Source organism: Callionymus lyra, chromosome 11 (genome assembly GCF_982586985.1).
Source record: "Callionymus lyra chromosome 11, fCalLyr1.hap1.1, whole genome shotgun sequence".
Taxonomy (NCBI): Eukaryota; Metazoa; Chordata; class Actinopteri; order Syngnathiformes; family Callionymidae; genus Callionymus; species Callionymus lyra.
The window spans coordinates 22,738,353-22,882,531 of NC_141828.1; the positions used below are offsets into that span (position 1 = coordinate 22,738,353).

The window sequence follows — 144,179 nt, forward strand, 5'->3', positions numbered from 1 at the left end:
TTCTCACAATATTTTTACTTGCCCTTTTCGTCATTATAGCGCGTTTATTTTAGATCTGACTTCAGTTAAAATGTTGAAACTGTTGATGTGTCTGTTTAGATCGCATGTATAAAACCCATGTCCAGGGTGCCAAAAGCCTGTTTAGATTTAAGACCAAGTCTATTTCTACTAACCTTCATGTCAACTAAGGGTTGGGTTTATTATCAGAGTAATCTGTACATCTTTAGAGTTATAGACAAAAATGTATGTTTATTTTAATGTAGCGAGCTCAGTTGTCTTCATCCTCATCTTCGTCCAAAAAGACACTTAACACCAGAAGTTCCACCATTTTGCTGTATGGGCACTCATTTTTGTTATGTAAATGATGCGATCATTGTTGCACCAATGGTGAGAGGGAGTGGGGAGGGGAGTGGACCCAGAGATCTTATGGGGGGGGGGGGGTTGGGTGTTCACTTCTAGCCTATTAGATTATCAGGTACCTGGTATTATTTATATATATATAATATTTATATTTGGTATATTATTGGTTGTATTGTTTCAAGCACTAATGGCATACACTATATCATTCTTACAATCTCTACCCAGAAGATTCACTACAAAACATGCTAGTGACCATAACGACTCATATGAATGCAACCACCTTGAATAGTTTCAGGGTCGTTGACACAAAGGCTCACTGACGACTCACAAACGACTGTTTGATTGACAATTGTCACATTTTCATGTAGTCTATTGCATGCAGCTTGCTCTCAAAGGTGATTCCTTTAGTGCTGAGGTGTATAAATACCTCGCTGCACATAGCCTACGACGTCAGTGCCCTCAGTAATTCTGCAGTGTATGAACCTCCTCTCCAAGGAACGAAGATGCACAGAGGTTTCAACACTCAACAGGCATTGGAAACAATCCTGGATGGAGTAAACCCTTGTGACTCGGATGGAGAAGACATTAACTTTCAGCTGGATTCAGACTTCGAGCTGTCTGAGCTGTCTTCAGGTTAGATTCCAATTCATATTATCTCCTATTTTATGTTTCATTTCGGGCAGGTAGGTGGAAATGATGGTCCATATAGCACCATGTGAATAGAGTTTAAGGCCTTCTTGCATCAGACAGCCTCCATTTGCATCCAGTGCAGGCTTCGTTTCTTTTGTTTGGTTCTACTTCTCCTGAGGTCCATGTGCCTTAGCCAACCTATTTGAGATGTACTGGAATTATTATTATCAGCTTCTATGAATGCATTTGTGATATCATTTGACTTTCCCATTGCTCATTATATGAATTTGTTCACACTGCAGATGAGGAGACTGATCCTCAACCAAAAAAGAGAGCTCGGATGTGGGTTGACATGTTATAAACGGCGAAAGACGGCACAGTTTGGTTTGAAGAAGAGGTGGGGACAGGTCTCACTTTCGACCCTCCATCTGCGTACGCTGCAGATGGAGAGCCATCTGCTAAGGCCAGGAGTTCCATCTCGAGTCGTCTTCAGAGCTTCCTGAGTTTCATTTCTCTGGACATGCTTGATCTCATTCGAGAGTGTACGGTTCAACATGCAAAGCAAACAGAGCATTGGACCATGGATTGGCCCTGAACTAATGGCGTTTATTGCTATCGTCATTTTGCGGGGGCTGACCAAGGTTCCTTCACTGCGTGACTGCTGGTCAGCAAACCTGGGAAACCCCCAGATCTTTGCAACTATGCCCCGAAATCGTTTCCAAGACATCATGCAACACCTACGCTTTGATGACAGGGACACCCGCAGCGAGCGAGCATAGACTGATACATTTGCCGCAATTTCCGTTGTGTGGCAATCGTTTGTCACCAACTGCAACACATCCTACAACCCTGGTCGACACATCACCATTGACAGGCAGCTTTTCCCGTCGAAGACTCGCTGCTGTTTCCTACAGTACATTGCAACGAAACCTGACAAGTTTGGGATCAAGTTTTGGGTAGCTTGTGACTTCAAATCCAAGTACATCTGCAACATTATCCCATATCTTGGCAAGGACCCCAGTGGTCCCAGTGGGGAAAGACGGTCCGAGAACATAGTTATGAGGCTGATGGAACCATTCCTGGACAAGGGCAGAAATGTTACAACGGACAATTGCTTCACATCGCTGTCACTTGCCCAACAACTGTTCAGCCGGAAAACCACCATCCTCGGCACAGTCAACCGGAGTCGCAGAGAAATTCCACAATCAACTAAACAGGGGGATCGCAATGAATTCACTACTCGGGTATTTTCAACCAGTGGTGCCACGCTGACAGTGTATGCGCCCAAACGGAAGAAGCCGGTCTACATTCTCAGCAGCATGCACGACTTGGTTCAGACTGAGAATACCACCAAAAGGAAGCCAAACACCCTCACCCTTTACAACACTACAAAGTGCGGCGTGGATGTGATGGACCAGATGCTGCGGGAGTACACCGTCCGCACAGGAACACGGCGCTGGCCTGTCGCTGTGTTTTATAACATGATTGATATGGCAGCACTGAATGCACATGTGCTGTATCAAGCATTCACCGGGAGGCCGGAGCGACGGGTGGACTTCCTGGTGGAGCTTGCAAAAGAGTTGGCTAACTCTCATGTGGGTGTGAAGAAGGCACAAGAGGAACAATTGCTTCGGCACCAACCTTCTACACCAGGCCCTGGGAAAAGAGCCACGTGTCAGGTCAAAAATAAATGTAAGAACAATCATGCCACCGTGCGGTGTGTTGACTGCTACAGATACATGTGTGGCAAATGTAGACGGGAGATACCATTGCAGTGCCAGGATTGTGAGTGATGGCTGAAATGTTGTACTGTATCCCAGTGTAAAGTTGTTTTTTTTTATTATTTGTACATATTTTATTTTGTACTTTTTATCAATAAATCTCAGCAACAAAGGAAAAAACCGTTTGTGTTGATCTCTTCCTTCCTGTTGATCCTTCCCATTGCATACACCACATTGTCCAGTTTATGTCTAGATGTTTTGTCTTTGGGATGAACCAGTTTCTGTCTCAAGGCCAGGATAGAAATGCGACAGCCACCCCTCCCCCATAAGCTCTCTGGGCCCACTCCCCCTCGCCTCCCCACTCCCTCTCAGCACGTCCCCTCCTGTGGTGCGCCAGTGATCACCTTGTTTACGTAACAAAAATGAGTGTCCTGTTGGGTTTTATAGGTAGAAAATCCAAATGGCTGCTTTTTGGGACTTCTAGTGTTAAAAACAACAGGCTCATCTGTAATTTACCCTCGTATAAATGTTTAGAAAAAAACTTGAATAAGTTTGTATATTTTTAACATGCATGTAAGCGAAAATTCAACATTGATTTACAATGCATTAAGAGTTTAAAGTTAGTATACATGTGAGCTGCGATTAAATACTACAAACTTTAACTTTTATAGATGAAGCAAATGTATGTTTTGTTTCTCAAAAGACAATTAACAATTATTGTGGTTACATTTTCCTTTTGGTTAAAGAAGCATCAATTTTTTTATAAGCCTCTTGCTCAATTAATCTAACGACCCTGGTTTAGACGCATGAATCAAAAAAAGAAGTTATTTTGTTGTATTAAGATTGGACTATTACACGTTGCTATAAAAAAAACGGTATAATATATAGACACAAATAAATTCATACAAATGTGTTTTTATTGGAAAGTCAATGTTTTATTCATCTTGAAAAATACAGAGAACAACACTCGTAACAAAAGAACAATGGTCCGTTTGGTGTCATTAAGGATATAAAGAGAAAAAAATGTTGACTTTATAAGGTTGACTAATTTGTTTTTTTCGTGATTTATGTAATAATATTGGTGTTTTTTGTTTTTTTTAAACCTATGTGACTGGAATAATTCATATTATTCCAATGGTTCTTACAGGTACAAATATCTAAGTATACATTTTAATATTTCTACTAATATATCAGTTAAACTACTTTTATCAACAAGCTACATATGAATAACTGTTATTTTACAAGCACAATAAGCCACTTTTGTTGCAGCTTTGACCCATCAATAAATTGCATCAAAAACAACCTTAATTTGATGACCACTTCGGTTTCCAGTATGAGGCGCTAAACTTTAACGTATTCAATGGAGAAGTTGTCAACCTTGTTGTGTCTCAGGTTACAAGAGTTTTCAGAGTTTTTTTAAGGGATGATCATGTGATACTAGTTCAGTCAATGGGTCTCATGAGTGTCCGTAGTGAATCAATCTATGTGCAGATTTACACATAAAGGTTTGAGCTACTAAAAAACCTACTCTGCATTTATAAAACATGTGTATTATGATGAATATCAATCACTCGGAATGTGAACTACCTTAAATCCCTGCCTATGGATCGATAATAATCACCTTAAAGATGATCCTGTCTTCTTGTTTGGGCCTATAGCGAAAGAAGACTTGAATCTTAACTCTGTAGAACAAAGAACCTATTCCAGGTAAGACTTAATGGTTTGACAGGAAATAACTAAATCCTGTGCATGTCCCAGTGCTCACGCTTTATACACTGCTCACATTTCATGAATGAGAAACCTTATCCTTGAAGGTAAAACCAGACCGGATTGTTGGTTCATGACTGCTGCTATTCACCAAGACTGGTACCTGGACTACTGTGTCAAGTATATCAGGATTCAAATGAGATGTTCTGTCACATGGTGGAGTCGAACGACGTGACGAGAACCCTAATGGAGGATTTCAGTGGAGGATCCTGTGGAGGTATCTCTCTGGGTCGTTCTCCCGTCCTCTTCGAAGTCCTAAACCAGATTGAGTGTGTCTGTCAGAGGCCCCCGCTTGGCCCTCACAAACCCCCAGAGAAGACGACGAGGACCTTCCTGCTGCCCCTAATGAAGAGTCCAGCTCTTGGCAGTCTTGTTCAGGGTCTTCTTTCAGATCGTCACCCTGATCACTTGTAGACGTCTCTCCAATTCTGGACCAAAATACAAATAAAAAAGTACAATTGGTATCATTTATAAAAAGTAAGCCGAACTAATTTGTTTGTAAAACTGTAAAACATGATCATTGGTCTTTTGGTATATGGTATTAGCTACTAATAAACTCACACCTTCCCTGGACCATGTTTAGCGTTTGTGTTACTAAAACAAATGTACTTGAATCAAGTTTGTTGCTATTGGAAATGTACATTTCAATTCTAATTATCCCTCTGTTGTGTGAACAAGACGCAGATGCCTTTAATGGGAAAACGTGATATGAGCATAACAAAAGTAAATATATATTTCCTGACAAGGGAGGTTTCCTCAACAATGCAAGCGATGTTCTCGCCAGCAGGTGATTTTGTGGACTGTGAGTTCTTAAGACGTTTTTATTTGTTCAGGCTTTTCCTTGATTTTCTGGAACTCCTGTTGTGTTATCAGTTTTATCTTGCCCTTTAAAGTATATACTTTATTGAATATTGTTTTGGTTATTTAAGTGCTTTGTGACCCTGGTCTAGAAAAGCGCTATACAAATAAAAATGACTTACTTACTTACTATGCAATTGCTCTAATTTCATGTCAAACCATTAAGTCTCATCTGTGACATGTTTTGGGTTTTAAGTAGGCAAGATTACTGGACCCGAGAAAAGTTAGTTATTGAATATTCGCTCTGAAACCAGCCGAGTCTTCGATATTAAAAGAACACGAAGCAGACGCAGTAGCAGCTAGCGGCGCTAATCCTAACAACAACAGGTCAAATTTCCGATTTCTCCATTCAGCAGTTTCAACTGTAAACACTTTTTTGAAGAGACAGAGAAAAGACTTCATCCATTATGAAAACATCATGGAAATTGTATCTTAAATAGAGAGTATTGTTGTGAATATAAAAATATGAATGTTGGTTATCGGTTTCTGTATCCATGATAATTGGAAATCATTGGTTATTGATATACTAGTTACTAGATACTAGTTTTGACTAATACCTGAGATGGTCGAAAGCTTTCAGCCAGTGGGAACCGAGCCCATCCTTGCTGTTGCTCCTCAGTCCTCTGCGATGGCTTTTGGCTCTCAGTTGAATCAGAGCCTGAGCCAGTTCGGTCTCATCCCTGTGGCCCCACACCAGGTTCGCCCTCTGCTCTGCGTCCTGGTCCCCTGTCACTCTGAAAAGTCTCTGTAACTGACACAGATCCACGTTGCTGAAAATGTTCCCTGAACCAGTTTTCCTGCTTCGACGTTCAGCCAGGCGCCAAAGTGGCGGCGGTCCTGCCACCACGGCGGCAGGCGGGGAGGACGGTGCCGCGTCCATTGCCAGAAAAAAAGGTGGAATAATCAGCGCTGTTAAAAGAAAAAAAAAACAAGTTTAGAGATGTCTGCTTGCTGTTTTTTTATTCTGCCTATAACTTCACTGACTGTAAGAATTTAACCACCATAAAAACAATAACAAACCCCACTGATAACTACTTAAAAAGTAGAAAGTCTGACTATTACCCAACACCCCAGAGTTAATCCTAGGAAGTGACGATGTATGGGGTAAAGCTCATTACGCAGCAGCAGTTTCATCACCCTCTGCTCGCACCGGACTGTATGTGGTATTAGCAGATGGTTGTCAGGTGGTATTGACAGAGAGGTCAGGGAATCCGCTGTTATCAGAATTCCCACATGTTGTCTGTGAACTATATTATGTCTATTTTGTTACTAAAACGTATAACTCTTAGGTCTACACATTTAAAACAAGTTATCCATGTTATCAGAATCAGAAACCTTTATTATTTTAAATAAGAAACTCTGTTAATAGTAATATAGCATAGAAAATGTAATTAATAAACATTCGGTTTACATTTTTATGTATTTTAGTATTTTAGTGTAGATGTCAGTTACTTGTATGACTTTAAGAATCTTTGTAAGTAAGTAAAGTAAGTAATTTATATTTATAGAGCGCTTTTCTAGACCAGGGTCACAAAGTGCTTTAACAATCAAAACAATACTCAATACAATTATTTTGATTGTTGAAAATAATTTGACCAATCAAAATAACAATACAAATTGTAGTAACAAATTGTAACTACAATTTGTGGTGGCATTCCAGAAAAAGAATGACATAATAGGTTAGGTTAGGTAGAACTTTATTCTACCTTACCTAACTTATTACATGAAATAAATATATTAATAATAATGAATAATTACTATATTAAAACCGAACGTTTATTGCTGTTAGAAAATAAATGCATTTTATTTTAGCAGGAATGTCTTCTACATACTGAATAACTTAATGAAAGTATTTTTTTTTGCCAGAAAAAACACATTACTTTAAAATGACAAGAGATCACGATTAACGCGACATAAACAGATTGTGTTATCTGTGATAATTACATGTAATTATAGTGCGATAAGTAACACGGTTTTACAATTGAACCCTGTTATTCTCCTAGTGTCATTTTAATCGAGTTTTAGCAAACCATTGTTTATTTACAGCTGAATGTAGTGCCTAATAACATGCAATGGTTGTTTATCTTGTTGTAATTCTTGACTCTATTATTTAAGGAAGTATCTCGCTCAAATCGAAACATATTCTGTTATATTTATTTTAGCAAATTGAGTTTCTCTAGATCAGAAACAACAAACCAGGTCATGGGTTTTAGCCGCGATCCACCATAAGGTCTTGTGTTTAGCGAGTAAACAAGACACCTATTGTTGTCATGTGACATATAATCCGACTTACCGAAGCGTCACCGGCGACTCGAATAAATTATGTTTCAAGACTATCCTGCTCGTGTCAAATGTTCTCCATGATCTCCTTATGGAATCGAGGATTGTTTTCAGACCATTTCCTCTCCACAAGCTCCCAGTTTCCTCCAGCCTGCTGTCAGTCACAAATCAACGATCCTCATGTGGACCAATAGGAACAAAGACATTCCCGACTTCCCGTTGTGGCCACAGCCAATCGCATTCCAGGAGAAAGAGTCGATCACGCCTACTTTTACCTACGTGCGCCATTGACGTCATTGAGATGGAGGGACACGGTGGACGTCTGCTAGAAATGTGTGGAGCACGTGACGTTTGGAACGCGCAGCTTTAGGTGACGCACTATAGGAATCAATACATAAGAAAGTGCTCTCAAAAGCGTTGCCCGAGAAAATAGTCGTCATTTCTACATCGATATATATATTGATATATATATACATTGATATATAGACATGACTGCTATTACAAGAGGTATTTATTTATTCGATTAATTATGTTTCAAATGATAGAAAATTAAGTTGATTAAAAGTAAAATGCGAAAATATAAGAGGTTTAAAACTGGAGCTGCTTGGTAGATGTCTGGTCTCTGTTTATAAATAAGATGGGATGTATATTATTTTCTATTTTTAAGGCCTAATTTGAAACCAAACTTTCCTAACTTACTTTCAAATAATGAAGTATTTTTCCTCAAGATGCAGTAAGTCTCACATCATGACCATGTTTTTAAGTTATTACTTTATAAAGTTCTCCCCCGTCTGAAATCTGGGGCGAAGAGAGCGGAGTTCATTATGATGTAATAATGGTTTCAGCTGTAATCACGCCTCTCTTTGTTTATACAACGAGTCCCTTTGAGCTGGAGACTTATGGGATTGATGACGCGTGGTGACCGACCTTGATGCTTGACCAATCACAGCAGAGTGGCCGTGGTTATGCTAAACAAGATTTAATCTCCAGAAAAACAAAAATGTTTTCAGTGGGCGGGGTTTAAGATCATTTTCTAATGTAAATATTTAAATGAAAAGAGAGTTTTGTACAAACAGACACATACTGATGAGTACAATAGAGTCCAACATCTATTTAAGACACACTTAAATCAACACTTAAGTTGAAATTTGAATAGAATCATGATCATTAATGTGCAATAACTTTAAGGTTTGCAGGGGTTTTAATTATGTATTTTAACTGTGTATTGTTTTTGATTGTTTAAGCTCTTTGTGACCCTGGTCTAGAAAAGCGCTATACAAATAAAAATTACTTACTTACTTACTTAAATCAACACATTACTTTCCCTTTAAGATAACTTTCAATTTATTGTATTTTTGATGTAATGCGTGTTCTTCTCATAATTGACAAAATACTCGTTCAAACGAGCTTTAAAATAAATGAAAAACTTGAAATTTCCCCTCTATTTACGTTTTCATATATCTAAAAAAAACAAAAAACAACGAATGGTGTTTTAAACAATTAATGAATGATGTTAACGTGACTCTGAAGATGTATCTTTGGTTTGATTCTTATGGAGTTTCTTCAGGGGGGTGGTGGTGGTGGTGGTGTTGGGGGCCCGCCCTCTCTTCCTCACCCAGCCCCCAAAACAGATGCTACATTCAAAAGAGGAAACGGAAAAGTCGAAACCTCTTCAAAAAGTTTTCTCTTTCTCTCTCCAAAGTCCCGGGGCAGCGAACCCAAGACGGAGTTCTTTAGGTCTTTAGGTCACAAGTAACGGTTTTCAACAGACGGACCAGAGCGAAGGATTCATCTTTTTTTCCCACTTTTTGGACTCCTTTTTTTTTAGCTGAATTCCCCCCCGGCTGTCCGCAGCTGGCTGCAAGAACCCGCCCTGTTCGGGATCTGGGGAACCGAGACTGATCTCAGGAGGACGGAGATGGCCCAACCTCTCCAGGTGAAGGGGAACATCCGCAAGGTTCTCGGCAGCTTCTGGGGGATCATCCGGATCCTCCAGATCGCCTTCGGGGCCGGACTGTGGATCACCATCGCCTCCAACAAGTACGAGGGACCCATCCACTTCGTCCTGTTCGTGGCCGTGCTCTTCTGGCTCCTGACCCTGGCCCTGTTCTTCATCACGCTCCTGGACAAGCAGGACCTGGTCCCTCTGCTGGGAGGAGAGAGGTGGCTCGTCACCAACCTGACGCACGACGTGGCCGCCGCGGTCCTCTACCTGCCCGCCATCGGCGTCATGATCTACAAGACGGACCGGAACTCGTTCTGCAACCTGGAGAAGTACAAGCACTACTGCCCGTACAAGGTCTACCTGACGGCCTCCGTGTTCGCGTGTCTCTGCTGCGTCGCTTACCTGCTCTCGGTGGTTTATGACGCCTGCAGGAAACACCGAGGCGAGCGAACGGTGGTGTGACGTGACCACCAGGGGGCGACTGTGCGTCAATCAGGGAGGGAGGGGGGTGAATCCACAGCAAGATGAGGAATAGTTACCTTCACTGTAATTCTTATGCTTTACGACCAATATATTCCAACGGTGACGATTTTTTAAAAAGCTTTTTTTAATAAATATGGTACCTTATTAATGTCGCTTCATCTCTGCTCGGTCCAACATTAATCCTTAAGATTTTATTCATATTAATGGTTATTTTTTAAACTTTGCCAGAACACAACAGTGTATTGTCTTTTTTTTTATTATTATTTTGTCAAATAAATCCAACTGCAAAACTTATCTTGAATGTGTTATTCACACAAACATCTTAAGACGTTTCTATTTGTTCAGGCTTTTCCTTGATTTTCTGGAACTCCTGTCGTGTTATCAGTTTTATCTTGATCTTTAAAATATATACTTTATTGAGTATTGTTTTGATTGTTTAAGCTCTTTGTGACCCTGGTCTGGAAAAGGGCTATATAAATAAAAATTACTTACTTACTTACTTACTTACTTACACCCCAGCTCGGGCTCTGAGGTCTGTGGATCAGAATCTACTTATGGTTCCTGAACACGGTTCAGGACCAGAGGAGAGAAATCTTTTCAGGCTGTTGCTCCTAAGCTTTGGAACGATCTTCCTCTCCCTCTGCGCTTGATGGATCTACTGACTCCTTTAAGAAACATCTTAAGACGTTTTTATTTGTTCAGGCTTTTCCTTGATTTTCTGGAACTCCTGTTGTGTTATCAGTTTTATCTTGACCTTTAAAATATATTCTTTATTGAATATTGTTTTGATTGTTTAAGCGCTTTGTGACCCTGGTCTGGAAAAGCGCTATACAAATAAAAATTACTTACTAACTTACTTACTTATACTTGTATTACAAGTCACCTGTTTACCTACATATGATATTTTCCACTAATTATAAAACCCATATTATTGATTTAATTTGATGTAATTTCAGATTAGATTGACTGAAACTGTCATCGATTAGCTAAACCAGCGATCAAACCAATTAGTTTATAATATCCTTGACTTTTAATTACAATAAAACATTAAATCAAACGTTCCATGTTATCAGAATCCGAAACTTTTATTGCAAGTGTTGTGAACCTAACAAAGACATTTTGCCAGACATTGTGCCATTCCAGAAAAAATAATGAAATAATATAAACGAAATAAAAATAAATAAATTAATAGTACTATACATTAAAATAAAATAAGAGACATTAAGAAAACTTGACTTGCTATTAGAAAACAAATACATTATATTTTAGTAGTGATTTGTTCTACATAGCTACAAACTTAATGAAAGTATTTTAAGCCAGCAAATACACATTGGTTGTAATTTAAAATTATTAATATATAAAAACGGAAACCTTTTAAAAATATATATATATATATATATATATATATATATATTTTTTACATAATAATTAAAATATGTCGTTTAAGTCCCAAATTAATTCTTAGACTTAATTCAAAAATGTAAATAAAATAAGAGAAATTAATGTAAAATGACATAAATAATGATTAATAAATACATGAACTAAACTTTTCTATTAGAAAACAAATACATAACATTTTATTTTTAACAGTATGTGTTCTACAAAGTGAATAATTTAATTAAAGTTTTTTTAGCCAGAAAAAACACATTGTTGTTTTGATTTAATATGTCAAATATTATATAACAATGAAGTTTTTTGAAGGCATTTTTATTAACATAATACTTAAATGACGCCTAATCTCAGTTCGGTCTGACATTATTCCTTTAATTTTATTATATTAATGACCATGTTAAAACCCCAAAACAGTGTACTTTCTCTTTCTACTATTATATTGGTAAATATAGCCAACTGCAAAGCTTATCTTGAATGTATTTACCCCCCCTCTAATTATGCTTACTTACATATTATATCTCCACTCATATTAAAACCCATAATCATATTTAAATCTTTTTAAATTTTAGGTGGGATTTAGTGATGCTGTCATGTTTAAGCTAAGCTAGCAATCAATCAGTTTAACCATTGTAAGTAAGTGTTACCCTTGGGGTCAAGGTGGGATAACACAAAGGTTAGTGTTAAAAAAATCAAAAAGTTAATACCAACAGTTTTTTGTGTTTTATTGGTTAAGGGTGCAAGAGTTAAGCTGCACCGAACCTCTAACTACCAAAACCAGCAAATCAATTGTGTGGGATGTTTGCCACTTGAGACCTTGGCTACTGAAAGACACAGTGTCTTTGTAAGTGGAATGCATGTATTTTAGATTAGAAATAGTATTTAGTGTAATAGTAACATATAGTGTAGAACAATGAAATCAACAAACAATTAGTTAACATTTTTAAGTATTTGAGTGTATATATCAGTTACTAATTACGTAAGTGTGACTTTCTGAAAGTGAGAAAACCGTCCATGTTGTTCATAAAAAATATAAACTCTACTTTAAACCTACAAATCTTTACATGGTCTGACACAAGTCAAAGATCTAATCCAAACATATCAGCCTACTAGGATGTTAAGATCCTTAAACTAAGATCTATTAGTTATAGCACAAATCTCTAAATCTAGATATGGAGCCAGGGCCTTCAGTTTTCAAGCCCCTCTGCTGTAGACCAAATTACTCTTTGCTCTTCTCTTCTCTCACTCCATCCTCCCTCTCCATTTTCTCCATTCCTCAGTCTACAGTCAACTTTAGATAGAGTTGTTTTGGTGCAAGATTTCCCTTTTTTTTGCAGTTATATATAAGGATTTTGACCGGGGAACGCTTGCAGTGAACGCGGAGGGATTGGATTTGCAATGTACCCAATGTGAAATGAAGCCATTTTTTAGATGATCAGAAAAACAAAATCCAATCATATTCAATTTTTTATACTATAAGTGCATTATTCATTTCATACTGCTTTTTTAAGAGCCAACATTTGATGTGGTGTTGTGTCAGATGTCCTCGAAAGTTGCCTAAGAATGCATGTGTCGGTGTGTGTGTGTCTGTTCATGTGTGTGTGTTTGTGTTTGTTTAAGAATAGTCTTGTTTTCGGGCAAAACAGTTGTAGATCTAGGAAGGGTGGATCTTTATCCAATGAAAACGAAAGATGATTCAGTGTCTGGACAAGTTTAGTCAGCATGATACATGACTGTACTTACTATAAGTACAGCACAGTAACACAAAAGTGCAACTTCAACACAACTTGGTGACAGATATATTAGTCACAGCACATCACATATATTTTAAATAGAAGGTCTATTAATGTACTTCCATTAATGTATTGACTTTTTCGGTCATTTTGATTCCTACCATTTATATAAAAAAAGTATTTAAAGATATTTAAAAATTAGGTTAAAAAGCTTCCCAAAGAGTTAAGTGTAGTTGCAGCACTGTGGGAATTGATTAGACACAGCTATGAAGATCTGGTGATCAGAGTGAGAAAGAATTTAGGTTAAGTCACTTGCAGTTGCTTTAGTAATATAACAGCATCTGACAAATTAGAAGTATTGATGCAGATGTGAGTCTTTATTTATATTTTTTCAAAACAAGAGTCCGGTAAATGACTAAGTTCTGTGGCCAAACACAAACAGCTGGGCCTGGATTTTTAGAAATCGGGGGTTAATGCAGACCAGATGCAGACTTGGGGATATAAATCCGGCGCTTTAAAGACGACAGGAGCCCATTACCTGAACCCCCCCCCCCCCTCTCAGAGGTCCCCTCTGTTGTGCTGTCGACGTGTCAGTGTCTGTGGAAACACAAGTCACAGATGCTGCAAACAGAACATCAACAAGTTTATTTTTTTGTGGAAATTACCTTAGTTTATTATCATATATATCACTCTCTATACACTCTCCTTCTTGTCTTCAAAGAGAACAGACGCCAGAATTCCTGTATCATCAGATGTTTTGGACGGATTCACTGTTGTTACAACTCATGGTGTAATACTTGGAAAAGGTCGTCCAGGATGGAAGACAAAAAGCTTAAATCCTACTTTGTCCTCTCCTTAAGAATCAGAGTTCAATCACACATGTCTTCACTTGTCTGAATACCTCATTCCCCCTGGTGGATTATTGAAAAAAAAAAATTTTGATCATTTACAATCATTGTCAGATATTGTCTCTAAAGGAATCTCATTATTTTTATTTAATTCAAGCAAAATAATGTTGCGTCAGCAATTTTTATCCAGGGTATGAGTGCTGTTAAGACTGGACCCACCCTGCTGTTCCTACCAACCCAAACACTTAGGTAGTGTTAGGGTTTGTCTGCCTCTTTTCCTGCTGACTGTTTCCTTGCCAGTGTCTTTGGGGAGGCGGCCTATCCACACACGTGAGAACACAGGCACACAGCAATGCCTTGTAAACCACACTTACATCAAACTGCTGAGACGCACATTCCACCGTGTGCCAGATTCATACCAGGATAACAAGTGAACGAAGCCGATGGCATAGATAAATTAAAATTATAGTTGAAAACAGCAGCTATTTGCGATACATATTTAGTTTGATACTTCCACTTTTTCCTCTTTGTCCAATGGCCTGAGCTCCACAATTCTTCCAGCAGCTTTTGCCCAGACGCTGGTTCTGAATGGCCACAGTGTTCACAAGTGTAGTGTGGAGGCAATAGCAGCCAGCAGTGGGAAATGACAGCTATTTATAGAGTGATGAAATTCCACCGCTTCCCTCTTTTTGCCAAAAACTAGCCTGGGGTTGTTGAGTTTAAAAGCTGAAGGAGGTGTTTGGGAGAAGTGAAGGCCAAGATTGCAAAGTGACGTCGAGGTTAGATTCGCAAGCAACGGACATTATTCATTAGATCAATATAGGATTATAGGATTAAAGGGACACTAATGTGTTGATTTAAGTGTGTCTTAAATAGATGTTGGACTCTATTGTACTCATCAGTATGTGTCTGTTTGAACAAAACTCTATTTTCATTGAAATGTCTATATTAGAAAAGGTGCTTAAGCCCCGCCCACTGAAAAAACCTTCATTTTTCTCAAGATTAAATGTTGTTTACCATAACCACACCTACTTTGCTGTGATTGATAAAGCATCGAGGTTTGTCAATGTGTGTCATCAAACCCGGAAGTCTCCACCTCCAAGGGACTTGTTGTATAAAATAAGCGGGGCGTGATTACAATTGCCTGGAGGAGTGAAACCATTATTACATCATAATGGAATGGACACCGCTATCCTAACCTCTTGTTCGCCAAGATTTCAGACTGAGGGACTTACTTGATCATCTTGGAGAGGAAGACTTCAACATTTGCAACCTGAGTGTGAGTCAGGAGAGTTGGGTTTTTTGACATTAGTTGACATTCCTAAAAAAAAAAAAAAATGTAAAAAGATGCATTTTACAAAATTGTAAATGTGTATCAGATTGTTTAAACGTTGGATTGATAGATGAATTGAAATCATTTATTGTTTATATTGTGGAAATCGACGGCCTTTAATAAGCGAAACACTGACATCCGGTGGCCTACTCACAGTGTTACCTTAGGTTATAATTTATTATTAGTATTACTACGATTTGTTGTTGTTGTTCGACAATGACGTCGATGATGATGATGATAATGATTATGTTATAACTATTATTTTTCGTGTTTGCTTTTTTTGTTTGCTTGACTTTGCAGCACACTGTAAACACTTTATTATCAAAAACCAGAGTTGTGCTTTATAAACATAAAATATGTTTGTTTTTTATTTTTTACGTGATTTGAAAATGTATAACATTAAATGCAATGTATATGTTTACATGTATAGACATACAGTGTTTAAATAGACAATGTGTAATAGACAGGTATTGCTGAGGATTGTTTTCTTTACCTTTTTCGTTTTTCCTTTTTTAATATAACTAAAAGTAGTGTCGCACCTGTGGCTTTATGTTATAGTTTCTAGAAAACGCATCCAGACAAAAACTTGAATAATGCAACACTGAAGTCGTCAATGGAGACATGAAGGTCAGGAAACGGCCCGTCAATAAACGCCCACCTCTCTTATTGGCCCACACATGATCGAGAGCAGTCATAGCGTACTCTGATTGGATAACTGAACCCGGAACCATAAGTGTTTAACCAATCCGCACAGAGTAAATTGTGACGTTGGTGCGGTTCGCCTTAAAACTCGACTTGGATCATAAAATATCTGCAGGTTTTCCTCTGGCTCGGGAACGTACATTACTATCCACATGGCTGTGTACAAGTTGGTGCTGATCCGTCACGGGGAGAGCAGCTGGAACCAGGAGAATCGGTTCTGCGGATGGTTCGATGCGGACCTTAGTGAAGCCGGTGAAAAGGAGGCCAAGAGAGGGGGGCAGGCTCTGAAAGGTGAGTCCAGGTACTTGCTTTTCTGCTGCTGCAGGACCACCTGTTGGTCAAGGATCTGATGGCGTCATGCAATGTATATATAAATTGCATTTATAACAAAGTACAGGGTGTTTAAAGTGCAGAAAGTACTCTGTACTAGTACTAGTTAAGGTAGAACTTTATTGATCCTCAGGAGTTCTCCTTCAGGAAATTGTTTAAATTAAATGATTTGATGTTTTTCTACAATGAAACGAGTAATTAATATAATAATATAATAATTTCAATTGTAAAACAATTTTGTAAATATGTTTTTTTAGTTGCATTACTTCCTTAAGGCAAATTTCATTGTTATTAAAAATTAATCTTAAAAAAAAAGGATTTATTTTTGACCAAAAAAAGTTGCAGTCACAAAATATTAATTGCAGAAAACATAAATATTACAATATTCACACTTTAAAGAAGTAATTTGGTAATGAGATGATGTTAAATATACAGTATATTTTGGGATTATCTGACCTGTAACAATTTCAGAGTTTAGTGTTTCCTCTCGGGTTAACTTTTATTTTTGGGATAATTTTTATTGTTCTTTACTTAATAATTGTCTTCTAAAGTGTTTGGTCTCATCGTCATCATAAAATATGATTTTCGTTTGACTTCATTGTGTTCTAGATGCTGGATTTGAGTTCGACATATGTCACACCTCGGTTCTGAAGAGGGCGACTAGAACGCTCTGGCTGGTTCTGGACAGCATCGACCAGATGTGGGTTCCAGTTCACCGGACGTGGCGCCTCAACGAGCGCCACTACGGAGGCCTCACCGGTCTGAATAAGGCAGAGACGGCAGCCAAGCACGGTGAAGCTCAGGTGAAAATCTGGAGGCGCTCGTTCGACATCCCACCCCCTTCAATGGGTCCGGACCACGACTACTACACAATCATCAGCAAGGTGAGATATTGTGACGGTCACGTCGGCTCAGTTAGTCCAACAAAAGAGTTGCACAAGCTCACACAGATAAGTAGAATCGGCAGAATTGTTTCTGTCCGCTGACGTCACTCTTGCATACACAAACACACACAAAGCAGTGACGCAAACTGCACGATAGAGAGAGACATTACTCAACTCATGAAGAGAGTTAATATATGACTGACATGAGGGTTCAAAGGTCACTTGTGTCAAAACTGAGCTTTGGAATCTTCTTTTGAAATCATGGAAGAAAGTTATACATTTCAGAGGTCATTTTCAAACCTTCGGGGGTCTATTTAGTAGAAGGTACAGCTGGTGGGCCCCTTCAAGATGCCTGGAGGTGTGGACTTTGATTCATTGTTCAAAAGAAGACTCGATCTGGTCAATAGAAATGGTTAGAAAATTTGAATGTCCAATTTTCATTTAGATTTTAACTGTATGTATTATATACTAAGTACTGAAGATTAACAGAATTTCATCTTCAATATGTTAATGTATTGAATCCGATTTCAATTGCATTTATACCATATTCAAAACATTTTAAATAAGGATCATTTCCAGAATTTCATCTTATTTTTTCGATTGAAAGGGGGAGCAATGGGAGGCAGAAAACCCCAGAGAAATCCAAATAAAATTTCAGCACATTCATACCACATTTCTTACATATTAAATAAGGATCCTCTCCAAAATGTAGCTCCTTTTAAATGATTGTAAAACCCATAATCCACCTGATCCAAATTATTATTAACCGGTAAATTACAACACTCAGTATTTCCGTTAGTGATGGTCTGCTGAAGCTTCATTAGCAGTGTCATTATTTTCAGAGTCCACTAGATGGCGGTCTCTGTTCTAATGAAACATCACATCATCTTTCAATAATTATAAAAATACATTTTATTTGTTGTGCACTTTATATTCTAAAAAAGAATCCGCAAGTTAAACAGAAGCCAGAGGTTTAAAAACCAAAGCAACAATTGTGAAACACAGTAATAAAAACAATTACATATTAAAAATTTTTTTTTTAAAGGTAGGTTTTTCGACCCTTTTAAAAACTGATGGCTGAGTCTTTCAGCATCTCTTACGGTGAGAGTGTGACAAAGTCTGTTATTGATGTGAGCCTATAAACTGTTGGCGCCACCTACTGACCTTTTAACAACATGACACTGCTTCATCATCCGATCACTGATTTTTCCATTAGTATTGTATGTATTAGTTCAGACTTCTTTTCTTTGTTATTGGTGTGTAAGATCTCTGTTCAAATGTCATTTTTCAGGATCGCCGCTATGCAGACCTGTCTGATGATCAGCTTCCTTCCTGCGAAAGCCTCAAGGACACGATCGCTCGTGCGCTGCCGTACTGGAACGAGGAAATCGCCCCTCAAATTAAGCGGGGAAAGCGAGTTCTCATCGCCGCTCATGGAAACAGTCTGAGAGGAATAGTCAAGCACTTGGAGGGTGAGTGACACTTTTTGTTACATGAAGTTTTAGTTAGTTTTCGTCACATTTATGGACTGATTCCATTCAACTACCATGAACTAAAAGTTGCACCTGTCCCATGTAGGAATGTCAGATGAAGCCATCATGGAGCTCAACTTGCCGACAGGAATTCCCATCCTCTATGAGCTGGATAAAAACCTGAAGCCTGTAAAGCCGATGCAGTTCTTGGGAGACAAGGAAACCGTGCGTAAAGCCATGGAGGCGGTCGCTGCACAGGGGAAGGCCAAGAAGTAAAAAAAAGAACTAGTGTTAAATATTAAAAAAAAAATCTCTTAGGTGTCAGTCTATCAACACTTTAAGTCAAAACTTTTGTTTAATTTTGTCTCAATGAAAAAAAATTACTTGAAGAAAGGACTAAAAAGGAAAATTCTGGATTAATATATTGAAGTCGTATTTATTGATTCCCATTTTAATGTAATATGTAAGCTATTTTAAAAATTGCTTTTTTTGTGACTAAAGGTAAATACCACTATTCCATTATTCCTCGTATTCCTTTATCCATAATATTTCAAGCAAGTAAAATGTCTTTGTGGGCGTTTGAAAGTTCTGATGCAGCTGATTGCTATGGTGCTGTGCTCAGTGTGTTCTGGTCAGTGTTGTGAAATCAGTTAAAAAGACTTCTTCCTGTGCCTTTCTGTGCTGGATGTGCCTCTCGAAATCCATAATAAACATGTTTTCTTCCCACACAAGTGGTGTTTTATGAGGTTCGCCTGCTTTTCCACATCATTGTGATAGGTTTTTACTGTGTGGTATTATAATTATGAGTTAACCTAATAAGTTAATTGACGACTATGTTCCAATAGTTTTGTGTGAGAAAACCAGAGTAAACCCACATGAACAATTAAGTAATTACTATTTGAAAAGTGCTTTTCTCAGACCAGGGTCACAAAGCGCTTAAACAACAAAATGTTTCAGTTAAAACACATGCTTTAACAGCCCAAGACAATATAGAAACAGACACAACAGCCCCAAGAAAATAAAAAGGTCTTAAGATGTTTCTTAAAGGAGTCAGTAGATCCATCAAACACAGAGAAAGAGAAAGATCGTTCCAAAGCTTAGAAGCAACAGCCTGGAAGGATTTCTCTCCTCTGGTGGGGAAGCGTGTTCAGGAACCATCAGTAGATTCTGATCCACAGACCTCAGAGCCCGAGCTGGGGTGTAGGGCTGGATCAGATCACTAATGGAAGGAGGAGCCTGACCATGAATAGCTCTGAAAGTAAGAACCCGGAATTTTAAAGTTGATCCTGAAAGAAACTGGCAGCCAATGCAGAGGTTTAAGGATTGGGAAATGTGAGTTCTTCTACTAGAGCATTACAATAGTCCAAACGAGAAGACATGCTGGATTATAAACTCCAGGCCTTGTTGTGACACAATTTTCCCGAGTTCAGAGATTTTCCTTAGTTGAAGGAAACAGTTTTTGGTCAGTTTTCTGCAGTGTTGAACAAGAGACATGTCTTTGTCAAATACAACACCCAGGTTTATCAGGCTCAGTTTGACAGACTGGCCTTGGTTTGATTGGCAGATACACTGAAAACTGCGCCCAGAAAGGTATGACGAGAACCACTGTAACACACCTAACGGTCCCACTTCATCCCTCAGTCTTCTCAACAGGATCTTGTGATCAACGGTGTCAAAGGCTGAGGAATGATGAAAGAGAACCAGAACAGTACCCAAATCAAACGACATCAAGATGTCATTGGACACTTTCAGTAAGGCTCTCTCCATAGAGTGATTATTGAAGAAGCAAGACTGGAACTTCTCATGGATCTCGCTCTAATCCAGGAACAATGACATCTGTTCAGACTTGACCTTCTCTGATATCTTGGACAAGAATGAGAGCTTAGAAAAAGGCCTGAAATTATTTAGGTCAGTTGGATCTAAGCCTGGCTTTTCGAGTAAAGGCTCCACAATGGAATGCTTAAATGTATTGGGAAAAACACCAGTGGAAAGGAACATGTTTATCAATTTGCTAATCCAGGGGCTTATTATATCAAACACTCTAATAAAGAGCCCACACGGAAGGACGTCAGACGAGGAAGAGGAGGTTTTCATCTTGGTCACCAGTGCCGATATACTAGCCAGGGTTAAAGGGTTAAAGGAGGACCACAGACTGAAGTAAGGCTCAATGACAGCAGGGTTTTCCCACAAAAGGTGAAGTATTTCTCTTTGATCAACTGAATTTTGTCTGTGAAATGTCAACAATGCATTGCTTCACAGGAGAAAAGGGTGATTGGAGCAGCAGAACACACAAGATAATTCATCATGTCAAACAAAACTTTGGTGTTTTCTCATTTACTGTTACCAGTTTCCGGAGATCTTCATTTGTTCAAGGACACCATTTTAGTTTTAGCTAATACATTAAGGAGACTAAAAATATGTGTACTGAACAATTTTAAAAAGGGTTTAATCAAATTAACGTAACATTGTTATTTTATTTGCAATGGCACAATATATACTCACTACCTAACTGATGGAACACAGTGTGTCAGGCTGATGGACATCACTTCTGACATAGTGGTGTGCAGTAAAGGAGAACCTCAGGGGACAGTACTAGCCCCTCTCCTTTTCACCATCAACACTCTGACTTCTGCTACAACCTCAAGCTGAGCCTTGTCGAGAAGCATGCTGATGACACTGCCATTTTTGGATGCATCAGGGACAACAGCGAGGACGAGTATAGGATTCTGATACGGGACTTTGTGGACTGGAGTGAGAGGAACCACCTGCAGCTAAACACCTCAAAGACCCAGGAGTCTTGGACTTGGGAGATCCAGGACAAACCCATGTTCAATTGACAATTTTATACTTCCACCCCTACTCTGAATCCCAGGGGTTACCAGGTCGTGTAACTGTCTCCTCTACCTATCAATTCAACTTCAATTCTAATCAACGTTTTTTCTTTTCTTTTTTTCAACGATGCTTCTTCTTCCCGGAACACGATAGTGTCATCTACACTTAATACAACAACAAACAACAGCTGACCATGCAATACCCCAAAAAACCCTACCTATAAATTCTACGTTTTTTCAACAATGCTTCTTCTTCCCGGGACACGATAGTGTCATCTACACTTAATACAAAAACACGTAAAAAATAAGATAAAATCTTTCTCACCTTATTCCTGAAGTAAGGTATAGTGGGGCCCCTGGATGCCTGGAGATCAATCAGCTCAGAGTTCGTCTCAGAATCGAAAAGGCCTTCAAACCACCAGACCACGCCAAGTGTCACGGCAGCAAGTTGTCGATATTTTGTGTTCCGGTGAACCGAACCCTCCTCAGTCTCGTACATGGTGGTGGAAAATGAAGGACAGACACATGGATGAGTTTAAGAAAAATGCTTGTTTAGTGAATTATGCAAAAAGTCAGAGACAAACTTACATGAACACGGGCGCTAGCAAGCAGAGAGATCTATCGCAGACGTCTTCGAATGCCAGAAGGCAAAGATCTCACAAAATGGTGGATCTTTTATAGTATGAATATTCAGGTTAACGCCTCTAGTTAATTGTACATGTAGGATTGGTCAGTAACTGTAAACACTTGATTCTAAGATGGCCGCCGCACGTGGTCGTCGTGGAAATTCACCAAAGGTTGTTGTCTTCTAGAGAGTCTGTTCCCAGCAACTTGCTGGCCTGTTGTGTCTTTCAGTGTGAGTTCTCATACATGTTCCCACAGACTTGCTGGGAACCATGTTGGAGTTTTGAAGCGGTAAAAAACTAAAAAAAATAAAATGTAATGTTGGAGTTAATTAAAATTAACATCTGAGTTTTGACGAGGTAAAAAATATATATATTTTAATGTTGGAGTTTTGAAGTGGTAAAAAAATAAATTTAAAAAAAATATATATTTTATTGTTGGAGTTTTGAAGAGGTAAAAAACCAACAAAACAAAAAATGAATGTTGGAGTTTTGAAGAGGTAAAAAAAAAACTTTTAATGTTGGAGTTTTGAAGAGGTAATAAGAAAAAAAGTATAATGTCTGAGTTTTGAAGAGGTAAAAAGTTATATATATATATTTAATGTTGGAGTTTTGAAGAGGTAAAATCTGTTCGAGAACTCACACTGAAAGACACAACAGGCCAGCAAGTTGCTGGGAACAGACTCTCTCTAGAAGACAACAACCTTTGGTGAATTTCCACGACGACCACGTGCGGCGGCCTTCTTAGAATCAAGTGTTTACAGTTACTGACCAATCCTACATGTACAATTGACTAGAGGCGTTAACCTGAATATTCATACTATAAAATAAAACGGTCAAAACAGGAGTCCATTCCGGTCGCTCCAACACGCCGTCACTTCCTGGTTCTTATAACTTCGCTTCGTGAAAAGAAAAGGTCAATGCAGAGTGTCACGGGTCGTTTATTCGCCGCTTCAAGTCAAACAAAATACAAGCTTTACGATCGATCGGACGTGCTTTCTCCCCGCGACTTTACAATTCAATAGTCCCGGGAGAAACGGTCTCGAACTGTAGAAACATCGCTATATTTAAGACAAATTTCCAGGCGTAGAGGTCCTCCCCCTATCGCCATATTGGTTCCTTCAAGCTTCCTGTGCCACGATCCCCTGTGGAGATTCCTTCCTAATTTGTTTCCTTTTCTAATCATTCAAAAGTTCTTGGGTGGGGGTTTCTGTCTCCTAGCCCCCCCTCATGGATGTGTCCCCCCGCTTCGACCCAAGGTGTGAAAAGGCAGACAAACAGATATTTTAAATAACCGGTGTCATGTCTCTAATTCTGTTCCAAGCTTGTCTTGAGACAGTGTGTCAGTCTGAGTGAAATGTTGATTGTGAATGTGTATTCAAACGTTTAAGCTCTTAGATGAAGCTAGTAATTTATACTTTTTATTTTGATTATCTTTTAGCGTTAATTTAAGTGTGGCGTATACGTACAGTATAGTGTATAATAATTTTTGAACTAACAAAAAGATCCACCATTTTGTGAGATCTTTGCCTTCTGGCATTCGAAGACGTCTGCGATAGATCTCTCTGCTTGCTAGCGCCCGTGTTCACGTAAGTTTGTCTCTGACTTTTTGCATAATTCACTTAACGAGCCTTTTTCTTAAACTCATCCATGTGTCTTTCCTTCATTTTCCACCACCACGTACGAGACTGGGGAGGGGTCGGTTCACCGGAACACAAAATCCCCACAACTTGCTGCCGTGACCCTAGGCGTGGTCTGGTGGACTGGTGGTTTGAAGGCCTTTTAGATTCCGAGACGAACTCTGAGCTGATTGTTCTCCAGGCAACCAGGGGCCCCACTATACCTTACTTCAGGAATCAGATGAGAAAGATTTTATCTTATTTTTTACATAGATTTTTTAAGTTTATATTTTTGGCTAGGAAAGATTACATATATTTATATTTGATATTAGTTTTGGTTGCCTGGAAGAATAAACGTAAGTCTCTGGTTCTGCCACAAATTTAGATTATATATTTCAATAGTGCTTTCTCAAGCTGATGCTCCTTTTTTGGGGTATTGCATGGTCAGCTGTTGTTTGTTGTTGTATTAAGTGTAGATGACACTATCGTGTTCCGGGAAGAAGAAGCATCGTTGAAAAAAAGAAAAGAAAAAACGTTGATTAGAATTGAAGTTGAATTGATAGGTAGAGGAGACAGTTACACGACCTGGTAACCCCTGGGATTCAGAGTAGGGGTGGAAGTATAAAGTACCTCGGTGTGTGGCTGAACAGTAAACTGGACTGGAACTGCAACACAGACTATGTGTATAAGAAAGTTCAGAGTATAATATACTTTCTGAGGAGGCTCCGATCATTTATCATCTGCAGGAAACTCCTCTGTATGTTCTACCAGTCTTTGGTGTGTGTTCTGTGGTTGGCATGAAGCTGGACTCACTGGTGACAATTGCTGAGAGGGGATCACTAGAGAAACTACTGTCCATCATGGATGATGACAGTCATCCTCTGAACACTAGCATCATGGGAAGACTAAAAGAGAAACCAGTGTGGTTATTCCCCTCCGCAACACGTGGTGGCGGTGTTTCACAACAAACCTCTTCAGCTCTTTGTTTTCTAAAAACTCACTTCCGTATACACCTCGGCTGGCGGGAGTGTGTTGAAGATGCCGTTTACACAAAATTTGAAACATTAACATGACGTTTCTAGTGGTTAACAAACGTTTCACCTCTCACGATGATCCATGAAAACTACCGAAAGCACAACCGGTAAGATTTCTCCGGTTCTGTTTCGTTTTGAACATGGTTTGACAGAACTTCCTTTTATGGCCAAATGTCTCCTTTTTTCATTAACGTTTTACTTTAGTTTTACAATGGTGCAGTTTTTGATTGTCATTCATTAACCTACACTTTTATTGGTGTCTTGTAATGGCGTTTATTTTGTTTTTATAATACACTTACTTCAACCAGAATATTGTTGACAAACTGTAGTCAGGTGACAGCCGCCGAGGATCGTGACGGAATCTGTTTGGCTTAGACGTTTCCTTTTATTTAAAGATGAACCTTGAATAAATCATTTTATATTGATCTTAATAAGATAGTGTAGTTGTCATTTCACAGTCCATTTGGTTATTTGTTTTGTTTTTTTCAGTGAAAGATCTCTCTTGACAGCAGCATCTCCGAAACACGTATATCCAGAAACTCTACGTTCATTCCTTCAAAAGAATGCTCCCACTGCAGAGTCCTGAGCAGAGCTACAGGAGAACATCATCGACCCAAACCAACTGCATCGGGAAAATGGGGGCCTCACTGTCAAGAGCTCCAATATCCGGTGATGGTCCAACAGCTCAAGCCAAAAGGGACAACTCTGTGTCAGATGTTGAATCATCGAGACGCATCGGTTTACATGACAGGACTTGTTCATCAACCACTTCTCATGTTATGCTTCAAAAGAAGGATTTAAAATGGACTATTGATGACAGCATCGATTCTTCAGGTGTTTTAAACTCAGGAAACCCAAAGTGTGCCGTTCAAAGAAGAGATTCAATAAAGGTATTCTTATTATTTAAAGTCTTGCCTCTAGTCATGCTATTTACTTCTGGGTCTTTTGTTATCGGAGGAGAAAAAGAAAGTGTCAGTGCTACATTTAAAAACGTATATTTACCTCAATGATCCCTAGCCGGGTCAATTGGAGATTTTACAATTGCATATAATGTTGTAGTTATATGTAACAGTTATTGTATCTATCAAACGATTATTGGATTCAGTAGTCGCATCAATTAATTAAAAAACATACACTTTTCCTTACCATAATTATAACTCTTAAACGTGATTTTTAAGACTGTCTAGTTGTTTGTAATGCCTAAATGTAATGTTTTTAGTCTTGTCTCTTGAAAACAATATGTTTTTTTCTTCCAGAATTTGCAACAACCACTGACAACTCCACCAAGTCACCAGGTTATTCAAGGTAATGGCAGCAAATATTTTGCAACAGTTTCTAGTCAAGCGAAGAGCATTTCTCTTTCAAGGAATCATTACAGTATTTATCCAAACATTATTGCTACTGAAGTACTTCCTTTCTGACCTTCAACTTGAGATTTAAAGTCCTGTTTTATACAATTTCCCTGCTCCTCAAACTAGGACTGAACAATTAATTGCATTTGTGATATAATCGCAATTTAAAAAAATGTGATTTCTTTTTTTTTCTATCGCAAAGGTTGCGATTTTATTCAATTTTTTTGTTAGGTTAGGTAGAACTTTATTGATCCCTCAGGAGGTCTCATTTGGGAAATTGTTTTTTCCAATTAGACACAGCAATACAGCAATTGTTCATTAAAATAAATAAAAATAAAATAAGAACAAGAACAAAGAAATAAAGAGAAATAACAAGGTGATACAATCTTGGTCTAAAGATAAAGAACATAGATCAATGAAAAATAACAAAGACAAAGGATACAAAGATTAACATAGAACAGAACATCATGATACTTTTACTCCCCTCCTGCCCCCAAACTCAGAATTGTACAATCTAATAGCCCGACTTGTTCAAGAATGACTGACACGATGCTTGCCCTTGTTTTACTCCTCACTCAAGTTTGTGTGATTTATTGTAGATTAATAAATATAAATGTTTACACTGTACTACTTCGCATGTTTTTGCCTAAGCACTTGTAGTGAACATTTACTTCGTCAAGTTATATGTATAGTATGTTTGTTTACTACTGTAATTAAAGTAACTCAATAAACCATTTGCCTTTATCCTAACATTGGCTTTATCACTTCATCTTAACACACACGAAGACATTACATTTACAAATATGTAATTATTAAAGATTTAGAAATAACCTGTCTCTCATACTATTTTCTTTTTTTTTTTTAGGTCTTGGGTCACATACCTCATCCCAGAAGAGGAACAGGGAGCTCACTGACCAAATAAACAATGCCAAAAAGAAATGTTGGCCTTTAGATGTGTCTCCAAGCTTGACAATTTCATCTAAGTTTTCCAATGAACCTCGTTCCAAAGATAACTTTCAGGAACAGTGTGGGGTGAAACAGATCTTTGCCAGCCCTGTTCTTAACTCAACCATTAGCATATCAGATAAAAAGGAACATTTACCATCAGCGAGAGAAACATCGAAGGAAAATAATGATAGGAAATTTAATGCCGAGAACTTTAAATGCGCACAGCACAAAAGTTCAGATGAAAGGACATTGAAAGTTTCTCGTCCAGCAGAAAAGAGAAAGTCACTCCACAAACACAGTGGAGTGAAGCTCGAGGACTACGACGAACTATTTAAGCCTGATAATATTATTAGGGTCAGGCCTAATTCCTCAGACCCTGCTCTTGTTAAAGATGGAATCAGAGCCACCACCATGACGGCAAACCCGTCGCCATCAAACCTGAAGGAAAATCCAAGTAAAAAAGACAAATTGAAGGACTTGACAATTACTAAATCTGACCATAGAAGAAAAGTACCTCCTTCAAAAACCCTTCCCAAAACCAACCTTTCCTCAAGGGAGTTGAAGCTTGAAGATAAATTGACTATTGTGGGAACGGAACACAAAAACAACAAAGATTCTTTGTGCAAAAAAGTTAAAGAACATAAAAACGACAAGGTGTGCAAGTCGAAATCGAATTTTAGTTCCTCCCAGACATGCAAGGATGGACAGTCGGTTTCATCTCTTGATGATGACTTGGAAAGCAAGACCACAGCTAAGGACCAAAAGCCTGCAAGTGAAGTGGACTCTCTGGATTTGGACTTGCCATTGGATGACTGTTCCATCCATATTGACAGCAGCAGTGACAACGAATCTCTCATCACACTAGAGGAAGTCATGAGAGGCCCCATCAAACCCCCAAAGATACCAGAGGAGTCTACTGGACCAAGAAGTCCAGAACATGAAAGCAATCAGCCAGATGAAGTAAATGTTTTGTTTTTTTTACAAGTTTTATATTATTTTAGTTTCTTAAATTATAATATAATTTAATACCAGAAATATTTGTACGCAAGGAAGCAAGTAATTTAATTGTCATTCTATTCGGTCAATAGAGAAAAAATACTTTCTGAGCCTTAGGAATGAAGGCAGTCCAAAAACAATATAATAGATAAGCAAAAAACAAAACTGCATGGAATAGATGGACCATTGATCTCGGCTTTTACTGTAGATTAACAAATATAAAACTTTACTTGCTGAGAGCACAGAGGTTTGCCAGGAAGAGTGATCTGTGGTCTTCTAGCATTTAGCTTCCCTAGCAAGTCCAGCCCTCTGGTATCCATGTGCAATGCTTCCTTTTGCCTTTTATATCTCTCTGATCTTGTCTTTAAAGAGCAACAAATGTTTAAACCAAACTCTCCTGACTCACTCACATGGATTCACAAGTCCTTCATCATGACCATGTTTTGAACTTATTACTTTACAAAGTTCTCACTCATCTGAAATCTCGAACGGAAGCGTAGTCCATTATGACGAAATAATGGCCTCACTCCCCATCCAGCTATGTATAATGAAACCGCTTTGTTTATACAACGATTTCGTTGGAGGTGGAAACTTCCAGGATTGGTGACATGACGTGAAAAACCTTCACCAACCAGAGGAGAGTGGGTGTTGTTATGGTAAACAAAATTTAATCTCCAGAAAAACAAACAGTTTTCAGTGAGCGGGGCTAAAGCACATTTTCTAAAGTAAATATTTCAATGAAAAGAGAGTTTTGTACAAACAGACACATACTGATGAGTACAATAGAGGTCCAAGCTATATTAAAGACACACTTAAATCAACGTATAAATTGCCCCTTTATCCACTTTCTGAACTGCACCAGGCTGATATCCTCACAAAAGTTAAGTTGTCCATTGTGTCAAACATGTCCAAACTGACTTTAACACAATCTATTAGTTCAGCTGATCTGCACTTCATATTAATATTGTCCAACTAGTAGAATCAAATAATCCATAATCATGCTGTTTTAGTGGTCAATCCAGTAGCTCATGCCTCTGCGCTGCTGTGTGTCGCCATCTAACATAGTATAATTTGGATCCATTGTGTTTAAAAGTGAGGCTTTTTTTAGCCTGAACACACAAGTTAGTCATTATAACTTTTTGAAGTTTTATTGCTTTATATTTGCTTTCTAAAACAAGCTAGAGGAGGATCCCATTAATCTAGTATTTGCACATTTGCATTGTGTAATTTTGTTGTTGTTTGCAGAAGGAGCGTTTGCCGACCCACACTAAGAGTATTTACTACTTGAACAACCTTGACCGGATGCTGAAGGATATACAGATCAACAAGCAGTACGCAGATTGTTTATATAACTTAATGCATGTCTTTAGTCTTAAACCTTAACTGCTTTCTTTTTCAGAGTTAAAGACACAGAAACCGAACTGTTGACTGAGTGCGTCGAGGGTCGTATCAAGATAGAAGAGTACGAAGAGGCAAAGGAAAACCAACAAGATAACATCACTGCTGAACAAAAGTAAACCCATTTTATGTATTGCAACATGATGAACACCTTTATATTGATGCCTTTCATCATGACTCGTTCACTTCATGTCTTCTCGGCTTTATTTTAATTACATTGATTTCGTTCCACAGAGAATTCCTGCAGTCCTACACACTGACTCCCTGCACATTCAGCGAATTCCCTCCTGGAGAAAGTGTGTTCTGTTTGGAGAAGTTTGGCCGACTCTTTGACCAGGACACACTGCAACTGAAAAAGCATGCTATTAATCCGAAAGGAATACAGCAGAAAATATTTGTCTGGTAAGACAAATATATTTTGGAGGCGATAAAAGATTTAACGTAGTAAACAAAAAAATCTATTTATATATTCCCACCTCAGTTAATCTTCCCTTTGAACTGTGATGAACATGTCATTTTCCATAGAGCAGAATGTATCTACTTTTCCTTTTAGAAAATGTTAAAAGTGTAGTTGTCATTAATTGAATGAAAATGTGAATGTAAATTTAAAGTTTCATTTTCTATGGGGGTTTTTATAAATGAGTAAAACGTATTTTAGTGAAAAGATGTGTCATTCTCTATTGTTCTATCAACATATTGATCCTTTTTAGTATATGTAGCCAAAGCTTTGCTTTCCTAAAATAAAATGAATTTCACACACAACAGGCGCTTTGTAAAATGATCCCAATAGCAAAGCTTCTGTTACTAAATCGATTATCTCCCAGGTCCAGTGCTGCCCAGCTGAGACTCCATTTGAACATTGGGCTGCTCCAGGAAGCTTATGATTCTCAGTTTCCATGTCCAACTCTAGTTTCCCTTTACTTATTCAAGGTATGTGCATGGGCAAGATTTGTAATCACAGTTTCTGCCTCATAATGCTAATTCTAATGATTTCAGATGATGTCTGTCCACACTGAAAGGATGGTTTCGGACAATATTCTCAGAGAACTCTGTAGCATTGCCCGCACTGCTGCATTTCAAATGGGTTGGTAAACTTTTTTTCATGCTAGCGTCTTGATATCTGCCAGGAAATAACTCCTCTTTATTTGTCAACCATTCATCAGTGCAACATGGAAACCAGCAGTTCAGTGTGTGGGTGCCCAGTTTGGCTGAGGTGACGTTGGTGTTTTTAAACATGGGCGTCGAGTTTGTGACGCTCTATCCGTTTGAGTTTCTGCAACCACTGTTCACGGAAGGAGACCTGCTGTATGTTTGTTGCATATTCTTTATTACAAATGTGAATTTTAAACATGCTATAACAATGCACACATCATAGGATCTCGAGCGAAGCTTCCTACATCAACAAAGAGCAAAGAATCTTCCCTCAACACAACTGTGACAATGTTATCAAGGTCAGAGGGAGTTCAGACTTTTCCCATACACATTTTCTAAAGTAAAGATACTGAGCTGTCGCAACTCTGTCTCTTGTTTACAGTACCTGTCTTTCTGTATGGGTCTGTGTCCAAAAGTCTACAATGATTCGGAGCTACTGTTGCTCCTAACAGTGGTGAGCAGAATTGGACTGGACCCTCATTACATCCTCCAGTCTAGTGTGGAACTTTACACTCTCCAGTACAAAATTGTCACCAACTTCAGGAAGTGGGATATTATGGTACGTTTTTCTGATATCAATTTGTGCAAGAAACATAATCTTACTTAAGGGAATTTAATTTAAGGTTTAATTATATTTGTCAGTGTAGAAAATGCTGATGTTATATTTATACTACACAGATAATTTTAAGCTAGTTTTTGGTTTCACCTTATTTTTACATCAGCATTTGCTCTGATTTTGCCTGACATTTGAAAAGCAACTAACGCCAAATTCAACTTTCCTGACTCACTCGCATGTTTCACATGTTGAAGTCTTCCTTCCCAAGATCTCATCATGACCATGTTGTAAAGTTATTACTTTATAAAGTTCTACCCTGTCTAAAATCTCGGCGAACAAGAGGTTACAAGAGTGGAGTCCTATATGAAGTAATACTGGCTTCACTCTTCCTATAGCCAGCTGTAATCATGCCACACTTTGTTTATAAAATGAGTCCCTTGGAGTAGAAGACTTCAAGGATGCTTTACCAATCAGAACAGAGTAGGTGTGGTTATGGTGAACTAGATTTTAGCTCCAGATGAACGAATAATTTTCAGTGGGCAAAGCTTAAGAAAATTTTCTAATCTCAAATTACCTACTTTAATCAACACATTAGGGGCCCTTTAATATGCAAGGTAAAATGCAGCTCTTTTTTTTTTTTTTTTTTGCAGCTTTGTTTTTAAACAATTCGGTGGCCTTATACTATACATTACCTCTCTCGTTGTTTTCATTGCTCAGAGCAGATGCTGTTACTAACTTGCTTCTAGTGCAACTCATTACATAAACACAACTGTTTGAATTATATTATTTGATATAGCGAGTTGGAGTTTTTCTGTCAATGATGCTGATCAATGATTGTCCCTCGTGTTAGCTTCCGAAGGCATGTGAAGCACTGACCGAGCTGACCGACGATCACCACAACATGTGTTCGCTGGTTCAACTGCTGCCGGACAGCACTCGTGGAAGGTGTGTTGTCCATGTCTTTTTGAGCACATTTCCTTATCTGAAATCATGATTTGTCAATAAAACAATGTTTTTGTATGTTCAGAGAACTAAGCCAACATCTCAGTATATCCATGATCTCCAAATTATTGGATGGGAGTTGCAAGTACAAAATTACTGAGAGAGAGTTTCAGGTACGTCACCATATGAGTAGATATATTGGAGCGTTTGATAATTCTTGAGATTAATTGAGTTTTTTGTGGTTTATAGTTGACTAATCTCAGCCCGTATCTGCCTAAAATGCGACCATCCACCATTGTCAAACGAAAGTTAAAATCATGCAAGAAGAGTGACGTTAAAGCAGATGACTATGACTATTATGACCAAGAGGTAATCCACTAAACATTTACCTGAAATGAGAGCCGTACCTGTGATTGATGTTAATGTGTCTCATTCTGTTTCTTAGTCATATTACCTCTGCTACAGCCTTATGACCCTGCTTAAAGGGGCGTCTAATTTCCAGCACTTCCCAATTCATCAGAAGGTAAGAATGTTCCATCTTTATGTATGATTAGCAGATCCATTTTTCCCATATGCTTTTTTAAAAATTAACTTTGAACCTTCTTATGTAACATTAAATGTCCAGACATTTCTGCTTAAACGTATTATGCATACCTCTTTATTCTTGCTTCTTTTCTTAATAACCCTTGAGTGGCCACAGCATGTCCATCTCCTCCACTTTGATCTATCTTGCGTATCTTCTCACGTCAAATCTATATGATTTAATGCATCCACTGACGTTGTTTTTCCTTCCTCTTCGTATTTAATTTAATTCTTTAAGATGTCCACTGTTTCTATCTTTCACTTTCTTCAAACTTCTCCAGATGAATTCTTCCTCTGACTCGTTATTCATTCTGTTTTTCTCTGTTTTTCACAAACCATGACAGCTCTTGTGGCTGGCCTAAAAACTTTCCCTCACATGCTTGCTGTTACTCTTGGATTCATGATGGCCAATCATCTCTACCTGTTCTAACCTGCCTGCATTCAATCCTTAACCTTCCTTGAATCCTTTTTTCATGAGTCATCCAAAAAACTTGAATTCAGGCTTTTACTTATTTAGAGTTCTGTGCATAAACATTTACCCTTGTATTTTGGTTACCATTATAACGTCAAAACCCTCGACGTTTGTGTTTTATGATTCATGTCTTTCTCACGACCTACAGAAGCCACTACTGATTCTCTGCCATGATCTGGAGAGGCATATCAAGTGTGACATTAGGGAGAACAAGAACTGTCTTTACAGGAGCAGGGCAAGTGTGACATTTATTTCAAATAATCTCTATAAAGTTACATCGTAATTCCTCTTTTGTTTGTAGTTGTTAGAAAATCTATAAATTTGACATGTTTTACCTGGTTTAGTGGAGCGGAAACTGTTATAGCCCTTGAAATCGTCATTGGCATAATGTTGTTTTACAGATTCATTTTATTCACAAAGTTTATTTAAGGTTTAACAGTTTAGTCATAGTAGTACTTTAAACACATTGGAAAACCTAACCGTTTAACTCGATAGATAGATAGATCATAAAGGAACAAGAACAAAGTTTCTATAAAAAGAAAGTGCAAGATTATACAATCTAAGTCTAAAGATAAAGAACATAGATCAAAGAAAAATAACAAAGACAAAACATACAAAGTTTAACATAGAATAGAATCATCGTTTCACTCCACCCCAAACTCAGAATTATACCATCTAATAGCATGAGGAATGACATACATACATACAATACACTTAAGCATTGTTTTATTATTTGGAATTAAGGAGGATATACATTTCCCTGACGTTGATCTCTGAGCATTTGGTCTCTAAGAATGCTGTAAAGAGTGGGTCAGCTTGATCTTAAATGTCCTGCTTGATGAAAGAGCTTCTTAAGCTAAGAACAACTGTGTGAAACACCCTTCTTTTACAGCGTCCCAAAGTCCTAAAATATTCGTAAAACTTTAGAGCTTCTTAACCGACCGTTAAATGCCTCATAGTTTTCCAATGTTGGAAGAACTAAGTTATAGTTTATCATATTGTGTTTATCTGGTCCTCAAAGTTGACGTTTGGAGGCAACTGAGGTCAAGAAGATTTTATACAAGGATGTAGTAGAAATGACTGATCACTCACTAAAAATGATAAACTTCTAAAGCCTCTATATAACTTCCTTTTTAATGAGCAGTTAAACATTATAGAAATGTAGGTTTAACAGTTAAGCTGCTGCTCACAACGTTCAATGTGCTCTTGTTAATAAACAGACATTTACAATCAGTATTTGTACCCTGCGTTTTAACTTGGAGATGTAAAATGAATCCAATGTTTAAAAACAATTGCCTTGTAAATTATAAGTAGGAAAAAGCATGTCTCGGTAAAAATCAAATGTGTATTAGATGAGCATTGTAAGAGCATGAAACTAATCCGTAAACAATTACACAAAGTCAAACAAACTAAATTTCTTGTCTCTTTTTTTCCAGGTGAAAGACTTGGTTGCCAGAATCTACACCAAATGGCAAAATGACCTCCGATCTTCCAAGCCTCTCAATGTATTTAATTAAGTACTTTAACATTAATTTATAAGAATAAAATAATGAATGCTGTGTTCTGCAGGGTAAGCTGTATGACTACTGGCTTCCCTTGGCCTTGGACAGGCAGGCATGCAGTGTCGGGGAGCAGAGTGACGGCTCTGGTGGAGAAGAAGCTGAGATGGAGACAGCTGGACAAGGAGAAGTGAAGGAGGAAGGAGAGTTACTCCCGGGAAGTGGACGCCCAGCAGGACATGATGCAACATGAACGGACAACCAATGAAGCCTCTAGTATCACAGGGTTGTCTGAGATTATCACATCTAGGGATGTGAACAGAAGCAGATTTTTCCTGTGCAGAAGCACTTGATGATGTTGTAAAAATGCACATTTTTTTCAATTTTTTTTATTCTAACGGATTTTGTACAAATTCCTTTTCGCAAATTCTGTGTTTCCTGTCACTTTAGACATAAAAAAGTTTTATATAAGAGTATTTTTAAGAACAGACATTTTTGGGGAGTTTGTGTTAGCAGCTAAAAAAAAATTTACATACTGGGTCAAACTCAAGCAGTAAGTCATCACTTGAATCGAACATTTAGACCTACATCTCTTACGTAGTTCATGTTCAAAATAGCTAGTTAATATATTCCAATTTAAATCCAAAGGGGTCATGGCAGATACATTTACTGGAGTTTAAATTTGTATTATTATTATTACTACTGCTGATTTCCACAAAACGGATGTGTGTGTTTATTTTTAAAAATCTTTCTAAAGATTAAAGGATTTGTTAAAATGAGCCTTCATTATTTTTGCTTCACACTTCTTCACAAAGTCCTCAGTGTTAAGGCAAAGGCTTTAACCACATGTTTTAATTGTTATATATGTACACGTTATTTTGCGTAAAGGAATCGGAAGGCGCCACGCAATATCATCGCGCGGTAACTTAACAAAACGTAATTTAAATGTAGGAAATAAACTTCCGGTTTTCAAATTAAGAGCATTGAATTGGCTAAAAAAAAAGCCTTATGTTCATTTATTATCACGGCCAGGCCATACTCTACTGTTTAAAATGCACATTTCTTGTTAATTGATTCTTTGTTGTTTTTTCATTATTTTATGCCACATCTATTGATTGTTTAAAACACAATTATATTTTTTCTACCCAGCTAGAAAGTTTTTGGTTCTTCTTAATGTTAGAGAAATTGATAATTAAAACATAATATTTAGATTTCGACGCGTTTATGTCATTGTCAAAGATGACAGGTTTATAAATCAATAATTATCCGAAGGTAATACTATCAAGACTGCCTTAGATCTCTACTAGATTATGTAGACTACTGTCACATAAAATACCATAATATTTCAATGTAGATTTATGCAGTCATTAATAGTTTAAATTGACATTTTAAAAATAGCATTTTTTGTCTTAAACTTGGCAGCCTTGCGTTAATGAATATTGTTCCACTCCGTCCCATTTTCGCCGGGTTGCTAGGCAACAACAGTCAGGTGACTGTCTGCAGACAGAACATGGCTGACCTGTCAGAAGACCAATGAGGAAAAGGAAACATTCAGCATATTCGTCCTTGTTTTTTTCGTCGTTTCTGGGTACATTTGAAATCCGTGGACATATTTTGAGCAAACGTACTCAAGGTAAGAGTCAAACAACATCCTTACGTCACTCGTTGCGCGTTTTTGTAAGCGGAAGCGAACGTTTTCTTCTGGTTAGCTAAGTTAAGCTAGCTTGTAGCCAAGCATTCCCTTTCACTCTTTTCAGGAGTTTTACAAAACTGGTGTATCGAAGTTGCTTTAAGCAAACATTTGTAAGGTTTCTTTTTATACTTATTGTGATTTGTGTGAGCTTTATTACTACTTGAGCGTAAACCCCAAACGGTATGCTTGTTATTGGATGTTGTGTAAAAGAAACATGCCGTGTTCTTCAATAAAATGTGCAGATGAAGTAAATGTATGTTTATGTCAGTCTCAAAGACACTTTAAATCCCTTCAAATGTCACCCAAAAAGGGCTCATTTAACTCACTACTCACTTTGAAAAGTGCAGAACAATTCATCATCTGTTACTTGGGTGGAATACATCACAGTAGTACTATTCATTCAAACTTCCGGTAAATGACATGCAAGGCCGTTATACGCAAGTAATATTCTCATTTTCAACAAAGATGGTTGAGTTTAACAATCCCAAATCTGATGAAACACCAGGAAACACCGTGAAGATAATTGACCAACATTAAATCCGTGTTTCTTGCTTCATTTCTAAATGTATTTTCACTTCTTCAAATCTCTTCTAACTAACACAGTCATCAAGTAAAAGAACAATAACAATTTTTATTTTCAGTGCATACGTTTAAATCCACATGCGTTGACATTAACACTTTTGTTACTAAATATTCAATATGAAGCAAAAAACAAATGTAACATAAGAATGTTGTTAATCCAATCCACACTTCCAAAACATTCTGGCAGTAATGAGTAAATTATAAACATGAAAATAAGAAGCAAACTTTTAGAGGGGTGTTAGAAAATATCAATATGGCTATATATTGTGATATTATTTTCCACAATGCTGTATCGAAATTCGACAATCCTGTATATGACATTTTATTTTATTTTCATCATTGGCTTGCAAATCATATTTTATGCCTTACCATAGTTTTTTTTTAATGGTAAATAGAGCAATGTGTGTAAAACGTAATGAAGCTATTTTTACAATAAACATGCAAATATGCCATTTGTTTGTTTTTCTTTTGGGATCCAACTGCTAGATGCAGCAGTCATTATGTTTGCCACACTTAAATGAACATTGAAATCTCCCGAGATCCTGGCAATGACTGAGGATGAGAGGATACAGATGACTTTGATAGCTTTTAAACTGTGTGTTTGGACAACTTTTCCAAACAAATGAGAGCAGTTACGAGATGCATATGGTCTGTCATTTCTGAAACATCAGCGAAAAGAACTTGAGAATACTACAAATATATTCTTGTTCCTACAGTATCGCAACATATCGTAACCATTGCCCCTATATAGTCATCCGTAACGCCAGATTCTTGCGAATACACAGCCCTACTGTTTGAATTAAGATAATAATACGGCTGAAGGAATGTTTTCCAATCCATTAAAGGGAAAAACAGATTCACCTCTATTAAATATATATTAATTTTGGCTTAATTCTATGTATTTAAATAAAACGTACTGGCAACAAAGCATGTCCAGGTTAATGTTTTGACAATTGTTTTGTGTACTATCTTGAGCAGGGCCGGGTCTAGGCAGGGGCAAGAGGGGGCCTGGCCCCCTCAAATAAATGTTGTGCCCCCTCAAACTTACATGTAAGTAAGTAAGTAACAGCACAATGCCCCCTCAAGATTTGTGGCTGCCTGGCATGCCTGTCTAGACCCGGCCCTGATCTTGAGTCTTCTTAGTTGTTGCGTAAGGAAAATTATTCATTAATAATCTGTTGTTGAGATTTATGTTTTAAAATATATAAAAATAAATATATAAAATGTAAATATATATATTTATAACTGTATACACACATTTAAACTATCTCTCTCTCTCTATATATGATTAAAAACTACATTTTAAATGTAAAGAATGTGTCTTTGTCAATTTGCTTACTTTGTTTTGTTCTTCAGATGAGCAATTTGCCGGATGCAATGTCAAATGGTCCCAACCGGAGTGAACACATGGGAAATGATGCACATATCTGGGAAAGACCCTGGACACTTGATGAGATGCGGAAGAATAGTGAAAACTGGTCTCTGGCAGCTGACTCTGGTGTAAGTCGCAACATTACAAGGACGTGCATTCTTTTGATGAAAAAGAATGCTTTACAATGACTTTTTTTTTTCTCTCTCTTTAGCTCTTCCTGTTTCTTCAGGACTTCTCACAGAGGATGCTTTCAAAGACGCATGACATTGAAAAGCAGTTGGACAATCTCATTCGTGACACCAAGGCCACTGACAGCTGCCTACAGTCTGTTTTCAACGACTTTCTCATGCTTTCAAATACACAATTTATAGAGAATGTAATGTACCATTCTAACTTCTTCTTTAATCAGCTATCCTTCTACTGAATTAATTTGTGATCCTTCTTCTCACAGAGAGTTTATGATGAAGAAGTAGAAGAGGCTATTCCCAAGAATGATGTTGTGGATAATAAACCTGAACAGGTATTCTTTAAAAAAAAAGAAGTGTTTCTTTGAGATCAGGTTCTAATAATGCTTTCTACTTCAGAAAACCAGAGAGCAGAAGGAGGCTGAATTAATTCCTAAAATGCAGGAAGCAGTCACGTATGGATTGAAGGTTTTGGACTCTGCCTTTGAACATTTAGACATTAAAGCAGGAAACTCGGACTCTGAGGATGAAGATGGAACGGACCGAGTCGAGGCCATCCTTGAGCCAAAGGTACGTTTTCAGTGAATGATTTAATCAGGTCAACCCCAGCCTGTTTTCCTCAAAGTACCCATCACTGTTTCTTATCACCCCAGGATCTGTACGTGGACCGACCTCTCCCATTCCTGATCGGCTCACAGGCATTCATGGATCAGGATGATGTTGGACTGGGTGACCTCTCTAGCGATGGTAACATCACGATCACCCTCTTTAGGAGGATCACTACTCTTCTTTGTCTCACTTGTGTTTTTGTCTCTGCAGAGATGTCTGTTGACAGTGATCGAGACAGTGTGATTGAGAGTGAAGAAGGCAAAGATTCTGTTGTAAGCAATGTTCTTTCTTGCTCTTGCGCTAATGATTTAGGGCTTTTCTGTGAGCCAAAGAAGAGACACAAGTCCTCTTTTAAGCATTTATTTAGTGTAAACTGATCTTTAATCAGTTGACTGTTTGTGTTATTTCCACTGTGCTGGTAATCATATTATCGTTTATGTTTCAACTTTAACAGACTGCAAACATCCATGTCTTCTTAAGAAAATGGAATATTTCACGTTGTCTCTCTTTTGTGCAGCATTCAGATGAATTGAGTGCGGAGGATGATGACCTTCACAACAATATTAAAAAGGTGTCATGTTTTAAATTACCTACCTCTTAAAGCCTTTCTAATTTTAACCTTTTACAATCTTGTAGAAGTCTTTGATAGTGAGTTCAGGGGAGGATGATGATGATGATGGCGAGGATTCCGACATATTTGGAGAGTCGGACCAGGATGATGAAGAAGACACAAAGGTGGGTCCAACAATTGTTTTTGTTTTTATTTAAATTCCTGCAGGCTTTTCCTTAAGTCTCCTCTGAGACTCCTGTGTTTGTCTTATGTGTCTTAATCTTATTAAGTATTTTAAAAGTATATATTTTATTGGGTATTGTTTTGATTGTTTAAGCTCTTTGTGACCCTAGTCTGGAAAAGCAATCTACAACAATTTACTATCTTTGTTGATTTTATTCAATTTTTTTTTTTGTAAAAATAAATAATGTGTTTCTTCTGATTCTCAGAACACAAACTCCTCCTCTTTTGCTGAGGAGCTGGCCGCCCGAATCAAAGGCGAACCAGTAAAGAAACAAGATGGTGATCGCGCATGTAAGTTTGTTGAAAATCCTCCCAATGTCAACAATACATTGATTATCATTTTTGAATGTATTTATCGATTTAATGGTTGTATTTGTTGTCATCACCTCAAAAGCATTGACATCCAAGAAGAAAAGTAAAGTAAGGAAAGAATCTAAACCTTCAAAACAAGAGGGTAGGCATTTAGTTTCATAAACGTTATGTTGTTTTTTAATGCATGACATTCAAGTTTAAATGCCAGAGGTCCTAGTGCAAAAGATTCCTGTTTTTGCTCTCAGCAGCTGAAGACGACGACGACAGTGACGATATGTTCAAACCGCCGAAGATGGACGATGAAGACTTTTCTCCATTTGGAGGGACAAGTGGTCTCTTCAGTGGTGGGAGAGGCCTTTTTGATGATGATGATGATGAAGAGAAGGTAAACTGCATGACTTTACACATTTTCACCTTTTAAAGGAACCATTGTGAATGAATAAAGCTGTCATTTCAGGGGGATCTTTTCTCAGAGGCACCCAAACCTGCGGCACAGAAAGAGAAAAAGATCAGCAATGACAGCATAAGAAACACAGCTCAAACTTCAGGTAAGACTTCTTGAATTCATGAGCGTCCTTTGTGTACTTTTCATTAAATTTTATTTTGTTTGTCTCCTTTGTAGAATCTGCGAAGCCTGTGAAGAAAAACCCACCTGGTGCAGGTTCAATATTTTCAGGTATGACGAGGATTTTTTTTAGATATAATATTTAATATTTGATAAAATTAACTGGTTGTGTCCTCAGATAACGGCCTCTTTGGTTCGGAAAATGACTCTGATTCACTGGAGGATAAAAATGACAGATCTCCATCTACTAAGTCTCTCTCCTCCACTTCCAAAAAGACGTCCTCTCTGCCCAGCACTGGTGGCGGCGGGGGTATCGCTGGGGGTCTCTTTGATGAGGAAGAGGATGACAATGAGATCTTCAGTGGCCAAAGCACTAAACGGGCAACTACCGAGAGGCAAAGAAAAACTGTTGATCTGTTTGCTGAGAATGATGATGACAGGGATATATTTAGCGACAGCAAAGTATCATTTCCACCTCATGATAAAAAGGAAGCAGTGAAGGAGCAAATAAAACCACTTGAAAAAAAGGTAGATGTGTTTTTCATATCTTTAAAACTGTTCTTGCTCATCACAGTTCTCTGTTGTAGATGCCAGCGGGGGCTGTATCCATCTTTGGTCCAGAAACAAAAAGCTTAATCAGCGAAGGTCTGAAAAGACGACAGGCATCTGCCAGCGAAGAATCTGAGAAATCTCAAGAGGTTGTAGTGTCTTCTCCTTTTCAATTTCAGAGTCTGTTTGAATATAATATTGAGTAGTTTAATCTGAATGGTAATTAAGTCATCAGGTTGTGTCATTGTGGATTTGTCGCACAAAAATCAAGATTTTGCTCTTCTAAAATATTGAGTGTGAGCAGCTTTATTATGCTTTAATGGGTTGACTTTAATATAACTTGAACTGAATCACTGAATGAATAAATAATATCTTGTGATTCATTGTTAACATCAAGTTGACACACAAAGGTAATTTGAGAAAAACTTTTTTTTTTCAGAACGGCTTTGCCACAGATGTGGGGAAGACTGGCAAGCCAAAAACTAGTGGACTCTTCTCTGATGATGACGACACACAAGTGAGACTCGCATCAAAAATACTTATAGTTTGATGAAATGCTGTTAATTCTTCTACACCTTAGATTTTCCCAACCATCGCAAAGAGTCACTCAAAGTCTGAATCTTCAAGTCAGAGAAAAGGCAGTAAAGCTCCACTATCGTTCTTTGATGATCAAGAAGAGGTAACAAAACTGTATTTTTGTGGCCAAAATCAACTTTGACTCTTTAATAACAACATATTTTTCAATGTTCAGGATCTTTTTGTATCAGCGGCCAAAGCAAAACCAAATCCTCAAGATAAAGTTTCAACAACACAAAGCAGCAACACAGACTCCCTCTTCAGTGATGATGAGGTACACATACGGACAGTGTGACAAACGGTTTGTACTTATTTAATCTGAAATATTCTTTCTCACACGGTTGCTATTGCAGGGTCAGTGGTTAAGTTCCAACAGTATTGCTTCCAAACCAGAAGCTAAGACGGGAGGAATGACGTCTAGTGTGAGCGCCCCATCCAGTCTCCCAAGTGTCAAATCTTACCCGAAGAACAGCCTATTTGACGAGGATGACGATGATCTGTTTACTTCAACCAAAGAATCGAGGTCAGAGTGCTTCACAGTGTAAATGTGTGTGTATTTGTGCTGCCATCATTTAATATCTATCTATATTCTCTCTCATGCGTCTAGTCAAAGCAATCCTCATAGAGTTGCGCTTCTGTTTGAAGATGAAGATAATGAGGATCAGGGATCTCTTTTTGGAATTGAACCTGCTGCAAGTGCTCCAGCTGTACCTGCTAAGGTGAGTGAATGATTAATGATTAACTATTACTCTAACTGTTAAAGGGCAACTCATGTTTTGATTTAAGTGTTTCTTAAATAGATCATGGACCTCTCAAAACTCAAAATTTTCATTGAAATATTTACATTACAAAATAATCTAAAGCCCCGCCCACTAAAAAACACTTAGTCTTCTGTACATTAAATCTTGTTTGCCGTATCCACACCCACTCTCCTGTGATTGGTCAAGCATCAGTTTGTCATCAATCCCAGAAGTTTCCACCTGCAGGGAACATGTTGTATAAACAACACGTGTGTGAATAAAGCTGGCATTATTATACTCCTATAACCTCTCGTTCGCTGAGATTTTAGACGGGAAAGATCTTAAGGTCACAGCCTTTTTAGCCTTTTTAGCTAAAGTAATAACTTCAAAATATGGTCATGATGAGAGACTTACTGCAACTTGGAGAGGAAGACTTCAACATTTGAAATATGTGAGTGAGTCAGGAGAGTTGGGTTTTCACATTAGTTGACATTTAAATATTGTGCCATTCCTAACAAGAGTCATTTTTTTGTGGTTGATGTTGGAAATAGACACTACACTGTCGGAACAAAAATGCCGGTGGAGCATTCACTTGTAGATTCAAATCTTTTGCCGTTCTTTTCACCATGATTTTGTGTGTGTGATGAGGAAATCTTGCACATTGAACTGTTGTGAGCAGACCCTGCGCTAAACAAACAAACTCATAAAGAGAAAAAGGCTTAATATGATGTGGAAAAAGGGTGAAAGGATATTTTAAAATAAAGTCAGTTATTTAATTTATTCCTGTATATATTCATTACATTCAAATATCCTAAACATAAAGCAATTATGGGCCATTCGATATACAATAAATTTCTTTATTTTGTCCTTGTTTCTTCAGGTACCTGGTTTAAGTGATCTCTTCAACTCTGAAGAGGTTCAAGCTTCTACCCCTGCTGCTAAAGAGAAGCTCCAGGCGGAGGGTCACGTTCCCACAAAGAAACTAGGGAGCCCCGACGAGGCTCAAGACACGAGCCAAACCAAAAAGAAGCCTGTGGGAGCCGTCAGCCTGTTTGGTGGCATCAACGTTTTGGCAAACAAGAACACTAAGAGCGTGTTGGACGAAGATGACGATGACGGTTTCCTTTCAAAGGAAGCTCCTCCAGCTGATGTTAAGAAGGAGGAGAAAGGCAAAACAAACACACTTAGTCTGTTTGATAATGAGGAGGAAGATAAATCCGATTGGAATGATTCAATATTCAAATCCAATAAACCTGCATCCAGAGACACAGTAAAGGTTTGTTTTCCAAAAAATCGTCAGTCACAATATTTTGGTTAATATTTTTAAACGAAAGACTTATCATTACATTAACATTCCTTGTGATTTCTAGCATGCAGAGGAGCGGGCGACAGTGACCAGCACTGGTGTTTTCCAGGACGAAGAGTTGTTGTTCAGTCACACACAGCAGAAGGACAATGACCCAGACGTTGACCTTTTTGCCACCTCAGGAAAAGCCTCTGTAAGTCTTCAGTGATTTCTTATCTTTATTATTACATCTTTATATTGGAGGAACCTCTCATTATTATAAAATGATGCATGAAGTATGAGAAAGGTTGCAGACCAGGAACTCTATTCCTAAAGATTCCTGGTGCGAAAAAGTTGCTCCAAATCGTCAAAAAGAAATGTTTAGGATTGTGATGTATTCTTAGAATTTACCCAAAAAGTGAAGCGTAGATCCTGATAAAAATAAAAGGTATTCCTAAAGAACTCTAGGGGAGCAAGGAGATCTGTTACAGAGAGATATTTCAAAAATAAAAATGACAAATAATTAAATATGGATAATAATTCCTTCTTGGGTTGTTTTTACATCATTTTGTGGGAGATGGTGAAAGATAAATACAACACTTACAAAGAGGTGTGAACTAGAATGTTTTCTGTAAGTGGAAATTACTGAGAGATATTTCAAAATAAAACTGAGAAATTGTGCTGAATGGACACTAACTGTTTCTGTAATATTTTTTATCAAATTTTCCAGGAGATAACGCTTGTGAATGATAAATACCAACCTTGGAAATCAATGAGAAGTAGAATGGTGTCTGTAGGTTGAAGTTCCAGAGAGTAATTTAAAAAAAAAATAAAGCTGAGAAATATTAATAAATAATGTTCACGAATAGCATACCTATTGTTTCTGGAATATTTCCTCATGATAATCTGGGAGAAGATGCTTGTGAAAGTAAATATTGAAACAGAGGATATTTAGATTTGTGGATTAGTTATTAGCCATTGGTAATTATTTTTATTCGTCCCAATGGAAAAATCAGATTCTGCAATTTTACAATGGTCATAAGCACCCCGGCTCCCACACAGTACTTGGAAGGACATTTAGCACTGTTCCTTTTGATTTTTGACTGTCTCACTGATACAAAACAACATTTTTCTTAATATGCGAATTATTGAATTCAATAATTCAATAAAAAACATCTTCTGAACAGGGGTCAACCACACCTCCTTACTAAGATTGGAGTTTCTCTTCTTTCCTTGTTTAAAGTTCTCTGAGAATGTTCTTGAAACTTGAAAGATAAGACTCCTTCCAAAGGACTTAATGTCAAGTTCTTTGAAGGGGTTCTCTGATGATTTAGGAAAATGGGCCATTTCTTATTTTGAGGTGAAGACTTTGTTTTTCAATATGTTTAAAGGGGATGGTTATTGCTTCATCTTTAGTTTCGATTGGCCAGTAAGGGATATTTGACCTCAAAAGCCTTGCTATGATGAATTTTGTGTCTAATTAGAACTTCAAGCACAGCACTGTGAAGCAAGCAGCACCAAGTCTCTTCTCAGATGATGACGAGGACGACCTGTTCATCTCTGTCAAGTCCACACCGCCTCCGGTAAGAGTGAAATGAGTACAAATAACTGCATGCTGAAGCTTTTTTTTTCTACTTTTACAGGTCATTGCTAAGAAGCCTATAACACCTTCTGCCAATCGAGAGTCTGCGTCAGAGGTTCCAGTGATTCTTATTTTATTTTTTTAACAAATGGCAACATGTTTTTAAATGTCTTTCATTTTTAGAAAACGAATGCTGCTCCCAGCCAGTCAAAGCCTAAAGAACCTTCATCGAGGATTGGAAAACTTCAAGTAATTCCATAGTTTCATTTAAAACACAGCTTAAAATTCAAGTAGAATATTTATCATTTTAAATTTAAAGAATATATAAAAGCATCTCATAAATGGTTTAAAGGTTATCTTTGAACCCAAAAACACACATTTGGTACAGGAACAATTTGCACTCAACTGTTATTTAAAGAAAAAATAAATATATATACAGTATATATGATATAATTGTGACGTTGTTTTTCTTCTTGTATGCAGGCCAATTTGAAGCTAGACCCCACCCTGTTACTTCCTGGCAGCAGCCCAAGTATGCCCGGCCTTCATTCAGTGGATACCACTTCCTCCTCTGGTGTTTCCAGCTCCAGTCTAAGCCCAAGTCCTGCTACACCTGTAGAGGCACGAGCGGAGCGGGAGGGTGGAGTAAACTTTGACCCCCCTTTGCACATCGCAACACTACAAAGTGCACACAAGGTTCGATTTGGAGTTGATTCAGTGTCGTCTGTGTTTTGTCTGTTGTACATAATTGTAAAATAATTAAGAAAATGCAAAAAACAGTTGAGAAGAAATGGTATAAAACAGTATGTTTTCTTTCCTCATTTACCAGTGGGAAGAAGAGGTTTTAGAACCCATAATACCCAGGATCTTTGTAACACGAATGTGATTTTCTGCAGAGTCGTACTAAAGGATCAGCCATGCGACGGCCACAGTCCAGAGCAGCCAGACAGCACGCGGCTCAGAGATCGATTGACGGCAATGAAGAGTTCACCACACAGAGTCTCAATGATTCTAAACCTGCTTTTTCTGGATCATTCCAACAAGACCTCATGAAGCAGAGCGTTTCCTCGAAACCAGAATTCCCCACCACCTCCTCTAAACCTCCAGTTGATGAATCCTCCTCTAGGCCTTCTGTTCTAACACTGCCAGTGTCCACACATGCTGTGAAGCAAGACTCGAGTAAGACCAGTGCAAATGTGCTGGCAGCAGCAGCAGCAGCAGCTGATGATGATGATGATGATGATGATCTGTTCGGAACCGTCTCTGCTACTTCCTCCACCGTAAGGACTGCACAACATCAGGCCAGTCGAGAAGCAGCGTCAAAGAAAGAGAAGGAAAAACCCGCTCTTCCGTCCATCTTTGATGGAAACATCGATGACATTTTCCAGAAGATGAAGCCCAAGTCAGCAGTAAAAGAAACCAAGGCTTCATCTTTTATAAAAGAGGATGATGATGGTGATGATGATCTTTTTGGGCTGAGCAACAGCGCAACTCCTTTAGCCACAAGTAGCAAAGAAGTCAAGAGTAGCAGTAGTTTTTTAAAACAGAATCTTTTCAAGGTAATCCGTCAATGGATAAAACTTACTTTCAAAATGGTTTTCTCTTCACTCATCGGATTAATGTGTTGCAGGATGACGTAGCCACTGTGCCTAAAGTCCAGAAGAAGAGCAAAGAGAAGCCAGTCGACAGCAGCTTGTTCGATGACAACATAGATATCTTTGCAGACCTGTCGGAGGTTACTAAACCCAAACCAATGTCAAAGACAAAAGCAGAAACAAAGTCAATATTTGACGATGACATGGGTAAGCAATATCAGATATTTTGTGGTAAAAGCCTCACTAGTTTTGGCGATTAATAACCAGATACCTCTTTTTTTTCAAGATGACATTTTCTCAACAAGCACAAAAACCGTGGCGGCAAAGGCTCCCTCCAAGTCGAAGAAAACATCTCCGCCCGAGGAGACCAGCACAACTAAGTCGAGCAACATTTTTGATGATCCACTTAACGCTCTCGGTGGTAAATGATTGTTTTTAAGTAGCCAGATGTGTACAGTGACTTCTAATGTTGTGAGATAGCTGGAAAATTAAACCGTCTCCCTGTTGTATATGTATATATTCAAATCATGTCAACACTGTGTCTTAATTTTTTTGCCTGACGAAGATTCAGTCGTTTTCAAAGAGCCTATCCAGGGATCATGCTGGCAAAAGAACCAATTTTTGTAATTACTCTCAAATACTGTTAATGGTTTGTACTCATGATAGCACTTTAAAAGCATAGACATGCTTAACCTCAAGGCCTGAAGAAATTAACAATAGAATGTTTCCTTTGTTTCGAGATGTTTGCCATGTCATGATTTCATGCGTACGTGCCATAACGTGGTCTTTAAGAAATCAATGTTTACTTTGCTGTCTAAGTTTCCTTTTTTTGATGATATTTTTAATAATAAGGAAGTGACTCATTTCTTAACTTTTGCTGTGATAACAGAGAATTCATTTTAATTACTAAAAAGAAACATATTTTACATGATCTGCTTTGTGTGATTATTTCAGTTGTTTTTTTTGCATTAATACATTTTTTTTCTTAGCAATTGGAATTAATGTGCTATTTAGAAATACAACTTTTTACCATTATATTATATAAAATGTGTTTTACTACAAATGTGTGTATTTCCTGAGACAAACCGACTAAAATGGCTATAGGTTGTTCAACACACAACGTAGTAATGTACATTAAAGGTAATTTAATGTTTGAAATAGCATATTTTAACTATAAGTTGTGAAGAAATTATTGAATAATGGACTTGTCCTGTTGTGTAGGCATTAGAGCTCCATTTGTCAGTAATTCTGATTCATCCAGATTGAGTGCTGCATGATACTGGCAAGCCAGCAAATATGTGTACAGGTCATACAAGTCATGTATGGGGCGTCGGCGACCTTTATTATGCTAAGAGCAATTTAACACTGTTCACCGCCAAATTAAAACTCCACCAGAGCCGGTTTGACTGAGTTTGACCCACAAAATGTATTATACAAAAAAAGAAAAACATTTATGATGGTTTGTTTGTTTTAGCAATTAATTTATTAATTAAAATAAATATAATACAGGTCTGCTTTAAAGATCTATTGGAATGAAGGTGAATGAACTATACTTCTTAACAATCACCTACAATTTCCAAAAAATCAAATGTTTTGAGTGCCCTTATAATTTGGAGGGAAATAAAACAAAAAAAAATCTTTGTGTTATTTTTATTAGATCTAAAAAAATGATGATTACTTTTTAACTAAAATAAATAAACAATTTAAATATATATTATATTAAATATCTAATTGTCGCGTAGGAGGATCTTACCCTCGCCCCTCCTCCTCGTTTCTGATTGGCCCCTCAACCTGTCCCTCAGAGTCACAAAGGTGTCGATGAGCCGCTTCTGACAGGTATCATCATGTCGCCAAGAAGAAGAAGACTATGGTTGTAAGACTCGCTTTTTCCTGCGTCTTCTCTCTCAAGTATTGACCGGAGAAATGCTGCTTCGCTCCGACATCGAAATCATCCAGGGCGGCTTCAGCAGGACCGGACCGGAGCTCATAGCAACATGCTAGCTAGCAGCTGTGAAAGGTAGCCATTGTTTGAGTTGTTGGCTAACATGGCAACGGCTAGCATCATTAGCAAGAATGGCTGCATCGTTGTTTTTCATACGGAAAATGTCCTTAAACGTTTAAACCACACCACGTTTATTAGAATATTTAAATATTTACAATATGTATTAATATTTGCCTAATTTCGCTCAGTAAGCTGTAAAGAAGACCACCGTTTATTATTAATGTGTGTTTCTGCAGCTCTGATATCAGTTGTTTATTAAACGAGCTTTACCCCTTTTTATAAAATATTTTTATATATTTGTTTTTATCATTTACATTATCAGCAATTTTAACCTTATATTTTTCGCATTGGCTTGCTCGTATGTGTTATTGATAAGACTGGGTCTATAAATTATTTATATCTTATATACTGAGTTTGTTTTCTAGTATTTTAAAAGATAATTCATTTGTTAATTGTATTTTCTGGGTCGACAGAACCTATTAAATGTATAATAACCAAAACAAATTGTAATACATTTGCCCATTAATATATCCAACATAATTGTTTTCTAAGTATCTCACTCTCTATTCGAGCAGTTTAATTTGTAAGTGAAAATATGATCTCAGTGATTCTCTCAACATTTGAGTAAAGATCATCTTTGAAAAGGCTTCGGCAGACATGGGACACCTCGACGCTTGCATAACACACCTGATCTTAATGATCTTTTTCCCTCCAGCATTAGTTGTATCCTGAATGTTTAATAAGTTACACAAGTCTGTTTCCAGCAGTCATTGTTGTGAACTAGAAGGGAGGAACCATGGTGACGCTCGTGAAAGACAAACATGTGAGAGAGAAGAGCTGGAGAAAGTTGATCCACAGAGAAGTTGAAGTCAACCTTTATGACTTCCTTCTAACCAAAATAAAATGATCTCTACGAGGAGTGTTTATTGGCAAGAATTTGGTGATACGATATGTATCATGATAGAGAGGCAAACAATATGATATATTATGATACTGTAGGAACAAGGATATAGTTGTAGTATTGTCAAGTACTTGACTCTGGTGTTGCAAAATTTACAGACCACATGACATGATTTACGATGAAGTCGTAACTGCTTTCATTTGTTTTGAAACCAATGATTTCAATGTATATTTAGCTTTGAAGGACAGAGTGAATGCTGCCATGTGTGAATATTGGTGAATTATGTTATGTTATTAAAAAAATGTGTATATATGTATTTATATGTATGTGTGTGTGTGTGTGTGTATATATATATATATATATATATATATACACACTACACACATATTATTGAACCGTTACAAAACTATGGTAATGCATAAAATATGATTTGCAGGTCAGAAATGGAAAAAAAAAGGAACAAAATATATATTTGTTTTTTTCCCCTTGTTTTTTAAATTAAAGATACAGTGCTGTCATTTATCGATACAGTATCATGAAAAAAATATTGCGATGTATCAACATGTGGATATTTTCTAACACCCCTATTATTCTAATTTAAGTTGAAATCTTTTATTTTATTTTTTAATATTTCTTTCTTTTTTATTTTTTTGGAATAACATTAAAGTAAAGAAATGGAACACGACACAACAAAATACAAACAAACAGAAAGGGCAATTTACCAAAAATAGGCACGTGTTCAGCTTTATTCAGACCAAAGTACTGTTGCGTCGTTTAAGGAAATAGTAAAATAAATGCTACATTTTATACAGTACATATGTCCAACTTGTTTGTTGTGAAAACATTTTTCTTTCTACGGCTTAAAAAGTCGATTTGATCCATGATGAGACACATGACTTTGGATTTTTCCAGGATTGGGTTGTGACTTCGACAACCGTTTTCCAAAGAGCAATGATTGATGCAATAGAACTGTAGCGCCTTGTGGTTGTAACATTTATGACATGGGTCTGGAAGGTTTGAGTTAAAGTGATTTCATTTTTCAGGCGATTATATTCTGGTCTACTTAACCAATTGTTATGAAGCAATTCAAAATTGAATTCGCTGTTTGAGTTTGGACATGCATTCATCCTCTATAATGTCAAGTCTAGCATGTACGACTGCAAAAGCTATGTATATATCCGCGTCACTCTTCTCTCTTATGTTTTTTGTTTTTTTTCCCCCTTAGTGATCAAGTCTTGGCATGACGTCAAACAATTAAACAACAACTCCTCCCGTCATTTGACCCTGTGACTACGGCTGTTCTCCTGATGTACTCGATGATAACATCAAAATGACGGACCGGAAGGAGCCTCCTTTCTACAATGACGACAGATTGGGAGCTTTTCACTTCAAGCTTCCCGTCTATGACACCATGGAGCTTTTCATAGAGACTCTAACAGGGACCTGCTTTGAGTTGCGTGTTCTACCTTACGAGGCAGTCGTATCAGTCAAGGCAAAGATTCAAAGGCTTGAAGGTTTGTGGACATCTTTCCTTATAAACGCTACACATTTTAAAGTTCATTCCAAACATATCCTTATCATAAACACGTTTGGTCTGCTTAAGAAAACTGGCTTATCCAGAGAATTTCTGTTGAAACGGATCCACCTGTAGATGGAAGAATAAAATAATTTCATATCGAGATGTTTTTCTTTCACTTTAGTTATCTTTGTTACAGATTCTCTTAATCAACTTGCATTTACCATCTTCTTATATATTTCTATAGGAATCCCTGTTGCCCAGCAACACCTTATATGGAAGAATCTGGAGCTTAACGACGAACATTCTCTACATGACTATGGGTAACTCTGTCTTTTCTGTCTCTTAAAAGTGACCAGATCCAGAAATATTTATAAATGACAACGTAACAACAAAGTAATTCCTGCTGGAGTGAGACCTGAGTGGCAGTTTATTATTAACGGCATTTTAAAATTGCAGCGCTAATGACAGTTGACATTTACACGGTGAAGTATTGAACATCAGCATGTTTACCTTTGCAGTATTGCAGAGGGCTGTACTTTGAAACTGGTCCTGGCTATGAGAGGCGGTCCAATTAACACCAGACGAGGTGAGTTGAAAGAATTTTGGTCTTTAAAAAAAAAAAGATATTCAGGAATAGAAAAATGACAGTCTCAGACTAATTATTTTTGCAATATTGTTCGACACAAGCAAGGTGGAGAAAGTAGTATCATTCAAATGCAATCTGTCATTTAAAGGGGAACTAAAGTGTTGATTTAAGTGTCTCTTAAATAGATCTTGGACCTCTATTGTACTCATCAGTATGTGTCCGTTTGTACAAAACTATCTTTTCATTGAAATATTTACATTAGAAAATGTGCTTAAGCCCCGCCCAATGAAAACACTTTGAGATGAAGCCTTGTTTACCATAACCACACCCACTCTGAAATGATTAGTCAAGCATCAAGGTTTGTCACCGCACATCATTAATCCTGCCTGCAGTGATTACAGCTTGCTTGAGGAGTGAAGACATTATTACGTTATAGTGGACTCTCTAGTAACCTCTTGTTCGCCCAGATTTCAGACAGGGGAGGACTTTGTAAAGTAATAAGTTCAAAACATGGTAATGATGAAAAACTTACTCCATCTTGGAGAGGAAGATTTCAACATTTGAAACATGCGAGTCAGGAGAGTTTTCACATTAGTTGTTTTGTTTTTAATATAAAAGAAATCAAACTTGTACTTACTCCATGATAACCAGCTACAAGCGCATCTCAGGAGGAATTGTTGATAACCATTATTTGATCCTTTCTTATTCAATCATGTTTCAAGGGTGACTCCTTTCAACTCAAAGCTCCCTCCACAGCTTCTTGATATGGTTTAGGTCTGGCCACTCCATGACTTTGAAGTATTTTCTTGAGCTACTCTGTCATTGTTGTGCTGGCAACATCCATGACCCATTTTAAGTTTCCTGGCAGAGAGAAGTAGGTCATTGTCCAATATTTCAAGGTACAAGACCAAATCTATACTTTCCTTGATGCAGTAAAGTCGACCTGTCCCCTGTGTTAAGAAAAAACGCCAATAATGAGTTTGGTGTTCTGAATTTATCGTACTTTAAGCAGGGCCAGTTGCTTTAATCCAAATAATCTTAATTGAAAACTGACAACATCACTCGTCATTTAGGTGTTCGTTGGCAAACTACAGAAGAGCCTTAACATGTGCCTTCCTGAGCAGGTGACAATACGGTTGCAGCAGGATTTTCATCCCTTGAGGTGAAGTCACCAGAATGAGGGAGATCAGTAGTCATACTGAGATTTTTCTTTGTGTTGGTCGGCTGAACAGTTTTTGGTCTTTGTTTGCATCCGAGTCTTTCTTAGCAATTCTGTGTCTCTTGTCAAATAATTCTCTTCATCTCTTTATCTTCTCCATCCCCAGTGACCATGGAGGATCCCATCAAGGATGTTGCTGACCTGATGGACCACTCAAAAGAAGATCATTGGGAGAAAAACCTAAACAACAAGCAGGTCACATTCGTGGTCTATCGGGAGGGTGAAAAGTACAACTTCTTCCGTGTAGTGGATCGAGGGAATGGTACCTTGACTCCGCTATCAGAGTCTGTCAGGTATGGATTTCCCATAGCTCTTTAAATTATTCTTGAAATATGACAAAGGAAGGGTTGAACTCGTTTTGGAACAAAAGTTGTCTGGAAGTTTTAATTGTCATGGTTGTTGGATGGTATTAATATTGATGAAAGCTTGAGGCTAAACAAAAAATGATCAAAAGATTACATTTTAATTTTATTCTGCTACAGAATCTGAAAACTGTTGAACAACCTCATGGCGTCTTCATTAAACATGAAGGGAAGAATTGAAATACAGATTCAGTGCTAGATGCAGATTTCCTGTCCAAACGCTGTAGAAAGCATCTCAGAGTTTGGTTAAAAGTTGTCTTTTTAAAATGAGAAACTATCAAGACGCAAATCACTGTAACAAGCCAAGTCAGACTGTTTAAGGCCAAACTATGGCCGTGCCACTCTCGCTGCTGGTCTGTAAGGTGGAAAAGATTAAGAGGAAGGTCAACGCTTTAATAAAATCTCAGTTAAGAAGATTTAGTAGATCAATATTAATCTTTTCTGTCTTTTCAGTGGCGGGTTAACTTGCAACATGTCCACGGAGAATGAGCTGGGAGAGAGTTCAGCAGCTGCACAGCAAAGCCTGGAGAACCTCATCACCATGAACAAAATGAAGCAGCTCAAAGCCAAGATGGAGGACATGAACCTCAATAAAGAGGTTAGACCAACTCTATTGCACTTTCTGTTTCCTGATCAACTGTTTTATTTATTCTTTTACTTGCCTCTATTATCTAATTATACAAATACAATCAGAACAAAAAACCCATGTTTTTTATATTCATTAAGTCGTCCCTGTTTAAAAAGTCTGTCTCTAGCAAGCAACATGTGTTTTGCTTTTTTGAGGCTCATTTTTAACTAATAGTATCTAGTTTGAGGTTTGGAATCTTGTGGGGAAAATCGGTCTTTCCACCATTTATATAGAAAATTATGGTCTAAACCCTGAGTCAACTATTTTTTTTTGTTGCCGTTTTTGGAAAATGTCACTGAGCATTATTTCATTTTCTTTCTTTTTTTATTTATACATGTATTGATTTTCATTAATCAATTACAAATGGAATTAAATGCAGATCAAATATTAAACTGAAAATCATCCTTTTCCACCCATTAAAGCTTTAACTTGCTCTCAGTGTAACTAAACTAAGAGTAATGATGTCACAAATGGAAAAAGTGTTATTTGTATTTAACATTTGTCCTTGATGAACTGCATAAAGTTGTCCAAATAGATTAAAAGTCAGTAATTTATATTTGTAAAGTGCCTTTCACAGACCAGGGTCACAAAGCGCTTAAACAACAGAACAATACACAGTTAAAATGTATACAAATTAAGAAAATCAATGCAATGTTTGGCCTGCAAAAAAAAACGCTTTACTCATTTTATTCTTTGCATCTAATTAAAAAAAAAACTGTGTTAAATACTTAGTTTGGGATCGAAGGAATTCTTGGTTTTGGTCCTTTTTGAAATTTACTCCAATAAATTTGCAATTTTTCACTGCAACAAGATCATGCTCTTTACACAATTACATTTAACAATGACTTCAGGTATGTTAGGATTCAAATGGTGCAATTTTAATGGTGCAATGTGAGTTCTGATAATGTATGTCGACACTATGTTCACACTTGTACAAAACAAATGGTATGGTACAAGTATGAACGTGGTCTTGACAGTTTGTGTTTGATATAAAAAAAAAACTTCATTTGAACATATGCCTTTGACCCATATATAAAAGTGCAAATAATGTGTTGATTTACATGTTATGCTTTTGACACTTTAAATAAAATATTTAATTCATTTTCCTGTCACACAGCCCAAGAAGTCCATTAAAGTGAAGCCACGGCCTCTTGTCAGCCCACATTCCTGCAGTAGCTCTGGACCACTGAACGCTCGACACCATCGTCGTCTCTTTCATTCGCCTCCCCACAATAACCAGCCTTGGCAGGCAAATGCACATCTACCTCCAATTGCAGACCAAGAACCTGCGGACTCCGCCCTCCCATCTGCTCCTGCACCATCTTCACGCTGTCCAATATCGACTCCCAATTTGTTTCCCTCCTCGTCCTGCTACATGTTGGAGAAGGATCAGTTGGATGCATGTCCATCTTTTGCAAAAATCCGGCCTCCTCCTAAAGTTTCTCGACTGGACTACGGCAGCACCAGACTCATGAGAGACTGCGTTTACCCCCAGTTACCGCCGTTGTGCATTAGAAGACCACCGGAAGGGTTTGATCCAGCTAAACCAGTCGGGGAGACTTTTGGACTGAGTTTTTTGGAAGAGCCTGCTGGATTTGTGGCACCCACACAGCCAGTAAGTCCATTTGGGGAACTTTCGGATCATCTTGGTCTGGATCTATCAGGTCAGCCGGAGGATGGCTTCCAGCCCTTTGAGCTGAGCAGTCGAGCCCCCTCCCCTCTCAGTGCCTGGACGCTCGGACCAAGCGACGCCTTCAGGAGCAGAGCAGATGGAACTCTGCTCGGGACGTCTTTGCACATCAACCCTTCGTCCCCATCTGCTGCCTCCAGGTCCACCTCTTTATTTTCACAGTTTTTGAATAGCCCCTCCCTTCAGACCCCAACGATCGAGGCAAACTCCTCTGCCCGAGCCAGACCAGAAAGTACCTCCCCGCTCCCCGCTATGCTCTCACATCCACCGCGCCTCCGTGGAGTAAAAGTTGAATCACCAGGCAAGAGGCCAGAGCTCATTCCCAGGAAGGAAGCGAGAGGCATCACCAAGATTACCAACCAGGCTTGTAAGGAGCCGCTTGTGTCCTGGAACAACTCTGAGCTCATGGCTTCTCTTGCTGCTGGGGCTGAAGATGGAAGAAGCAGCTGGGACAGAGACATGGAGGCCTCCAAACCTTCACAAGCTTTGCCTCCTGCTGCCGCCTTAGGACGGAGCGTTGCCGGCTCCAGACTTTCATCCATGTCATCCCATCAAACTGCAGCTCTTTACATGGTGAGTGCTCGTGGGCAGCGTTTGAGTAAACGCCTGGGCTGCACTTGTAGATGTTAAACTTAAGAACAACAGTTGACATTAAATATTGGTAAGCTAACTTTATTATGTATATGAATAGTTAATTTTCTTAAGGTTTCTGAAGGTAATAATGGTTGGCGGTTTTTGAGTTGGGTATACGATTGTAAATACTTAAAAATGAAAAGACAACATTTTTTGCACAGAATGGTTTTGTTTGTTTACAGAACAATCTTACAACTGGTGTTAGAGTGTCTTTGTGTGGAAGAATAGGTAAGTAAAGCACATGCATTTCTTTTGGAGTGATAAATATAATCAACCTTGTATGACAAAGGAAACAATGCCTGTAGCCCCTTGTGTTCATATATTTTGCTTCTGCTTTAAGTCAATTTTAAATTTTCTTTTTCTTATTGCAAGTTGGCTTTTATCCTTATTGGACCAAACGTTTAATACTGATTTACAAAAGTTTTATTTTTTTGTCTGAATAAAAATTAATTGAAAATGTAATGTGTATTGAACTGATAACACTTTTCTACAGATCCAAACAAGCTTTTTGGTTAGTGTGTACAGTAACACGTTAGTTTATGTTCACACTTTTTCCCGGTTGATTTTGTGTCGGTTGCGTCAGTCTTGGCTCCAAATCTGGAATTTGGGAAGTGGTTGATCACATGAGTGTAATTCTTTATCTTACACCAACCTCAAATCATTATTCTTAGGAACTGTAGCAGCTACTATGGTGGCGAAAAAAGGCCACTTCTGGCAGTTGCAACCAAGATTGTTGATTGTCCATTTTGTGTATATATATATATATATATAATTACCTTACTTTCATGACGATGGACAGTTCCTAAGAAGAAGTATCTTGTTCAGAAGAGAAATGCATTGTAGCTCTAACTATTAATATGTTAATATAGTTTTGAGTTCTAGTTGAATGGTCTCACCCACTTATCCATGTCTAGTGCTTGTTAGTGTGGACTTGCTCCTAGTCAATGATTCTCTGCCCTCAGGACCTGCTAAACACCACCTACCTTCAGTCAATAACCTGACGGGCACCAAGAAGAAAAGCTCCAAACACTGCTTCCTTTGTGACAAGAAGACTGGCCTGGCCACCAGTTATGAGTGCAGGTGTAGTAACACACTAACATGCTCGCACACAAAAATACTTTACATGTTTTACTTCATTTACAATTTTTTTTTTTTTTTTTTTAATAATTTCCCGTTTTTAACTTTTTTTTAAACTTTTTTTTTTACTTACCTTTTAGAACTTTTATTATTTCCAAATCATATTAAATATAGTTTTGGATCTTTTTTATGGAAATATATTTTATATTTGAATTTTGGGCAATTTTATAAGCTATACTTTTTCAGCCGCCCCTATGGTCAGAATAATGGTAAAGTAAAGGTTATTTGTAAAGCGCCTTTTTAGACCTTTCTAGGGTCACAAAGTGCTTTGAAAAACAAAACTATATACAGACACATAAGACAAAAACACAGGAGTTCCAGAAAATCAGGGAAAACCTGCTCAAATAAAAAGGTCTTAAGATATTTCTTGAAGGAGTAAGTAGATCCATCAAATACAGAGGGAGAGAAAGATCTTTTCCAAAAAATCGGTGTGGTCGTGTTTTGCGTCTATGAGTGTAGTGTCCAGCTCCTTCTCCTTGACCTCCATTGTATAAATAAGTGAAAATGCGGAGCATCCAACAAGTGTCAAACTTGTTCATTGATCAAATCTAAAAAAAGAGAACTTTAACATCTGTGTCCAATTCAAGGCCTGTTTTCTTGTGTACTTAAATTTATGTTACTAATGACTTAACGAAATCATGTGTCCCATACTGTACTGCAACAGTTGAAGTGGTAGCCGTCCCTTGGAATGGTAAAAGGAAGCGTTGAGAATCTTTACGGGTGCTTTTATCCTACCTGGAAACTAGCCTTTAATTCATAGAAATTACAAAACAAGTTTTCCTTCCAAGAGTTCTAGCTTCACGTCAATATTGGGACACTTCAAACATCTGTCGGACAGGCTGGTCGCTCGCACAAACACCAACTCTGGTGCTGTTATCGTACACAATCACCTGTTATTATATGCGCCACAGAGGAAGAGTGCTCCTTCAGAATAAAGCATGATGACCACACGGCTTTCAAAATAAATCAAATGAAGAGCAGGATAGAATTAAAACAAAGCATCTTCACTTTAAAGTAGCTCTTAGAGAAGCCGGTAGGTCCAGAGTTTTAATCAAAACACGGATGTAATCTCAATTTCAATTGGTTCATCTTTTGACACTAAGTGTGAAATCCCTCTTCTTCAATCAGATGTGGTAATAATTTCTGCACGACTCACCGCTACGCAGAGACGCACAACTGCACTTTTGACTACAAGAGTGCCGGACGAAGACTTCTGCAGGAGACCAACCCTCTCGTCGGTGCACCCAAGCTGCCTAAGATCTAGACTCTACCGCTGAGATGAGGATTTATGAGGATTTCTCCCACCACTGTGTGCTTTTTGATCTCTCTGCCAAGTTTGCTGAACATTCTGTGAAGACTGAACAAATGGATTGATGGTTCGAAGCTGTTTTCTTTAACTTAACCTTTTGTATAAATGAAAAGTAACTCTGCATGCAAGTATGGTGGATCATGAATTTTTACTTTATATCGCCGGCCTTAACAAAAGAACATTTCATTTGGCAAGATGCACTTTAGAACTTGTATATTTATTATATTCCGTGAACAGGATTTCTAACTGATCATGTAAGGATTTTTATATTTTCCTCTCAACTGCAGCATATCATCGCTGGCTGCCCGAAGCACACCTGAAACGGAAGGGCCTGTTTCCTCTTCATATTTATTATTTTTAAATATATATATCATTTAAGGTGTTTGTGTACATGTGTGTTATTGCCATAACAAACTTTTCTAAATCCCTTTTTAATTGTTACCACTAATTTAAATGCTGTTGATGTGTCTACGAGGATTTGGTCTAATAAAGATTCTTTCTAAAATTTTAACTTTTATTGACTTCATTGTTCGTCAGGCATGGGTGCGTCCTCAGTGAAACCGCCGTCAGTTGCAGACAAGAAAACGATAAATGGAAGATCCAACAAAGGCAATATCAGATTCATTTATGGGGAGAAAATCATGACAAAACCTGTACATTTATTAGAATCTTTTTTTATTACACTTTATGTTGAGGGATTAAATGAAACCCTTAATCATACATTAATTTATGATTCCATCGTCTACTGTGAACCACTCAGTGGTGGTTAACATGGCTTTTTAAATGACCGTCGAACTGTGTTCCATCACCTTACCTTGATGTTTGACCAATCACAGCAGACTGAGCGTGGTTGCGGTAAACCAATCTCGGCGAACAAGATGTTACGAGAGGGAAGTCCATCATGACGTAATAATGGCTTCACTTCTACAGCCAGCCTTAATTACGCCCTTTTTTGTTCATACGTGTCCCTTAGAGGTGGAGACTTTTGGGATTAATGACACGCGGTGACAAACCTTGATGCTTCACCTCAAAAACAAGATATTATCTCCAGAAAAACAAAGCCCAAACCGACGCCCAGCACATGGTAAAACGACTTTAGCAAAAATAAACTTTATGCTCCGTGTTGCAAAAATCAGTTACTTACTTACTTGGCTAAATAATCTCAGTATGAACCTATTTCTATGAGTGTGTTTCTTTAATTTATAAGCATTTGCTTTTGATTTCGATTTGATTTGTACACAACACTGGCCATAAACGTTTCTGATTCTGAAATCATTTCTGCAAATCACGTGTTTGTTCACCACGAGGTTCAACAGCACCTGCCGTATTTCCCTGGTGAACGAGATTGAGAGTTAAATGGAAAAAAGTCTGGATTTACCACCTTTTACCTGTGACAGCTTAAATTTATAGCCATCTCCTTATTCACTGTTCCAGTTGAGATAAAGTCATCAAACACTGCCAGGGATCCTTATAGATCTCCTCCCTACAATTGAAATTAATAAAACAACATTACTCATTTAGCCAAATATCATCCAGTGCAGATGAACTTCCAGGAAGATAATTAAAAGTCCTGATTTGATCTCCTGTTGTAATTGAAAGAGGAATTTCACTTGGTTATAACATGCATAAATTACCAGTAATGGTGATCTGTCAATAGAAAATGAAATAAGAAAAAATGTGATTAATTCTACAGAGATGTATTTTATACCTCTGCGCTTTTTCATGATGGTTCAACTTCGAGGAACCTTTTTATTTGGAGTTCAGTTTTCAACTTCATTAAATGCTTCTAATTGAACTGGACCAGCTTAATCTATAAATAACCAGCGCTTTCTTCTCTTCTCCTTATTTTATTTTTAAATAGTGAACATTATATCAATCGTTTCCAGATAATTATATTATTATTTGTCTTTTATTTCATTTTTAGTCTGTGTTGAACAATGCCAGAGACATTTATTTTATATACAATGTGTGAAAATAATATATTTTTGTTATATCTGTACACGTACTACTGCACTATTTGTTTAAGAATGTTTTTTTTAGGGCTTTAAATGTTAACAGTCGATGTTCAATTAACTTTTTCCATGAAGAACTTATTGATGGTTATTAAGTAATAAATTATTTCACAAAAAGTGTTGTATATTTCCTGAATTATTTTCTGTGAAGAACGCAGAAAGGATTATTTGGTTATTATTTGGGGATTACTTGGTTTGGTGGTTTTCTGGATAACCACATTTTTTGCGATCGTCTCACTCTTTTCTGTTACAAACTGACCCCGGCCCCCCATCAGAGAAGGGAAAAGTTATGGGGGCCCTCGCAGGAAAACGTTTGGGGAAATGTAAAATTGCTGTAATGTAATTATTTATCTTACTCGGTTGACTGTACTCATTTAAACTTAGTAAATACAACTTTTTTTTTCGCAGGCAAATCATCCAACTCATCAACTGCTAGTATCTTGTACAAGTGAGCAAGACACATCTGCATAACCAGGAGAAACAGTCAAGTTGAACTAGTTTTCTATGTAGCAAACTTGTAGTAGTTATATTTTCCATACCATTAATCCCTAAATATATGTGTCAAGTTAACTTGATGTTCAATGATTTAGCTGTACTCTTGGATTCTACTGCAAGCTTTGTTATTCAGTGACATATTTCTGTTGTTGCTTTGCGTCTGTCCTCTGTTGCTATAGTCCTTATATATTATAATATTATTAGATTTGAGTCTAGATGCACTGCAGTGCATTTTGGAAGGAAGAATTGTCTTGAATGACTTCCTCTCAAAGATGTAGTAAGTACCTCATTATGACCATGTTTTGAACTTATACTATTACTTTTTAAAGTTCTCACAATCAGAAGAGCATATTATTAGAAATGGAAATGATAAAAAGATGTAAAAAAATCAAAACAACTTTAGAGACATTTGCAACCAAACTTGTATAATAACTTTGTGATAATAAATTATATATATATTATGTATCGTTGAAAAACGTATCAGTGGTTTCAGGAAAATGTTTTATTTATTATTTGCAATGACTCCTAGCGGTCGTTAGAGGGCGCGCTGTACCTTCAGTTGGCTGTGACCAGCGTCTACTCAGCTGTCAACACGTCTTAAAGCCTCTCATTACACTGAAATTAAGTCAAAGTTGCAGCTGTCTTGCCTCAGGGCCATGTCGGTAAGTCAACCTAAATGAACCGATAGAGAAATATAAAAACGGTTGAGGGTTAGCAACACTGTTGTTTTGTACTTAATGGAATTTAAACTGGATTATCTTCAACTCAATGAAGGTCCTCTGGCCCTGAGTCGTAATTTCCTGCCATATGGAATAAAATAGAATCTCTTATTTGCAGTTATTACTTTTAAAAAACGTTTATTTATACTCTTGAGTAAAATTTGACAGTTAACGATTTTTTTAATTTTTTTTAAAGCCTATAGACTACTACATATAGAAAGTCGTCAATGGTCTTGCAAGCTGCTGTACAAAGACTTTTTGGAGAAGCTCGTTGGGTATTTCACGAACATCTTAAAATGTTGTCTCCTGTTTAAATGCCACTAGTGTTCAGTCTGTGGTCACTGAGGTTCAAGAGTCGAAACCCAGCAGGTCAATCATCCTGTTTACGTTGTCACACAGTTAAACCTGCCTAAGTACATTCTTCTAGACGTTCTTCAGCCTCTGAAGGTCTCTTGGTTCGTTGTTTTACCTATATATCTTCTCATTTGAACCCTATCAGGGTCAAGGTTAACGACCTCCCTGGCTTCCAGAAATACATATGCAGTGGAGGAGGTCATACACCTGGACCCAGAGACAACACAAGGGATACCACAAACACATTTGTTTTCAGGCCTCTGGGTCAAGGGTTAACACCTTTTACATGCCAGATCATTCATTTCAATAATGGCTCGAGAAGTTTCATTCCTGATTAATGTTATGTTATTGCAGATAAAAATATTTATTAAATCAATAACATCAAAATAAAAATCACCACATTCTTGCAATGATTTACCTTTATTACCTTTATACCTTTAAACAATTGAATCATTTTGGACTTCATTATTTTATATTATGAGTTTAATTATAGTTTTTTTTCTTTTACCATTATTTCTTATTTTGTGTTAAATTTCATTAAAAGTCAACTAAGCTTAAGCTTAAACTCATTTTCTAATGTAAATATTTCAATAAAAAGAGAGTTTTATACAAACAGACACATACTGATGATACAATAGAGTCCAACATCTATTTAAGACACACTTTATTTCCCTTAAATTACTGTCCATTGTTTTGAACTTGTGACATTTTTACAGTTCTGCACAAATAAAATATGAGCTAAAACATACATTAGTTTATATTTACAATTTAAAACATTTGGATTTCAAAAGTGATAAAAGTCATTTCCTGACCTTTTTGTCATGAGTCGTAAAATGACCCGTCAAGTCCTAAGACCCGATGCCTCGGCTTGGTCCGGCTAAGCTTCTCATGGGGATTTGATCATGCATAGATGACACGTCGCTAGAATGGGTCACTGCAGGATCAGTTGGAGAATCAAGTGGAGGGCAAACACCTGGGCCAGGTGACCTTTCTCCTGAGGAGACGGATCACGCGGCGCGAGACCAAGACAAATGTAACTGATGCGATGCTCGAATAATTTGTCGGTCCACGACCGTGATTTTTAACAGTCCCCTATGACAACCTTCTTCTAGGTGCTCACCCTCCATGGCCAATTGACTTCCTTCTCCATGAATCCCATTCACTTTAATCGTGCTAGCCTTTCCAAAAAAGCCTTTTAAAAGTGGGAGGATTATCCTCGTGTTTCTGTCGGTGTTGGTTTACCTGCCGCACAGGTGTCACGTGAAAAAACTCATTTTCTAACTCAAATGTTATCTTCTCCCCTTCATCAGAAGTCCTGCGTCTATACTTCTAACTTCCTCTCGTCGCACCATCACGCCGATGTAAAAGGAGTCGATCAGAAACAGGATTTAACGCTGCACTTATCTGGATTCATGACTGCTTTTATACTGCTGCCTTTTGTGCGCCTGAGCAGGAAGTGGCTGGAGGTTAGACAGGCTTTAATTCCAGAGTGAGGGTATCCAATCGTAGCCCTCTGCTGCAGAGGAAATCGTGAATTGAATTGCAATTAAACCTCACTTTGTAAAACTAGACAAGCCTTGACTTCTCAGTGGTGGGTAGAAGCTTTTCTGAACCACTTTGGAAGCAGTTTTTTCACCTTGGATACTCACTCTTGGATGGCTTATCAATAAGTTAAACAGAGAGGTCTTTTGGTTCATATCTTATCGTATCTTTAAACAATAATGAACTACACTTGTATTTAAATGATACAAGTAAAACAGATAGAAAATAAAAACCTGGTTATCTATAAGCATCCCAGAAGCTTCCAAATCAAGTCAACTGTCCAGGTTCTTCAAAACAACTAGTCTGAGGAGCGGAAATATATCTTTCTAGGGATGAGAAACTTAACAACTGGGAGGATTGAAATAGCCTATCAGGTTGATTCAGCCAACCTTAAGAGGTTATGCCACATCCTAACCCAAGGAGGTGGCTCTCGCTCCATACTTTGGTTTGTTGCCCGATGTTCAGTTCTGGACATTCCTCACTGCACGGGACAGTATACACTTCATTGCCCTGATTCTCTCCAGGTACTTTTTTCTTAGGAGCTTCTGCCTCATGGTTTTCATAGGCTTGAAGTGAGGAGGAATCTGGTGTTATTCTAGATCTTTTTCAAATACACCTGTTATGTAAGGTATCTTGAAGTTCTGTGTCTGTCCTCTTCTTGTTTTTCGAAAAGACCCACTGTATCCATAGGTACGAGGAATTTCTAACGTGAACTTGTTCTTTAACCTTTTCCTACTTTTCTTGTTGGGACTCTCTCAGTCTGTTAGTTGTGGATCTGATGACACACCGTTTGTGCTGTGGATTATTGTTATGTCGTACAGAGTAATTCCTAAGAGCAACTAAAGTTTTGATTTAAGTGTGTCTTAAATAGATCTTGAACCTCTATTGTACTCATCAGTATGTGTCTGTTTGTACAAAACTCTCTTTTCATTGAAATATTTACATTTGAAAATGTGTTTAAGCCCCGCCCACTGAAAACACTGTTTCTCTGGAGATTAAATGTTGATTACCATAACCACGCCCACTCTGATGTGATTAGTCAAGCATTAATGTTTATCAACAGGGGTCATCAATCCTGGAAGTCTCCACCTCCAAAGGACTCATTGTATAAACAAAGCGGAGCGTGATTACAACTGGCTGGGGGGAGGAGTGAGGCCATTATTACATCATAACTCCACTCTCGTAACCCCTTGTTTGCTGAGATTTCAGACGGGGGAGAACTTTATAAAGTAATAAATTCAAAACATGGTCATGATGAGAGACTTCTGCATCTTGGAGAGGAAGACTTCAACATTTGAAACATGTGAATGAGTCAGGAGAGTTGAGTTTTAATATTATTTTCCCTTTAAGTGTTATTATCAAAGAACCAATCTTTAGATATCAACTCTTAAATAAAACTATAAGGAGCTATTTTCTTTACGCCAGTCCAAACATATGAAGTTGTATCACACATTCAAATCAATATTAAACCAATGAAATAAAACTACTATGAACACGACTGTGTCTAACCAAAATATATAAACTGCACTATATGAATCTATGTTAACAGTGGGCCAAAGTTGTAGTTTTTGACAGGGATGTTTAACAAAGTCGAACTCATTGGTGAAAGAGATGTGCTGTGTTTACCAAGTTATCTTCTTATCACTGGAGATAAGACATATTCCAGGATCATCCGCGAGCCAACCAGGACCTTTTTATTTGTGCAGGTTTTCTCTTAATTTTTTTGGGGCTGCTTTGTTTGTCTCTATGTTATCTTGGACTTTCAAAGTATGTATTTTAACTGTGTATTATTTTTGATTGTTTAAGGGCTGTGTGACCCTGGTCTGAGTAAGGCGTTTTACAAATAATGATTTACTTACTTACTAACTTTTGTTGGTACCCAGGTAACAAGGGAGATGCCAGAGAGAACCTGATCACTCTAGACCTCAGAGATAGCAGAAGAATTTAGAACTTTAATGCTTGAGGGCACTGGTCCCCAAACTAATGCCAGGTCCACATTTGTCCCCAAAAACAATACCAGAGATGCATTTAGATTTTTTTCATATACAGTGTGTGAGAAAAAAATGAGACCACCAATCTTTAGTTACCTTTCGAGTATCTAATAAAAAAAAAAGTTTTTTTGTCGTTGTATTCAACACCTACCTACATATTTTTGCTCTCTTAGAAGGTCTGGTTTGAAAGATGTCAATTATAGGCCCTAAATGTTTGATATCTTAAAGAAATCAGAGAGGGTTATTTGGATATTATTTATATCATAAATAGTGTTATTATTTATTTCCTGAATTTTCTCTGAGGAACCCGGAAGGGGTTATGTGCTGCTTTTTTGGAAAAGACCCTTTTTTTTGTTACAAACTGACCCCGGCCCCTTTTCAGAGAAAGGAAAAGTTTTGTGGCCCTCACATGAAAAAGTCTGGGGGCTCCTGCTTTAGAAGATTGACCGTCTCATGGGTGGAGACGTGTTCAAAAAGATTAATAACGTCTTTTTCAGCTGAGTTTTTTTAGGTCATGCCAAGAAGTGGACTGTACGTTTAGATGAAAGGGTTTAATTGGGAATGATAATCTGCTGACAGCGCGGATCCATCAGTGTTCCCAGCCTCGGCCGTCTGTCTGCCAGTACTGCAACAATATCCACAGGGAGATTGACAGATAGAAGGTGCTGTCATCGCCCTCCAGCCTCACAGTTGATCCTGCATTAGAGACTGTATGGAGTTTTTTTTGGGAGCCTTTTGTGAATTCACATGAACACAAATCTCACCTGAGTGTGTGTTTGGGAAGAAAAGGGAGAATGTTGCGGTCAACAGAGAGATGGTCATCGAGAAAAGCTTCTAAACCATCAGAGTAGTTCAACATCAAAGCCACTTAAATATTTTCCATTCTTGAAATGACAGACACACAATAGACCCACAGTTTCCTCTTGGCCCCTCCAGCAGTGTTGACATGAGTAGAAATTAAGTTATCACTCCTTTTTAAAGTCCGGATGGCTGTCAAACAAGCCTGCTGGATCAGTGACATGGAGTCTCAGTGTCCTGGAAACATTCAAGGAGTTTGTGGAAACAAAACTGAAGGTAAGTTTGAAAGTTTTAGGGTTCCCTCATTAGCTTTCTGACCCAAGGTTGTTATTTCTGTCAGGGCTCTACTCTAACTTAATTCTTTGAGTGGATTTCCTGTATTGGTTCGTCCAATCTAAAAAGTGTGTTTGTGAATTAAGATTTTGCATGATGGATTACATCAAAGGAGTCATAAAATTGATGGCTGGATGACTTGAATTCTCTTGTATCGTATTTGCATCACATTTGCATCTTATTTTCGTCGTATCGCATTTGTGTTGTTTCATATTTGCGTCGTATCGTATTTCCTTCATACTGAATTTGCGTCATGTCAAATGTATGTCGAATCGTATTTGCGTCGTAACGTATTTGTGTTATGTCGTATTGTATTTGCGTTGTATCGTATTTGTGTCGTATTCTATTTGCATCGTATTGTATTTGCGTTATATCATTTTTGGGTCGTATTGTATTTGTGTCGTATTTTATTTGCATTGTATCGTGTTTGCATTATATCGTGTTAGCATCGCATTGTAATTGCGTCGTATTTTAATTGCGTCATATTGTATTTGTGTCGTATCTTATTTCCTTCATACTGAATTAGCGTCATATCAAACTTATGTCGTATCGTATTTGAGTCGTATCGTATTTGCATCATATCGTATTTATGTCGTATCGTATTTGCGTCATATCGTAATTGTGTTATATCGTATTTGTGTTTTATTGTATTTGCATCGTATCGTACTTGTGTCAAATCGTATTTGCGTCATATCGTATTTATGTTGTATCGTATTTGCCTCGTATCATATTTGTGTTATATCGTATTGTATTTGCGTTGTATCGTATTTGCGTCGTATTGTATTTGCGTCATATTGTATTTGCGTCATATTGTATTTATGTCGTATTGTATTGCGTCGTATTGTATTTGCATTGTATCGTATTTGCGTTGTAACGTGTTTGCATTATTATTATTATCGTGTTAGCATCGTATTGTAATTGCGTCGTATTGTAATTGTGTCATATTGCGTTGTAACGTGTTTGCATTATTATTATTATCGTGTTAGCATCGTATTGTAATTGTGTCGTATTGTAATTGTGTCATATTGTATTTGTGTCGTATCTTATTTCCTTCATACTGAATTAGCGTCATATCAAATTTATGTCGTATCGTATTTGAGTCGTATCGTATTTGCATCATATCGTATTTATGTTGTATCGTATTTGTGTCGTATCATATTTGTGTAATATCATATTTGCGTTGTATCGTACTTGTGTCATATCGTATTTGCGTCGTATCATATTTGTGTAATATCGTATTTACGTTGTACCGTATTTGCGTTATATTGTATTTGCGTTATATTTTTTTGCATCGGATCGTATATGTGTTATATCATATTTGCATTAAATCGTTTTTGCGTTGTATTGTATTTGTGTTATATCGTATCTGGGTTTTATTGTATTTGCGTCGTATCGTACTTGTGTCATATCGTATTTATGTTGTATCGTATTTGCGTCGTATCATATTTGTGTTATATCGTTTTTGCGTTGTATCGTATTTGTGTTGTATCGTATTTGTGTTTTATTGTATTTGCGTCGTATCATACTTGTGTCATATCGTATTTATGTTGTATCGTATTTGCGTCGTATCATATTTGTGTTCTATCGTTTTTGCGTTGTATCGTATTTGTGTTATATCGTATTTGTGTTTTATTGTATTCGCGTCATATCGTACTTGTGTCATATCGTATTTGCGTCGTATCATATTTGTGTAATATCGTATTTGCGTTATATCGTATTTGCGTTATATTGTATTTGCGTTGTATTGTATTTGTGTCGTATCATATTTGTGTAATATCATATTTGCGTTGTATCATATTTGTGTAATATCGTATTTGCGTTATCGTATTTGCGTTATATTGTATTTGCGTTGTATCGTATTTGTGTCGTATCATATTTGTGTCATATCGTATTTACGTTGTACCGTATTTGCGTTATCGTATTTGCGTTATATTGTATTTGCGTTATATTTTTTTGCATCGGATCATATATGTGTGATATCATATTTGCGTTGTATCATATTTGTGTAATATCGTATTTGCGTTATATCGTATTTGCGTTATATTGTATTTGCGTTGTATCGTATTTGTGTCGTATCATATTTGTGTAATATCATATTTGCGTTGTATCATATTTGTGTAATATCGTATTTGCGTTATATCGTATTTGCGTTATATTGTATTTGCGTTGTATCGTATTTGTGTCGTATCATATTTGTGTAATATCATATTTGCGTTGTATCATATTTGTGTAATATCGTATTTGCGTTATATCGTATTTGTGTCGTATCATATTTGTGTAATATCATATTTGCGTTGTATCATATTTGTGTAATATCGTATTTGCGTTATATCGTATTTGCGTTGTATCGTATTTGTGTCGTATCATATTTGTGTCATATCGTATTTGCGTCGTATCATATTTGTGTAATATCGTATTTACGTTGTACCGTATTTGCGTTATCGTATTTGCGTTATATTGTATTTGCGTTATATTTTTTTGCATCGGATCATATATGTGTAATATCATATTTGCGTTGTATCATATTTGTGTAATATCGTATTTGCGTTATATCGTATTTGCGTTATATTGTATTTGCGTTGTATCGTATTTGTGTCGTTTCATATTTGTGTAATATCATATTTGCGTTGTATCATATTTGTGTAATATCGTATTTGCGTTATATCGTATTTGCGTTATATTGTATTTGCGTTGTATTGTATTTGTGTCGTATCATATTTGTGTCATATCGTATTTGCGTCGTATCATATTTGTGTAATATCGTATTTACGTTGTACCGTATTTGCGTTATATTGTATTTGCGTTATATTTCTTTGCATCGGATCGTATATGTGTTATATCATATTTGCATTAAATCGTTTTTGCGTTGTATCGTATTTGTGTTATATCGTATTTGTGTTTTATTGTATTTGCGTCGTATCGTACTTGTGTCATATCGTATTTATGTTGTATCGTATTTGCGTCGTATCATATTTGTGTTCTATCGTTTTTGCGTTGTATCGTATTTGTGTCATAACGTATTTGTGTTTTATTGTATTTGCGTCGTATCGTACTTGTGTCATATCGTATTTGTGTTTTATTGTATTTGCGTCGTATTGTACTTGTGTCATATCGTATTTATGTTGTATCGTATTTGCGTCGTATAATATTTGTGTTCTATCGTTTTTACGTTGTATCGTATTTGTGTCATATCGTATTTATGTTGTATCGTATTTGCGTCGTATTGTATTTGTGTGAAATCGTATTTATGTTGTATTTGTATTTGTATCATATATATATATATATTTATTATTCTCTATTATATAAATATATTATTTCATTTTTTAATTCTGTAATGTCACCACAACAAATGAATGTGTTTTGACAACACTGGCAATAATAGTTTCTGTTTCTGATTCTAAAAAATATTTTTCTTCTGCTCAGACTTTTCAAAAATCAATACAATAAGATCAAACTTTGGAAAACACTTCAGGTCGGTCGGTGACGAGCATTTATCTAGTCAATATATAACAAGTTGACACAGGTGTGTAGTTAAGAGCCAATAATAAAGAACACACCTCGACTGTACTCGCTTGGTCACAGAATCTAAATCCTTCTGAGCCCCGCGGGCGTGTCTGGCCCCCCAAGTCTGAGCCTCCCGAAGGTCTGAAAGGTTTCTCCTTTAAATGGTGAGCCGCTCGCCATCAGCAAGTCCCCATTTAATTACGACACAGGAAATTATCCCTGGAATATGCCCAGTGCTGATAAGAGGTCCGAGCCCGCCGGATGACAGCTCCAGAAACCTGAGAGAACTTATCACCAAAGTGGGGGCTGTGGGCCCGTGACTGGGCGCCCGACAATCTGATTCGACTGTCATCCCCAGGTCATAATTAATATATTTATCAAATTAATAACTGAAAAGAAAATCTCAGCATCATTGGCTCTATTGTGGAGGAGGTCGGCCCCGGGCCCCGAGGTGAACACTGGCCAAATTCATGCGGCGGCTGCTTTCCCTCGTGGCTAATAAGACGGCTGTCAGTGGATGCAGTGCGGGGGGGCAAAGTGATCTCCCTCTTTCAGAAGCCATGACAGATAAATTGTCTCCCCCCTGCAATGAATGAAACAGAGTTTAGAGGAAGAAAAGGAATATGTCGCCCGCTGACAGCCGCAGTCTCCGTCTTTGTGTATGAATACGTGTAATTGTAAAATATTCACCAGCCACGACAACAAAGGAGTTGATTTCTATCTTTTGGATATTTCCCTCCATCTTTAAGTTATTATTGTCTTTAAGTTTCTTTTAATGAGTCGTTGTTACTGAGATGAATGTATGATCACTTATCACCGATTCAAGAACAGTCATAGGAATTGATTTATTCACATAAAATATAAAATACATTTGTATTTTCCCAATCATTTTTATTCGTATTAGTTATTTATAATAAATTATTATTTATAATTGTATTATATAATTAAATACAATATATTTGGATCATAGGTGATCACTTTGATCACTCAAAAAAGAATAATTTTAAACTTCTCAAGATAACTTTTAACTTCTTGAGATCTTTTTTTAATTTATCAAGATCTTTTTAAATTCTCAAGATCTTTTTAACTTATCAAGATCTTTTAAAATTTTCAAGATCTTTTTACATTTCTGAGATATTTTTTTAAACTTCTCAAGAACTTTATTAACTTCTCAAAATACTTTATACTTCTCAAGATCTTTTTAATCGTCTCGAGATCCTTTTAACTTCTCAAGATCTTTTTAATCTTCTCAAGATCTTTATTACCTTCTGAAAATACTTTAAACTTCTCAAGATCTTCTTTAACTTTTCAAGATGTTTTTTAATTTCTGAGATCTTTTTTTAAACTTCTCAAGATCTTTATTAACTTCTCAAAATCGTTTTAAAATTCTCAAGATCTTTATTAACTTCTCAAGATCTTTTAAACTTCTCAAGATCTTTCTAACTTCTCAAAACCTTTTTTTAACTTCTCGAGATCTTTTTAACTTCTTAAGATTTTTTTAAACTTCTAGTAGTACGAATGAAAATGTTGTACAGTAAATACATACTATATTAAATGTGTATCTAAATTGCCGGTAACACAAAGAGTCATCAGGAAAATAATTTATTCTCATTTACAAATATTTAGTATCTCAAATATATACTTGAATATCACTTAGTAGTCTAATCAAATGAATGACGATCTAATCTCATACCTATTATTACTTTAATTCATTTTTCTAATGATGGAGAATAGAATAGAGAGACTGATAGTTACAGTTGTTGCATTTAAAAACTTCATTTGTTCCCAGGTTAGTTTGAAAGTACAAATGTGTGACTCCCCAAAAAAAAGCCGTCTGTGAACCCTGACCCTGGATTTCTCGGGTGCCCTCCGTCGACGCAGGTGGAGAGCCCGGCACGGTGGATACTTGTGTCAGACATTCCAAGGGCGCACAACAGGAAGGAGAAGTAGCAGAATTGTCGAGGTAACACAATCAGCGGCCAAAGTAGTCACAGGAGTATCAGTTTCTTTAAGCTTTGCTGAGCGATTCAGATGTGGATTACTGAACGTTAACTTGATGTCACAAGCAAAAGTGGAATAAACTGCTCATAATAGTTACTTTCTAAAATTCACTCAACCTTCTTGAAGCGCTCTTTCAATAACCTGGGGTCGCATTTTTTACTCTGAATTTCAAATAACGGAGACCACAACTAACCTTTGACCCTTGCACTTGACCCCTGTGTTTGGAATGAGTCTGAGGGGAAGTGAAACATGTTCTGACTCAGTGACCGTGTGTGAGAGGCATCACAGGATAGAACGTTTGATTTAGTCCAGTGCTCCTCCATTTATTTCGGTTATGCACCCCTCCACACACACACACTTTCCTCCCTAGCTCTAATAATATATAGCATAATATATACAGATGGTAAAAACTAAAATAATTTAGTCTATTACAGAAAAAAGGGGCCAAAAAATATCCTAAAATAATAATTAGAATAATATTAATTCACTGAATCTTAAAATCATTCAAACTTAATAGGTTTTTTAACCACCTAAATGTAACCACTTGATCCTGGAGAATAAAAACAACATTTTAATTGATCAGCAGCTCAGAAGCTAAAGATATAAAACAAATTAATAAAAGGATTTGCACCGTCTAGAAATCAGTTTTAATGGAGAGAATGAGCACAGTTTGCACTGGATCGCATAAAACTGCAACTGACATCTTCTCAATGTTCAGATGGACGTGTACTTAGTCTTCAGTGCATAAACAGAAGAGAAATAACCTGCTGGTTCACTGACGTAACTTTTTATGGTTTTCACTGAAAAACCTCCAGCAGTTTATCAGCTTAACTAGAGTGTCTTTAAGTGTCGCCTTAATTTGTGTGGCTTCATACTGTCCGCTGCCAAGGTTTTTAGACACAGTAAACACAGCGTTCTCATGGTTCTCCCAGTGAACTCAAGCTCTATATATACTTCATCATATTTCATCGTCTTGGCTTTTGTTTGTCTCATTATTGATTTTTTTTTTTGCCAATCTTAAGTATTTAATATGGTTTCTTGAGGGGATTTTTACTGAATGAATTTCATGTTAGCATGCTAGGTATTAAAAACATGCCACCTACTGTAATATATGTGCAATTACACTTTGCAACCCCCCACCATTTGAGAAAATGAGTTAATAAGGCACTTTATTACAATTTTTATTTGGAGACAAGAAGAAGGAATATTCAACAATAATTCACTGTATCATTGAATAGATCATTTCAAAATTGCTGTCAGTGAATGTAGTTCACCAAGATCAGAGCTATTTGGTATTAGTATTCTCTTATTCTAGATATTAAAATTAGTTTTTCCTCCTTTCCAGGAACAATTTTGTACTATTTGTGAAAGTCTACTCTTGAAAGTAATATTCAATTTTCAGGTTGAAGATTGAAATCATGTTTGTGGTCCCAAACATCAGCCACCTTTAGACACATTAAACTTTGACTTTTAAATGAATAATAAAGAAGCAACAACAGAACGACAATTGTATTTAAAGAGCAGCCTTTGTGTCACTTGTCAGTCACCCTCTTTTTTTCCACGCTAGAGCCCTTCATCTCGGTCCAGGCCCCCCCGCCCCCCTCACCCCGGTGCCTTGTGTAAGTGAGTGGGCTCGCACAGGTGCTTGTTGGCGCAATGTTACACAGACCCCCATGCACCCTCCCGCCGAACCATCCCCTCGTTCGCTGTGTGCTTTGTTGTCGTTTCTTTAGGTCCACGCACCGTCATGGCATCAGAGTGTTCACTTTTCACTTGTAAAGAAGCCTTTCAGATTCAGACCAGCCTGCACCTGCGACTTCTGTGGCTAACAAATGCATTGTTGTTCATTGAACGATCGTTCATGAACTACTTAAAGTGATAGTTCTCACAAAATTCAAGTGTCACTCATTTTCTTCTCACCCTCATGTCAACTAAGGGTTGGGATTGTTTTTCAGAGTAATCTGTTCCTTTTTAGTTATAGACAAAAATGTTTATTCATTTTGATGTAGCGACTGGAGCTCAGTTGTCTTCATCTTCATCATCATCCAAAAAGACACTTAAAAACATCCCTAAAAGTCTAAGATCTCAGGCTATCATCATAAAATCTACATATTGACATTTGCCATGTGTTTCACTGAGGAAACACTTGGAACAGGAGAAGAAAGACTGGGAGGTTCTGTTACAAACAAGCTTAAAATATAGACTTTTTTTTTTTTCAGACATTTTTCAGACTTATTCCTCATGTCAAGGCTTCAAGAGGGTCGCTACAGACGAGCAGTATGGAGGTATTTGTGTCTGGACGAAGATGAAGACAACTGAGATCCATTTTTGTCTACAACTCTAAAAAGAACTGATTATTCTGAACAAAATCCCAACGTAAACTGAGATATAGTGTGTTTGGCCTGATGAACTTTTCTGTGAACAAATTTATTCTAGGGTCTGTGAATGCTCGTTTAATAGGTTGCAAGATTTCTAAAGAGCCTGACAAAAACAAAAAACAAACTGCAAACACGCCTTAATGTATGTTGGAAAAACACCCAATCTGGAAACAAAAGCCACCAGTGGCGCAACCAAGTGTGTAGCAACCTGATGTTAAACCTTCGGGTCACACGGTACCTTTGGAGCAGTTGCTAGAACATTGGTTCCTGGTCTCAAGCTACAATTTCTGGCTTGTTAAATGTACCAAAAATTGGATATAAGGATGAAATCTGATGCTCAAGTTCAATGTTTAGAGATATAATAACTGCCAAAGATTGCAGAATACAACTTATTCCACCCATTTGCTGCCTGTAAAACCGTATCATTAACTCTTCAATTCTTTTTTTAATTAAATAATTATGAATTATTTAATTTGTATTTATTTATTGTTATGAAATGTTTACAAGCCCACTTTACTGCATGAGTTAATTATTTTTATTTTGTGTATTTCGTTAATCTCATTTAATGTTATTGTTATTTATTTTATTAATTCCAGTTGATAATGTATTACAAAACAATCATGTATAAAAGTTTTCTGATTCTGGTACATACAGTATATGCGCTGTGGCAATATGTTGGTTTAATAATATTCCGCATCAACATAATGAAAAAAAACTAAGAATATGTTAATTTTTGTAACTTTGATTTAATTTGCATTTTAGAATTCGGGAACTGAACTTTGAACCGGTTCACTCGGAAAGTTCAATTTCCAAATCCATAGCTTCCGAGCGGTTTTCCAGAGAAAGGGAGGAAGAGCGAGCGGTGGTCGCTCCCGCTGACCCACCTGCGTGCACCGACAGGGGTTCTTTCAGCTTGTCGGTGTAGAGAGAGGCTCGCCTGCTGTCCAGGAGCGTCTCGGCTGCGTGAGCACACACAAGACGGCCATTCATGCGCCGTGGCCTGACAACGTCGCTGCCCCCTCTCGCCGTCATCTCCCCTTAACTGCAGCTGAGGCAATTCAACTCGGGCCAGAAGCGGGGACCTTTAATCTAACAGAATGTGGCAGGCACCTGAACTACTTAACCGATGTGCTTTTTTGGAGGGGGGGGGTGGGCACCGAGGCTAAGGTAACTGGTGTGTAACAAAAAGCCCGAACTTTATACCCGGCCAGGATGAGTACATTTCCTTTCTGTTGTTCCGAACAAAGGCCAGCAAGCACAAATGGTCTGCTATCTGTGTCACTGGGAAGTGGAGAGCAATTTGTTTCTATTAAACAGGATGGTCCCACAGAACCCCCCCCCCCCCCAACCCCTCAACCCCCCCAGCTTGCATCACACACAGCTGGCGAGAAAGAACTTGAGCTCACACTTAAAAGTGTCATTGGAATTTGTTGAAATCTTTTTTAATTATTATTATAAATATTTATTTTTTTTCAATTTTTTTTCCAGTGATCAGTCCCTTTTTTTAAAAGCCACACCATCAGTTAACCTCCTTGGCAGAGGTAACAAAAAATATAGCACTAGATAATTTTAAAACCCACATTTCCTGACTCACTCACATGTTTCAAATGTCGAGGTCCATCATCATGACCATGTTTTGAACTTACTTAATAAAGTTTTCCCCCGTCAAATCTGGGCGAACGAGAGGTTACGAGAGCGGAGTCCATTATGACATAATAATGGCTTCACTCCTTCTCCAGCCAGCTGTAATCACACCCCGCTTTGTTTATACAACGAGTCCCTTGGAGGTGAACACTTCAAGGGTTGATGAATGATGATGAATCCTGGATGTTTGACCAATCACAACAGAGATGGTGTGGTTATGGTAAACAAGATTTCATCGTCAGAAAAAAGTGTTTTCAGTGGGCGGGGCTTAACATTATTTTCTAATGTAAATATTTAAATTAAATCAGAGTTTTGTACAAACAGACACATACTGATGATACAATAGAGTCCAACATCTATTTAAGAGACTCTTAAATTAACATATTATTAGCAGATAAGGGTTTTAAGAAACATAAATAAATTATATTAATCTAGACAAGATGCAGAATAATTCAACTTGACACCTCAGCTCACCTCATGTGGCCGACATCTTCCCGTTCAAATCGTCCACCTCAGGTTTAGTGTGATTTGTGATTTCACGCGGGTGTGTAGGACTCTAGCAGGAATTATAGTTGTGTTATGAGGCCACACTTTATTGCTGAATTCAACAGAGCAGCTGCCTTGCCTGATATTTCCAATACAAGCCTCACACACCATGTTTACACGCACACTCACACACACACATTTTACAAGCAAACCCATCCTTCTTCTCCCTCCCTGCATCACATCACTGGCAGCTTGACCTTTTTGATTTATCCCGGATTCCAGCAGAGGGCAGAAATACAACAGAGAGCCTCAGTATTTCACCGGCTGTGCTTCCAAAACCAAACAGACCTATTCCACTCCTGTGACAGAGTCAGGATGGCTGCTTTCACAAGAAGACGTTTCTCTTTTTTATTCAAACCCTTGAGTCATTTAGCCCTCGCCACCGATATGAAACTTCTCAGTACCCTTGTATATCAGTCCTGACGCAACAAGCAATCAAGCAGCTGGAAAGATCGCGTTTTTTTCAGTCTTGAAAGTGCAGACTGCTGGAGAAAGTATGAGAAAGAAAGCTGGGGCAGCAAACTATTAAAAGAGCTTGTCTAGTATGTCTGTGTATCGTCAGGAATCTGGGGATTTTTTTGTTTAACAGACTTTGAAACCTAACCAATCAGCTCTAAAAGCTAATGCATCCTCTTGCCCTCAGTCATCGCCGGGATTTCAATGCTCATGTAGCGAAGACGTAATGACTGCTGCCATCTAGCAGCCGGAGGTTTAATTGCAACAGAAAAATGAACTCAGTGTGAATATTTGCATGTTAATAGTAAAATAAATGTTGTTTGTTATTGATTTATAAACGGAAAAAAACCCCGTACACATTAAATATGATTTGCAAGCAAAAGAAAATGTTATTGATACAGTATTGTGAAAAAGAAAACCAAAATATATACCCATATTGACACTTTGTCTAAACACTAACATAATATATTGATAAAACAACATAGTTGTGTTTAATAAGACTCCTACCAATATGTCAAATAAGTCTCTAAATGTATTTTTATGCACCAGGATATAGCGCCCCCTACAGCATACTTACTCCACCACAAAGGTCTTTGGTCAGTTAGTTGGTTTTGAAACACAGACATGTTTTGGAATGTACTTGAAAATGATGTTTTCTGAAAACATCTGATGGACGCCTGGTTCAGAGACGGGTGTAGTCCAAACAAAATTATTATTCTAAAAACAATCTTAAAATAGAGACTTATTTCAATTCTTTCAGAACAATTTATTCTTATCAAAGCTTCAATATAAGATAGACATTACAGTCGAGCACTATGGAGGTATTTGGATGTATTTAAGTGTCGTTTGGACAACTGAGCGCCAGTTGCTACATTAAAATGAACAATTTTTTTTGTCTATAACGGTAAAAAGAACTGATTATTTGGACTGTGAATTTGAAAACTGTAATAATATGATAAATACATTTCTTTTTACCAAAAAATCTTCTGATCAAGGATTTGCTTCCATTAATGATCATTTTTTTTAAATATATTTTCAATCACTACTATTATAATATGTTAAGTCATCATTCATTTTCCATTTAATTATCATGCTTTTTATTTCCTGCCCCTTCATTTCCCATTTAATTAGTATTTTGACACACATGGTTCAAATCATTTAGCTAATAATGGCTACAGCGAGACGCTCTCTCCATCTATCTTTCCACTTCTTCACACCGCCTTGTTATTTGCACTCGCCGGCGTTCCCTCGTGTATTGATGTCCTGGGACCCCATCTGGGCCCTTTGGAGGCGTGAAATGCACAGTAATTATTAGTAATCATCACACAGCATCAGAAACGGATCCTAGTGCTGTAATTACATGATAAATGTCTGCCTAACACATGCCCTCTATTTAGCAGCCCCCTGGAGACCGCCATAATAGACAGCTAACAGGGATCGGCAGAATGGGCCTTTCAGCGTCGGCCGGGCCTCTTTGTCTGCACGCCAGTGCGCCGTCCCCCCCGTTTGGCAACAATGCAGACCCCAGCGATCAATTCGCTGACAGCTCCGCATAAAAACACGTCTTGTTGGTGCTGAATAGACAGTTTTTGTCCATCCTGGCGTCGCACCTCCGTGCTAATGGTCATCATGGAAGAGTCTTAAAGGTCGACGACATTAACATGAGCGTCAGAATGTCTTTTGATCAAGTGATCCGATGGTTTTATCTCCGAGGCAAGCATCTGTGCAAAGAGGAGACAGGATTCAGTCGAGCGTCACAAGTTGTCTATTCAGTGGATTTTTACTGGATTAATCTGCTGCTTCATTCTGCGGACATCATTTTTTTTAAATCATTTCATTTTCTATCTTTCATTTTATTTCAGGGTCACTGGAGGCTATCCCAGCTTCCCTGGGTGAGAGGGAGGGGCCCTCCTGAACAGATGGCCAGCTTTAGCAAATTAAACACCTTAAAAATGTTGCTTGTATCTTATCTTAATGACACAATGAGCATTAAAGTTGATGTGTAATATTTTTTTGATTTGAAAAAACAAAAAACAAGAGTACCAAAATCATAGGTACAGTAAGTGAGCATTTGCTGCTTCCTGGGTGTCGGCCGTGGTCGATCGTTTACGTTTGATCGTAGAATTTGAAAAGCGACCGGACCGCCGTATTCCCCGTTCAACTGCGTTTGCGTTGTTTTCGTCGCCACTAAACAACAAAACTGTCGACGTAGAACTCATGTTCTAGTTCATCAAGAATATAGAAATGTTTGGATAATAAAGTACACGTGGTACAAGTCTTTCGACAAAACTTCCTCGCAAAACATCTAAGGTAAAGTATTCATTGGAAAGACTATTACATTATAAGGTATACATTGATCTGTGACTCTGATAAATATATTTTAAATTGATTAATTCACACATCGTTTTTCGGACCTGAGTCGAGTCTGAGCAGCCATGTTTACTGAAATTTTCTGTCACTTCCAATCCTACTTTTATTAATTTAATTAATTACAATTACACTTTAACTGTACTTTATGTTTCTATTAATGTATATTTAAACAACCTTATGCCGTGTTGGTTCAATCTGGGATATTCATTTGCTTTTTTCTATGCATAGTTTGAGAGACAGATTTCTGTTCAAGTTAAAATAAAAAGTTAAAATTAAAAAGAGTAGTTATTAATTGATTGAAAATGATGAGCATAATTTGTTTAACAAGCTTTCCAATTAAATAGACCTTTTTAGAATTGGGTAAATACTAAGCATGCTATGACATTTTGAAAGTAGGATTTAATCAAATATCAAATATTGAACCCTTTTCGTCATTATTTTTCACCAGTTACTCACTGTTTACCTAAAACTATCGGGAATCTGCTTTTGCTCTGGAATGTTTTTTTTAACAAAAAAATAAAGAAAACCTTTTTCTGATTATGACTCAGGGCTTTTTCACTGTAACACTTATTTTCTAATTTCCTTGTTTTGTAGTTGCCTTTAACAAAACCCTTTATCTTTCGTATGTTCCTTATCTTTAAAACTTCTGTTTTTACTGTTGTCGTTTCCAATGTTGTTTTATAATCTGTTTGTATGGTGTGTCTTAAAAGGCACCTTATATATAAAATGTGTAAATAAATAAAGTGTTTTGGGGACATTTTCTACTCAATATTAGAAATTGTGTTTCCATGAAAAGGAACGATATTTGATTTCATTTAAGATATTTATAGAACTTTACATATCCAGCTGTTTCGACAGTTCTTTGTATCCTTCACCTCCAGATGGCAGTTTGTCTCTCGTTCGGTAGCGGAAGAAAGTTTGGACAATGAGCATTTGTTTGACAAATAGGAATCGTCTCATTATAATTTCGCTGGTTAACTCTGTTGTCGGAGAATAAAAGAGTAGAATTCCAGGACCCCCACACACGCCGTCAATAAGTGAGCTGCTCGGCCTCGGAACACAAGCAAAAAGGCAGCGAAAGAAAAGCAGCACAATTTCCTCCACACTCTGACAATAACAGAGATATCAACTATCCCCTAATTGATAGCGCCAGGCGGTCGGTCAGTCACTTAATGAATCGCTAATAGCCCTCAGCAATGCCGTGAGTGACAGGGGCCAAACATTCCAGCTGGTGGAGGCTGGATGGGGAAGCTTCTCATTACCAGAGGTGGGATGCCGGCTGATTGTTCCGTCTCGTGTGAAGAGTCCTTTTTCCACAGCGGCTCGCGCTCGCATCAGACGGCAAGATGGCCAGAGTCACCGATAATGAAGCCTTGATCAAAAAGATGGAGCATTCCAGGGAAGCTGGCGGGGCAACCACGTCAGGATTGGAAGCCGCCAAAAGAACACAGACGGTAAGAGAGCAGCTAGTAGAGGAGAGAATATTCTCACTGTGTCGAAAGATTTTGATAAACATGTTTTTTTTTTTTCTTCTTTCATCTCAGCTGACTTTTCTTGAGGTTGAATAAAAGGTCTCGACATACGAGATGGAATATCAATACTTTCCTTTTCCTGCCTTTTCAGGGAGAGCAGTGAACTTTAATTGTTCAGTTATGCAAAATTCAAAGTCAAACATTTACTCTGAATGTAACAGTAAAAAAAGTTATTGATCTGTAGGTCAAGCTCTTTTTGACGAATCACTCTAATGATCCGCACCAGACCTTTTGAACCTCTGAGTTAAAGTTCAACTAATATGTTGATTTAAGTGTTTCTTAAATAGATGTTGGACTCTATTGTATCATCAGTGTCTGTTTGTACAAAACGCTCTTTTCATTGAAATATTTACATTAGAAAACGATCTCAAGCCCCGCCCACTGAAATCACTTAGTTTTGCTGGAACATTTTGTTTACCATAATCACACCCACTCTGTTGTAATTGGTCAAGCATCAAGGTTTGTCACCAGGCATCATCAATCCTGGAAGTTTCCACCTCCAAGAGACTCGTTGTATAAACAAAGCGGAATGATTACGGCTGGCTGGAGGAGGAGTGAAGCCATTATTACGTCATAATGGACTCCGCTCGTAACCTCTCATTAGATTAGATTTCAGACGGGGGAGAACTTTATAAAGTAATAAGTTCAAAACATGGTCATGATGAGAGACTAACTGCATCTTGGAGAGAAAGACTTCAACACTTGAAATATGTGAGTGAGTCAAGAGAGATGGGTTTAACATTAGTTTCCCTTTACAACAATAACAACAATAAAAAGAATCAGGACATATGTACTGATGTTTTTGTGGTGATGAAAGTACATTATATTACCAATGAAATACATACAAAAGAAATAAAATGAGGTCAATCAAATAGGATAAAATATTGACGTCCTGGTGCCAATCACTGTCTCAGTAGAACATAATCTCTTGTCGTCTGTTCCAGTCCCTCTCTGTTGTGGGTACCACACGGTGATGGAGGAAGTGATGATGGACTCCACAATGGAATTGAGAACCAGCATTGTGTCTTCTTCACGATGAGTCAGATGTCTCCAAGGAAGATGGTAACCAGCTGACGGATACACTACTGAGTCAAGTGTGGAATAAAGTGACATAATTAATGAACACTGATGGTGTGAAAGATCGTACAAGGTGTCCCCAAACTCTCATACGCCTCACCTTTGACCATAGGTTGGATCAATTCTCCATCATCATCATCACCTGCAGAAGTTCCATCCAGGGGATGGATCTGTGGTGACATCAGCCTTAATCTATGGAATAGTCTGTGGCTTGGGGGGGCATCAGAGACAAGAAGAGGTTCGACAGACTGGTGAGGAGGGCAAGATCTGTCCCTCCAGGACACTCTGACGGAAGTTTCTGTACTGTACTTTGTTGCACCCGTACTACTTTTTATTGTTATTGTCATAGGTATTATTCATTAACAATGACTGCTTTTGTTTGTTGGAATTATTAACATAATGTATGTTACAGCTTTTTGAGTTTGGGAAAATTGAAAAGTACCGAAGAATAAAGGAATATCAATTAACCCTCTCAGTATAGATTCAGATTCTTAATTTACATAGACATTCTGTATGCAAAGGTTTTTTTTTAATATATATTCTTGAGGTTATTTCAAGTTTAAAATGTGTAAATGTAAGTTTATTTTCTGTAACCATTAGCACACTGATGCATTTAAGTGAGTGTTCGCCTCAAAGTATATACGAGCTGAAGTTGAAAGGAGTAACTAGAAATAGGCTCATCAGTGGGACACCTCTTGTGTTTTCATCAATCAAAGTCAGGAAGCCAAAGACGGATGAATAAAAAGTGATAGAAGTGAGAGAGAGAACTTCACCCTGGACCGAAATTCCAAACGAAATAATCAAAATAGTTTTAATTGTGATTGATTTTTACGGAACGACATTAACTGACGTTTGTTTTTCTAGACTCAGAGTGACCATGAGGTTAGTGTAATCACAGCTCTCGACATTTGTTTATTTAAGTACAGCACTAAAAGTCGGCCATTATTCATGCAGAGACGGTAGGAGAGGACGATCAATGAAACTGAAGTGACTTAATTAACACTTGCTGACGATATGATCATCACAGCATCACTGTTGTTACACAGACAATAGAATGATAACGATATGTTGTATATTTACCAAATAAACGTCCTTCTGTATCTCCTCACCTGCATGTGAAGACCATTGAGATGATAACTAGCTGCAGATGAAGCGTAGGCAAATTATTGGACTATTCAAATTTCACATTATTTATTATGTCGGCAAACAGCAATGTCCTTAAGAAACTCTCTCTTTTGTTTCACAGACAATAGAATAATAACGATATGTTGTATATTTACCTTCCTGACGGTGTTTTTTCCCCTAATTACAGGAGTACTAGTGTATGAAAATTATTTAAAAAATTGAGAATTCATTCAACGTATTCCTTAATCGAGCCAACACACACAGGAACTAGAATCACACACAGGAACAGGAAACACACACAGGAACTAGAATCACACACAGGAACAGGAAACACACACAGGAACTAGAATCACACACAGGAACAGGAAACACACACAGGAACTAGAATCACACACAGGAACAGGAAACACACAATGGAACTAGAATCACACACAGGAACAGGAAACACACACAGGAACTAGAATCACACACAGGAACAGGAAACACACACTGGAACTAGAATCACACACAGGAACAGGAAACACACACTGGAACTAGAATCACACACAGGAACAGGAAACACTCACAGGAACTGGAATCACACACAGGAACAGGAAACACAAACAGGAACTGGAATCACACACAGGAACAGGAAACACACACTGGAACTGGATTCACACACAGGAACAGGAAACACAAACAGGAACTAGAATCACACACAGGAACAGGAAACACACACTGGAACTAGAATCACACACAGGAACAGGAATCACACACTGGAACTAGAATCACACACAGGAACAGGAAACACAAACAGGAACTGGAATCACACACTGGAACCGGAAACACACAATGGAACAGGAAACACACACAGGAACTGGAATCACACACTGGAACAGGAAACACAAACAGGAACTGGAATCACACACTGGAACCGGAAACACACACAGGAACAGGAAACACACACAGGAACTAGAATCACACACAGGAACAGGAAACACACACTGGAACTAGAATCACACACAGGAACAGGAAACACAAACAGGAACTGGAATCACACACTGGAACCGGAAACACACAATGGAACAGGAAACACACACAGGAACTGGAATCACACACTGGAACAGGAAACACAAACAGGAACTGGAATCACACACTGGAACAGGAAACACACACAGGAACAGGAAACACACACAGGAACAGGAAACACTCACAGGAACTGGAATCACACACAGGAACAGGAAACACAAACAGGAACTGGAATCACACACTGGAACCGGAAACACACAATGGAACAGGAAACACACACAGGAACTGGAATCACACACTGGAACAGGAAACACACACAGGAACTGGAATCACACACTGGAACAGGAAACACACACAGGAACTGGAATCACACACTGGAACAGGAAACACACACAGGAACTGGAATCACACACTGGAACAGGAAACACACAGTGGAACAGGAATCACACACAGGAACAGGAATCACACACTGGAACAGGAATCACACACAGGAACAGGAAACACACACAGGAATAGGAATCACACACTGGAACCGGAAACACACAATGGAACAGGAAACACAAACAGGAACTGGAATCACACACTGGAACAGGAAACACACACAGGAACTGGAATCACACACTGGGACAGGAAACACACACAGGAACAGGAATCACACACTGGAACAGGAAACACACACTGGAACAGGAATCACACACAGGAACAGGAATCACACACTGGAACAGGAAACACACACTGGAACAGGAATCACACACAGGAACAGGAATCACACACTGGAACAGGAATCACACACAGGAACAGGAAACACACACAGGAACAGGAATCACACACTGGAACCGGAAACACACAATGGAACAGGAAACACAAACAGGAACAGGAATCACACACAGAAACTGGAATCACACACAGGAACAGGAAACACACACAGGAACAGGAATCACACACTGGAACCAGAAACACACAATGGAACAGGAAACACAAACAGGAACAGGAATCTCACACAGAAACTGGAATCACACACAGGAACATGAAACACACACAGGAACTGGAATCACACACTGGAACAGGAAACACACACTGGAACAGGAATCACACACAGGAACAGGAATCACACACTGGAACAGGAATCACACACAGGAACAGGAAACACACACAGGAACAGGAAACACACAATGGAACAGGAAACGCACACAGGAACAGGAAACACACACAGGAACTGGAATCACACACTGGAACAAGAAACACACACAGGAACAGGAAACACACACAGGAAGTGGAATCACACACTGGAACCGGAAACACACAATGGAACAGGAAGCACACACAGGAACTGGAATCACACACTGGAACCGGAAACACACAATGGAACAGGAAACACACACTGGAAATGGAATCACACACAGTAACAGATTCACACACAGGAACTGGAATCACACACAGGAACAGAATCACACACAGGAACTGGAAACAAACACAGGAACTTGGAGCACACACAGCAAATAGAATCACACACAGGAACAAAAACACACACAGTAAATATGAGATGATAACTCTAATAAACTTCCTTCTGTATCTCCTCACCTGCGTGTGAAGATCATTACGATGATAGCTAGCTGCAGATGAAGCGTAGGCAAATTATTGGACTATTCAAATTTCACATTATTTATTATGTCGGCAAACAGCAATGTCCTTAAGAAACTCTCTTAGCTTTTGCATTTTCACTTCCCCCTCCTCACAAACACAGGAACTGGACGCAGAAACACACACAGTCAAATGAAGCACTGAATGATGAACAGGAAGCACACACGGCATTAAGTGAAGCTTTATATTTATAGAATAATTATATTTCTACGAGAGTGAGTTCAAGTGTTTGTCACAAGTCTGTGAGTCAGTTAAACATTTCCTTGATGGATCAATTCAAAAAATAATATTTTGTCACCAAAAGACATACTTCCTACAACAGTTTAGCTTTTACTTGTACAAGGAGAGATGAATACAGAACCTTCTCAAAGATAGTCACTACTAAAAACGACTGTTTCGGTTGCATCTTTATACTCCACTGTCAATTATTATTATTATTATTATAATTTTTACGCATACAAATGTTGGTGTCCATTTGAGACAGTCCCACACATTCCTTTCCCAACTCAAACCAAGCAATGCTTCAAAACGAAAGCAAGGATTTCCATATAAATACTCATGTTTGAGCTTTGTCCTTTTCCATCACTGATACATAGAAAACTGGACACACAGACACATGTCTCTCGCTATCATCGAACCTTTGTTTCTTTTTAAATGACAAATAGAGGCACAGGAGAAAAAAACAAACAAGCAGAGGCTTTATGAACGGGACTAGCAGGGACAGGACGCTGATATTAGATTCAAGTTTCTATTCATGTCCGAGAGGAGCCGGTTCGTGTTTCATTAGCGACCAGAGAAGCCTTCAGTGTCGTCGTCTTAATGCGGAGGCTTGACCTGCTGATGAAAGCACACAATGACAGTGAGCCGCGGGCGGCGGCCACTCGGTGTCCACTTAGCACCAGGCTGATGTCATCGCCAATTAGGACACCATTGTTTGACGCAATTAACACGAAGACGCTCGGTCATTTGGCCAGCGTGTGTTCAGCGGGTCCAAATTTTAATTAACATTTTGATTAATAATATACTGCATATTTATTCAATCTTTTTTTAAATATAAGATTAGTTGAACAGAAACTGAACATATATAAATGACTTAATCTGTTACATTCATATTTTACTTGTATAATCTTGAATTTAAGACACAAAATACATTTTTATGTTTCATTTTGTTAATTACAGCATTAACGTGACAGTTCACCCAAAATTAAAACGTTTATTTTGAGTAATTTGTTCCTTTTTAGAGTTAAAGACAAAATGTTTGTTCATTCTAATGTAGCGACTCAAGCTCAGTTATCTTCGTCTTCAGCTTCATCCAAATAGAAACTTAAATCCATCCAAATACCTCCATACTGCTCGACTGTAACGTACCTCTTGTATTGAAGCCTCTATGAGAATAATTGTTCTAGAAAAAATTAAACAAGTCTATATTTTCCCCTAGTTTGTGGCATACGTTTAGCAAGTGATATAAACTGGAAGTACTCCGAAAGTAATCTGGGTAAATAGATTAGTAGCAGTGGCAGTAGTTTATAATAACAGAGAAAAAACTTCACTAAGTTAATATTCATCATTTGGTTTGTTTGGGAAAAACGTTTGTGGGGGATAAAGGGATATTGTGATGACTTAATTGAAAACTGGCTGAGGTGTCGGTCTTGAGGCTCATGATAACGAAAAGTGTTTAATTGTGTTCTAAAAAGAAGAAGATGCCACATTCAATGACTCGGCCTATTTCAGCAGCCATGATACTTCCACTCATTTCTGCCAATTAATCCTTAACAGTTGTCTTCCATTTTTTCTTCCACTAAATGTCTCTTATATTTTATTATATTCTATATTCACATATGATACATTAAACAACAAGATTAAGCAAAATGGAAATACAACATCTATTTTTCCTTGAAAACCCAAATATACTTCCTTCTGTCTCATCACACCTGCGTAGATCATTACGATGATAACTAGCTGTTGATGAAAAATAGGCAAATAATTGGACTATTCAAATTTCATATGATTTATTTTGTCAGCAAACATCAACGTCACCTTTTGCATTTTCACTTCCCCCTCCAGCACTTCACTGTTATTATGCAAAGTAGGCAACCAACATGGAGTTTTGAAGATAATTCTGACTTGACTTCCTGGAACACAGTAGCTCAAAGTTATTTGGAAAAACCACAAAGGGAGATGCCCAAACCCCTCTTAACAGCCTGTAAGAGTTTGTCATACATACATTGCAAATGATTTGTTTTCTATCAACTACATAAAAGTACAACACGAAGAGGTCTGATGATAGTGTAGGACCTGTTCCTGGATGCATCCTCACTCTTGAACCTGAGAGAGAAGAGCCTGCAAGTTATTTATCAAATAATTCAACACTTTTCAGCCTGAAATGCTGCTTTTATAGATAAAAAGATTTAGAAGGAAGGAAACTAGTGTTGAATACAGTCTCCAGTTGCACATTGTGACGACATTTGCTTGTTAAAAGCAGTAATTATATACATATACATATATATATATATATATATATATATATACATATATATAAATAAAATGACAGCACATGTAATGCTGTCATTTTATTGTGTATGTAGTACCTCAACAACTCAATCAATTATCGGTATGTTGATGTGGTTTCACACTTTCACAGAGGCGAAGAAAATTCTGTCAGTCAATTTTAAAGAAATATGTTAATATTTGTTTCGGTTGATAAAGTGAGTGTAGATTATTAGCTCAGGGTTTAAGGCAAACTTTTCACAGTTTAATTGATTTTTATTTATTGATTTATTTTCCATTAATTTGAACTAATTAAAATGAAATAAACAGGATTTAATTTTCTATAACCGGAACGAATACATCTCTCTCGAGGTTGTTTCTTTTACAGTCCGCCAGGTGGCGCTGCATCTCTTCACCAAGGGCATGTACGTTGAGCATTGTGCAGCTTTAACCCCGAGTGACAACATGTAGGATTTTCTGAGCTTTTATCATGAGATAGAGAATCGAATAAAAGCAAGAACAGTGGTGGAAGATGTTCCTCTGAACTCATCGCTCATGAAAATGTGATGCGAGAGAAAAAACCACGACTGGCTGATGAAGAAGGATTCAAGCGATGGCGTCTCTGCTCTGAGGGCCTCTGGCTCAGCTCGACCCCAGGCAGCAGCTGCTCGCCTAATTACAGCAGTTGATTTATACGTCATTAAAGCCTCCATATAAGTCAGCTTTTGAAAAGAGCAGTTAAGCTACTTATACTTTTCACCAAACAGCGGCAATTTCCGTATAAAATGAATGTATGCCGCTCCACTGGAAGCATATGGTATATTTCTCAGCCATTAATAATTCAAGTTGAATGAGCAAAAATTAGTTGGCTCGGTTACCGCCACATTTGTCCCACATTAATTCCGCTGACATTTTGTAAATGGGGCTATTACGCTAAAAAACAAAGCAGAGTGAATGAGCACGCTTTGCTGTACTTAGGAAAAGAGAGGCCCCCATCAGTACACCTGTCATCTTTCCACAAGGCTCCATTATGAGCTGCAGGGAATATCGCACCTTCGGAAAAAGAAAGCCTGCAAAGAAAGGAGGCGGAAGTCAGGACGTTATTTTGAATCACCTTTGAAAACTTAAAGTTAAAAAAAACACTTGTGTTATTATTCAGTCAATTTCCTTTTTGGAACATTTTCTTTTCAATGGCTTTCGGGAATATAATATATATATATATTTTTTAAAGGTATTTGTGAACTCATAAACAATATGGTGCAATTCTGTATATTCTAAGTTTGATTTAATATTAAAACATGGAAAGAGCGTAGGGTTTTAATAGTAGTTGTCACAAGTTCACGAGTCAACAAGGATTGAAGAGGAAGTTTGGCTTGAAATCAGAACCACAACTCCATGACATGATCTTCTATCAATCATCGATGATTTCAAATAACTTTCCCCACCAAAAAATGTAAGTAAGTAAGTAAGTAATTAATTTTTATTTGTATAGCGCTTTTCCAGACCAGGGTCACAAAGCGCTTAAACAATCAAAACAATATTCAATAAAGTATATACTTTAAAGGTCAAGATAAAACTGATAACACAACAGGAGTTCCAGAAAATCAAGGAAAAGCCTGAACAAATAAAAACGTCTTAAGATGTTTCGTAAAGCTGCATTTAATTATTTATTTACCTAAATTAAGAATTATTCGATGAAAACAAATGTACATCCCGTATCCTATTAAATGTGTTTTAAAATAACATTATTCAATGATTTATAATCATAATAATACTGATAATTAAAACGGTAAATCCATCCATCTCCTGCCACATATAGAAGGTCACGTCGTGGGGGCAGCAAGCCTCAACAAAGAGTTCCAAACCTCTTCCAGGTCTTCTGGAGGAACACCAGGGTGTTTACAAGTCAAGCAAGAGAGTCAAAAATAATTGATGACATGTTATTTTCCTTAAATATAGACTTTCATGACTGTCTGGAGAAGCCAAATGTAGGACAGCTTTGTTGATGGCCAAACCTCCGTGAGATAAAAGCGACGACACATTTTCTTCGAGGCTTTTTTCAAAAACCTCTTCAACTTTTAACACAATGTTGATTGAAATTAAATAACGCTTTCATTACTGGCTGAAGAAAGCGGAGTGAACAGGTGTTCTTTTTGATACATCACGTCAATACATTTTAACAACCCTTGACACCTTACACACACTGTTTCTCTCACACACACACACACACACACACGCACACGGCCTCAACACAGAAGGAGTGTCTCAATGGGCCAGAGCACATTGTTGCTTTAACCTTCTGCGGCAGTTATCCCTCTCAGAGCTCACAGCCCTGGCAGCTCCTTCTATTGGCTTTTTGTCAGCGAGCCTGGTGCAGCGGCTGAGGGCAGGAGGAGAACAAAACGGCAAGAAAGAAAAAAGAGGTGGTTCTTTCACGCTCACCGTGAAGTGAGCCCCCGGTCTGGAAGAGGCTTCGCCGAGGCCCGGGTTGTCCGCGGTCATTATGTTTGGCAGATCATTAGGCTCTGAAGAGGAGGCACACGACTCGGTTAAGCTCTCAGCTGTGCAGCGACACGAGCGCACGACTCTCGCATGAGTCAATGACCCGACCTCCAGGTGCCGTCCTGCTCAATGCTTCTGTTTCCTGTTGCTGGGCGCTGAAAATAGAAGCCGGGGTGAAGATAATAAAGTGACAACGTCTTGGACTTCATGGACCGGTTGACAGACTACATGTTTAAAATGTTGAAGTCTTCCTCTCCAAGACGCAGTAAGTCCCTCATCATGACCATGATTTGAAGTTATTACTTTATAAAGTCCTACCCCGACTGAAATATCAGCGAACGAGAGGCTACGAGAGCGGAATGAATTATGACGTAATAATGGCTTCACTCCTCCTCCAACTGTAATCACGCTTTGTTTATACAATGAGTCCCTAGGAGGTGGAGACTTCCAGGATTGATGACGCGCGGTGACAAACCTTGCTTCTTGACAAATCGAATCGGAGTGGGCGTGGTTATGGTAAACAACTAGATTTAATCTCCAGAAAAAAAAGTGTTTTCAGTGGGCGGGGCTTAAGATCATTTTCTAATGTAAATATTTAAATGAAAATAGAGTTTTGTGCAAACAGACACATACTGATGATACAATAGAGTCCAACATATATTTAAGACACACTTAAATCAACACATTAGTTTGCCTTAAGTTTGTTTGTACGTATATTTTCTCAATTCATCAGAATGTTTTTTTATTCAAGACAATAAACTAAATTTTGCATCATGGTGGAGTTCAATCAATTTTATCATTAAGTGTGATTGTTTTCTATTTAGTGAGAACAATTCAATTTGGATGTTTCAAGGAAGTGTATATTCAGCCTTTTTTTTCTAATGAAAAAAAAAACAATCGCTATATTTAGGTGATTTTCCTAAGTTTGAATTTACTGGCATATCGTGGTTCATTTGTTTGGTTTCAATGTAGAACTAATGGAAAAGTTGATACTTTATAAAAACGTAACACTCGGTCAAATCACTGAAAGTAACTTTCATACGAAATCATTCGGCAAGTTTTGGATTGATATGGTTTGATCTTTAAAAAAGCTGCACCGCTAAGCTAACTCTGGTGCTTAAGTGGTAAGACGGTCTTCAACGTTTCCCTGAAAAATCAAGTATCTTAAACAGTTTCTTAACTGGCTTTTCCTAGGTGTTGGTACGTGCCTGATAACTCGAAGACGTCCACACATCCTCGCTCCATGCTAACGCCCGAGGCTCCTCCCACCGCTCCGGTGTCTCTTCCTCCTCGGCTTGAATGTCAGCACTCAGCGGGAGGATTTAACGTTGCTTTTAACCTGCTCAGCCTTGTAACTACCTTGACATTTACCTGCATTCAATCAAGTCTTTAACAGCGTATTTATTGCTGTGACTTTCTTGTATTGCAGGAGGCAGCAGTAATTATGCAGGTTGTTAAAGAGTCTTAATGCACTTTCTATGGCTAATATTCCCAGTGTCCTGTTTTCCTGTGTGGAAGCTGAGCCTCGTCTGCGGCCTCAAGACAGAGCGATGAAGGAAAAAGGACAGAAATACTATTAGGGGAAGTATCTGGCGCTGTGAGGAGTGGAGCACTGCCTCTTCTCCTTTATTGCTCAGGTTATTATCACAACTGCTGGGGAATTGTCAAGACGGGTAGATAGGAGTGGCAACGATCCATCTGGGACTCATTCATCACGACACTCGGCAGACCCCCAAATAGAAATTACATCTGCATCTGAATTAGTTACATTATTCGCCAATTTGGCTCAGAGTGAACATTGTTCCATTGAAGGTGGAATTAAATTAGAAAATGAGTGAGTCTTTAATTCTCAGATTATAAATCAGGGAATATAATTCACCCCTTGTACCTTAAGGGCAATCACATTATCCTAAGCGACATTTTATCCTCAGCCCAGCCGACAGTCACACACCAATCATGCTTCCTGTGGAAGCAGGAAATATATCTTCTCCTCCAGAATTAGACATAAAATATGAGTGTCTCGTCCTACATGAGAGCTGATGGTCCTTCTTAACTCATAAAAACCATGGAGGATTACACGGTTCAAGTGTTTTCAAGCGTTTCAGCGAAGAGCGCATAATTCTCTTGGTCGGTGAAGATACAAATATGTAATGTTTTATTGCGCGCTGATCTTTTGCCTGACATTCGCTTCACTTTGCTCCTGGATTTATGTTCAAGTATTCAGTTCATGTGTTGTCAAATATTTGCTGTTTAAGGTTCTGAGTTAAATAGTGCTCAATACCACCAAATCACATAATGAATGAAAGGAAAAAGAAGCGAAACATGCACCCTCTTCTGAAACCTAAACAAAACAGTTTCCAAAAATAATCACAATGAGCCAAATTGGCGAGCAAATACATCCTTTATATGGCTCTTAGTATTAGTCTGAATGAGCTAAAGAGTTCGGAGAGTTCCTGTAGTCCAGTCTGGAAGTAAGGATCGCATGGATCAGCTTCTAAGCAACATCCAAGAGAAGAACAGGCCTGGTTTTTAAATGTTATGAAGCTGTAAATAGGCAGTCTGTGGGATTCCTTTTTCATGTGTGAGGTCAATGATAAGTCCTGATCCAAGCAAACGTCCAAAATTCTTTACAGTGGTTCTAGGACCAGGAGTGAGTCCATTATAAAAACATCATAATTAATTGGGAAATCAAGAGTTAATTAAAAGAAGGTTCTGGGTCATCCGGGATTTGATAACTTTCATACGGTATTGAAGTTGTGTTATCTGATGACTTTCATTTGGCTTTATTGACAAATACAGTTGGGTGTCATCAGCATAACAACTCACTTCCCACCAACAAGCCTGTATTTAACTCTCAGCGATTGATGAAAAGTTGTGTGCACTACTCCTCAGTACAAGATCATGGAGGTTGATGTTCCTCATGTTTGCTTGGTATGAAATATGGCCCTGTGTTTTGTTTGTCTGGGCGCCTCTCATTCCAACAATGATTGTGCTGCTTGCCGACAGCGATGGTCAAGGTAAAATCAAATACCTCCATACTGCTGGTCTGTAATGGCTGTCTTGAACTGTCACCTCTAACAGAGGACTTGTCTTTAAACAACTTAAACAGGTCTATATGTTAAGCTGGTTTGTATATATGTTAAGATTTCATATGTTGCACTTTTGGTGAGAAAATGAGACGGTTATTTTAACTCAGTGATGATATTAATTGCGTGAATAGGATCGGACCAAGAACCGGACCTTGTGGAACACCATGCTTAACAGTACAGTATGTGTTGACCAGAGGTGACATGTACATAGTGATGTCGGCCTGATAGATGAGATTTAAACCAGTTTAAAGTAGTTCCACTTATACCTATTTGGTGTTCTAGACTCTGTAGAATAGTTTGATGGTCGACAGTTTCTAATGCAGCGCTGAGGTCCGGACGAACAAGAACTGAACACGGCCCTGATCAGAGGCCATTAGCAGGTCATTGCTAACATTTACCAGAGTGGTCTCTATCATGTGGTGTTCCCTAAAACCAGACTGAAACATTTCAAATCGATTGTCGTCATGGTGATAATCACACAACGGACTAGCAACCAGATTAGAGATCGGCCTAAAGTTAGTAAGAACCACTGAATCAAGATTTGGTTTTTTAACAGAGGTTCAATTACAGCAACTTTAGAAGTCTAACCTGATGATATTAAGTTAATAATGTCAAGAACAGATGTGCTAAGTAAGGATGTCCAAACTGACCCAACAACATGTATCAGTTCAGCTGTATTTGTTAATCATATTGTGAGAAAAATTATGATCCAAATATCCATCATCCTGCAGTGTTTTTGTTCCATTAAGACATGAATCACATGCACAGAAGTGCTTTTGAACGAGGACCTGAAACTGCACTTCATCACCTCTCCTCTGTTTCAAACTTTCAAATAAGAAGTTAAACTCAATAGAAAGTACTTCCCAAACACTTCTGCAGCACTGAAAACAATCCTGCTTGTAAGCAGCACTTCAATAAGTTACAGTTCCACATAACCTGGTCACATTAGAATGAATGGATCGACCTTTTAACGCCAGCCATCGCGACTGTGGCCCGAAAGCATTCCGGCTGTTCATTTCATTCTGGCCAATGCCCAGACCTCATTAAAAATGAATGCACATCTTAAACCCCAACACTAGGCCTTTTCCATTAAGGAGAGAGATATGAGGGTGATAAACATTATTTGTGATCGGATATGAATCGCGCCAGGATTGGCTGCAATATTGGGAGTCGTATTGAAAAGTGATTGTGCTTGAATTCCCCCATGCAGCTTCATGCCATATCACAGCTCTTGTAATTTGATTCCTATTCACGGCAGCTGTTGTTGTGCATCGTATTGAAAGCCCTATCAGGCTAATCTAGACCAACCAATTTGGAGTTTTGTTATACAGTCCCACTTGGTTGATTTTAAGCTGATCAGGATATTTGCCTGGCGCTGCCTCGGCTTCACTGAATGGCCTTATCTCGCATTTAATTACCTCAATGCCTTTGTTCAACAAAATTCATCTATTTTGCTGCGTGTTTTCATCTGTGTGCTTAATAAAAGACGGAGTACAGCTGGGGAAAAGGCGCTTTCGCGCGTCTTTGCTTTCTGGCGGTTTCTGATGTCACAGCGTCTTTGATTTACGGTTCAGGTGTATTTTCACGAGGCAGCGCATCATAAAAGGCAATAAACCTTGACAGCCTATCAGAGATTCACCTGAGCACTTTAGTGACAACCTGGCCGACGTTTACATGCGATATTGCATTGATTGATGTTAAGTAGCGCAGTTAGCATTATCTTCTGCACTGCTTGGTGTAGCAGGGACACATCTCAGAGACGCTTGTGTGTGCAGGTAAGAAATGGATCATTTAAGCAGGGGAGCTGAAAAGCTTATTTTTAAATATGAATTATATATGGAAATAATGAACTGTTCTCTTAACCTTGTTTTGTCACTGGGTCAGGGTGACCCAAAGGCCTGACAACAAAAGTATTTGTGTTATTATAGCGATACCTTAAATACGTTTGTTTTCTGGCCTTTGGGTCACCTTGAGCTAGAGATAAGATAATAGTTAAAAAAGTGTAGATAAAGAGTAGAAAATGAGTGAAATTTGAATTATCACTTTAACTAGGGGTGAAAAAAAGAGTTGTGATTTAAGAAGGTATCATTCAGAGCAAGATGCAAATTGAATTAAAAAGACAAACAATGACATGTGTTTCTCCTGTTTCCGCTTTCACAATCAGCTATATTCTCTAAATATAGTTAAATCTAGGTAACACTATGAACACATTTTGGAAAATATTTTCCCAAAATAACAAACATGTTTAATTGTTACATAAGATCATTATATTTCATCATGATAACATTTGTATGTACAGTAAAATAACATTTACTCTCTTTAAAATATATATGGAATGATGTATAAAAAATAATAAACAAAAAGATGTGGATATTTAATGATTATATGTGTGTTTAATCTTCCATTTCCCGTCTTTGATTTAATACATTTTCTTTTTTTAAGATTCTAAATTTCCATGTCTTTAACAGTATGATTTGGTACATTTAAAAGCAATGTCCAACAAATGTAAATAACATTTTTTCGCGATTACTCATCTAAAATGTGAAACCCACAGACTCCTGATTAAAAAAAATGATACTTCTATACTTTGATGGAAACAAAAAGCAACTTTATTTTGTCAGTAGTCTTTGAGCATCAACAGCTATGATACATAAAAAAAGCTGAGGAAAACAAAGAGCACATTTGAAGGGTTTGCCTGAGACTAAGAAAGTGTCGTTATTATTGTAACTGTTTTAACTAGTTCTGCCTCCAATTTCTGTCAACTTATCGGTCAAGCTATAGTTTTGCGACCAGTGCGAAAATCTATGGAAGCATTTTATGTGGGACTTAATTCTAGTCCATTTTACAGGAGCAGTGCTGGTTTGAGTTCGATTAGCTCTTTAACACCACTGCAACATGGCACTTTCCTCCAGGCTTTGTGAAAGTCAGAAAAAGATGATAATGCTCACCCTTGGACACCCGGCACCACAGGGCAGGGCTGTGATGGGCTGCAGTATCTCCACATATTAATATTAATACGTATAAAAGCCACCTGTCTGGCAGAGAAATCGTCAGCGCACAGAGACACACAACCTCCAAAAATGCATTTCTGCCTGATTGTGGACACACGGACGCAGAAAACAAGTAAAAAGCCCATTACGTGTGTAACTGCCTTTCAGATGGACGTTTCCCAAGGTCAGTTTAAAACATTTGCCAGCAGGAAACCTACACAGAGTGCCGCTTGTTCACAACGTTTGGGAAAAAACACACATTATGTAAATGATTCTTCTTTTGGATCTGAACTCACTTGGATAGAAACTGTGCGCTAATGGCTACGATGTCAGCCAAAGCTAATGGTGGACGTGTGTTTGTTGAGATGTGTATATTGTCCAGCTCTTTAGATTTAAACGGTTAAACCGTTGAATAATTTCAGTTATTGAGAGTTTTTATGTCTACAAGGTAAAACAAAAAGAAAAAAAATCAATACCTCACATTGGGATACTGTTGTCCGAAAAGCCAGAAAAGTATCACACCTGAACAATGAGGACAAAAACAACAACATCTTGTGTTATTTTAGGGTCAAGGTGACCCGGGGGACCAAAAAACAAACCCAGAGGCAACACAAGGGATACCTCAAACACATTCTTCTTCTGGCCGTCGGGTCAACTTGACCGTGAGAAAACTCAAGGTTTAATGAACCTTAATAAGTCTCTTTGTGGGAAGTCTTTGACAAGTTCAAGGACGACAAAGGAAGAAACATTGATTTGAATATGTGTTTAGTGAGGCGATGACACAAACAATAAAACGGAGATTTCAATGTTATCAAGCAAATCAAACAGTCAGGTTCCTGTTTTGTCCTCATTTCAGTTGTGCTGGATGTAACCGCTGGAAGGGAAAATTAAATGGCATCATTCACTGCGTTTGTGGGGGGAAATGAGCGCACAAGGGCACGTTCATCGCATGTCATTGAACTGCATGCTTGAACTTTCTTAGATTAGGATCTGCTCTCATCAGAGTTGAAAATGAAAGCTTTTTGTTGAAGGTGGCTCTTGAAAACTCTATAGGGATTAGCAAAGCGTGGAGAGCGGAGAAGCTAATGTCTTCAAGAACAGATCAGGGATTTAATTTGGTATTGAGCCACTGAACCAGCATGTAAGGGATTAGAGCTCAACACAGAACCCTTCTTGTATTGGACAGAATTTAACAGAAGATCTTCCTGCACTCGTGTACTTGACATCTTCAGCTCTTATCAAACAAGATTTATTGACCCAAATGTTGACCAAAAGAATCAAATTTAAAGTGAGTGGCTCTGATGTTTCTTTGAAGCAATCCAACCAAACATTTCTATAATCAACAATATCAACAATCTTATTGAAAAGATTCTCAACTAGATTCGGACTGTATCCAATATCTTTAGTGTGCCGCAAATTATATCACCGAATTAAAGGGCAACTAATGTGAAAACTCACGTTTCAAATGTTGAAGTATTCCTCCCCAAGATGCAGTAAGTCTCTCATCATGACCATTTTTTGAACTTATTATTTTATAAAGTTCTCCCCCTTGTTAAATCTGGGCGAACGAGAGGTTACGAGATGGAGTCCGTTATGATGTAATAATGACTTCACTTCTCCTCCAGCCAGCTGTAATCCCAACCCGCTTGGCAATGTACAATGCATGGTCTTCTAATATGTATTGATTTTGTAACTAGTTAACTAGTGGTCACTTATTTCACTATCTAATTTCCCAAAGGAGATCTCCAGAGTGATTAATAAAATCTATTTTATCTAACTATGCCTTTCACTATTTAACTAGTAAGCACTTTCAGTCCCACTAGTTTACTAGTACTGCTACAGATAACTGCATTACTGTCATGTTTAGGTAAGGCACTTTACAAATAACAATTACTTACTTACTTACTTCACTAGTAAACATATTGTATCAAACTAGTTTAATAGTAAAACTAGTTTAGTAGTAAAACAGCTTGAACTAGTTAACTAGTGAAACGGCCTTCACCAGTTCACTGGTTCATTTCGTAACCCACTTGTTAACTTTGTTTTTAATAATGCCTGCTGACAAACCTAGATGTTTTAGCAGCAGAGTGGATGTGGTTATGGTAACAAGATTTCATCTACAGAAAATTCAAGTGTTTTTTAATAGACGGGGCTATAGAACATTTTCTAATGTAAATATTCCAATGAAAAGAGAGTTTTGTACAAACATTCTGATGAGTACAATAGAGGTCCAAGAATATTTAACAAAGTGCAACTCTTGATACATTTTCCCAAGTTGGAAAGTTTGGTGCCGGCATTGCCAGCAATCAGAAGCGGTGTACCAGTAGGCAGACAAATACACAGTTTTTCTATTAAGTAGCTAAATTGAGAGTACATTTTCATTGTGTACACTGTTTGTAATATCTTTGTTTTGGCGTGTCCTCTGTAGACTTTCACTCAAGAAAGGTTGGGAAACATTGCTCTGGATCGCCTCTCTTCAAACTTTGAAAGCTGATTTCAGTATTTAAGCGTTGTTTTGATGATGGAGGTCGAGATAATAGACTAACAGCTATTTTCCATCTGTCCTGAAGAAAAGTCTTCTCTGGAAAAAAAGGGGGTTGGGTTGTAACAAGTCATATTTCACCATCAGCTCTCCTCGTCGCAACATGGTGACAGCTGGTGAAAAATAACCAGGCTCATGATTGAAATCTGACAGAATAACTCTGTGTTTTATAATAGCGTCCCCAAGCAGAAATATGGCAGGCGCAAACTAAACAGTGCTTTATCACCTCCATGCCAGTCTCAGCGGTTCTCCATTAAGGGGCAGATCATTGTGTTTTGCCTCCCCCATCCCGTCTGACCGCCGAAGTGACAGCTCCGGCTTGCTGGCGCGACAGTGAAAAATACTGGAACTGACATGGCCACAAATCACTCGCCGACAAGTTTTAAAACTCAATATTCACTCAATGTGCATCTGATATGTTCTTGTTAAAAATCTAATGGGGAAGTCTCTCCCGCCGCCTGCCCGTGTTACGGCGCGAGTGACAGCGACTATAATAAAGTTGTGTTGCTTTTTGATGCCAGCGAATGGATGAGGAAGAGATTGAACTCGGAGATGAAGGGGGTGAGAGACGAAGAGAATGGGCTGATGTTTTTGGAGCGGTGGCGGCAGCGTAACAAAAGCTCTCAGTTTTCATTACTGAACTTCACCCACTGGGTTTTTGTCAGCGACCACAGCTCAGTGCAGCGAACAAAGATTAGCAGACGGAGGTGTTGGCTAGTGTTTGTCTTTTGGGAAAGTATTTTCACTTAATTCTTGTATTTGTTTTACTTTTGACAAATCTCAGTGGTAAACACCCACAAATGCAGTCATGAAATATTTCTTATTTTTGTGTTTATTCAGGGTTTCTTGAGGGAAGCCATTTTTTGTTGGGTAAAGATGTGACTAGTTTACTAGTTAAATGTTGTGTCTACCATATATGTTAGCTAGTTAAATTGTTTTGCACGACTAGTAAACTAGTGATAAAAAATGTTTCCCACTAGCAAACATGTCAGTGAAATATTGTGTGTCTCATTTTACCAAACACAACTGGTTTACTAGTAAGACAAAATGCACATACACTTTTACATGTAAATGTAAAAAAAATCATGTCCAATGTACAATGTCATGTTCAAAGACGACAAGTATTAGTTGTATACCTGGTCTAGAAAGACGCCTTACAAATAACCATTACTTACTTACATGCAAAAGTCACAGTGTACCCTAACTAGTTCACTAGTTCTGTTTTCTTTACCTACTAACATTGCTGCTAAACAAGTTAACTAGCAATACTCGACTTCATGCCCACTAGTTTGCTAGTGCTGCTGCAATAAGGTTACTGCTAAAAACTAGTTAGGACTACTAGTGAGCGTTTTGACCTTCATTAGTTCACTGGTACATTTTTTATCCGTCACTTTTTCACTAGTAATGTAAAACCGCATGAATAGTTTGCAAGTCAGCTTAATTCAAGTTGGACTATTCAACAGTTAACAGTTGTCAGAGTTTTTGGAACCCCCTAGTTAAATACTAAAGGATATGGAATGAATCCTCCCTCAGCTTTGCATGTTCTTCTGCATTCATCAGAATGCCTACATCAGGCATGTTGGATTCATGATTTGTTCTGCACTATAACTATAAAAATCCCATACATACGTTTTTATCTATTACTATAAAAGGATCAGATTACTCTGAAAACAATCCCAACCATTAGTCGACATTAGGGTCAGTGGAACGTGAGTAAAACCTGAATTTTGGGTGAACTATCCATTTAATTCTAGATGTACTTTTTACGGCCAAAAGAAAATTTAAGACCTAAAACAAGTTTAATATATACTTAAACTGGTAATGAAAAGTGAAAAAAACGCACACCAAAAAATTAAATAACGGTTTTACTCAGATCTCATAACATCAATTTCAGATGAAGGTGCACATGTGCCCCCCGGGCCTAACATTCACATTTTAGAGACGTTCAAGTTTGGAAGGAAAAAACTTGTCTTTCTTTCTCTGCCCAGTACAATTAGGTGATGCAAACAATGCTAAAGTTAATATTACTTTCTTCTTTATATTCATTCAAGACTTTCATCTGCTGCTGATCCGTAAAGTTATTTTTCCTCAAAATAGGTTTCTGTATTTGACCGGCTTTTGCTCAGATGATCGGCCTCCTCTGGTTCGGCTGATTCATCTCTGCTATTCCAGTTCAGCTGTTCATTGTCCATGTTATCGCTCTGCAGAGTGTAATCAAACATCCTCTGCCCACTTAGACCTCTCTGCTCTACTACACTTGTGCCATTGAGCCAACAGTGACTCTAACACCCCTCTACTTCCAGACCTCGTGGACCATGCAGGGCCTAATGTGCGCCCCGTGCACCCCGCTAAGTGTGCTTTAGGCTCATTGTTAACATAAGGCCAGATCGGTAATATAGTACGGACAATTAAGTGCACAATTTTTGTGTAAATGCAAAATCCCTCACTGTGAATTATTTAATTCCCCTTCCACACTTCATTTAATAGAGCCCTTTTGGCGGGCGGTTTGAGTCACACCAAACTAATTTGATTCTGCTCCTTGATTTAATTAGATTTTATGATGTATGGTACTGCTAATTCGGTGGCTCATTGTGCATCGGTGGAGGCTGTCCCTTGCATGGCCGGCGAGCTGTCACAGCCCCATTTGTAACAGTATTGAAAAATTCAAGCTTTATTATTGCCCCCTCACTCATTTTCTCCCATCAGGAGGAAAGTAATGAGGTTTTAGTCCTCCTAACCTAACCGTCTCACTGCCTCTCTTGTTCGCCCGAGCTACGTGTCTTTGTGCTTCACCGTCCTTCTGCAGCTGTTTCCTCTGCTCTGAAACAACATGAGTGTGAGACAAAAACTGAGGTGATAGCTCAGGAAGTTATCGTCATATTGGATAAAAAATATTCTAAATTGCCTGTGTTTGAGTTTAGAAAGTTCTCTTAACAAAAACACAATATGTACACCCGCACTATGTACGCACACATACACAGACATGGAGACTATAAAAATGTATACATCAGAAAAAACCTGCCACTTTAGAACCTTGGTCTGCTGGATTTAATCCTGGCATATCGTACTTTAAACGTAGCATTCAAGTGAATCTCTATAGATGACATCTAAACTAAAACAAAAGCAATAGCCACTTTTACTCAAGTGACATATATTTTCAAAAATATCACCAGCAGTTTCAGTCATGGTAGTACTATAACAGTATATATACATACTTTAGATTAGCACTCATTTTCTACTCACCCTCATGTTGACTAAGGGTTGGGATTATTTTCAGAGTAATCTGTTCCTTTGTAGAGTCAACAGACAAAAATGTTTGTTCATTTTATTGTAGCGACTGGAGCTCAGTTGTCTTCGTCTTCATCTTCATCATCATCCAAAAAGACACTTAAAAACATCCAAATACCATCTTGAATTAAAGCCTCGACATGAGGAATTGTTATATAAGTTTTTATATTAGTGTAGTTTAAATTTGTTTGTAGCGGAAGCTCCAAGTTGATCCTCATTCAAACACATTGCAACTATCAGTGCGCAAGATTCACGCTGCTGGCACATTATCTTCCGCTAAAAACAATCTCAAAAATATAAACTTATTTCCTTTTTTTCTGGAACAATTTTTCATGTCGAGGCTTTAATACGAGATGGAAGTTACAGAAAGGCAGTATGGAGGTATTTGTATCTTTTTAAAGTGTCTTTCTGGACGATGATGAAGACAAATACAACCGAGCTCCAGTCACTACATTAAAATTAACAAACATTTTTGTGTATAACTCTAAAAAGCAACAGATTACTCTGAAAATAATCCCAACCCAGAGATGACATGACGGTGAGAAGAAAATGAGTGAAGTATCACTTTAAATGTGCATTTTAATTCAATTACAAACATTGTGTGCATTAAACTGGACTTGAGCTAGAAGTAATGAAGTGACACCATTAAATGAACAAATATATAATTCAAATATTTAATTAAATTTGTCATATATCAAATCACAAATTAAACGCTTGCATTCAAGTGAAGTTTATAGTTTCACAGTTGGGTAAAAAGAAAATATAAACATAGAAGCTGAAGGACAGTCCAATAATGCTTGCTGGGATGATGAAGCAACATTGCTTTCCTCACCAGTGTCACGATGCTTTTGACCATAATCACTAACATTATTAAATACTAAGAAAATAAGGTTAACTAAGTAAGCAAGCAACCTGTTATAAAAAGTAAAAGAGAGGAGCGATGGAAAGTGCTGTACGCTCACACGGCTTCAGGCTTCAGGCTCCTGCATTAGCTCACTGATTCATGAGTTAAGTTTCCCCAACTGCCAGTGGCTATTAGCTTTCACTTCCTTCGGCTGTCATTGAGACTCCAAAGAGTCTTTTGGTTAATGTGCGGTTTTAATGAGGGGCGCTGCACTCGCTAATATTTTTCACCCGATGAAAGGTCACAACAGGAAGTGAAACAGATTGAGAGAGGGGGTGCAGGAGCTGCGGCGGCTCTGTCAGCATCCAGGATTTCTGTGCAAACAAATGGCAGCAGGTTTCATCTGGGGTGGGCGGGATAACACTGGCACTGCCTCCCTCCCTTAATACCATCTTTACCCAGCATCCACTGTGCATAATAGGCCCGGGAACTCTGGGCCTGATAGATGCTGCTCACGCCAGTTACACCACATCCATCTTCAGCTTCAGGAGGGAGAGCAAGAGGAGTCAGAGTGGGAAGGAGACGATGAGAGGAGAAGACAAAGGATGATAGAAAATGTTTCATTGCCAACATAATCACCAGTCGGATTCCCTCGCAAGCAATGAATGGCTCATTTATAGGAGCTTGACTATTAGGTCTCCATCAATCCATTAAAGGGCAACAAATGTCAAACCCTAACTAAGTCCCTCAACATGATGATGTTTTGTAGTCATTACTATATAAAGTTCTCGCCTGTCTGGAATCTCAGCGAACAAGAGGTTACAAGAGCGGAGTTCATTATGGCTAATGGCTTCACTCCTCCTCCAGCCGGCTGTAATCACACCCCGCTTTGTTTATACATCGAGTTCCTTGGAGGTGGATGATTGATGACGGGCGATGACAAACCTCAAGTCTCAGCGAACCACAGCAAAGTAGGTGTGGTTATGGCAAACAAGATTTCATCTCCAGAAAAACCAAGCGTTTTCAGTGGGTGGGGCTTAAGATTATTTTAAATGTAAATACATTTTTAATGTAAATATTTCAATTAAAAGAGAGTTTCATCACACTGATGATACAATAGAGGTTCAACATCTATTTAAGACACACTTAAATCAACACATTAGTCGACCTTTAAATATATCTGGAATGATCTGGCTATCAGGTTGAAATGTCATTTAAAAATTTTTTTCTGTCTTAATGTAATAAAGATGTTTAACAATTCTCTGAACGAACTTTAAATAAGAAAGCTAAAATTTGTTTTTTTTTTTTAACATTTGAAAACACATGTATATAGTATTATTGCTGTTGCTGAAAGATTAAAACAAAGCCTCAAAACAAATTTACACCAGATTGAAACACAATTTATAAACTCTGAAATCAATAAACAATTACTTAATAAATAATTGAACGACATTTACGAACTGGGAATCAAGTTTGTTTAGTTAGAACATTTGTTTTGTGAGTTTGTAAATTTGTTTTAATGGTAATGAAAATATGTTTCTTGAGTTTGTAGTTAACTAGTAAATTAGTTTCAATAGTGTGTTAATTAGTTCAGTTAGTTTGCAAATTAGCTTTAATATTGTGCAAGTTTGTTTAGGGGTTCATTGATTTTTTTTTTTTTTGTTGCACTTCCCTGCCACTGTACATTTTTATCCATGTTGAATAAATTGATTTACATTATGCTATGCTATTATTAACTAAAATTTCCTCAACACAGATACCAAAAATGGATATTTCTGATGTTCATCTCAACATACAGTTGTTCATCTAACTGGAAGTCTAGGTAAAAGAACAACACTTTTAAAAGAAGACACTGGAGTACTATGACACAGCTTCCTACTTCCTTAAATACTATCTCTTGTTATCATATTTTCCTCAAATCAAAGGGTAAACATTTGTTGTCGCACCAGATAATTGTGATGAGTAAAGCTCTGTGGTTCTATGTCCATCTGTACTGTTTCTGCCAGAGCACTGGATGACCATTAACCATTTTGACAAGTGTGCATAAACAAACTGGCCACGACACACATAGGGGACCAGGTCCGTGCAGCTGAGCCAAGCCCGGGTTTGGGCCCCAAACCCGATAATCTGAACAGTAATCCATTCAAAACTAATCAAACATTTACAAAGGTGCCATGAGTGGAGGAGAGCTCTATTCATCAGCCTCCTCCGTCACCAACTCGCCGGCCCATTTACGCTCGCGGCGTCTCAATCTACCTATGCAAATAAGACGGCGGCGGCGAGGGTGGGGGACAACTAGACCCCATGTACAGAAATTATAAACAAATATTCATCCATTACAGGTGCAGCTTCGTGTGTCAAGGAGTGCCTGGCAGTACAAACTCTTCTTCTGTCGGACAATTTGTCATGTGACAGTGTGATCGAGGTGAATTAGCAGCCTCTGTCGAGCTGCTGTTATAAATCCAGGTGTAGTGTAACCTCTGTTCTCCTGTACACAGTCCACCATACATCAACATGGCTCACAGATGAATTATTCAATGAGGGTGATTCCACAAAGGGGGGTTCTGGTGAGACTTGGGATGGGCCTTCTAGGGTTTTTTTGGGGTGCTGAGCGGTGTTCTCCTCGCCGTGTAATCCTCTCTTACCGCCTTTAGGCCTCAGACCTTTTCCCCCCCATTACCCAAACCATTTGTTTATTGTGCAGTAATTACAAACCCTGGAGCCTAAAGGCAAACAGGCGGCGAGACGCTGTGGACGTTTATAACAATCTATCATAACAGCAGACTGGAACAATGAATTCATGTCAGAGTAAAGGAGGCGGATATTTGGCCATTGAGTATTAGCTACAAACATGCATCCAGGTCAGAGGCTAAACATCCAGCCAGATTTGTATCTGTCCGTCCGTCTGTCTGTCATTCAATCTGTCTGTCTACATTAGAGACTTTTGATGTCGTCATTGTTCTGTTCTTAGTGTTTTATTCAGCTGTTTGACACAGTTTCAACTTGTTTTTGAACTCCATTCCTACTCTTCTGAGATGTCAAGATGATGTAATACAATTAAACTGTTAAGAGTTAGAGCTGATGAATGAGCAAAAGCTTACGTGAATCTAACATGTCCTGCCTTACTATCAGGCCCTAACTGGAGAGATTTGTATTCAACGTATCCTTCACTTGACGTCTTCTTTCTCACAAGGATTGTTCAATCTTTGCCAGGGCTGTGGCTCAGTTGGCATATATTCTGTTAATTTTCCTGTCTTAGCTTCTGAGAGGAGTTGGAATGAGGCTGCACTCAAGTCAGCATATGTCCAGGGGCTAATGGATGAACTCCGTGATCAGCTAGCTGTTCGAGACAAGCCTGACACATGAATTAATGAATTTGTCTATCAGGCTAGACAACCATTGAGAGAGAGAGTTACGAGGATGAGGACTGCTTCTAAGGCCAGTTATGTTCCAGCTAGTCTTCCCACCGCAAAGAGTTTAGGTTCTATATATTCTTAGTAATCAAAGGAGAGAGAGCGAGAGAGCGATTCTATGTGTCTTCTTCTAATAAGGTTTGCCCCTTTGACTCCGATGTCTTCGTCTTCATAACCCATGTTTTGCCGCTATAATGTGTGCTTGGTGAGGTCTTTAGCAAAGATAAGGCACTCTACCTTACTACACATCGACCTTGATCGCCTCTAGTTCAACACTGCAAAATACTGACAAGAAACTGTTTCCTTGACTGAGAAATATCTCTAAATTTAGGAAAATGTCTCAACATGATTCAGTTTATAATCCATGGGTTTGTGTCTTCTCGGTTGTACTATTGTAACAGTTTATTTTCGTGTCTAAACAAGAAGGATCTGTCTCGCCTGCAGTTGATACAAAACTCTGCAGCAAGAATTTTGACCCGCTCAAGTAGAAGAACTCACATTTCTCTGATCCTTAAAACTCTTCACTGGCTGACAGTTTCTTCCAGGATCAACTTTAAAATTATGGTTTTTACTTTCAGATCTATTCATGGTCAGGCTCCTCCTTACATCACTGATCTGATCCAGCCTTACAGCCCAGCTCGGGTTCTGAGGTCTGTGGATCAGAATCTTTTTATTTGTGCAGGCTTTTTCCAAATTTTCTTGGACTCCTGTGTTTGACTCTATGTTTTCTTGGTCATTAAGATTTTTTAAATCTGTATGTATTTCGAACTGTGTATTGCTTTTGATTGTTCAAGCGCTTTGTGACCCTGGTCTAGAAAGGTACTTTACAAATAACTGTTACTTACTTACTAACTTACTTCCTAACTTACTTACTTATGACTGCGCCATTGATTTAATTCAGGGTTCTACTTATCATGAAGTCTTTATAATCTATCTTGTCATGAGAGGGAGGCTATGGAACAATACATTCAGGTGTTGCTATTATTATTAGACAAATATTAGTGTTTTTCTCTGCTCAGGACAAAGCTTCTTTTTCATCCGGAAGAAGGACACGACAGCTTAAACAACATCAAAAAACACTTGCTGACCCATCCTTTGTTCTTCAACCACCTATGAAAAGTTCTTCATCATCCAGACTGGTTGCCGATTGTAGCTCTTCTCTGTTTTCTTGTGTGTTAGGCTGAGATGACATGCGTTTTTTATCAGGTGGAAGGTTCCAACACTCAGGGGTGGGAATAAATCAGTTTCCAATGGGTCGTTGAGTATTTGTTCTATTATTTGACTGTATGGTTCTGAAAGGCATCAAATAGATATAAACTGCAATCCTTCTTTCCAAACAGGGAACAGAATATTTTCCTAGTTTCCATCAGCCGTTGAACGCTTCCAGTGTAAGACCCGCAATCTTGATTACTGCTGGATAAAGTGTAGCCTTTTTTATATGAAATGAAAATGTCAGTAATTTCTTTTCAAATTGATGGCTCCTCGCATGCGGGTCCAATAAATGAAAAATAGATGAGGCTCAGTTCTCTCTTTTAATATTTAAGGCAATATTAAAGCCTCTATTACGTCTCATGGAAATAGTTTTATTTAAAAGGAATAAGACCATCGGGCATTGTTTACTGAACACCTCATGCATGTTTTATGAAGCCGAGGCTCTTGGAGGAATTCAAAGGCCCTTGAAATCGTTACTGTTTTACAGGAAGTATAAAAGGACTTAAGAGGAAGTCAAATGGCATCGACGTGGAAGTGTAGCTGCTCTCTCGCTGGATGCTGTGATTAGGGAGCCGGTGCCGGGGAGCAAGACAGTCACACAATAAATGGGCTCTGATTTTATTTCTTCCATTGGGTCGTAATGTGTGCTTGGTGAGGAAATTGATGTTTAATGTGGCTGGGCGGGCGGGCGGGATGAATTGCCATTTAAAACAAAGAGCCAAGGAGGAAGGAGGGGAATTGTGAGTTGGAATTAGGACAAGGAGTTTAATACCAAGCCAGAGGCAAGGAGATTCCTGGGCCGCGACCAGACAATGATGGTATCAGGGACTACATTTTTCTAGGTTGAAACAGAAAGCTGGTCGGCATGAATATACACAATGATTCACTTCGAGAAAATGAGTTCAAACGCCAAGACAAAGCCTGACCCGTCACATCCTTCTCGGCTTTTATATGTCAGAGTGAGAAATGTAGCCTCCAGTTAAATGAGTGACCTCTAAAAGAGGTGTGGTGGGAAACTTCTTCACAATGACGCACCAGCGCTGCCGTCGACTGTTGGTAGAATACTATATTAAATAAATGGGTTTTCTAACATAGTGATTTAAGTTTCTCTTGAATTGATCTTGGACCTCTAGTGTAGTGGCACCCAACCGCCGGTCCGGGGACCGGTATTGGTCCGTGAGGCATGTGTTACAAGACAAAATTAGTTTTATTGATAATTACTGTCTGAAAGGTGTTTTGTTTTAACAAAAAGATGGTATTTTCTCTGAAGTAAAATTGATACTTGTTTTCTGATGATCGGTTAGTGAATATAATGCCGACATAAAACCAGTCCGTGGTGCACAAAACATTGGCCTGACCTGCTCTATTGTAAGTAAGTAAGTAAGTAAGTAATATTTATTTATATAGCGCTTTTCGAGACCAGGGTCACAAAGCGCTTAAACAATCAAAACAATACTCAAAAAAGTACATACTTTATACATCAGTATGTGTCTGTTTGTACAAAACTCTCTTTTCATTGAAATATTTACATTAGAAAATGATCTTAAGCCCCGCCCACTGAAAACAGTTAATTTTTCTGGCGATTAGATCTTGTTTACCATAACCACACCCACTCTGCTGTGATTGGTTAAGCATTGAGGATTGTCACCGCTTGGCGTCAATCCCGGAAGTCTCCGCCTCCAAGAGACTCGTAGTATAACAAAGCGGGGGGTGATTACAGCTGGCTGGAGGAAGAGTGAAGCCATTATTATGTCATAATGGACTCCGCTCTTGTAACCTCTCATTCGCCGAGATTTCAGGTAGGGGAAAAATTTATAAAATGTAATAAAGTATTAACTTTCAAACGCAATTCTAACTTGTTTAGTTCTCTACTTAGTTTTTTATCATTCTGCTCTGTTACATCTGCACTCCACTTCCCCAAATCTTTAACTACACACACACAGAGACACAGTCACACACTCGTAGACACACACAGAGACACAGCGACACACACACACACCCTGACTGAGAGCAGCATACAGTGGAAACCTTCTATACCTACAGGACACAATCAGAGTCTCTGAGCTGAGGAGGCCATTATATTGTAGTGGTGGTTAACTGAGAAGCAAGATACTCCAGCTCCCATTTAGACAAATTAAATCAAGTCCCATAATGCCTCATGTATCGGTTGCCCTGGTTACACATGCAAGCACAGCAGGGTTCTTGATGGAGGGTGGAATGAAGCCTTTTCTACTTGGACAACAGGGGGTGCCTACCTGCCAACTGTTATCAAAGGCGCTGGTTTCATAGCTGTGCCATGTTTTTTGATTGATCTAAATTACACGTCAGTGAGTGCTGCAGAAACATGATCTATAAAGAGATAGCGACTACTTGTACATTATTAAACTCCCAGAGTGACTGCTCTGCTTTTGGATTGCTGTAATTATCCGGGCTGGAGGCACAACAAGTGGCCCAAACACAGCTGTTAGCCTGCCTGCAAAGCTCAACACTGGTGGCCATTAATTGTGGCTCGACACGAGCCGCGTTTGGCAAATTTAACACAGAGCACACACTTTTGTAGCACATGGCATTCTACATTTATAGAGTAAAAAAAAAGAGGGAGATTTTACTAGAGTTATATCTGCCTTTACCCAGCTTTTGAAATACTTTATTTATCCTTTTAAATCACCAAACTGGAATACAAAAAAACAATAATTACCACTATAGTTCAAACCTTTAATCACTTGAATTGATCAATTAAAGTAATCCACATATTATTATTCCTGTTATAATTATCATTAAATTATCATTATAATTAACATTATCATCATGATTCTGATTTTTGTTAAGATTGTTTTTGTTACCATTAAAATTACCACTATCATTATGATTATGATTTATTTTTTTATTTTTTTTATTTTACTATTTCTATTATTATTACAATTAAAATCACCTCTATTATTATGATTAAGATTTTTTCTTTATTCTTTTTGTATTGATTTTTATTTGTATTATTACTTTTATTATTATTATCATTAAAATGACCTCTATCATTATGATAATGATTTATTATTATTATTATTGTTATTATTCTTGTTGTATTGATTTCTATTATTACTGTTGTTGTTGTTACAGTTGTTGTTACTATTATTATTAGTAGTAGTAGTACAGTATTAGTATTATCATATAATATTATGATTATTATTATTTTTATTTATATAATTATATTGTTGTATTATTATCAAACAACAACACCCAAAATGTCTACATTGTCTATTGATCGTTGCAGTATTATTGTAAGATTGAAATTTAAACGTCAGAACATGGATAGTTTCCGAGCTGGCGTGATGTTATCACCTTTCTTAAGCAACCTAAAACAATTTCAAATGAACAAGGTCCAGTTTTCTTCCGTTGCTTTGCTTATAGAAGTCATGGTGTAAGGTTGTAAATTGATCCAAACAATCCTCGCAATCAAGATTCCTGAGGCGAATTCCTTTATTGACAACTCACTATGCATCACAATGTTATTGCCATTGTGAATAATGGCAATATTTGTTAATGGTTTACCTGAAGTGGAGAGTGATAGTTCGCCCAAAATTCAAATTTCTGATTCTCATTTTATACTGACCCTCATGTCGACTAAGGGTAAGGATTATTTTCAAAGTAGTCTGTACATCCTTAGAGTTATAGACAAAAATGTTTGTTCATTTTAATGTAGCGACCAGTGTAGACAGTAAACTGGAAACGCTCATGTTTCTTGACTGGGTAGCATGTTAGCTTTTTAGCTTCTGTTACAAACATCTTAAAATACAGACATATTTAGGTATTTTTGGAACAATTCCTAATGTATTTGTATGTTCTTAAATGTCTTTTTGGACGAAGATAAAGACAAAGACAACTGAGCTCCAGTCGCTACATTAAAATGAACGACATTTTTGTCTATAACTCAACAACAATTAATAATCATAAAATTTAAATGAAAATTCAACTTTACGTTCCTAGATTAGCAGAACATTTAACTTATTGTGTAAAAATAGTTCCCTTCTGGCTATAATTGTCTTTTTCACACATTAAACGTAACATCCCATGAAATGACATTTCTATTGGTGCTTTATATCTTTTTTTAAATCAGAACGTGGTGTGAATCATAGCTTTCACAGTAGGCGCCTCAGGCTGTCTATTATCGCACACATCTTTTAAACAACAGTCATCTGGAGAGTAGGGCATTCTGGGATACCGAGGGGGGGGGGGGGGACTCCTATTGTGGGTCACATGACTTATGATGTCCGTCTCTGTGGCTCCAGCCTGTGTTTGTGGCCAAGTGTTGTGGTGACGCCGAGGGTAGGAAGAGCATATCGGTTTTACCTCAGCGACTTCAATGACCGTGATCCCTCAGCCGGCTCCTGTAGCTAGAAGAACCCGTGGCCCCCACACATGATCTGTTCGGGATTTATTTCAGAACACAACAAGCATGTTAAAACACTTTAGTTGTTATTCACGTAATCCTGAGTCATATAATGCGTGTTCCTGATCGACATCATCAAACACTCTCATTGCCCCTGTCATACCTTGTTTCACATGTTTTACCTTTTTACGAGGAACGCTGGCGAGTGGAACAGCAGATGCAGACATTGAATTCATGGAAGGCAGACGTGATATCAGGCGATATAGAGGCAGACAGAGAGGCCATTGAAATGCAAATGTGCTGCTGGGGCTGCAGCGGTAGCAGGAAAAAAAGAAATTGGTCGGGATGACAATGCAAGTAAACCACTCCAGTTTGTCAAGAAGGCCACGCTTTGTCATAAAACTAGGAATGGATTTCACCACAAGTGCTGCTCTGGCAATAAAGAAGAATAATATGCCAGAAAGAATCACAGGAAAGTAGAAATAAACTGCACACGTCTCGTGTTAAAATTGAGAAACAGCTCGGGAGTTGGTTTCTGATGTGACCCTGTGTGTGTGTCGCCGCTCCCACTGATAGCTGGGATCCCGGCCCGTCAGGTTGATATGCATCATCACGAGGAGGGACGCGGAATCTGGGAGGTCTCGTCTCACCCTCGGTCATAATAAATTGCTACAAGTGCAGCAGAACAATAACACAAAAAAGTGCAAGCCATCCATTTCGCTAGCATTTACAAGAAATCAATATCAATACTTAATGCAACGTGGATGAAAAATGAGCAGAGATATGGGGCATAATACAAGCTCAAATGAAAGACCCTGGAGTGCTGCTTCCCCTGGGCTCGGGGGGGAGCAGGAGGGGGCCAAGATGGGATGCATGAGGAAAACAAAACGCTCAATGAAATATTGCTTTTGTTCTTCATTTACTTTGTTGTGGACTTGTGCATGCATAATTATCTCTGTTGATCGCCATGCACTGTAATTGTCGATCAATGTTGGAGTCCTTTTGACTTCATCATCCACCAGCGTCGACACAAAAATAAACATCTTTATTTAATAAACATAATAAAGCTGCTCGCATGACAAACACACAAAACAACTGCTTTAAGGCTGGAGTCGATCACATATCATTCCCATTCACCAACAATTTAAACAAACTCCGTCACATCCAGTCACGTATGTGGCCCGCAAACATTTAACATGCATAGTGGGAACAACTTTAAAATATAACTTTATCTACTAGTTCCTTTCCAATGTCTCAGGTAAAGTGCTTGAGATTTTCCCTCATTTTGTTCTTAATGTTATACTTAACACTAAACAAAACCTCCTGGTGGACCAAGTGGGCCTCGAGCAGCAGTCCGCTATTTTAGAGCCTAAAATTTTGACATCTTTCCATAGAGGGTTATTTGGTAGTATTATTATATATTTCCTGACCTTTTTTTCTGCGCTGAATCCGGAAAGAGTTTGTTTTTTTGTTAAAAACTGCAGACGACCCCCCATCAGAAAGGGAAAAGTAATCTGGCCCTCACAGGAAAACAAGTTTGTGGACCCCTGGTCTAGAGCTAGATGTTCTGAATTATTATGAGCATAAAAGTATTTAATTTGTTTTTGTATCCTCGTATGTGACAAATTAGTTTCAGAGTATACATTGTTTCATCGAAAACACACAGAGACATGTTACAAACCCAACTAGGATGGTAGGATGGTTTGGACACGTGAAGAGGAGTTAAAGATGGAGAAGAAGAAGATAACCTGTGGGGTTCATGTACGAAACCCCTAAACCAATTAACAAAGTTACTTCCTTTATCTACAGTAACTTTGTCATGGGTCTGATATTCCGAGTCCTCAATATGAGAACCCTTTTTTTAATGCTTTCTTCCTTTAACTTGTTAAATGACGCTCTTTCTGTTTTAAAATCATTGTTTAAATATAACAAGTCATACGTTTTCATCTTCCTTTTTTTCTGAAATAATTCTATTATGTAATATTGGTTATTACATCTTGAGGAACTAAATATAGTGTTGTTATAATATTAACGCAGTTGACAAGAGCCATGGTCAGATCGTGCAGATATTGCTTTATCTATTTAGCGTGTCAATGATGAATATGTGCGAGATAAACATGACCTATATTTGTCCCGAGGGCTGCATGATGTCAGTTGTCAACCCTAATGTTTCATGTCATTGTCACGGCTAGTGATGTATCGTATTGCTGCCACCAAACTCTTCTGTCAAGATAACAGCTTGTCGAGGATCACAGATAAATGGACGCCTATTCACCGTCAATAAATATTTGTTTACAATCTTCTTTGATGTGGATTTTTTTGGGGCCGACGTAGCTTTGTTTATTTTTAATTATCCTTTCTCAGTTTAAAACTATTCATTAACAGTGACAGGTTGTTAAAAGGCCACTGATGTGTTTATGTAAGTGTGTCTTAAATAGATGTTGGATTCTATTGTATCATCAGTATGTGTCTGTTTGTACTAAACTCTCTTTTCATCGAAATATAAATGTGCATTAGATAATGATCTTAAGCTCCGCCCACTGAAAAAAGATTTCATCTGGAGATGAAATCTTGTTAACCATAACCACGCCCACTTTGCAGTGATTAGTGAAGCATAGAGGTTTGTCATTGCATGTCATCAATCCCAGAAGTCTCCACCTCAAAGGGATTCGGTGAATAAAAAAAGCAGGTGTGATTACAGCTGGCTGGAAGAGGAGTGTAGCCATTATTACGTCATAATGGCCTGCGCTCTCGTAACCTCTCGTTCGCTGTGATTTCAGACAGGGGAGAACTTTACTTTAATCTTCTTCCTCCAAATTCAACTGCTTCTGTTTAGAGTAGTGGTTCTCCTACACAAGGAGGTGCTCAATACATTCATGGCGATCTACCAGTCAAAAGTTAGTGTAGGTTCACATTGATCAACTAATATAAATTAACCATCCCGCCACTCGGTGGATAAACAGGACAGCAAATCAGATGAAATCTTAGTTATTCTGAAAGTAAACCCTGACTGACACCAATAGAGGTTTTCTGTCCAGAGAGTGATGTGCTTCACATATCATAAATTAATTCACTTACTTGTAAGAATCCATTTCAATTTAACTTTGGTATTTCATTTTCACATTTACGCAATATTTCACCCAAAATTCAAATTTCACTCATTTCTACCCACCCTCATGTCGACTAAGGTTTGGGATTATTTTCACAGTAATCTGTTTCTTTTTAGAATTATAGTAAAAAATGTATGTTTATTTAAATGTAGCAACTGGTGCTCAGTTGTCTTCGTCTTCATCTTTGTGCAAAAAGACACTTAAAAACATAAATATACCTCCATACTGCTTGTCTGTAAAGTCCATCTTGTATTGAAGTCTTGACATTAGGAGTTATCAAAAAAGTTCAATAAATGTATATTTTAAGATCAATTTTAGCGTACGCTGCTAAGCCAACATCCTACACTGAAAGGAATTGCTACAGGTAAATATCGCAAGCCCTTCCAGTCTACTGAAGATGAGCAGTGTATTTGTATGTTTAAGCGTCTTTTTGGATGAAGATGAAGACAAAGACAACTGAGCTCCAGTCACTACAATAAAATGAACAAACATTTTTGTCTATAACTCTAAAAAGGAACACATTGCTCTGAAAATTATCACAACACTTCGAGTCGACATGAGTGTGAGTAGAAAATTAGTGAAACTTGGATTTTGATCACATTAATTGACGGTACGCTGTCCTGGAAAATGATTTTATTCTCTATAATGCTCCAGCATCAAAACAATTAACAGTTGATAAAGCATTTCAAAGATCGCTGGATTAAACAAATGACATATTGTAGTTGCCTTAAACAAAATGACCCAGTGCAGGTCATCAGGGTGAACTTGGGCAAAAATGTACATTGTTAGATGTGTTGTGCAATATTGGCACATGTTTTTATGCATGGCAAAATGTATTATACATATATAGATATAAAGAAATCTTAATATATTTATGAATAAATAAAAATATATCGCATTTTTTGTAGCAAGTACATCATTTACACATGATGATTTTATAAGTAGCTTGGGTGCTGAAAAGCTGAAAAGTGTGACCTCCTCTTGTCTTCTGCTGTGTTTACCACCAGTAGATGGCACTGCAGCCAAATCGTCACGTCAAGCATCACCTGCCTGAGCTGCACATGAACAACAAATGTGTTTGTTTCTCCCTGACTCTGAGAGCTTTTTTTTCCAGTGACCAGATGCGGTGACACAGAGAGAATATCAATAACCGATATGTTCACAGGACGGCAGCCCATTCCAAGTTCTCTAAACACACAGCGGCAATTCCCTTTTTAGAGTCGCTCCTTATTCAAGTTACACTCTTGTTGCCTGAAAACTGGCCGCGCTGATCAGCATTTTGTTGTCACTTCTTCATTGTGCGGCAGTTTCTCAGGTTGCAAGCCACCAAAAGCCGTGTGTGTATCCTTCGCCGTCGACACTAATCAAAAGGCAAATGAAAACAATTAGTCTTTGGAGTATTTGGGCCTTGTTTAAGCTTGGGTGTCAAGTTCATAAGGGCTCCATTGTCCTTAAATCACCCTGATACTTTCAAGTGTTTGTTGAGCTGAAAGGGACAAAAGAAGCAGATATTATTTACTTGCTTAGTATCATAATTTCACTGAGCCGCCACATGCGGAGTTTTGGCAGCGGCTCACTAGAGTGCCGTGAACCCCGGATGGCCCGGTTGTATTGTATGTTCCAGCTGGATACTCTTGAAGGCCGATATTAGCCGAACAATGGCGCAGACTTTGGAGGGTGTTCAGGTGGCGTGTGTGGAATTAGGAGGTGATGTGATGGTGGGCGAGCGCTGAAAAGATTGTGGTCAGAGACGTGATTGTAGGGACATGGTACTGCAGGAACCGATCATCAAGACGCTCGGCTAAACAGTTGAATATATATATTTATATTATATATTCATTCATGTGGAGTTGGAATAAACAGACTCAGAGTGGAACAGCTCCATCAGAATATTGAATTTTTCAATTTAATATTTCATGGTTTTTTTTCTTGTAGTTTTTCAGGCATTGGATTATTGATTTTTAATAATTTAATTCAATTATTTCTATATAAAGAGGTTGACATTTGTTTTTATTTAATTATTGAATTCAATATTTTGTATATTTAAAAAGATTGATTTTTTTTAAATAATTATAATAAAAAAATATATTATTTTCCACATAGAGTTTGGGATCAACTTATTCAAAACATTTCAAGATCGTTCTTTTCTTATCCCTTGTGTTATCTCAGGGTCAAGGTGACCCGAAGGCCCGAAAACAAATGTTTGTGGTATCCATAAATACATATACAGTGGTGGAGGTCATTCACCTTGACCCAGAGACAGCACAAGGCATACCACAAACACATTTGGGCCTTCGGGTTAACAAGGGTTAAATTCAACTATTTAACATTCTGAAGCCCTTTAAACTTAACATAAAAATGTTTGTATACATAGTAGAGTCTCTTTAAAGAGGTTTCTTTAAAAAAGGTTGTTTTTTTTATGAATACAACTTGGGTACAAAACGTATTAGTCTCAGAGGAAGTAGACTTTACCACAGAACAAGCTTTATTAGGAGACTGAGAGCTCACTTTGATGATCAATTATATTTAATTATTAATGTTTAAATGATATTCTATTAAATAAAAACACTATAAGACAACACAATTCAGTGTCAATATGCTACAACAGTATCATCCCTAAAGAAGATTTAAGTCAAAATATCAAGAGGATAATCATTTTGAAAAAACATTATAAAATAATTTAGGAATCGTTTAAGTATTCAAATTTGATAGAAAGTAAACATTCTTAAAGTTCTTATTTCTATCAGACCAATATTCAATGGACCACAAAAACAACAACAACTAAGCTTAAACTGCAATTGACCAAAAAAACGATACATCACCTAATGAACACAATACTATTATTATATTATTATTAATGATTTTCTCCAGTGAAGGTATGTTAATAAAATAAAAAAGTTCTCAAAAATATTTCAAGCTTCCATCTCAAAATGAACATATTCATATTAAAAACTATACTTTTGATGAAACTTCATGTGCAGGAATGAGCTTTTTCTATCTGGGAAGTTTTTTCTCTCTTGCTGGCATTCCTGTGTTCGGTACTGGAACATGCTTCTACATTGTTGTAAGTGATATTGCAGAGGAGAGTGTGACAAAGTTCACTCTCTTGTCCCCCAACAGCCTCGGGCTGGATGAGCTCATGGCAGCCACAATCAAAGAGACGGTGTTTGGTTAAAGTAGGGCGGTTCTCAGTGAGTCGCCGCACAACCTTGTACAACCTGCGTCTGTGGACACGCAAAAGAACAGTCAATCAAAAAAAGACTGACATTTCCTCATTGTGTGGAACATCTTTCGCAATATAAATAAAGGAGGTGATTCATGAAGATGCGTTTTTTAATGACATGTGGAGTCTACACTATTGAAAGGGCTGGACTAAAGAAAGTGGCTGGTTTACTAAGATTTAGCGTTAAATATATGAGAACTATATGTTTAAATCAGCTGTAGATGGTAGACTGGAATCTCTCGCCATATTTACCCAGGGTGCTTCCTGTCTGTGTAGCAGTTTATAGGCTGTGCGGCTCCAATATTTAACAACAATGCAAAAGCTAAGCGTAAACTTGCCACTGCCGAAAATGTTTTGTTGGACAATGGATACCTCACCACAGGAAGAACCCAATACTACTATATACCCTGTGATTGTCTTTTGTGGTGTATCTATGACACTGGTGACGGTATGTTAATACAAACAATTATCCATCAAAGTGTAGACATGACAGAGATTCGTGGGGGCCTGTAGAAAAGCTGTTTAGTTGAAGTGAAATGTAAACTTGTGGTCAGAAGTGTGGGACGTAGTTCCAGTGCTTGATTGATTCACTGTGAATTTGACGAAGGAATCGGCAGGAAAAAAAACGCGAATTAAAATTCAGACAAAAGGGAGCTCAATAAAACCACACAAGAACACTGATGCCTTTTTAAAAGCCCATAAGTCAGTGTGGGTGAGGTTATCAGGTTGAACAATGATTCATTTGTCAGTATTCTATTGTGCTGAGCAAATGATGTGCTTCTAAACGGACTTTCATTCACAGAGCTGTCAAATGAAGGATTATTTAGTGTGTTTGAAGAAGGTAGAGGGCAGTTTGGAGATAGGGGTCAGAGTTGGAGGGCTCCCTTGGGAGATCCCGCGGGTCTGGGGGACATCAGTCGTCCATTATGAGCTAATCAGGAGGGGGGTGTCGGTGTGTGAGAGGGGGTAGGACGTGCATGTGTGTGTGTGAGTTGCTCTCGGCAGCAGCAGGAGTTGAGATCCCTGAGGACGTTCTCAGCGGAGGTTCATGGCAGGAACACCTCCAGATGTTTGCAGTTCGATAAGGCCTCACATGTAACTTGTTCTCTCACAGGGCTCTTTGCCCGACCCGAGGGAGACGCCGTGTTAAGAACATGATATAGTATTTACAAAAATATATGTTTGGAAATGGAGGACATTTGTTTTAGTCCATTATGGCCGACTTCACTCTCCTGAAATACAAACCAGCAGAGATACACGCCAGGTTCTCCCAACTGAGTCTGTCTGATCCAGGGCGCTGTCGGGAATCACTCGTTTGTGACCAAAGGTTTAACCAAAAACGATTGAAAATCAAGATAACGTTTATTTTTTCTTGGGAACGATGTACTCATCCATTGTAAAAGAACGTACATTTATTCGTAAATTGTAATTTTGTTTGTGTCTCACTGTGACTCTTGACCTGTATAGCTGGGATTAGCTCCGCATCCATTTAACATTGTTGACCTACATTTCAAATTAAACTTTAAAGGTCAACTAATGTAATAACCCAACTCTCCTGACTCACATGTTTCAAATGTTGAAGTCTTTCTCTCCAAGATGCAGTAAGTCTCTCATCATGACCATGTTTTGATTTTATTACTTTATAAAGTTCTCCCCTGTCTGAAATCTGGGCGAACAAGAGGTTAGGAGAGCAGTCCATTATGACGTAATAATGGTTCACTCCTCCTCCAGTCAGCTGTGATCACGCCCACTTTGTTTATACAACGAGTCCCTTAGAGGTGGAGATTTCTGGGATTAATGACGAAGCAGTGACAAACATCAATTATTGACCAATCATAGCAGAATGGGAGTAGTTATGATAAACAAGATTTAATCTAAATAAAAAATCAGTGGGCGGGGCTTAAACACATTTTCTAATCTAAGTATTTCAAGGAAAAGAGAGTTTTGTACAAACAGACAAATACTGATGAGTACAATAGAGTCCAAGATCTATTTAAGACACACTTAAATCAACACATCAACTTTAATCTGGTTTTGAGTTTAACAGTTAAAATATATGAAGGATTCAAATTAATTTCACTAACAAAAAAATAATCGTTAACTTTGTTCGCCACTAAATTTAATTACAGTCCGATGACTAATAAACACAAAGTCATTTTTAATTCCTGTGGAGGTGAAGCTGTGAAATTTCCAGGAAACAAGTGTTTCTTGTTCTCTGAAACCAGCACTTAAGAGATAACAAATGAATGTTTCGATTGGACGAGCTTTATCCGTGACCACTCAGGAAACAAATATGCCACAAGAAACAAAATATTACAAAAGCCATCTCAACAGAAAAGCTCCATCGATTGCCTGAAGCAGAAAAGTCTATATCAGCGATGCATTAAAACACCATCAACTGATACAGCAGTTTGTTTGTCGTGAGTTACAAATGTCATCAGTGGGCGACCCGGATATCGACCAAGTAGGTTGTGTCTGTTATTGTATTGTGTTCTTAAACCAGGAGAAAAGTGAAGTTTTACAAACAATGGACATTGGTGCCAGTTGTTGTGGATGTTACTGCATTTCTCTGATGGCTTCATTATGCTGCTTGTTTGCAGTGTTCGTCTGGAGGCTACATGGATTGCTAGGCTGTAAGTAGAGGCAGCAGAGGGAGGATAGAGTGTATCTGAGACACCTGATCCTTCCCCAGGCGCACTTTTACAGCCTCTGAAATTAGATGCATCTTTGATTTGCTCGCCCTGTAAACAGAAGGAGACATGAAGGAGCTATGGTCTCAGTTCAGCTGCCAACAGTTCACAGTCCAAGTCTGAGGTGGACATGGTCACTCGGTGTACTTCATGAGGTGATATGATATGATGCCACTGTGGAGGATAAACTCTAAAGATTGAACATAATGGCAAGAGAGAGAACATGTTTGATAACCGAACTGTAAAAGCAAAACAGGATCAAATAATGTATATAATGAGAAAAATAATGTCACTCAAAAAGCATTATGAAGCATTTGGAAAAAAGATAAATTCTTATTAAAAATAAGTGACTATTTTCTTCCCTCAAAATTATAAAAAAATAAATGGAGGTTAACTCCAACATGGCAGTTACACATTGAAAGGGTTATTTCACCCACAATTCAATCCTAGACCATCAGCGTTACGAAATGAATTTTGGGATAGAATTTTTTTTCCTCGATATTTGAAGGTTTTCATCAGAATGGACTTAAATTTATGTCTATAACATATCCAAAACCTTGTTCGCCGAGTAGAAAATGAGTAAAATTTGAATTTTGGTTGAACTATAAGTACTCACATTGTCTTCGTCCAATGATACGATGACTCCTTCATACTGAAATCACTGCAGCCATGTCTGCACAAATATGCATACACAGTTTGTACCTCCATTTTCATCCATTTGTTTTCCAAAAGCTTTTGAAAAGGTAAAGAAAAAGGTTTGGACCTTTTTTATAACGTGAAAACTTCTAGGGATGTCCTTTAATTTAATTTTCTGACCATATCACGTTTCATATCATATAAAAGCCAAGTCTGGAAAGTGGTTATCTGTGAAGTGTCATAACTTTGATATGATAAAACACTTCAAATAAATAAAATTGAATTGAATTGAAATAAGCATTGTTCAATTTTCTTTTGTCAATTTCATTTTTCTAGTGTGTCTACAACCCATCACACTTGAAAGGGGCTTTAGCCTGCGTGTGAATTATAAATTGTGAGATAAAATGTGTTTTAATGAGATTAATAATGCCCCTAATTAAAAAAATATGACGACCCTAATTAATATGAACTAATCTAATTCATGTTGCCATGAGCTGTGGTTAATGGTGGCTCATTATGAAGCAAGAGCATCAAGAACTTTCATCGAGACATTAAAATATAACTATTAAGGAGTCAAGGGAAACATAACATACTTTTTTTTTAATCAATGACAGTTACATTTGAGTCATGTCAGTGATGTTTCCAGCTATATTTGATTTTCTCATGAATTAATTATGCCTTAATGTGTAGAGGATGACCCAAAAAACGTAAGGGTTCCCACTTCCCAGGTACTGGACAGATGGACATAACTCAGATAATTGGTTGAATTCTGAAATTTTCATTAAATTTCATCTTATTCTTATCCATTTGTACAGTGTTTTTTTTTTCATTCGTAAATTTTATAAAGTTTTGTACATTTTTTTGGGGGATGTTCTTTAGTTTTTCATTCACATATATATTGTGATATGTATCATTGATGAAAATAACACATCGTGTATCGTGATATTATCACTATCAGGGGCCACTGTATCCCCTGAAGGGGTTCCTCCCCCATGATAGTTCCTCTGCTTCCTCTTTTGTCAGTTCCCATTTTCTGAGACAATCACTTCGTGCTTCATCTCTTCGGACCATCTTTCTGACATAGTAGAAGTGGTAGCTGTTAATTGCTGAATCTAAGACTTTCCTTACTCACTCGAGGAAGTCGCTGCTTCCCTAGTAGCCTCTTCTGTGATTGTCATTTTCCAGTGGTATGCTGAGGTATTTGCAGCTCTCCTCCACATCTGCCTTCTGGGAATGTAATCCCTTCTGTGTGGACTACCTTTGCCTCTTTTTGTCACCATTCATCTACACTTCTCTAACCCAAACGATACAGGAAAGTCACAGCTGAAGACCCTAGTAGGGTGGATGTCAGTGAGTCAAGCAATGTCTTGCTGTCTCTTGCTGTACAGCTTGATGTCATCCATGTACAGGAGATGACTGATGCTGGTCCAATGTTGTAGTTTTTATATCTGTTATTTGGCTGAGCAGGCTTGCCACAAGAATGGTGTTCTAATATTTGTGTATTTTTAACTATTTCCCTTCTATGTCACTGTCATTGATTGATTCATGTGTGTTCTTAGCTTAGCTACAATGACGCCTGACAGTAGTTTCCATGTTGCGGAAAAGCAGGTGATTGGCCGATAGTTGGACGGGACTGACAAGACGGATACCTTCTCTGGATTTGTCGGAATCAGGAATGTGTAGCCCTTGGTCAGGTGGATCTCAGCAGTTGACTCAAATGAGCTAAGTGTTCAAGGAGCCTCTTTAGCCAGTACTATTATAATTAATATTAAAAAATAAAATAATTTATATGAATTCATACAAAGCCATTAAATCTAACTACTGTATATATAATAGGGACTTGGGCTGTGTATCGGCAATACGATACGTATCACGATACAGGGACAACATACAATATATTGCGAGTATTGAGATTGAGAGAGTACTTGACTCTAGTGTTGCTGAATTTACAGACCACATGACTCTTGACGAAGTCGTAACTGCTTTCATTCATTGTTTTGAAACCTAAATATGTCCAAACATCAGCTTCCAAATCTACTGGAGTCGACTATATCTTCAGTCTTTCGCAGGATTTTAATGTTTATTTAGCTGCAGAGGACTTAAAAACTGTTGCCATCTATCGACCCACCAGAGATTTGATTAAAGCAGAAAAATTAACAGGCGTAAATATTTGTACCATGAATAAAAACACTATGGTAATGTTATTTTCAAGCCAAGAATAAAAAGTTATATATTGTTACTTATTTAAAGTATATATATATTAAAATAAAAAAAGATCAATATAGTGCTGTCGGATAAAGATACAAAAAATGATATTGCAATGTGATGCCATGTCAATATTTTGTGATTTATTTGTATCCCTAATATATAAAAATAACAAAATTGAGTTGGATTGGTAGACATTCATTCATTCAGTCATTTAACACTATTTATTCATTTATCTTTGGACTTAAGAACTTAACTTATGCCATTAGGGAGCTACATGTGATTTCAGGACATCGTCCGGGGCATGTTAAGAAGTGATTTATATTCTTGTAGTGTGTTGGGGGTGCCACTAGATGTCGCTGGTTGTCATAAACGGTAGAAACAGGCCTTGTTCTTGTGTGTTAACACATGAGCATGTTGCTGTCTGAACTCAGTGTTAATCACATTAATGCATTATTGTGCCACTGCTTGTTTATCCAGACAGATGAATCACCACTTAATTGGCTGTAATTAGCTCGGCTGTTCTAATAAAGTACTGCTGCTGACGGTGGAGTCGCTGAAGTGCAGGGAGGTCGCAGGGACTCACAGTCTATGTTTATTTTGGTATGGCGGCGTTACACAGTTTTCTGAAGATATAAGAGAAAACAATCATTTAATGCATCTAATGATAGAACATGTATTCTTCTGGAAACTCCATCAACCTCTTAGCTCAACTCTCGCCTGGTGAACCTTCTTCACTTCAGGACTGAATTAATATTGAAAGTAACCACTTCCGCTCGACCTACCCAAGCGGAAACTGTTGCATATTTCTAATATTCTTCTGGACTAAACTTCTTTTCAACAGGCACAAGAACATGGTTGTGTAGCATGCCAGGTACTTGCCAATGCAGAGCAGTATCAGTTCAATTTAAAGTGATAGTTCATCCAAAATTCTCTCATTTTCTCCTCACCCTCATGTCGACTGTTGTTAAAGGTGTTTAACTTCATAAAGTAACAATCTTTACTCTGATTTAACCAGATGTCAGAAGTTAGTTATGGCAGTTGACTATTAATTACTCAACGGAAAATCAAGAAGTTCTTTGGAATAATTTACCCAAAATTCAAACTAAGTTGAGTTGAGATTATTTTCAAGGTAATTTGTTTCTTTTTAGAGTTATAGACAATTTTTTTTGTTAATTTTTGTGCAGCGACTGGAGCTCAGTTGTCTTCGTCTTCATCTTCGTCCAAAAGACACTTAAAAACTTCCAAATACCTCCATACTGCTCGTCTGTAACGTCCATCTTGAATTGAAGCCTCGACATAAGGGAAAATTGTTCCAGAAGAACCTTGTTTTTCAGCTGAAGAATAACATGCAATACAGACAGGAAGTACTCTTGGTAAATATTGCGAGCGCTTCCAGAGCACATACTGTCCTACTACTTCCTCGGAACAATTTCTCATGCAAGGTTTCGTTAAAGATGGACGTTACAGACGAGCAGTATGGAGGTATTTGGATGTTTTTAAGTCTTTTTGGACGAAGAAAACTGAGCTCCATTCACTACATTAAAATGAACAAATCTTTTTTTCTATAACTCTAAAAAGGAACAGATTACTCTAAAAAAGAATCCCATCCCTTAGTTGACATGACAAGGCTAAGTGTGCTGGTTCCAGTCTCACAGCTCCGTCAGTTGTAACCACAGTTGTCTGAAAAGGCTGCTTTAAGAAATACATTCATGTTTGTGTAACTTAACAGAGACTTCAGGCTCTTTGTCAATGTCAAATTTAATCATCATCTGTGATGGATCACCTGACAGCTCGTCCGTCATACATGGTTATTGATGCGTCGTCACCAAGAACCGGTCGGCACCAAGCCAGGAGGATTCTTCTGCTGTGCTTCTAATCAAAATTCTTTTTCCAGTAATATGACAATTTTAATGTCAACCCGAGATGAGGCTTCGACTCTGACCTTTCCCTGCAAAGGCAGCCGTGATGAGTCAGGAAGCGGGACGGGGAGAGAGCCTCTCCTCCACCAGACTGTCTGCCTCCACTCCGTAAACTTGAAGCGTTGCGGTCGGCTAATGTGGCCGGGGAGCGAGCAGCGCAGCTAAGATGTCATGTCTGTCTGTTGGCTAACAATTAAATGTGGCACCTCAAGCAGATCAATTTGACACTGAGGCTTCAGGTTTTATCTCTCACTCAATTATTCCCGTCTGTGTCTCTTCCTCTCTGTCAACACCTGTCTTTCCATCCAACGATTCCTCTATTCATCTTTTTCCTCCATCACAAAAAAAAGTGTTTTTTTAAATCTGACGGTTGTTTTTTTTTTTTTAATCCAGGATGCAGACGAGCGACGCTGCCGGGAAACACAACACCGAGACAAACCAGCACTTGAAATATCAACGCTCCATCCTTCTAATTAAAGCCACGACTAATGGGCCCTAATTGCATCGCTAAAATGTAGCAGTTCTCGTCTCTCTAGTGTAACTTGACGACACTCCTTCCCCCCCTGGATGGATTCATTCCAGCCGGAGCGAACTAAAAAGCAGTTAATTTATGGGAAGATCTGTAAGGATGGGTGGAGAGGAGAGGTGGGAAGGAGGAGTGAAGGAGGCGAAGAACACACAAGTACATTATCAGCCTCTTGATACTGAAGATGTGCTTCACCTTCTCTCTTGAGGTTCACATTTAGAGATTGTTGGTTTTTCTGCCAGAGTGACGCTAATAAGGACGACTGTGAAAAATGACGCACTTTGAGAGAAATCATGTTTTATATATACCTGTATGTATCCATATGTTTTAACGTATATGTCATTTGTCGACATTTTTAAAGCTTTGACGTCAATTTCTGACTTTCATCTTTTACTATCAAGATTTTTGGTCGATGGATGCACTCACTTCATGTTGTCTTTCCACCAAACTTGTTGTTTCCGTTCATGATATAACTTCTGTCACTATTTTTTTTTTAAATGTCACATAATGAAAATGTCCAAAATGCCATAAAATTACAGGTGAGCTCGGGTCAACCATGTGAACACAAAAAATGGAAAAATAAATCAGAGACAACTAAAGTGTCAAAAAAAGTCAAAAGAAAACAGTTAAATATCAGATCTTAACTCTATTGTGACCTTCAAATACACACCATTTTCGAAATGTCTTTAAACTTGATTTAAAGTGATTTTAAAATGTATTTTCAGTCTTAAGAAGGTAAACCACTATTCCTGGAACAATTTACTCAATACAATCATTTCCACTCCCTTGAAGTAGATTTTTTCTTTGTTGCCAGTTTTCGATCCACTTATGACCGCCTGAATAACATGTATAACTCTTGTGATTAAAACCATTTAAACTGCCTCCCCTTGTCTGGTGTTTAACCCTTGTGTTGTCTCTGTGTCAAAGCGACCCAAAGACAACACAAGGGATACCACAAACACATTTGTTTTGGGGCCTTCGGGTCACCTTGATCCAGCAAGGGTTAAAAAAAAGTAAAAATAAATCACAAACTACTGTCAAAAAGCCAAGAAGACAATCTTTTTTTCCTCTGGTTCAAGGTCAACACAAGGGATACCTCAAACACATATGTTTTTGGGCCTTTGGGTCACCTTGACCCAGACACAAGACAAAGGAAACCTCAAACACATTTGTTTTCAGGCCACCGGGTCACCTTGAACCAGAGACGACACAAGGTGATCCCACAAACACATTTGTTTTGGGGCCTTCGGGTCACCTTGACCCAGAAACAGCACAAGGGATACCACAGACACATTTGTTTTAGGGCCTTCTGGTCACCTTGACCCAGTGATAACACAAGGCTTAAAAAAAGTAAAAAATAAATCACAAAGCCAAAAAGATTTTTTTTTTTCTTCTGGGTCAAGGTAAACACAAAGGATACCACAAACAAATTGGTATTCGGGCCTTCTGGTCACATTGACCCAGTGATAAAGCAAGGGTTAAGAAAAGTAAAAATAAATCACAAACCACTAACTGTCAAAAAGCCAAAAAGAAAATCTTTTTTTCCTCTGGGTCAAGGTCAACACAAGGGATACCACAGACACATTTGTATTAGGGCTTGCAGATCACCTTGGTCCAGCGATAACCAGAGGTTTAAGAAAAGTAAAAATAAATCACAAATCACTAACTGCCAAAAATATTTATCTTTTTTCACTGGGTCAAGGTCAACACAAGGGATACCACAAACACATTTGGATTAGGGCTTGCAGGTCACCTTGATCCAGCGATAACCAGAGGTTTAAGAAAAGTAAAAATAAATCACAAACCACTAACTGCCAAAAATATTTATCTTTTTTCACTGGGTCAAGGTCAACACAAGGGATACCACAAACACATTTGGATTAGGGCTTGCAGGATACCTTGATCCAGCGATAACCAGAGGTATAAAAAAAAGTAAAAATAAATCACAAACCGCTAACTGTCAAAAAGCCAAAAATAATTTCTTTTTTTCCCACTGGGTCAAGGTCAACCCTAATATACCTGAAACACATTTGTTTTTAGCCTTCGGGGTCACCTTCACCCAGACACAAGACAAAGGATACCTCAAACACATTTGTTTTCTGGCCTTCGGGTCACCTTGACCCAGAGACAACACAAGGGTTAACATCTTTCATCACTGAACACATGTTCTTCAGCACCGGTTTTAAACTGTTTCCTCAACTAAGTTTCAAATCTGTGACTCGACTCTTTTGATCCAACTCTTGCCAGCGAGTCTTGTTAGTAGTTCTTCCAGCTGGGACGTGATGCTGGACCACAGACTCATTCGATATCGACAGTTTGACTCTCAACCTTTTATCGTGAACTGTGCTCACAGCGGACGTTCAATTAGCAGCCGCTCAATCGGGCTAATCGGTGGCAGCATTTTTTTAATTGCGAGGTATTGATCGGACCGGGTCACTTCCTGAATAACACAAGCAGGAGCTGAACGGTGATCAAACACAAACACCATCAACATCTATATGTGCTCGGAGAAATCATCTGCTGGATGTTTAATTCAACGGTCCACCATCAACGAGCTGGACTCTGAAGCGCATTTATCGGAGGCCGGTGATGCCGTGAGGGAGCAGATAAAGAATCGATGGCTTCATCGAGCCGGACGCAGCTTAATTACACTTTCACCGGCGTTTGCTTTAATTGAAGGAATAAAAGGTGTGAAGTGGACTGAATGGAGAGTATTAGCATAGCTATCAGGGAGTTAGGTCACGAGGTCTGTGCGACCTGCAGCACCACAGCTCACCTCTGGGTGAACCCAGACACACACACATGTTCACTAACACGATCGCTCACACAAGATCTCACACACATACAGTTGAACACACGTTCACATACACACGCACGATCAAACACAAACCACCACACCCAATAACACACACAAACTCACACACAGACGCAATCAATAAAACACACATTTACAAACATATGATGAAACACAAACACACAAGATCACACACACACAAAGTTCTACACACACAATCAAACACAAACACACGATCATTCACACACACACAATCAAACACACATGATCAAACACAATCAACCGAACACACAGGAACACAAACACACATTTAAACACAAACAACCAAACACACACACACACAATTATACACACCAAACAATGCACACAAGATCAGAAAAGACACAATCTTACATACTTTCACACACACAATCAAACACAAACCACCACACACAATAACACACACACACAAACTCACACACAATCAATAAAACACACGTTCACATTTACACACACATGATGAAACACAAACACACAAGATCACACAAACACAAAGTTCTACACACACACACACAATCAAACACAATCAACCGAACCCACAAGAACACAAACACACATTTAAACACATAAGATCTCACACACAAACTATCATACACACATTCACACACACACACAATAAAACACAAATGACCAAGCACACAAGATTAAAGATACACAATCAAACACAAACGACGACACACACAATCTTACATACATTCACACACACAGTCAAACACAAACAGCCACAGACACAAGATCACACACACACAATCAAACACAAACAATCACACACAATCTTACACACACACAAACACACACCGCCACAAACACACATGCACACATTCATACACTCAATCAAACACAAACGACCACACACACAATCTTACACACATTCACTCACAAACACAAATTCACACATACACAATCTTACACACAATCAAACACAAACGGCCACACACAAGATCAAACACAAATCACCCCACATAAAATCACACACAGAACACCATACACAAATTCACACACACACGATCATACACAAATGGCCACACACACAAGATAACACACATGATCAAACACAAACGACCACAGACAAAATCACACACACACAACCATACACAAATTCACACACACACGATCATACACAAATGGCCGCACACACAAGATAACACACATGATCAAACACAAACGACCACACACACATGATCAAACAACAACTCACACTCGTTCACACACAAACAAACACACTAGATCACAAACACACAATCATACATACATTCACAGACATGATGACAAACACACTCACTCAGAACACACTGATGATGACAAAATGCTGTAAAAGTCTGATCAATAATTCAGATCTAAATGACACTGAAACCTTTTATTTGAGTGAAATATCAAATAATTTAATTTCTTCCACTTGCCTTTTGAGCCTCTGACCATCTTTTTTCATTGGAAATGTTACGTGTTTCCCTAGAAAGTCAACTGTTTATGCAAATGTTTGCAGTTTAAATGTAATAAAGGATTGAATTTAGGGGATCTGGGGAGTTGACTTGGTCATGATTGTTGTTAAGTTGATGATGACGAGTGAGTGTGTGTGTCATCAACAGACGTGTTCTTCTCAGGACCGGAGGCCTGGATCTTCAGCGGTGCTTCTCTGACGGGTGAGCAGACACCTTTTCGGAGTTCTCTCCGGCGGCAGTTAATAACAATTTGAGAAAGAGAGTTTAGGGTTAATAACACAGTCATTACCTGGAGGAGGACGGCAGACAGCTGTAAGCATGTATGCAGATGGACGCCGTCATTAGTTCTTGTCAGACCCGCTGAATAGGCGTGTTCCATGAGAGCCCTTCAGGTTTCAGCGCCGAATAAATAACAGCTGGGAGACAACCGGCATTCAGAGCCCGGGATCACTTTAATAGTGGCTGTTATTCTTCATCTTGTCTGCACAAAGTCAAAAGAAAAATGCTTTTATTCAACAGTATAAAAACATGTCTGCGGCGACACATGCCTTCTTCATTATTAATAAGATTGATTTGTATGTTTGCCGTGTTCCCATCTGTCCTGGTTAAGCAAGAAGAAAAAAAAATGACGGCTAAACCAGTTAGTAAACACTTTGCCCCATTGTCTGTTGTTTCGATAATCACCCATAATAGCAGCCGCATCAGTATGGTCTTTAAACCTGATTTAGGAGTTAATGGAATAAGAGGGAGAGGCAGTCAGTATATGCACGGGCCCTAATGTCATTAGAAATGTTTGCGGAGGCTAAATTAAATCAGTCGTAAATTGTGCTCTCAAGAAAAAAAAAAAAAAAAACGGGCTGGTTGAAGAGAAGAGGGGGCGGCGTGTATTTTAACCTTGCGTGGAAAATGCACTTAAACAGATTATAATAAAATAGGCAGCGTGTGGAGGGACGGGGATGGTAATTGCTGATGCTTTAATGGTTTCCTGTTAGTTGGGCTGAGGTAGAGCTATTTAAGTTCCGTGATTGAGGCCATCGTTTGTGCAAATTCGGTGATTAAGCCGAAGGGGTGCATGTCGGCAAACAGCAAGTCACACGTCTAATGGGATGAAAACAGATGTTTCTGGAGGGTTTGTGTGCGCTTGAAATGCAAAGTAAATCTGCGAGGCAGGTGTTGGTGAGCGACTGAGGCTCGGAACAATGAAGCAACAGATCCCATCTGCCCGACGTTACGACATTAGAGCGAGGGCCAGTGAACTCGCATGATACGCTGGAGTAAAAAAAGATGTTTTCTATGACATCCTGTCTCGCCGCTCGGGACAGAACCAGCTCTAGACGGCGAAAAAAAAACACTCCGGGGATTCCCAAACACGGATTCAATTAAGGTATTTTATTCCCAAAAACCTGCAGATAAAAAAAAGTTAATGCATATCAAAGAGATATGACAACAGATAAGTCCACATTTCTGGTCAAGATTTATTTCTCTTTCCTGTATCATGCTTGTATTTTGGGAATGCGTAATTCAAAGATCACATTCCGTAGATATTAAATCTGCAGGAACGCATTCCTCGTTTGTGTGTTTTCCGTCTGCCCAGGTTCAACGTGAAACCCAGCCGGGTCTGGCTCCAGGTGACGCCTCATGTTCGGCTATTGTGTAAATGAACAAGGAGGCGGCCGCGGAGCATGAATGGCCGACATGCAAGTGATGACACGTCCTCGCTGAAGACATAGTATGTCGTTAGTCAATGACAGTTGAGTTGTCTGTGGTTTGTCCTCCCACTCACCCAACACTTTGTCTCACCTGGCATGTACTTGACGAACACAACTTTCTTCTGTTCAACATTACAAGTAATTATTAGATCCATAAAGACACGGATACGTATATTTTTATATTGTAGCTTGTAGCTAATTGATTGTGTTGAGTGTATATTGTTGAAAGTGAAACTTTATATTTTAGGTCATAAAGAGTGATGACTGTGTCTCTTTGTTCATTGTGTCACTGGGTTGTTCTGTGTCTCGCTATAGTTTCTTAAAACGATTGAGCTCATTGTTTCCTTTAAAGGTCAACTAATGTCAAACTCTAACTCTCCTGACTCACTCAAGTGTTTCAAATGTTGAAATCTTTCTCTCCAAGATGCAGTAAAGTTAAAGTAAAAGTAAAGTTCTCCCCCGTCTGAAATCTCAGCCAAAGAGAGGTTACGAGAGCGGAGTCTATTATGACACAATAATGGCCAGCTTTAATCACACCCCGCTTTGTTTATACAACAAGTCCCTTGAATTGAAGACTTCCTGAATTAATGACGCGAGCTGACAAACCTTGATGCTTGACCAATCACAGCAGAGTGGGCGTGGTTATGGTAAAATATATTTAATCTCCAGAAAAAACAAATGTTAAGATCGTTTTCTACTGTAAATATTCCAATGAAAATAGAGTTTTGTACAAACAGACACATACTGATGAATACAATAGAGTCCAACATCTATTTAAGACCATTTAGTTGCACTTTAACATGATTACTAACACAATTCAGCCACACAAAAGTACATGGAGATTAACGGAATAACCTTTATTTAAAATCGGTTTAACAGTAGAGACTAGTCCCAGACAATGATTAAAATATAAATAATAATAAGAAAGTAACTTTCTTTTTCAGTAAGTAAAAATCTTTATTAAAATTTTACCACAGACACTGTCAAGTGGTGACCATATAAGTTTTGGTCTCAACTATCCGTGCTCACATGGGACCATATTTGGCCCCTGATTCTTGAGACACACCGTATAGATGGGTTGTTGAAGTTATAGGACTGATTCCAGGTCTGCAGTTGTTTTTAAATGTTTTTTTAAAGCTTGTACAACGCTCCTGTGCTACGAGGCACTGATTAGGAGTTGACTGTAAATTGAAACCTGGACCTGGTTGTCAGAAAGCCAAAGGTTGATGTCACCGAGCAGCGCCGGGTGACAGAGAATACAAGTGTTGAAAAAGCAGGACAGAAGCATGTGTAGAGTCACTGTGTTGTTCTTTTTGTGTTCCCACTGGAGGGCACATTGCTCACCGGGTCACAAGTGTGAGCTCAACGTCTTTTGTTCCCCGTCTGTGCCTCCAGGGTCCAGATCTTTTGGCAGAGAAACCTATCCGAATTAGCCTCTCTTTTTCTTCTTAACACTTTATTTTACCTCCAAATTGCCTGTGGCTGGGACACAATACACTGAAGTAATCTTCGTAACCCTTTAAACTTAAAAGATAAACCAGATGATATTGGAAAGTTTTTTGTGCCATTGTCCTCCAATGACAAGTGAAGTCCAAACCAAAGATTGTCGGTTCCTTCAGGAGGCTTGTGTTTAGTCTCGTGTGAACTATGTCGTTAAAAAAAAATGCTTTTATAATTCATTTCCTGCTACACAAGCATTTGTCTATGAAAACAATCCTGTTGTAAGCCTGGTGCTAATAAAGATAATGTTTCTTCGAGGTCTGATACACCACGATACATGACTTCCTGGTGGTGTATTTACTTTCATTGTCTTTTGGTTTAGTTTTCACTAAAGGGTTCATCTATTTTATTTGAGTTCAAATTTCAACACATTTAAATATGCATGTACCTTTGAATGGTTACAGTACAACAATATTAAATAAAGTAAAGTAAAAATAGAATTAAATATAAGCAAAACCTCCTCATTAATAAGTTAGAAATTCACAATAATGATGCAATTTTAGCAAATGCTAATTAAATATATAAATATTAAATATTTTATAACTCATGTTATAACGTAGTCAATAGTCCAAAACCCCCTGATTTAGGATTTTAAAAAAAGTATATATATATATATATATATATATATATATATATATATATATATATTATAATATTATTAAAATTACCTTTTAAAATCCTTCATCTGCTGTGAAAAACATGCACAAAGAAGTTTGTGGATGTTCTACAAAAAACGGCCGTACACTTAAATCCAGAAAATAGTGCGCGTACAAAAATATTCAGCGATATGAATCTGCATGTACACACAAATACAAGCACTTTTCCTTTGTACTTCCCATCAACGTGGAATTAATCGCAGGCTTCTTCGCCACCTACAAAATTGTCGGGAGCCGACTTTGTTGCGTTTTTTGCGCTTACGACCCCTTAGTACACGAGGCCCCTGGAAAAATAACTTTGTTTCTACAACAAGTCCCTTGGAAATGGAGACCTCTGGGATTGATGACGTGTGGTGACAGTCCTTGATGGTTGACCAATCACAGCAGAGTGGGTCTGGTTATGGTTAACAAGATTTAATCTCCAGAAAAATTAGGTGCTTTCAATAGAAAAGGCTTAAGTCAATTTTCTAATGTATATATTTAAATTAAAAGAGAGTTTTGTACAAACAGATATATTAAAAGAGAACAATTTCTGAACAATTCTTTAATACAAGATGGACGTTACAGACGAGCAGTTTGGAGGTATTTGGATGTTTTGAAGTGTCTTTTTGGATGAAGATGAAGATGAAGACAACTGAGCTCCAGTCACTACATTAAAATGAACAAACATTTCTGTCTATAACTCTAATCAGGAACAGATTACTGAAAATAATCCCTACCCTTAGTCGACATTAGGGTGAGTAGAAAATGAGTGAATTCTAACTAATCATCCTGTGTAAAATAAAATGTTCAAATCCTGTCATGTAGATAACCTCGAAGAAAATTAAATACAAATCTAATTGTTTTTTAAATTTCCAGAAGATTTCTCCTTTCTTAATGTCAACATATAAGGTCCAAGAAAAAAATTAAAATGAATGAACTTCTTTATGTCATGAACTGTGTGTTATTTATATAAATATTCCTTTCTTGGCACATACATAGTTCCACATCAGATTACCCAGAAGTCAATCTTGGCTGACATTCAAACACCTTGTTCCAGAACAAACCGGGCTCAGATGAAAGTGGAGGGGAAACCCGCAGGTAAGAGAAGTCAGACGTCTAGTTCACGTCCTCTGGAAGCAACCCAGGCCATGTTTAGGCACCAAGTCAACAACTCTTGTCCTTGCTTATCTTAAGAATGTCCGACTCCGCCAGCGAGTGTTTCATCTGTGATTCTATTGTCAGTTCGCCGGTTGTCTCAAATTGTCTGAATAATCTAAACGCAACGCGAAACCTGCTTTGTCTCGACGGTGAATACCTGAGTTAGCGCAGGCGTCTCACCTGTTGGCCGCCGCTCTGCAGGATTTACTAACAGACAAGACAACGAGACCGCAGCGAACCTGCCAGTGACATTCTTGGCGTGATTGAAACGTATCTCTTTCCTCCACCGGGGCCGAATCAAGGCTCCGGATCAAAAGAGCCCGTCGTCTGAAAGAGTCGGGGGGTTTTGAGAGAAGGGACGGTAAATTGTTGCTTGTTGTGTTGTTGTGTGTTATTATTTCCTTTTGTTGGGGGAAGAGAGACGAATAGGGGGATAAATGGATGATGGGTGGGTGGTGGGGAGGAGGAAATTCCCTTGTCTGAATGGAATTGGATGGCGAGGCTGGGGACGGATGGAGCTAGGAATGAGGGGCACCTGATTTAGAGGGCGCTGTCAGAACCCAGACAGCCGGGTCTTTGTCTTCTCAATAATCACTTATCGTACCTCTTCTTTCCATTCCTGCTCTCTCTGCTGTTCCTCCTGTACAATGCCATAGCTCATCGTTTCTTACTAAAATACAGATTTAAACACCAAACATTAAACATTTGTATCCCTATGTCTGAAGCTCTTCTCACCTTTGAAGCTTCAAATATTGTTGTTGCTTGAAAAACTGGTGGTTTAAAACCATAATGCGCGTCTAAAAAGAACATACAGGAGCATCTTCTTCTTTATTTATTATGTTTCATCCGACGTAACGAATACATGAAGTGATTGAATTTAGCCGCTGCAGGCGACACTGATACATCCTGTATGAGGTCACGTTATCCAGGTAGGTCACTTTCTGGAAGAGTCTGTTATCTTGGGCAGCATTTTCATTTCCAGACACGATCTGCAATAACAGACACAACATGGACACACTCAATCTTTCTATTCACACTCGAGTGATGCAAGAGTTGGACCATTTTTTTTATACGATGATGTGAAATAATGAACATTTGTGATGGTTCAACCAAAATTCAAACTGTTTTTAAGTGTCTTTTTGGACAAAGATGAAGACGAAGACAACTGAGCTCCAGTCGCTACATTAAAATTAACAAACGTTTTTGTCTATAACTCATGAAGAAGAACAGAAGACGCTGAAGTCGTGAGTGGAAAATTAGTTTGTTCTTTTCAAATAAGCTAAGTAATGTTTTGGTAATGGAAGTTTTTTGTCGAAATGATGCATGTTGTATGTTCAAGGAAGTAATGGACAAAAGTTGGCGTACGCTTTATCTTAGTAGTCTTTTCAGTTTGTGTCTTGAGCTTCGGATTGCTGACTATTGGATGTGGGATCTCCATGGCAGATGAATAGCAACTCATGTTAAAACCCAACTCTTCTGACTCATGTTTCAAACGTTGAATTCTTCCTCTCCAAGATGCAGTAAGTCACTCATCATGACCATGTTTTGAACTTATTACTTTATAAAGTTCTCCCCCGTCTGAAATCTGGGCGAACAAGAGGTTACGAGACTGTAATCCATTATGATGTTGATAATGAATTCGCTCCTCCTCCAGCCAGCTGTAATCAATTTGTTTATACAACGAGTCCTTTGGTAGTGGAGACTTCTGGGATTTATGCAGTGACAAATATGTTTGACTAATCACCGAAAAGTGGGTGTGGTTATGGTAAACAAGATTTAATCCCCAGAGGAATTAAGTGTTTTCAGTGGGCGGAGCCTAAAATAATTGTGTAATGTAAATATTTCAATGAAAAGTTTTGTACAAACAGACACACTGATGATGAATGTATAGTTCAACTAAAGTGAACTTTAAATGTATTGACTTCAAGAACTTTCATATTATCTGATGCAAACACACACATATACAACAGTTTTCAACTGCATGACCATGAATCTTGTTTCCATCTAAAGCGTAAAATACTACACATATGCAAAATTCTTTCTTCTATTTCCTCTATTGAATGAATTCTTCACTGTAAATTCAGCCTAATGTTCAAAAATGCATTTCATGAACTTCCTTGTTTTGAAAAGAGTGTAGGTTCGCCAGCAAACTTTTCATGGAATGCTACTTTGACAACCCCATGTTTGTATAATGGGATGTCTGTTATGGTAGGACCACAGGAGCAGAGACAATTCATGGACTTCTCGGCGATGAATAACACGACTTGTTCGCCTGAAAGATTCTTCGGCGTTGACTTTCACTCCCAGTAATAGTTGCGGTGTGATGTATTGTTTGCGTTGCTGCGTAGAATGTTATTCATACTAATTACATTTGACTCGACATGTTGTCGTTTAATACATTTAGTTCACCATTTGTTAACGCCGACGCTCTAAACTCTTTCTTTCCTCTGGTTCTGTACAGGGGCTTCTTTCTTTAATTCAGACTCAATCAATCCAGATGAAAGTTGGGGCGAGAAAATCGTAAATCATGAAGAAAAAAAAATGCTCAAAATAGTGACAAGAGGAACAGTAAATAAATGTTTGTTGTTTTTACCCCGTCGCCCTCTTTCCTTCTCTACTGTGTGTAATGGATGGGGTGTTGGTGGTTGAGCCCTCCAGGCAGGGTGACTTGTTTACTTGGGTGTAAAGTCCCCCCCATCTAGCACGCTCTCTGTAGGGGATGTTCCTGTAGCTTACCTGCCTATAGCTGGAAAGGTAATAGTGTGGAGGCGACTTGATTTATAACTGCCCCGGCACAACCTCCAACAGACTGACTTCCCTGTGCTGATGGTTTATTCAAGCAGACGCATCAATCAACATCCTTATGATTCAACTGTTTGATTTTTTTTTTAGACAAGTTTTGTATTCAAGGCCACATAATGATAGTATTTCCTGCCTGAAACCTTTTTACGCTTGAAACAAAGTTAGTCTCATATCCTGATGGATTACATTTACTTAGCCCATGATGTCCAAATATTTTATATAATTTTGTTCTATTGATTATTACTGTCTTAAAGGTGTGTGAAAAAATAATCTAAAGTAAAATTGGCTTGTGACTTTTCCGTCAAGTTAACTTGATCAACCCTTGTGTTATCTCAGGGTCAAGGTGACCCAGAGGGCCGAAAACAAATGTGTTTGTGGTATCCCTCGTGTTGTCCTCGGGTCAATGTGAATGACCTCCCTGGCTTCTATAAATACATATACAGTGATGGAGGTCGTTCACCTTGACCCGGAGACAACAAAAGGGATACCACAAACACATTTGTTTTCGGGGGCCTCTGGGTCACCATGACACTGAGGTTACACAAGGGTTAAAAATAAAAAAATAAATGTAAACAAGTGGAATTTTTCACATCACAATTTTTCATAAATCACATCACAAATCACGTCTTTGATGCTTTCACTATAATAGACTTAGCAGGGTTTTTTTTTTCAAATTCAATTAAAACAGTGTTTGTCTTGTGTGGACATAAATTTCACACATTCCATGTTTTCTTGTTACACAATGTGACGTCTGTGAACACTTTAAAAAAAATCGTACTTTGCTCAACAGGCAAGCGATTCCTCACAAAATGATAGATTGTTTTTGTCTAATTTAAGAATGCACAATTTTTGAAGATACTTCTTTACCAAAAATCTGCATGGGCAATAGTGTGAGTTGAAAAACGATATATCTCAGCAGATGTTGATGAAAACGTACCGAGCCCAGCACTGAAGATCGCAGTGATTGGATACAGTCATTTTGTGCTTCTTTTTTTTTGTTAGTTCCCTTTTCGTTATAGTTGTTTTCATTAGAATTTTCTTGAATATTTAAAAAATGTTAGAATCACTGGCAGCAATAATTTAAAACTTTGTGTGTGGGCATGCTTGTGTATGCATGAGCATGTGTGTGTGTGTGTCTGTGTGTGTATGTTTGTGCATAAGCATGTGTGTGTATCTGTACTAGTGTGTGCATTTGAATGTGTGTGTGTGCAGGTGTGTGTGCATGTGTGTGTGTGCATTCTGATGTGTGTGAGATCAGATGTCTATGTGTGTGTGCGGATGTTTGTCTCAAAGTGTTTGTGTGTGCATGCGGATGTGTGTGCATTAGAATGTGTGTGAGATCAGATGCCTGTGTGTGTGCAGATGTTTGTGTCAAAGTGTGTGTGTGTGTGTGTGTGAGTGCAGTTGTGTGTGAACAGTGTCACATTTTGTCACTGCAACACAAGCTTCACAATAGAGACCATGGAGCGTCTGAAGGATTCAATTCTACCACAACTGTTTACACACAGCACAATAACTGCATTAAATTGCATGTGGCCTGGTGTCAGGGAAAATGAGCTGAGTTGACAGGCTGTTGTATGTGATGCTGGTTTTCCACTGTTATTACATGGCTGTGTCTTAAGAGTTGTCTGGGCCGCTGTCCATTGAATTTAATCAGCCTCTATTACCTGCTCCCCTTTTCACAGTTAAAATAATCACCTCAATTACGGACATAAAGGGGAGCTGACATGAGAGTCAGCGGCGCTGCCAGAGGAATCACACACACACACACACACACACACAAAGTCATTTCTCTCCACCTTGGTTGCTTTTGATGTTTTGGGATGTGTAGTCAAAAGATTAAAGGGTATATGACACGACTCCACCACCCTCTGTGGATAGAACTGCTGTTATGGAAATGACCTTGAACTCATGAAACCAAGGATGATTTACTGCAGAGGACGTGGAGAAACTGTTTCCAAGGTGATCAATATGAGGAAGATTTGATACCAAATGTTAAAATATTGACGTGTAAGATGGAAGCAACAAAGTTTGTGTAACAAGATTTAAATAACTGATGAAAATTGAAACTGAAACCAATCATGTGTACATGTTGTTCACTTATTACCAGTTCTAATATAATATTCATTTTCCTTTTTTTGTCATTGATGATCATTTTTAATTGTTTAATAAACTCACTTTATTTTTAAGTATAATGTATGTTTAAATAAATTCTTGGAATAGAAACATTCATATTGTTTTCATTTTTTTTTTTATTTTCATAAAAAAAAATGTCATACAATGATATACCAAGAAATCACCCTCATGTTGACTAAGCATTGGGATATTTTTCAAAGTAATCTGTTCCTTTTTTCGAGTTATAGACAAAAATATTTGTTCATTTTAATGTAGCGACTGGAGCTCAGTTGTCTTCGTCTTCATCTTCGTCCAAAAACACACTTAAAAACATCCAAATACCTCCATACTGCTCGAATGTAACGTCCATCTTGTATTGAAGCCTCGAGGTTAGGAATTTTTCTTAATTTAGTTCTTAATTCTTAGTTTAATAATTCTTTATAATTTAAGTTTGTTCTTAGCAGAAGCTCTCAGTCTCTCAGCTCCAGCTACAAGTTTATTCTCAATAAAACAGTCAGTGCACAATATTTTGTCTTGAAAGAATAAAGCAGAAAAATCAGATGAATTATGAAAAAAAAGAGAGGTTGCTTAATAGTTACTCAGATAATTGACCACAATCGCCAGAAAAATGACTTAAATAAATAAATATAAGTGGAAAAATATCACTTGGTTCATTAACGTGCTCTCGAAGAAACAGGGAAAAGTATTGTCAACGTGAGCCCGCGGTGAGGAACAATGCCGGGAGGAAGCGTCTGCAATATTAGGAACCGGAAGATGCGTCCAATCACTGGTGTGTATTAGAAACATCTATAACAGCTCCAACACAAAGAGTCACCCACTGCCACCATTAACTGAAGAGGTCCATGCAGTTTATTTCATGTCACAGATGAAAGAAAGAGTGAAAATAATTAAATAATTGACTGCCACTAAAATGAAGGAAATAGAGGCATGAAAAACAGCCTTTGTGATCAACTTTATTCCTCAGTGCTGAATGAAAAAAAAAGAAAAATAAGAGGCACCATTAAATGTACCTATGAAAGAAATGGGTCCAATTACAGAGACGGCTGAATCCTCTAATGAAGCTTTTGTGAATCCAGACAAACACGGTGGAGGACACTCGAAGGGGTGAGGGATTTTGAGGGGGTGAGGGGATACAGGCAGAAATCATTGACGATGATCTTTTAGTTAAATCTCCTCATATATAGCCTAAAATGATGTTTCTAGTTTAAAAAGACAGCGGCGGCGGCGCATTAGCGCTCTTGTTAAAATAAAATGACCCTCACAATTAAAAAAAATCAGGCGAATAAAGACTACGCCAACATTACAAATCATTACGACGAGGTTAGCTTGCATGTGTTCACTTGCTAAGTCGTGTTAAATGGGTTTAGGAGAGTTGTTTTTATAAAGCTATTTTGTCCAATCTCTCGTTTTTTTTAATTATGGTGTCAGAGGCTAGCAGCTCAAATATCCCTCTTTTTTAATCCTCTTCACCGTCGTGAGTGCTGCCGACCCTTCGCACCGCAATAACACTCCAGCACCGTCAAACACTGCAGCCGTTCATCTACTCACGGCTGACGTCTGCCGGCGAAGAACCGGCCGATGGAGTCAAACTATTCTGTTGTTTTCCTTCGAAATTATCCAGATTTATAAATCTCAAAGTCTAAAGCAACTTCATCGACGCTGCTGACCAGGATTCATGACTAGCCTGGACTATTTTGACACAAGATCCGTCCTCAAAGTAACTTGTTTATAAGTGAGGGGAGGATGGAAGTTGGAGATCTAACATCAGAGCTTCTTTTTCCTTAAGACACTTGTCGCTAAAATCACCTTTTTTTTTCCTGGAGGGTGTCTTGGACTTTGAAGACTTTGAGGTGCTCGGAGTATAATCAGCACTTGAGCCCGTCTGGAGTCCTTGTGGGCGCCCGGTCAAGTGTTGCTGTCATGTCCGGCTGGATGATGAGACTCACTGGGTCTTCATCCAGGAGAGCTAGAGAGAGATAGAATCACACATGACATCTCACAGACATATATATATACAGAGGTATTTGGAGGTTTTTAAGTGTCTTTTTGGACGAAGAAGAAGACAACTGAGCTCCAGTTTTTGTCTATAACTCTAAAAAGGAACAGATTACTCTGAAAATAATCCCAAACCTTAGTCAACATTACAAAATTATAATAAACACCTATTATTTATTTAGGGAAAAATAAAATTGATTCATAATATATCTTATAA

General features: G+C 38.1%; 6 protein-coding genes across 9 annotated transcripts; 5 read left to right on the plus strand and 1 right to left on the minus strand.

The window, feature by feature from the left end:
• Nucleotides 1–3,624: 3,624 nt before the first annotated feature.
• avpi1 (arginine vasopressin induced 1) lies at nt 3,625–7,771 on the minus strand. The gene is made up of 3 exons (XM_087803205.1): nt 7,630–7,771; nt 5,894–6,245; nt 3,625–4,906 (listed from the first exon to the last, which is right to left on the minus strand). Exons 2-3 carry the CDS (start codon nt 6,214–6,216, stop codon nt 4,675–4,677), a joined length of 555 nt encoding a protein of 184 aa, XP_087659331.1. The 5' UTR covers nt 6,217–6,245; nt 7,630–7,771; the 3' UTR covers nt 3,625–4,674.
• A 1,296-nt stretch (nt 7,772–9,067) lies between these two features.
• On the plus strand, nt 9,068–10,338 carry marveld1 (MARVEL domain containing 1). The gene has a single exon (XM_087802712.1). It carries the CDS (start codon nt 9,535–9,537, stop codon nt 10,021–10,023), a length of 489 nt encoding a protein of 162 aa, XP_087658838.1. The 5' UTR covers nt 9,068–9,534; the 3' UTR covers nt 10,024–10,338.
• Nucleotides 10,339–16,141: 5,803 nt separating this feature from the next.
• LOC148069644 (phosphoglycerate mutase 1-like) lies at nt 16,142–19,466 on the plus strand. Its single transcript, XM_087802974.1, has 4 exons — nt 16,142–16,340; nt 16,989–17,263; nt 18,555–18,735; nt 18,842–19,466. The coding sequence occupies exons 1-4, from the start codon at nt 16,202–16,204 to the stop codon at nt 19,009–19,011; spliced, it is 765 nt and encodes a 254-aa protein (XP_087659100.1). The 5' UTR covers nt 16,142–16,201; the 3' UTR covers nt 19,012–19,466.
• A 5,348-nt stretch (nt 19,467–24,814) lies between these two features.
• slf2 (SMC5/6 complex localization factor 2) lies at nt 24,815–35,518 on the plus strand. The gene is made up of 19 exons (XM_087802962.1): nt 24,815–24,949; nt 25,332–25,732; nt 26,099–26,147; nt 27,060–28,102; nt 29,384–29,469; nt 29,538–29,651; nt 29,771–29,938; nt 30,361–30,466; nt 30,533–30,620; nt 30,700–30,841; nt 30,912–30,987; nt 31,071–31,247; nt 32,095–32,189; nt 32,272–32,359; nt 32,436–32,555; nt 32,632–32,709; nt 33,389–33,475; nt 34,677–34,745; nt 34,810–35,518. The coding sequence occupies exons 2-19, from the start codon at nt 25,406–25,408 to the stop codon at nt 34,990–34,992; spliced, it is 3,096 nt and encodes a 1,031-aa protein (XP_087659088.1). The 5' UTR covers nt 24,815–24,949; nt 25,332–25,405; the 3' UTR covers nt 34,993–35,518.
• A 700-nt stretch (nt 35,519–36,218) lies between these two features.
• On the plus strand, nt 36,219–48,103 carry washc2c (WASH complex subunit 2C). Of its 3 annotated transcripts, none has more exons than XM_087802786.1 (30): nt 36,219–36,372; nt 38,371–38,514; nt 38,598–38,762; nt 38,838–38,906; nt 38,971–39,141; nt 39,225–39,318; nt 39,391–39,452; nt 39,698–39,751; nt 39,817–39,915; nt 40,180–40,264; nt 40,368–40,427; nt 40,531–40,670; nt 40,743–40,833; nt 40,908–40,961; nt 41,029–41,378; nt 41,438–41,548; nt 41,839–41,916; nt 41,980–42,078; nt 42,151–42,249; nt 42,329–42,498; nt 42,583–42,694; nt 43,596–43,991; nt 44,086–44,214; nt 45,485–45,583; nt 45,644–45,697; nt 45,766–45,831; nt 46,066–46,278; nt 46,479–47,141; nt 47,213–47,384; nt 47,464–48,103. In XM_087802786.1, the coding sequence occupies exons 2-30, from the start codon at nt 38,371–38,373 to the stop codon at nt 47,604–47,606; spliced, it is 4,242 nt and encodes a 1,413-aa protein (XP_087658912.1). In that variant the 5' UTR covers nt 36,219–36,372; the 3' UTR covers nt 47,607–48,103. The 3 variants fall into 3 exon arrangements, with proteins under 3 accessions (XP_087658912.1, XP_087658915.1, XP_087658914.1); XM_087802789.1 differs by having other exon boundaries at nt 42,583–42,682; XM_087802788.1 differs by having other exon boundaries at nt 40,534–40,670.
• Nucleotides 48,104–48,996: 893 nt separating this feature from the next.
• Nucleotides 48,997–59,668, plus strand: zfand4 (zinc finger, AN1-type domain 4). Of its 2 annotated transcripts, XM_087802976.1 has the most exons (10): nt 48,997–49,194; nt 51,306–51,594; nt 51,844–51,919; nt 52,118–52,185; nt 53,511–53,697; nt 54,220–54,364; nt 55,512–56,657; nt 56,900–56,945; nt 57,680–57,797; nt 58,983–59,668. In XM_087802976.1, exons 2-10 carry the CDS (start codon nt 51,411–51,413, stop codon nt 59,116–59,118), a joined length of 2,106 nt encoding a protein of 701 aa, XP_087659102.1. In that variant the 5' UTR covers nt 48,997–49,194; nt 51,306–51,410; the 3' UTR covers nt 59,119–59,668. The 2 variants fall into 2 exon arrangements, 1 of the variants encoding a protein (XP_087659102.1); XR_015713018.1 differs by lacking the exon at nt 56,900–56,945 and having other exon boundaries at nt 58,983–59,130.
• The last annotated feature ends 84,511 nt before the right edge of the window (nt 59,669–144,179 follow it).

Bases quoted from the DNA above. Each gene is read 5' to 3' on its own strand.
- avpi1 (XM_087803205.1), bottom strand. From the start codon at position 6,216: ATGGACGCGGCACCGTCCTCCCCGCCTGCCGCCGTGGTGGCAGGACCG. The intron at 4,907-5,893 runs GTATTAGTCAAA...ATTTTGGTCCAG, and splicing joins AAAGCTTTCGACCATCTCAG to AATTGGAGAGACGTCTACAA.
- marveld1 (XM_087802712.1), top strand. From the start codon at position 9,535: ATGGCCCAACCTCTCCAGGTGAAGGGGAACATCCGCAAGGTTCTCGGC.
- LOC148069644 (XM_087802974.1), top strand. From the start codon at position 16,202: ATGGCTGTGTACAAGTTGGTGCTGATCCGTCACGGGGAGAGCAGCTGG. The intron at 16,341-16,988 runs GTGAGTCCAGGT...ATTGTGTTCTAG, and splicing joins AGGGGGGCAGGCTCTGAAAG to ATGCTGGATTTGAGTTCGAC. The intron at 17,264-18,554 runs GTGAGATATTGT...GTCATTTTTCAG, and splicing joins ACTACACAATCATCAGCAAG to GATCGCCGCTATGCAGACCT.
- slf2 (XM_087802962.1), top strand. From the start codon at position 25,406: ATGCTCCCACTGCAGAGTCCTGAGCAGAGCTACAGGAGAACATCATCG. The intron at 29,470-29,537 runs GTACGCAGATTG...TTTCTTTTTCAG, and splicing joins GATATACAGATCAACAAGCA to AGTTAAAGACACAGAAACCG. The intron at 32,710-33,388 runs GTAAGAATGTTC...CACGACCTACAG, and splicing joins ACTTCCCAATTCATCAGAAG to AAGCCACTACTGATTCTCTG.
- washc2c (XM_087802786.1), top strand. From the start codon at position 38,371: ATGAGCAATTTGCCGGATGCAATGTCAAATGGTCCCAACCGGAGTGAA. The intron at 39,453-39,697 runs GTAAGCAATGTT...TCTTTTGTGCAG, and splicing joins AAGAAGGCAAAGATTCTGTT to CATTCAGATGAATTGAGTGC. The intron at 42,695-43,595 runs GTGAGTGAATGA...TTGTTTCTTCAG, and splicing joins CTCCAGCTGTACCTGCTAAG to GTACCTGGTTTAAGTGATCT.
- zfand4 (XM_087802976.1), top strand. From the start codon at position 51,411: ATGACGGACCGGAAGGAGCCTCCTTTCTACAATGACGACAGATTGGGA. The intron at 53,698-54,219 runs GTATGGATTTCC...CTGTCTTTTCAG, and splicing joins CCGCTATCAGAGTCTGTCAG to TGGCGGGTTAACTTGCAACA. The intron at 54,365-55,511 runs GTTAGACCAACT...CCTGTCACACAG, and splicing joins ACATGAACCTCAATAAAGAG to CCCAAGAAGTCCATTAAAGT.